The 144,179-nt window shown below is 29.7% G+C and overlaps 11 protein-coding genes across 24 annotated transcripts; 6 read left to right on the top strand and 5 right to left on the bottom strand.

The window, feature by feature from the left end:
• Positions 1 to 112: 112 nt before the first annotated feature.
• On the bottom strand, positions 113 to 50,763 carry jus (julius seizure). Of its 12 annotated transcripts, none has more exons than XM_065498170.1 (8): positions 50,388 to 50,762; positions 16,684 to 18,060; positions 14,396 to 14,548; positions 11,617 to 11,757; positions 11,065 to 11,179; positions 10,790 to 10,986; positions 2,126 to 2,146; positions 113 to 2,068 (listed from the first exon to the last, which is right to left on the bottom strand). In XM_065498170.1, exons 2-8 carry the CDS (start codon positions 17,933 to 17,935, stop codon positions 1,869 to 1,871), a joined length of 2,079 nt encoding a protein of 692 aa, XP_065354242.1. In that variant the 5' UTR covers positions 17,936 to 18,060; positions 50,388 to 50,762; the 3' UTR covers positions 113 to 1,868. The 12 variants fall into 12 exon arrangements, with proteins under 12 accessions (XP_065354242.1, XP_065354245.1, XP_065354247.1 ...); XM_065498173.1 differs by having other exon boundaries at positions 10,799 to 10,986; XM_065498175.1 differs by having other exon boundaries at positions 113 to 2,065; positions 10,799 to 10,986.
• Positions 50,764 to 80,579: 29,816 nt separating this feature from the next.
• On the top strand, positions 80,580 to 85,426 carry LOC135960863 (putative defense protein 3). Its single transcript, XM_065512267.1, has 3 exons — positions 80,580 to 80,892; positions 81,007 to 81,226; positions 85,272 to 85,426. The coding sequence occupies exons 1-3, from the start codon at positions 80,682 to 80,684 to the stop codon at positions 85,339 to 85,341; spliced, it is 501 nt and encodes a 166-aa protein (XP_065368339.1). The 5' UTR covers positions 80,580 to 80,681; the 3' UTR covers positions 85,342 to 85,426.
• A 9,901-nt stretch (positions 85,427 to 95,327) lies between these two features.
• On the top strand, positions 95,328 to 96,776 carry LOC135948741 (probable phosphoserine aminotransferase). The gene is made up of 3 exons (XM_065498164.1): positions 95,328 to 95,526; positions 95,637 to 96,313; positions 96,379 to 96,776. The coding sequence occupies exons 1-3, from the start codon at positions 95,482 to 95,484 to the stop codon at positions 96,749 to 96,751; spliced, it is 1,095 nt and encodes a 364-aa protein (XP_065354236.1). The 5' UTR covers positions 95,328 to 95,481; the 3' UTR covers positions 96,752 to 96,776.
• A 93-nt stretch (positions 96,777 to 96,869) lies between these two features.
• Positions 96,870 to 99,301, bottom strand: Mesh1 (Metazoan SpoT homolog-1). Its single transcript, XM_065498165.1, has 4 exons — positions 99,263 to 99,301; positions 98,570 to 98,852; positions 97,806 to 98,000; positions 96,870 to 97,041 (listed from the first exon to the last, which is right to left on the bottom strand). The coding sequence occupies exons 2-4, from the start codon at positions 98,789 to 98,791 to the stop codon at positions 96,925 to 96,927; spliced, it is 534 nt and encodes a 177-aa protein (XP_065354237.1). The 5' UTR covers positions 98,792 to 98,852; positions 99,263 to 99,301; the 3' UTR covers positions 96,870 to 96,924.
• A 2,646-nt stretch (positions 99,302 to 101,947) lies between these two features.
• On the top strand, positions 101,948 to 110,945 carry LOC135948740 (pyruvate kinase). 3 transcript variants are annotated; one of them, XM_065498163.1, is made up of 4 exons: positions 101,948 to 102,112; positions 108,931 to 110,326; positions 110,390 to 110,546; positions 110,631 to 110,945. In XM_065498163.1, exons 2-4 carry the CDS (start codon positions 108,949 to 108,951, stop codon positions 110,641 to 110,643), a joined length of 1,548 nt encoding a protein of 515 aa, XP_065354235.1. In that variant the 5' UTR covers positions 101,948 to 102,112; positions 108,931 to 108,948; the 3' UTR covers positions 110,644 to 110,945. The 3 variants fall into 3 exon arrangements, with proteins under 3 accessions (XP_065354235.1, XP_065354234.1, XP_065354233.1); XM_065498161.1 differs by lacking the exon at positions 101,948 to 102,112 and adding an exon at positions 105,226 to 105,482; XM_065498162.1 differs by lacking the exons at positions 101,948 to 102,112; positions 110,631 to 110,945 and adding an exon at positions 105,224 to 105,482 and having other exon boundaries at positions 110,390 to 110,550.
• Positions 110,946 to 112,302: 1,357 nt separating this feature from the next.
• LOC135960855 (pyruvate kinase-like) lies at positions 112,303 to 115,818 on the top strand. Its single transcript, XM_065512257.1, has 2 exons — positions 112,303 to 113,802; positions 115,457 to 115,818. The coding sequence occupies exons 1-2, from the start codon at positions 112,422 to 112,424 to the stop codon at positions 115,654 to 115,656; spliced, it is 1,581 nt and encodes a 526-aa protein (XP_065368329.1). The 5' UTR covers positions 112,303 to 112,421; the 3' UTR covers positions 115,657 to 115,818.
• Positions 115,819 to 118,098: 2,280 nt separating this feature from the next.
• On the bottom strand, positions 118,099 to 119,687 carry LOC135960845 (protein suppressor of variegation 3-7-like). Its single transcript, XM_065512247.1, has 3 exons — positions 119,476 to 119,687; positions 118,926 to 119,318; positions 118,099 to 118,850 (listed from the first exon to the last, which is right to left on the bottom strand). The coding sequence occupies exons 1-3, from the start codon at positions 119,517 to 119,519 to the stop codon at positions 118,205 to 118,207; spliced, it is 1,083 nt and encodes a 360-aa protein (XP_065368319.1). The 5' UTR covers positions 119,520 to 119,687; the 3' UTR covers positions 118,099 to 118,204.
• A 1,607-nt stretch (positions 119,688 to 121,294) lies between these two features.
• On the bottom strand, positions 121,295 to 123,094 carry Ravus (ravus). Its single transcript, XM_065498160.1, has 3 exons — positions 122,907 to 123,094; positions 122,497 to 122,844; positions 121,295 to 122,436 (listed from the first exon to the last, which is right to left on the bottom strand). The coding sequence occupies exons 1-3, from the start codon at positions 122,975 to 122,977 to the stop codon at positions 121,857 to 121,859; spliced, it is 999 nt and encodes a 332-aa protein (XP_065354232.1). The 5' UTR covers positions 122,978 to 123,094; the 3' UTR covers positions 121,295 to 121,856.
• Positions 123,095 to 123,591: 497 nt separating this feature from the next.
• Positions 123,592 to 124,931, top strand: LOC135960834 (uncharacterized). Its single transcript, XM_065512235.1, has 3 exons — positions 123,592 to 123,702; positions 123,899 to 124,197; positions 124,259 to 124,931. Exons 1-3 carry the CDS (start codon positions 123,668 to 123,670, stop codon positions 124,822 to 124,824), a joined length of 900 nt encoding a protein of 299 aa, XP_065368307.1. The 5' UTR covers positions 123,592 to 123,667; the 3' UTR covers positions 124,825 to 124,931.
• Positions 124,932 to 131,016: 6,085 nt separating this feature from the next.
• On the top strand, positions 131,017 to 137,855 carry Su(var)3-7 (Suppressor of variegation 3-7). The gene is made up of 8 exons (XM_065498158.1): positions 131,017 to 131,161; positions 131,224 to 132,033; positions 133,141 to 133,497; positions 133,556 to 134,188; positions 134,251 to 134,448; positions 134,512 to 134,703; positions 134,920 to 135,783; positions 135,874 to 137,855. Coding segments are annotated over exons 1-8 (4,383 nt in total). The 5' UTR covers positions 131,017 to 131,159; the 3' UTR covers positions 137,201 to 137,855.
• A 351-nt stretch (positions 137,856 to 138,206) lies between these two features.
• Positions 138,207 to 141,817, bottom strand: TBC1D5 (TBC1 domain family member 5). The gene is made up of 12 exons (XM_065498159.1): positions 141,612 to 141,817; positions 141,281 to 141,460; positions 141,112 to 141,208; positions 140,908 to 141,024; positions 140,696 to 140,847; positions 140,578 to 140,628; positions 140,405 to 140,516; positions 140,201 to 140,337; positions 139,852 to 139,994; positions 139,666 to 139,772; positions 139,318 to 139,605; positions 138,207 to 139,224 (listed from the first exon to the last, which is right to left on the bottom strand). The coding sequence occupies exons 1-12, from the start codon at positions 141,764 to 141,766 to the stop codon at positions 138,661 to 138,663; spliced, it is 2,103 nt and encodes a 700-aa protein (XP_065354231.1). The 5' UTR covers positions 141,767 to 141,817; the 3' UTR covers positions 138,207 to 138,660.
• Positions 141,818 to 144,179: the final 2,362 nt, after the last annotated feature.

The raw sequence follows: 144,179 nt of genomic DNA, 5'->3' as shown, positions 1-144,179 counted from the left end.
ATTTATTTATTTATTTATTTAATATAGATTACATGCATATCAAAGCATGTATGTAGTATGTATAATTTTTATTTGTTTAACTACATATTTGCGATTGCTAATTAAAAAATCGTTTATGGTTTTTAAATTTATATTTAATAATTGTAATTATAATAATTATAATAATAATAATGTATGTATATTATATGCATGTAAAGTTGGATGTAAATATAATAAATGTTTATATTTTTGAAAGTGTACCGCAGACATTTTGTTTAGTTATAAATATAAATAGGTATAACAATTTATCAAATAATGATTGGAGACTTTTGTTTTTAGAGGATTTTGTTTTTAGTTTTTTTTTATATATAAAATATAGATATTTTTTGTATTGGTTTTTCTTTCATAATTTTTAAATCAAAATGAAAGAAAACAAAACAAAGAAAAGAAAAAAAAAAGAAATTAAAACGTTTGAAACGCATATTTTGATTCGAAAATATGGTCCCGAAGTTGTTGGTTTTTTTTTGTTTTTATTTTTGTTTAAATATTTTATTTATTATGTACCATTTTCTAATGTAAATATGTTAGCAGGTATGTACGAAGAAGAATAAAATAGCAAATGAAAAAATTGATTTTAGTTTTTGCATGATTGAATGAAAAATGATGATTGTACGAGAGTATAAATTTTATTAAATGAGTTTGAGTAAATTATTGAATAATTTTTTTTTTAAGAATATTTTATTATAATTCATTTAAGTTATTTGTTTACTTATGTATGTATAGTACATACATATTCCGTAAGCGTACTGCTTTCTTTGTTTTGTTTTAACGATTTCTTTTTTTCCTCAATTATAATTTAATAATCTAATGATTCTAGGCTTTTTCTATTTAGTATTTCCTTATATTTGTATTGTTTTATAGTATATTCTAATTGCTATTATAATATTTTATAATGTCATTGCTGCCCGCAACGATCAACGAGATTTAGTATTAATTTATTTATTTTTCTTTTAATTCTAGATGAAAATGCGTGCATTGTTTTTTAATAATTTCTTTCTAAGTCAATGACCATTTTTGGCCTATTTTTTATAAATCTACTACTATTCGTTAAATAAATTTCGAATCGTTTTGAAATTATCATGATTTAATTAAAAATTATTTAATATATAGTATATTTTTTGTTGTTTTCGAGTTCATTTAGGAAAATATATGAGTTTGTTTTTCTTTATTTATGTTTTTTGTTTTTTTTTTTATTAAAAAATACGTTTTTTAAGAAAGGAAACTTGTGATAATTTATTTATTATATTGTTTTTGGTTTTAATGAATTTGTTATGCAAGGTTTTTTTTTATAATTTTTTTTTATAATAATAAACTAGCGTTTTGTATTTTTGGTGTATTAAAGGCATTATTTTAAAATTGTATTTAAAAAGTTTTGAATTAAAATTTAAAAAATATTTTTATTTTTTTTTGTGTTTTTCTGTTATTTTGTTCATATGTAGCTGAACTTGTTAATGTTCATAATTTAACTTTGGTTGTTTTGTTGTTCAATTAAAAAGTGTGCATTCATTTATGTTATTTTTTAATAATTTTTTTTTTAGTTTTTCTTTTTTGTATTAAAAAAATTTAGTTATTAAATATTGTTTGTTTGTATGTTTGTTTGTTTGTTGTATTTAAAGCATATTTCTTTTATTTTAATAATTTTGTAAAATTACCTTTTTATATTGTTGTTGTTAATTTGGTTGCAGCTGTGTATTTTGTATGTTATATTTACGTGTTATTTTCTATTCTATTTAATTTCGATTCATTACGTTCAGAACGACGTACGTGCGTTCTCCGTTTCAAGTTTTTCATTCATTCAGATAGATAGATGTCATCATTGCATTTGTGATTTATTTTTCTGGTTCAATTATTTCCACAGTTACGGTTTCAGCGACAGGATTCGATATAATATTTGTTTGGGTTAAGGGCTGTTGCTCTTGTTGCTGTAATGGTTGTAGTTGTTGCTGTTTTTGTTGTGATGGATGATGTTGATGTGGCTGGTATGTTGAACCTTTCCTCTCGTGATGGGAATTATTTACTACGATACCTGCTGGAGAAACAGAATTACTACGCGTTGATCTTAATGAGGTGGCTGATGCATTACTACCATGTGAATTTGATCGCGAGCCTGTAATTATATAATTAATAGATGTTAATCTTGTTGTTTCTGTTTTGGCAATAATATTCGAATTATTCATATGTATGTATGTACGTACATACGATATATGTAAACATACAGACATACATTCAAAATTCTACATACATACAGATAATAATCAATATTTATTGTGAGTGAGTGCATTGATTTTGTGACATTAAAGATATTGTGATTCATTGCAAATAATAATGTGAACGAAATAAATTAAACATTTTAATAATAAATTGCATACAAATTTCTACATACATAAACTTATTATATTTATAAATTACAGATACATATGTATGTATTTGTTAGCTACACATCAAAATAGTTTAAAGAAAAATTGTGTTTCGTTGTCTAAAGAATTAAATTATCAATAGCCTATATTCAAATAATTCCAATATTTGACACACCATGGAGCCATCTTGGAAAACTCGCGATTTAATTCACGCGATTTTCGATTTTAGAAAATTTAAAAAATTCTACAAAGTTTGTAAGATTATGAATTCATATCTTGTAAAGTTGTTGTCCGATTTGGTAGATTGTGAAACCATGTTAACCTTATGACATCTTTGAATTATATAAATACATAGGCATATTTTAATATAAAAGTGCATTCGTAATGCAAATGCAATTTTCTGATGAATTTTTGACCAATTTTTTAATACATTAAAGTATGAAATGTTTGGTATAAAGTGCAATGAAAATTATTAAAGGCTGAATCAGAAAAAACTTATACATATGTACTGTTCCAGCCAAAACTAATCTGTCAAATTGTACAACGAAAAAATAATTCAAACTTTTCAAAAAATTCCAATAAGGACTTTCAAAAATATAGCAAAAGATTTCAGAAGCCACTAAACAGTATAAGGAACATTAAAAGGAAACCTGGATCAGGATGAAAAAAGGGACTAACAGATATTCGTAAGGCAAAATAAGTTGAAGCACTCTTTCGAAGAACAACGAACACTTCTCTCAGAAAAGCAGCTCGTAAAGTTAAATGCTGTGATTATTTTGTGCGTAGAGCAAAAGCTAAAGCTGGGTTGAAGTCGTTTAAAGATTAGAAAGTTCCAGATCACAATGCTGTAAAGAATTTGGAATTCTTTTGCTTCCAAGTTCTTTACAGCGAACAAATTGTGGAAAAATTTAATTAAAAAAAATACATTTGTTGTTTGATGGACTATCACAACTTCCGGGTCAAGATTTTTATTTATCGAAATTGGTCAATAAAATCACGATTTTTTTTTTAAATGTATCTAAAAATATTAAAATGCAAATGGCTCCATAATGGGATATACATATGTGAGCGTAAAATTAACAAAATTTTAACATCCAAGGTACCTTTTTTGGGTGATGTACGGTGTAAAATATACAATTTTTTAATTTTCTGCAATTTTAGAATTAGCACAGTTTGTTTAAAGTAATATGTGAGACTTAAAAAATGTGTTGCTTGTATAAGAGTACCCATATTTCAAAAACTAATCACTGAATGTAAGAAACATTTACAATAAATTAAATTTTTAAAAAGAATTCTGCAAAATGTTTCCAGATAGTTCAATATTTTCAAATGGACCAAAATTGGTACTTTTGTTTTTTAAAAATATTGCTAGTTTTTCAAAAAGGACGGGTCGTTGTTGAAATGGAATAAAACAAGCTGTGTATGAGGAATTAAGGAAATTATAGAATATGACATCGTTTGAATGTACGCAGACCTTACGGACGCGGTTTCGCACCGGTCCGTAAGGTCTAATTTGTAATAAATCTGCTGCATAGATCCGGCTGAATTTGAGCGATGGCCCAGTTCAATGTTTACATTAAGGGCATCATCGGTTGATTGTTGCTTGCATTGGCATAAACATGCGACTTTAACAAAACCCACAAGAAAAAGTATAATGGGGTAAAGCTCAAAGCGACACAACGCTACAAATGTCTGTCAAAAGTTGCTGAAACTATAGAAATGTAATAATAATAGCTAAATAATGATAAATGTAATGACTTTGTTTTCTATTTCAAAGAAAAGTTAAAGAAAAACTTATAAAAACAAATAAATTTGGATTTGTACTTCAAATTATATTTTAAGCAAACAAATTATTGCGGAGATTTAAAAGAAATAATAATTACACTTGTCTACTTGTTTCCAACTGTCAAATCTACGTATCGTGTGTGTGTTTGTTTGTATGCTTGCGGTTTTGAGAAAGGTATAAATAACGACTATAGAAGTAACTACTGTGGAATATACTAAGAGAAGTGTGTACATAGAGTATCGGTCAAAATAAATTGGACAAAATTCGCGCAATAGAAACAACACATAAATGTACTCTAAAATAAAAATACATACATCCTCATTATTGTTGACAACAAATTTAACAAAAAGAAAATATAAAAATTCATACGACAAAACATATTGCACTACACTGTGTGTAATTTTTCAAGTCATGGAAATATAACCATATACGGACACCAGTACGTGATAAAAGACCAAAAAAAAAAAACGGGTCTCCCAGTTTTGCACAAAGTCATGCACTTTTTTTATGAGCCCCCAAAGATTTACGGTAATTTTTGCAAAAAAGTGATACAGTGAACGGTTCGGAATTTACTCTCTGAGGCTAAGTTGTAGCTCTTGTCATAAAGAACAAAAATTGTGAACATACATATACATATAATCAAAAAAACTTCATCTTTAAGATCAAAATCGCAAAAAACTTTAAAAAATTCGAAATAATTTTTTTTAAGCTGCCTAAAAGTATGCTTTAGTTTATGGACCAAAACACTTAATTCCTTTACTTAATTCGCTTGATTATTACATGTTACTAGTATTTATTATTTCAATTTTCTTACTTTTTAAGTACAAACATATTTAGCATTTTGTATTTTTATTTTGTTAAATCAGGGATGACATTTTTCGTGTCATATATTTTTTGTTTTAAAGAACATTTTTGTCACAATGTTTTGACCGATACTGTACATAGTAAAATATGTTAGTAATTGACTTTTGTTGGTTTACACTTTCGTTATCGTGTAAAAAGTATTAATGTGTTTCCTATTTCACTCAATAAACGTGTATAACAATAAGGAATAAAATAAAAAACAACCATTTCCACAACTTTTTCATGTTTTACACAGAATTCTTTGAAACTGTACAGAGGTATTGTACATAAAGTAAAGTCTATTTATTTATTTTTTTATTTACACTAAAAAAAATTAAAACAGCACAAAATCCAAAATTTCACCGTTATTAGAATTATTGATTCTGAGTATAAAAACGATTTTTTTTTTGGTTTTTTGGGCTTTAATGTTCAAAATATTATGAAACTTAATAGCCCCGCCCACCCAAAAGTAGGCCGGGCCAACAATAAATTTTTCGTTATTTTACTCAGAATCAATAACTCTAATAACGGTGAATTTTTGGGCGTTATTTGATTTTATTTTTTTTTGCTAAAATCGAAATATGACGTTCATAAAAAAAACTGAAAAACTGGTTTAAATTAAAGTAACACAATTATTTTTCCTGTATGTACACTTTATTGGGTTACTGTGTGTGTTTAAGTACTTTTTTCATTCCTGGATGAACATTAGGGCATAACTTTTTGCATTTTTAAAAACTTTGAATCTTTAGAAACAAATTATAGTAAATTAAGATAATACGTTATATAGTAATATTTTATTTTGATTCAAATACTTTTATTACACTGTGTGTAATTCTTTGAATCATGGAAGTATAACCATATATGGACACCACTACGTGATAAAATACAAAAAAAAGAACCGTGCCTCCCAGTTTTGCCCAAAGTATGGGCCCCCAAAGATTTGGGACCTCGGTGTCATTTTGAGGCATAGTTGCAGCCATTGTTATAAAGAACAAAAATTGAGAGCATATAAAAGCATATAAAAAAACATATAAAATCAAAAAAATTCGAAATAAATTTTTTTAAAGCTGCCTAAAGGTATGCTTAAGTTTATTATAATTTAATAGTTTATGGTCCAGAACACATACCTATACCCTTCTATACCCTTCACCATCGTGAGAAGGATATATAATCAGACCAATTATGAATAAAAATTCTCCTGGAGTTTTTTCCCTTTTCTCATTTTTCCTATTCAAATTCAATGGGAAAAAACTCCAGGGGAACAAACTCCCGCGGAATTTTTTATTCATAATTGGGCTGAATATATATATATATATATGTATATATGTATATATAGACATATATTGCTTCTTCGATCCTCTTTGCTGGTTATTGGAAAGAATTGTTGAATGTAAGGATTTTTATTTAGTACATTGCAGCAGTTTTGGGTAACTGTCCCGAAATTAGCTATTTAATTGATCCTACATAGATTGCAAAAACACTGTCTGATATCTGGTCCAAAGTATTTGACCCATGCGATTCACAAACCGGTAACTAGTTACCTTACTAGCTACAAAACTGGTACTTGATTATCTACATAACTAGTTATATTAACATGTACGGGTGTTAATTGAGCGGAAGCTAATTGACCTTAAAAAAGTAAGTTAAAAAGACATCACCTAGAAAGTCCAATTGCTTGGAAAAAAACCTTTCTCCAAGTGGTCAGACACTTGTAAAACTGCTGGGTTATGTATATCTATCTATACATATCCATATGTACTTCCAGGGTAAAATATTAAAAATTAAATTCGAAAAAAAGTCTGTGCAAAAACATTGATGGAAAGTTGGATAACTAACTAACTAATAAGTGGAAACGAATACTAATTACTGTTATTATAATGTATAATTATTATTGTTGTTGTTCTTGTGATAGTATTAGCAACATCTAACTACTGAATGTAATTATAGTAGAGTATAGTAGTATGAAGACAGACAGACAGATATACAACTAGATTAAATAAATATAGTATGTAAATATGTATTAAGTATGTTTGTAGGAAGAAATAGAAATATAAATAGAAGTAGAATTGTTTTGTGTTCGTGTGAGTGTATTTGTATTTGGTTCAGAACTACAATATCGAGACTACAAACTGTTGACACCATACCTCGTAGAAAATGGGCTATTGTTAACAATTTCATTTCATTTAATTTTTGTTTTTTTTTGTTTTTTTTTTTGTTGTTGAAGAATAATGATGATATGTTTATTTATTTGTTTTTTGGTTTATAATTAAATTAAAATTTATTCGGTTTATTGGTAATTGTTGGCGGTGGAGTCATCAAATTTGAGCTGCAGGCAGTAGTTACAGCCACAGGTGTTTGATTTACATATGTTATAGTTGTGGTTGGAGCATTTATAGGTAATGGTGGTGACACACTTGCTTGTGGCCCATGATAGGTGGCACTAGCATGTGGTGTGGTTGTATTCGCATGCGGGTGCGAGGCATGGTGTGTGTTGGCTGTATGGTGCTCAAGCAAACGTGAGCAGTTTGAAGCATCACTAACGCGTGAATCACTGGATCGAGTATTACTTTTAGAACGCGTCATACGCCCTGAAATGAATGAAAAGCAGTAATAAAAAGGCCCCATATGGAAGGCCACAAATGAATGAAAGCCATTTAATATCATAAAATATTTAAAACAATGTGTATCTAAATATACATACATATGTAGGTACATATTATCTAAAACTAAGTAATTCTAAATAATGTTTGTATGTACTATATCAAAATCTAAAGTTTTCAATCCAATTTGTTTAAAACAATATATAGACTCCAGGACATACATACATACATACGTTTGTATGTAAATTAGAATGGTTCATAAAGGTATGATGAATGAACAATGAACAATATCATGGGGATATCATCCATACTATCTTAACTATAAATGGATCTCTTAAAAGGAAGGATGTTGATATTTTGTCAGATATAGTGTATTTGTTCCACTCTAATGTACATACATACATACGTATACATTGGAAAACATTGTATCTTCTAGTTTCATATACATATTCATGTACCAGTCTAATGTAAATTGAGTTAATTAAACAAAACTTTAATAATTTCCGGTAAAAGGGCCATAACTTAAAATTTGGGGTTTTTTGGACTGAGTACTACAAAACATTTCCAGTGCTGAAACCTTTCACATAATTTTATCTTTATTTTTACTAAAAAAGTCTCAACATATGTATGTAAATAATATAATTTAGTTGTCATATTATTTCTCCTTTAAAAATATTTACTTTACTTTATAAAAACGGTTGTCAAGAGATAAAAGAGATATAAGTTTGAATATTAAAAAAAAACAATCAAAATACAAGCAATTTTAAAATTATACAATATAAAATTAATAAAACTCAATTTCTTTAATTGATAAATTAAGTCTGGGAATCTTGCAACAGAGCAGTGTTTACTTTAGGTACTATTACATGACGTGCTTTCATGAATTTCAGACATGTATTCGATTCATACAATATTACATATACATACATACATACATATATATCTATATGTATGTATGTCAAATGAAAATATACCATGACTAGTCTATATTAAAAAAATGTCATATAAAAAATTCAAGTTTTCAAGAGATCAAATAAATTGTTTAATTCGCAAAATATTGTATGTATAAATCATTCGCAGCCATTTAAAAACAATTTTTTGTGATGAGAGAGTGATTTATTCGAGAACATTTTAGGATTGGGATTAAATATATAAAATATATCAAAAGATTAATAACAATTTAAAAAAATTCTCATTTCTGTTACTCAGATTTCATTACTTCATACTTATCATATTATTTCCATAATTTGTTAAAAATTACTAATAATATGTTATTGTATGTAAATAAAAGAGAAAGTAACAGTTATTAAGAACAAGAACAAATGAATTGTTTATCTCACACCAAACCATTAAAAAACAAGTAAGAGATCTATATTCGGCTGTGCCGAATCTTATATACCCTTCACCAAATTATACTTTAAAATAAATTTGTTTAAATATTTTTAGGTAAACAAAATTTAATTTTTTTTCTATTGTTTTTCCAATTTTTTTTTTTAATTTTTTTTTAAAAAAAGTTTTTTCTATTGTTTTTCCAATTTTTTTTTTTTAATTTTTTTTTAAAAAAAGTTTTTTCCACATTTTTTTTAAATTTTTTTTTTTTTGAAAAAAAATTTATTACAAAAAAATTTTTTTGATGAAAAAAAAAATTCGGGTTAAAAATTTTTTTCCCGATTTTGACCCATTGTACGTCCATCTTACTATAGCCTTATCTACATCGTTGCAATGGACTTTGAAATATCTATCATTAGATATCCATATTGTCTATATTAATGACTTAGTAATCCAGATATACATAGATCAAAAATAGGTAAAAAATTGAGGTTGTCCCGGTTTTTTGCTCATATCTCCGTTATTTATGGACCGATTTTGCTGATTTTAAATAGCAAACTTCTCGAAAGCATGTCTGACAGAATTATTGAAGATTTGGATCCCGAAGATCCCTTCTCACGAAGGTGAAGGGTATAACAACAAAAACGAATAAAGGTCACTGATTTATTTTTATCACAAAAATATAAATCACAATTTGGGTTTTTTGGTATATGAACGAGTTATTTTCGATCTCTGGTATAAATATACAATGTACCATAGAATAAACGCATAGAACGGAATGAGAGAGTAAAATATTACTCTCTTTTCATACATACGGGTGATTCATGCAGATTTTCTTAATTTGGCACATTTTGAAATAAGAAATATCTAAAACTTGAAACCAGGGTTTACAATTGCTACTATATCAGCCGTCAATTGCAGTAAATATACATTTTTATCAATCTGCATACTAAAAATATAGTTACTATTATAATTTTGTATAACTCTGCTAATATAAATTTGCTGTTACTATTCATATATTACTATACAAATTGCAATGTTAGTTTGCAATTTCTAGTAGCAGATACAACCAGTTGTCAACTCGTTATTGTAGCACAACAACCAAAATATATGTTCGTGCTATAGTAGCATACACACTTTTTTGCCGAACTAATATTGCGCGTCAGCATTCGTCAGCAGTATATGTTTCAAGTTGAAACATATACTGCTTGGATAAAATAGCATATAGTTTAATCAAAATTCGAGTTGACATGTTTTTAATATAGACAAAATTACAAAGGAACTACACAAAATTTACGAAGCTGCTCTAGAAAACACGTCACGTAAGCTGATAGCTTTTGAGTTATTGAAAAAATAAGTTATACAATATAAAACACATGCCTAACTAAATGTTTAGTTTTTTCATCTCAATAATAAGCAGCAAAATATATTTTAGTTTACAAAACATTTTCCTTCTTCGGTGTTGATAATTTGGTTTTCTTAATTTTCATTTGGTTCATACATATGTATGTTCTATGTAGGTTAGGATAGGGTGAGTCGATTTTCAAACTTTTCAATTACAAATTATTAAATTTTACAGAAACATTCCACTACTTGCAACGTATTTTTAAATTTCCGCAAGGTCAAAATCCATTTCCCCCTACTTTTTTTATGTTTTTTACTTTTTTTTTGCATCCACATAAATCGACTCAACCTAATTTAGGTACGTACATATTTACATTTTATAAATGAAAAAAAAAAATAATTGATTTACTGATTGATTAAAACTGTGATCTGTATAGAAATTGAAGTAATTTGAATAAAGTTGGGTGCAATAAGGGTGCATGAATACGAACCTGTCTTACCTAACGACGGATTAGGCGAATGCGGACGCAAAGACGCCATACTTGGTTGACGGGATGGAGCTCTTACTGACATTCGGGATCCACGTCTTTCTTGTCCATGTAACAGTTTACTTTCGCGCAACAGCGAGACATTCATTAAACGCGGATTTGGTGTATTAAAAATTGTTCGGTTTTCGCGCCAACGTGCCCTGCAAACAGAGTATTTATGAATAAACATACAGCATGGTGGAAAAATACATATGTAATTAATATTTTCTGATACATACTGACTAAACAATCTTAATACCACACATATAATGATAAACATTAATGCCATACCAATCAGGACGCCAATCATTGCCGGATCTATATACGTTTCGGGTCCTCTTTTATCGCCACGCCCTTTAAATAGACGAAAAGTAATTGTTGTGCGTAAATAGCAAATTGCAAATACAAGTATGTTGCCAAATAAATCGCATTTTTGGAAGGGAAAATTTTAGTACAAACATTTTTTTTTATTTTTATTTCCTTTTACATATGAAATCTTACATTTTCCCTTCCCTAGATTCACTCAGTATTAAATACATACATAACACGAATATTTTTTTTTAATACAATTTTATACATGTATGAATGTATGTGTATATTCATACATATGTATATATTCGTATAAATATGTATATGAATTAACAGTGACAGATGTCCAGATCATTCACTGAAAGCAACGTTTGTTTTGTTTTTTTGTTTTTACAATGTCACACAATAAATAACACATAAATAAATAAATATAAATTTGTGTAGTTGAGCTGTCAGTGTGTAAACGTTTTTAAACAATTTACCTTTGCACTCAACAGAGCCATCTTTCAACCAAGCGGGTGTCATGTCAAAACGACACACACACCGTTGATCTCGACATTCTGTCTGAAAGTACTTCACTTCACATTGTTCATTAAAGAAACAGGATTCATTTACCGCGGCCTCTGTGGATTTTATAAATAAAAGTAAAGAAATAAATAAATTATTAAATGATTCATACAAAACAATATAGTACATACATAAATTATTAATATTTGTGTGCGGTGTACATATGTGTGTATTTTAGGTTTTGTGTTAAAATTATTAAAGGTATATTTCAGACGACAATATTCTGTATTCTTTAAAATCGTAATACAATTTGTATTATTCTGCAAAGGTTTCTGACAAATATTTAGATTTTGTATTGACGTGAGAAAAAATAACTTAGATTTTACTCTATTTTACATACATACATTTATTCGGGCATCTACCTACAAATTTAGCTCTTTTATACAAATCTAAATAATTATTTAGTTATGCATCATTTTGTCTTAAAGAAATTTCATACAAATATAAATTTTACCTTTTGCATTGAGCGGAAAATCGTAAACATAATCAAACAAATTCACGGTATTGTTTTTTTATTTTCTTACAGTTTTTTCTACTACTTTCTCATCGCATGAGTTTTTGACGGCGACGTTTCGGCTCTATTTGTATTACTCTATGCCTTATGTATTATAGAAAAACCAATTATGCAAGGAATTATCAAAATCAAATTAAATATATTCTCTTAACAATTCCATTAAAGCATTCAGCACGAATTGATTCATAGGCTTAATACCTTAGTACTTTAAACTTCATTAATTTCTTGTTGAATCATTCAAGTTTTCTTTAATTCAAATACATTCCTAATTAGAATTTTTACCCGATTGTCGGAATCGGGTTTGAAAACGACATAAGTCTCGTGAAATCGAAAGTAATCGGTTTTATATTCGACCTAAAATTAAATTCTTTTTGTGGTTTTCCAAACCGAACATTAGAATTAAATTCAAGATCGAATATAAAACCGTTAACTTTGGATTTCACGAGACGAATGTACTTTGTTTTGTCGTTTTCCAAACCGTTACCGACAATGACTGGATTCTATGACAACCCCGAATAACATTTATCTTTAGCTAGTTAATTACATGTACATATAAATATTTCAAAAGCATTTATTAGCATTTATGTTAAATGCTTCGAAATTTCTATTCTAGTTTATTCACTTTTTGTAAAGCCAACTTTTAAGATTGTACAAAATCTTGGCCTAGATTAAATTCCAACAATGAAACATGTTAAATAACAAGGCACTTAAGCTACATACATATGTTTAAGAAGAAAAAGAAAAAACGTTGTAATGAAATGAGAATAAAAGTAAGCCACAAGTGATGGCGCCGTCATAATATGTGCATTAGGAGGGTATTGGTTCACAATTTATATCAAGGGCAAATATTTCAAATTGACTAAAGAAAAACGCATTTAAAAATTGTTTAAAAAATCAGTAGCCATCTATGTATAACTTGAATTCATATGTATTTTCTATGAGAAAGTCCACAAATATTTTTTTGGAACCATCCTAATATAACACATTCACTCAAACAAGAAACACACTCTGCAGTTTTAAGCAGCAATTAATGTTAACTCGGGGGGAACTTATTGACGACATCTGCATAACATTACATTCGAAAAGTAACAATCATATGAATTAGAACATGTCATGTCTTAACATGTCTATGAAGCGATATAGCTAGTGAAAAGATGAAAAACGTACTGCTCGAATACAATATATCAAATAATACAGTCAGATTTGGTGTTGACAATATTGTGGTGTGGGGCTGGTATGTGTCCAATTCATTTAATAAAAGATATTATGACTGGAATCCGATACAGATCCATTTTAAACGATGTTATGTATCCATGTATCCTTACGCTGAGGGAAATATGCCCCTAACAAGACAATGCTGAAATTCTCGTTTGAAAATAATCCAAATAGTGGATCACTGAACATAATATTCCTCTGTTGGATTAGTCGCGATGGAGAATTTGTTTTCAAACGAGAAAATATTAAATATCTAACAAATTAACTGAGTACATGAGCAAAAACCTTTTTATTTTTAAATTCAATAATTTATTTTCGTGAATGATTTTCAAAAGCGGATCTTATATGGGAGCTATGATTAATTATGAACGGATCATCATAAAATTTCGTGACATGACTTCCGTTCAAATTAAACAGTTATTGGCGATAAAGTCCAACATTTGAATAGGGGCTAGGTGAAATAATAGACCGATTTCAGCCAGTTGCAATAGGCTCCATCCTTGAGCAGAAAAAAATGTATGTATCAAATTTGATGGAAATATCTTTAAAACTGCGACCAGTACTTTGCGTACAAAGTTTACGTGGACAGACGGACATCAAAAAGTATCGGTTTATAAAAAAACAATAAATTTACAATTGAAGTTTCAGTTAATAAGATTTTAATTGTCATTATTACAACTTGCCGTTATAGTTAAAGATAACTTTAAGCAATAGAAAAAGGTACCCTTAAAGGTATGTAACTTTAACTATAACGGCAAGTTGTAATAATGTCTCTAAATGAAAGATGTAGTCCACATATTTGTAGCCCTTACATATTATTTTCGCCTCATGAATTGGAGAAGTTGTTTCGACAACTGCTCCGACATTAATGTAATTTAAAGTGGAATAATATTTTGGTGTTGCTGTTGTTCTTGTTTTAAAATGTGGTTAGATTAGTTGGAGAGTCTTAAAGTGTCTTAACTTACCTTTGCCACATTTATCAATGTGATTAGTTACCGGCAAATCTTCTGTACACTGACATGATTTTTTCTTCGGATCACAGATGGAGCCAGGGAAACCACATTCTAAAGTATTATCGCATTTATCCCCGAACTTTTTCTGACCACGACTGGCATAATCTACAAGAAAAATATTTATGAAAATTTACTTACAAACTACTCGTATTTGTATTTAGTTAAACTATTTGTGTGATACACGATAACGTATGATTAATATTTATTTCTTACTTTTTATTAATAATAATCATACGCATTGTTGCAACCCTTCATAGCGTTAAAATTAAAAAAAAAAAATTTAACAAAAAAAAAACAAAGCCCACGTACGTGTGTTGTTGCTACTAAGGAAACTTCAAAAATTAGTTTTGTGTTCAAAAGACAAAATAAAGGGAAGCTTTTGGTTTCTTGGTTTTTATATAGTTTTAATAAGAATTATGAACAAAATAAGGTTTTTTGAAGCAAACAAAGACAATTAGTTTTGCTATAAAAACATTAATTGGGAAACAAAAATATTTTACACCTGAATTACAATTGCCTTATTACTATGGAACCATGCTAGAGTCTATTAATAGAAATCTGCATTTCATTTGCTTCTTTCTGTTCATTAAGAACACAACCACTCAGAAAAACAAGAATATTTATGACGTTAATTCTAGAACGACATGTCAAATGGAAAATTAACAAAGGAAAAACTACGCTCTTCTATAAAGGACCACTTTTCAAGGCGAAATAAATGTTTTAAGCATAAAAGAACCCCACTGAAATTACAATGCCCTCTTTTTCTTATTTTAGTTTGTGATGTTAAAAGAAACACAAATACATAAATATGTACTACATTAGACAGGTCCTTAAAAAAATTGATTTGATTTGGATGGACGTTATTATTTTGTTCATTGGTAGCTAAAACTAACTACATACTGCAAAATTTAAGTGCAATCGGTTAAATTAACTATCAATCTAACCGGAATCCGGAAATCGATTGAAAGTTGTAAAATTGTTTAAATAATGGTACTTTTTTCGATATCTTAAGGGCATGTCTAATGTACATACATACATACATATATACATATGTATGTACTATATTGTAAGAATGTGTGTTCTGCTTTTTATGGCGTTATATTCAAATTATATGTATGTACATACATACAATTTATAAAACTGTTCTTCAAACATTGTGCAAATAAATATTTAGATTTTTACTTGGATTATCAACTAAATTAAGTGAAAACAAACAAAAATCATTTCTTCACAAATTTCACAAATCGAAATTATTGAAATTTAACAACACATTGTGAATAAGTCCAGAACAATTCTTAGCATTTACTAAATAAATGTTGGCGATTGTATGAAAAGGTTCAAGTAAAATGCTTTAAACACATTGACTAATGCAGACTACACAGCTACCCAACTAAAATTGCTGTCGTCGCCTTGTAGTCAGCTACTTGATTATAATGAAAACGGCAACACATTGTAACCAGCTGACATTGAAATTTGACGTTTCGATACATAAATACGGTTCATTGGCACCTAGAAAAATAGATATTAGATTTAGTAGGCTACAACGGAAACGGTGCACCACGGCGGTGGTCATGTAGCTGTGAATATGTCAAAATAATCGTTTTCGTATAAACGTGTTTATTTTAATTTTTGCAGATTGTGGTCGGTTGCCTAGTGCAATAATAGATACATTGATACACATCAACTAAACCTAATAAAAGAATAATTAACACCTAAAGAATAATTAACACCTAATTGAAAGTCAATGGCAGACAGACTACACATCTACCATATGTAATTTAAAACAAAATTCAATACAAAACATTAAAGTGGCAAAGAAACGTGAGAAACTTAATTCATGGAAGGAACGTAATAGATATTAGATTAAGTAGGCTACAGCGGAAACGGTGGTCGTGTAGCTGTGATGACGTCAAAATAATCATTTTCGTATAAACGTGTTTATTTTAATTTTAGCATATTGTGGTCGGTTGCCTGCTGTAGTGTATGCTTTTAAAACATTAGTTAGTCCACATGAAATACCTAAACTACATTGATAAATTGGGCTTACATATATTATTACATATAATATTTTATATTAATAAACATATGTATTTGTATAACAAATTTAAAAGTCTATTATTTGGTATCATGTTTTTTTTTTGTATTAACTTTTTTCATTAAGTTCTTTAATTAAATACCATATTTAAGTAGTATTGTAAAACGAATTAATGAATATTTAATTTATATTTCCTTCTACTTACCAAATTCGGGAGTTGTGGTTTCTAAGCCATTGATTGGAAAGAAAGGTTCACCTTCATCGCCGACTACTGGCTGAGGCAGCAAAATGGCAGCTGCCGCGTATACCATCATACATAAGGCAATTGAGGGGGGTAAACGTGGTTTGTTCACATTTTTAAAACAAATGCGTTCAAACGAACTCTCTAACGATTGTGAGGCACGCATGATTTTCGCTAATTTATAACCAACCAGACCGAAGCTACGACAATCTATAGCAGTGTCCCCACGAACACAATTAGTACCACTACATCCGCCACCACTCCAATGAACGAATGGATTTCCGGTCAAATGTTTTATAGCGTGCGAGAACATTAAGAAAAGCAACAATTTTAACTGGATAAATAACCGCGAAATTAAGACTGTCAAATTGAGATTTTCATAAAATTTCGGAATTAATAATAAGAACTTGTTGACCTCCTTAAAATAAATGTGGCCACCACCACTGCTGATATTGATATTGCTGATGCTGCTGCTGTTGTTGTGTTTATTGTGGCTCTTATTAACCGTTACGAGATATTTTGAAGTATTTGATGTCGTTTTAACGACTTCAACTTGTTTTGTTTTCTTTTCGTCCTTACTGTTATTATTCGTGTGACTCTTATTCTCTTTGTTTACTTTCGTTTTCTTAGTTTGACGTGTTGTGATGTTGTTGACTGCTATTTGCTTCAAATCAATTTCAGTGTTTGTTTTCTTTTCGTTATTTTTTGCTATTGCTGCCACAGCCTCTGCTGCTGCTGTTGTTGTTTGTGAAATTTTGTCTTTGTCCGCACGACTTTTCAAATCGATACAACAGGGCCTTGTTTTTGCAACTGAAGAAACTCTATTCTGCGTAGTATTTGGTGTTGTTGATTTATTTTGTTTCTTGTATTTTATAGAAGTAGACAAATTACTACTACTTAAGCTATTGCTGCTGCTGCTGCTACTAAATTGTTCACCACATTTCTGTTTTTGCTGCTGTTGTGTGCGTATTAATGGTGCTGTTTGCTGCTGGAGCTGCTGCTGCTGCTGATTATTTATACAAATATTATTACTATTATTTATGGTTTCAATTAAATTTTTATTATTCACACCACATTCACTGAGTGGCAGACCTTTAACTACATTTTCATTCACCTTATAATATCGCTTGACGCGATACTTTCTTTGGACAACACCAGGGGAGCTTCCTTGTCTGGAGGCTCCTTGGCGGGGCTTTAAAGCCCCATTTAATTTCATATTCTTTCGTCGTCGTGTTCCTCATCCATTCTGTTGCTTTTCAACGCGTATTATTTTAATATTTTTTAATTTACACACTGTAAAATAATGTCTCCTCAGCTTGAAGGTAGTAGCAAATGGGGTTCCTGAGAAAGATATCACAACAAATTAAATTATTAGTTTTCAATGCAAAAATCGGAGTATCATGTCCTATCTAATATTTACTTAATCATTTACCTTAACTGTTTCTTATTGATTTTGAAAAATGAAATGTTTTTTTACCGATTTATCATTTTTAGTTATTAATCTTAAAATATTTAAGATAAATTACAGTCAATATTTATTTATTTGTGTGTATGTACATTAATACTAAGAGTACTTTTAGATGGCAAACTCTATTTCACGAAGGAAATCCGTACATTAGGCTTGAAAATTACAACAATAAACGTTTTGCTAATGGATTTGCTGGCTGAATTTGTAAACATATCCGTTTAACTTATTCGTACATATGTATTTACTAACTACACGTAAATATATTTACTTAACAAACACGCTGATTGGATCTCAAATAGAAAAGAAATCTCTTTAAACACAAGTTAAGATTCAAAAAAATTTATACTGATTTGACAATATTTATACTGAGAAATTAGGGATGCCAAATGGGACTGGATTTTAAGATCCGAGGATTCGAATAACCTAAGTCTAAGGCGAGTTTATACCAGGTGGTGGCAGTGGCGAATTCCGGCAAATACGAACGAATTCATAAATTTTTTATGTATGCAATTTTTATTTTAAGTCAAATTTCAGATAACATTGGTGGAATTTTTAACCAAAACTAATAAAGTTACTGCATTGAAGCAGATATTCGTGAATAATTAACACCTAATTAAAAGTCAATGGCAGACAGACTACTCACCAACCATATATATGTAATTTAAAACAAAATTCAATACGAAACATTGAAGTGGCAAAGAAACGTGAGAAACTTAATTCATGGAAGAAACGTAATTTTCAAAGTGAGCAAATAAATGACACCAAAATTACAAGGAGGCTTTAAGTGTCAAATTGCAAATGACATCAGTTTCCTTTTTTTTTTGTTTCTGTCGCTAGGAATGGGGGGTTGGGCAAAGAAGCAATTTTATTTTAAATGTACATACAAAAGATGGTAAACTTAATGAGCTGTCAGTAATGAGGAAAGTTTATTACTTTAATGTAATGACTAAAAAATATATTAAAAAGTATGTACAGACTTTAATTTTATATTAAATTCTTGTTATTTTGTACATTTTCAACTTATTATTTTAAAAATTTGAGGTACAATTCTATCAAATTTGTACATGGATAGACTTTTTGGTACCATTAAACAAACAAGCTTGAAAATGACTTATATTCCGTTGGAATCATACCGCTTATGATGATTCTCTCATATCGGAAAAAAATACAAATTTTACTAGACCCAAAATAATTTGGAAAACATAAAACAAACCAAGGTTAATTTTGAGCGGATACAAATAAAACACTTTTTTCTGTGAGTCTGTCTAATGTACACATGTACATACATATAAGATTAATTATTTGTATTCTCGTTTCAACATGAATATTTCCCAATACCGGTCATATTGTTTAACCTTTTGTTGGAATCAAATGAGCCATCAAAAGTGCCTCTTCAAATTACAATGCAACATAGAAAAAACCTACTTCCATAGATGGTGATAAATCGTTTCTTTTGAATTTATGTATTATTTTGCATTTTAATTGTTTCTTTTGTTAAAGACTTTTTATTATTTGTTGGCAATACTGGTACAATGTAAAGAAGAAGCAGAAGGAGTACAAAGAATAACGGAAAAGAAATAACGAAACAAATTTATTATTTTTACTATGAATGCAATATCTTAAATATTACTGCAATATATGAAATAATAATAACAATAAATACTATTGTTTTTCATTCATACTTTCCATATACATACATATGTATGTATGTACGAGTGTGTGTATTTATAAAATGCATTTTAGAACAAAATGTTAATATTGACATGGAAGGTCATAAAACGAACATGAGAAAGTACAAGTATTGGATTCTACTTGAAAAATTATAGGTTATGTACAGATACAACATTTCAAATTATGGATTTTTGGTAAATATCAAGCAATAGGTTAGCTTTTTTTCGCTGCCATTATAAAGTTTGAAACGCAAATAATTGTGTTAAATGTTGATATTATTTTGATTCTAAATATCGTCCCCTTATAAAACAATAGTGTATAAACATATTTATTGCATAATCAGAATCTACGTAACTGATTCTATATGTGGTAAAAATTTGGTGAAATTCTACTTACACAAAGTGGGTCAAAAAATCAATTGAAATATTACTTTTGTTCTAGATGTCTACTAACACACAAATTTTAAACTCAATTATTTCGAAATGGCAAAAAAATTATGCACTATTGTTTTATTGAGGGGACGATATTATATTCAAGCTAAATGTACACAGAGAAAACAGATTTGTGATAGTAACCGAATTTATTGCCAATTGAATGATTCGATTGGTTCTATCAACAGAAAACCAGTTGATAAAGAAGAATTTCGATTGAAGCAAGAAATCTTTTGTTACCCCTTCTAAAATTTTGTACCCACAACTTTAAAATTCGGTCAGTAATATAAAATCATTCGATTGGCAACAAATTCGGTTGCCATCACGAATCTGTTTTTTCTGTGTAAATTAGGGGTCCTAATTTCCCGGACATTTTTCTTTCCCGGGAGGAAATTAAAAAATCGTTTCATTCCCGGGAATTTTTAACACTAAATTAAACCAAAAACCAGAAAAAAATTTTCTGATAAATTGACTTGTATTTTACCTGGGTTTTAAAAGAAGTATAAAATAACTATATTTGGTTGTTGGTCCAGCTTTTAAAAGGGTTTCTAATTTAATAGTTTGATCAGTATTGTCACAGTCGTAGTTTTAATCAGAATAAAATCAATCAATTCTTTGTTTAATTAAAAAACTTAAAAATTGCTATATTAAATCTATAAAATATGCGTAGTTAGAGATTTTTTTCAAATCTGATTGTAGATAAACAAATTTGAACCACTATTATTGTTATTATATTCTCTAAATATAAATAATATTTATTGAATATCCCTAAATGTTGTAATGTTAGGAATCTTAATAATTCGTTTAAAAGCATAAGCTTTAAATTTGATTCATTCATTCATAATAACCAAAATTTTCTGCTGTGGATTGAGTTGAGTGAAAAAAATTCGGTTATTTCAACAGTAATATTTCTTTGACAACTGACTATCTTTTGGTAGAACCGAAAAAATCTATGGATATAATAGAATAATTCTATTAGCAACAAATTTGGTCATCGAAACGTATCTGAATATTGTAACTTTTAGAAGAAAACTTATGAAGAAATTCCCGAAAATTCCCGACAAACATTTCCCGAAAATTAACAAAAATATATTCCCGGGAAATTTTTCCCGCGTAGGAACCCTAGTGTATATGTTTAAATCCCAGGAAATGTTCACATCAGTGAAAACTTGATTAAATTTTCGCAAATTTTTTGCAGAAAATCGACGTTCCATCGTATAAAATTAAAAAGTATATAAGTAAACAAAATCAAAAATGACGTAAATATACTTCGTTTGAGCTACGTATCGATAATGTGCCCGATATGCAAACGAAGTATGAACACTTTCAAAATTTATAGAAATAACGTGAATTTTTTAAAAATCCTTTTCATAATATGTATTGTTGTTATTTTTGATGTAATATTTTTACATCTTTCACAATAAAATTGGTGGAACGTGTTATAATTCTCAAATGCATACATTTTCAGAAAAATCGTTAAATCTTCATTTTTGATTTCATTTAAACAATATTAATTGTAGATACTTTTAATATTTTCGAGATTCCTAATACGTAATTTACTATATAATTGGCAATAGTAAACTAAATTAAATCGGTTAACAAATGTATGTCTCCTAAATTCAAATTTATAACTCTGTCTTCGCGTACATCACGATTATGTTCCAAACCATTTTGAAGTGACTACGCTTATTTCGGAAAAAGGTAGTATGAAATTGTAATGACTTTACTTTGCTCGATTTAGGTGATCGCTTGCATCATTTTTATATTAGAGGTTGATTCGAATGATTATATTGGTGAAGAAATTTTATTTTAAACTAATAAAAAATCCATTAAACTAAAACAAATATCAAAACTAAATGTTTGTTGGGTCAACATAACATATCCAAATGTATGTAAATAAACACATGCATAGGTGTTTTAAAAGGACTAATCTAAAGTCATTTATTTGCTGAATTCTATTTCAGTATAATGTTGAATAAAACCACAGCTATTTATTCACACATACTTAATATACATATGTACATCTAAGAGTACATACATATACATATATATTGTATATATGTACATACATACATATGTATGTACCACTACTTGAGAAAATCCTTTTATTTATTATACTATGGTAGTGCATATAAGACACGAGTCCTTAAACTTAGACTTTGTTTAATACAGGGGTTCTCACAAGCTTTAGCTGTACGGCCCACAGAGGAATTTTTGTGTCAAAAACCACTCAATTTCAAAAATCAAATGATGCAGTTTTGTAGAGAAATGTTTAAAGATGAAATGCGCACTTATAATTTTAAGAAATTTTTTTTTTTTTTTTTTTTGAAAATTACGTAAAGTCTATGCATAGGTGTTAAGCTAAAAATTTATTTATATACATATATTTTCAGGCAATTCAGAACAGAATGAAAACTTAAAAATTTTTGTCGAATGATAAACGAAATATCAAAAAATTCTTATCTATGTATATATGGATATCATGGTCGGTGGGCGTGTCCAATTTTATTGAAACCATGTATGTACCAAATTTCAAGACTTTTGCTATAGTGAAAATTTTATGCGAAAAAATAGATTTGGATTGTATGGGCAGTGGGCGTGGACGATTTTGATAAAATTTAATTTTTTTTCCTTAATTGAGTCTATATAATTCTCACAAAACTGAGACCCTTGACCCATTTTATTGTAATACAGAAAAGCAAGTTAATATTGAGAAAAACAAATTGAAATTCGGAATATTTTGTCAATTCAATTTGTGTTTTCTTAATATTATAATTTCCATAGAGAAATAAACATATGTCAATGACCTAACTCAGTTCTTAAAAATCGATGTGAAACAAAAACAACCCTCATATGTGTTTTGTTATTTTAACATGTAGAATTTACATACATATATCAGGTATTTCATCCACAGACAACAAACAGATTTCGAAGTAAATTATTAATTAGAAGATATTATAGATATTATAAGTCAAAGTTGTGGAATAAGAAAATATTGTTTGTAAAATAAAAATTGGAAAACAAATTAGTAGTAGGGTTTTCCTGAGTTCTTTGCGTCTCCCTGAAATGATTATATGAACCTCTAAAAGGCCGCGTACCCCATTACATACATTGCGGGGCAGGGCAGTCTCCAGAAAATGAAGATGGTTTTACATGAATGTTAGTTACTTTGTTATTATGCAACTGAAATGAACTACAAAGTGATCCAAATTCTTCAAGGTTGACTCTCAAAAGGGAGACATGGAAAAACATTTAAGAACCCCTAATAACAGTGTGATGTACTTATGTATGTATTTACACTCCAACACACCGCGTTTAGAATAACTTTATTTTTACATTTAATGTGATGTGATGTTAAGATACAATTTTCTTCATGCTTGTACATTTCCCTTTTTCCTTTTTTTGTGTGTTAATTTTGTTGGCCCAGTTCCAATAGGTTTCATTTACACATACATCCACTAGAGTGCATACTGATATACATACATACGTACATGTATTGTATACATATGGGGCATTTCATGTCAAGTGAACCAACTTTTGGAATCGATGTCTTCCGATCGGGATGAAATTTGCACCAAGGTTAGCTCTATTGGATAGTAACTCAGACACAATTTTTCAACAACATCGGTCGAGAACTCTCTGAGTTATAGGGGGTAAAATTTTGACAATTTGGTCAAACAGGGGTTTTTTCTTATCCATGTAACTTATTACCTATTGTTCTTAGCAAAATGTGTCCCAAATAGTATAGATATCTATTTCTTCGATCTTTCGAAAAAAAATATTAAAAAAAAAAAATAAAAAAATTTTAATATTTTTTTTCCGAAATCAAAAACTTTTTTGACTTTTTTTTAAAATACGTCATTTTTTTTTTTTTTTCTTAAAATAAAGTTTAGATATTTTCCTTGAACACCTACTTGGTCGCTTAGTGGGATGCGAGTGGGATATCTATCAAAATAAATATTTTGTAACTCAAAACATAAAATTTTTGACTTTTTTTGCAAAATCAAAAACTTTGTTGACTTTTTTTTTTCAAAATGGACCCTTTTTTAATCTTTTTTTTTAGGTCAAACAAAAGCTTAGATATTATCCTTGAAGACCCTTTTGGTCGCTTAGTGGGATGCGAGTGGGATATCTATCAAAATAAATATTTTTTAACTCAAGACTTACAATTTTTGACTTTTTTTTTTGCAAATACGATTTTTTTTCCAAATGGGCCCTTTTTTTAAATTTTTTTTTGTAGTCAAAAGAAAGCTTAGGTCCATTCCTTTAAGATATTTTTAGTCCCTTAGTGGGATGCGAGTGGGATATCTATCAAAATAAATATTTTGTAACGCAAGACATACAATTTTTTAATTTTTTTTTGCAAAATCAAAATTTTTTTCCAATATGGGCCCTTTTTTAATTTTTTTTTTTGCTCAAAAGAAAGCCTAGGTCCATTCCTTTAAGATATTTTTAGTTCCTTAGTGGGATGCGAGTGGGATATCTATCAAAATAAATGTTTTAACACAAAAATTGTATGTCTTGAGTTACAAAACATTTATTTTGATATATATCCCACTCGCATCCCACTAAGCGATCAAAACCATCTTAAAGGAATAGGCCTAAGCTTTCTTTATAGCAAAAAAAAAATTACAAAAAGGGCCCATTTTAAAAAAAAGTCAAAAAAGTTTTTGATTTTGCCAAAAAATTAAAAATTGTATATCTTGAGTTACAAAATATTTATTTTGATAGATATCCCACTCGTATCCCACTAAGGGACCTAAAATATCTTAAAGGAATGGACCTAAGCTTTCTTTTGACTAAAAAAAAATTTTTAAAAAAGGGCCCATTTTGAAAAAAAATTCGAATTTGCAAAAAAAAAGTCAATAATTGAATGTCTTGAGTTACAACATTTTTATTTTAATAGATATCCTACTCACATCTTCCTAAGTGACAAAATAGGTCTTAAAGGAAAAGACCTAAGCTTTCTTTTGAGCAAAAAAAAAATTTTTAAAAAAAGTCCCATATTGGAAAAAAATTTCGATTTTGCAAAAAAAATTAAAAAATTGTTACAAAATATTTATTTTGATAGATATCCCACTCGCATCCCACTAAGGAACTAAAAATATCTTAAAGGAATGGGCCTAGGCTTTCTTTTGAGCAAAAAAAAAATTAAAAAAGGGCCCATATTGGAAAAAAATTTTGATTTTGCAAAAAAAAATTAAAAAATTGTATGTCTTGCGTTACAAAATATTTATTTTGATAGATATCCCACTCGCATCCCACTAAGGGACTAAAAATATCTTAAAGGAATGGACCTAAGCTTTCTTTTGACTACAAAAAAAATTTTAAAAAAAGGGCTCATTTGGAAAAAAAATCGTATTTGCAAAAAAAAAAGTCAAAAATTGTAAGTCTTGAGTTAAAAAATATTTATTTTGATAGATATCCCACTCGCATCCCACTAAGCGACCAAAAGGGTCTTCAAGGATAATATCTAAGCTTTTGTTTGACCTAAAAAAAAAGATTAAAAAAGGGTCCATTTTGAAAAAAAAAAGTCAACAAAGTTTTTGATTTTGCAAAAAAAGTCAAAAATTTTATGTTTTGAGTTACAAAATATTTATTTTGATAGATATCCCACTCGCATCCCACTAAGCGACCAAGTAGGTGTTCAAGGAAAATATCTAAACTTTATTTTAAGAAAAAAAAAAAAAAAAAAAAAATAACGTATTTTAAAAAAAAGTCAAAAAAGTTTTTGATTTCGGAAAAAAAATATTAAAAATTTTTTATTTTTTTTTTTAAATATTTTTTTTCGAAAGATCGAAGAAATAGCTATCTATACTATTTGGGACACATTTTGCTAAGAACAATAGGTAATAAGTTACATGGATAAGAAAAAACCCCTGTTTGACCAAATTGTCAAAATTTTACCCCCTATAACTCAGAGAGTTCTCGACCGATGTTGTTGAAAAATTGTATCTGAGTTACTATCCAATAGAGCTAACCTTGGTGCAAATTTCATCCCGATCGGAAGACATCGATTTCAAAAGTTGCTTCACTTGACATGAAATGCCCCATATATGTATATTTTCACACATACATATTAGTATTTATATTTAAGCCCACAATGTTTCGGTTCGAAAGGACCTAAGTAACTATTTTTATTTCATCTCATTGCACTACTACATGTCTGTATAAAAATAGGTATGCACCAGACAGAGCATTGAAATAATTAATTCAATTCACTAAAATCTTAATTCAAAAATAATTGATTATGCCGCAATCTTTATAAAATGTTATACAAATTAGTTGTAAGTATGTACTCTGAAATTGTAATGGACCCCCTCAGAAAATTAATAATTTATTATATTTGATGCTATCTATGAGTGCAAAAGTGGTGTAACCCCAAAATACATATTTATTTAGTGGTATATTCAACTTACACCACTTTTGCTACATTACTTTGTTACATTATGCTCTAAAAAACGATTTTTACAGCTCCATCAGATGGAGTATATTGGTAATGTAAGGACTGTATGTAACCAAATATACAGTAATGCGTTTCTGTATACAAAATTTAATTTTATAAAACCGACCTGAACTCATGAAATTTCACAATTAAATGTTCGATTTTTTAAGGTGAAAATTCGCAATTAAATTTTTTTGGAGCACACAAGCGGACAGACATGACAAATTATATAACTTTGGAAATGGTGAAGGATTCATTCATAATATAATTTAATTCAATTGAACATTATGATAATACAATTTGTAAGAAATATATCGAACTAAAACTAAATTTAATAAAGTAACTATACTAATACATATGTATATTGAAAGCATTAGGATTCAAGACCCAGAATTGAATCTCAAGCAATGAGTTTGTATGTACCTATAATGAATAAATCTATACAAATTAGAACAAAATAAATTCATAATTGGAATGAATTTTTTTAATAAATATTATTAATCGAACGTGACTTTTTGTTCGCAAAGTATTTTCATTCAGAATAAGAATACATACATATGTTCATAAATATTACAAAATTGTACATGACGAAAATGTTTGCTGCTTTTACATAAATTCGTTGATATTTTATAAATCTATAAATATAAAAATGAAATGATCCATGTATGTAATGGCATCACTTGAGAACGGCTGGAGCGATTTGGCTGATTTTTTTTTTATTCGATTCGAAATTTTCAGGAGATGGTTTGTAAAGAAAAAAATTCAAAACTTCCGGATAAAACGGGGAATTTTTTTTTTTGGATCGTCAACTGTAATAAAAAAGCTCCCTAAAGTATGCAGTATAAATTTAGATATTTTATTTGCAAATAAATAAGAACAGAGAAACTTGAAGAACAAACATTAGTAAATGCTACCGGGCGAAGCCGGGCGGTCAACTAGTTTTATAATAAATTGCATTACAAAATTGCACTGCATAATGATTTTGTTAAAATATGTTTGTATAATGGCCCTATATTGATCAATCATTCAAGATTAATCAACAAAATCTGAAACGTAAAAAATATCATTAAAAATCCATTAAGATTTAAACATTTCATTCATATTTTCTCATTTTGTTGCTGATAATCTTAAAAAAATAAAAAAATCCTCCAAGTAAAATTTCAAACATTTTTAAACAACATAAAAATATATATACATACATACTATGTACATAAGATAAATGAAAATTTAAATATTTTTTTTAAGCCTCCTAGGCTTTATTTTTAAACAAAAAATATGAACAAAATCATGCAATTTATGAAATTATTTATAAATGTTATGAATTGAAAATCGATGGAATCAAATCATACTATTTATGTTGAAACTTTTTTCTGTGTAGTACTTCAAAAGGTGAATTAAGCAATTAATTCTTTCGAAACTTTGGGTTTATTTTTTTGCATGTATGTCTGTGCATGCTGACAAATTGTGTGCCCTCAAAGTGAGAATAAAATGTTTTAAAGTTGAGGCTCGTATCCCTGGCAAACAGCACACAACATATGTACCTATGTACATACATACATATCGTTCCTGCGCCAACAAAAAGAGCTATGTTTATTCTTTTTTATTGGACCATCAGAGAGCCATTGATTTCCTATTTACATCGCTTCCAATTGTATTTCAGAACAGATTGTATTTTAAAACAGAGTTGAAAAGATATTGTTGCTCTTTTGATAGGTGCAGCGACGATATGTTTATATGCAGTAAATACATACATAGTACATATGTATGAAGTAAATATTCATGTGTCAGTGTATATTTACATTTACAAGTGTTCGAGTTTACCCAGTTGGCCAAATCGTCGAAGACGGCATTGTCATTGACGATTTATGTAAGACATGTCTTATATCAAACACATTTGATGACAAGATGAGCGACAATGTGTTGAATATTGTCATATATCTAACACTGTGAATAGGGTTTGGGGTTTCCCGGATAATTTTATTTCCCAGGAAACGGGAATGAAAAATTTCATTTCCGGGAATTCCCGGGAACTTCTTTTCAACTAGAAAAATAAGTAAAAAAGAATATTATTTTACAAAATTGTTTAATTTTATTAAAAGAAAATTAAAAACAATGCATTACAATTCAATTCTATTCTACTAATATAAAACAAAAAAAATGTTGGATAAAATATTTGGAGATCATTTGTTACTATAAAATTAAATATTAGCGATATTAATTACCTTTCATTCATGAAATTTATAAAATTAAAATTTTATAAATTGTAAATGTATTTGTAATTCACTGTCGATCAATAATATAATTGCATTTGTAATGCAGTTTTTAGCTTCATTCTTTTAATTTTTCTGTTATACATATTTTTTATTATATTTTGTTATAGAATATATTTTAAAATTAAATTTAATTCATTTCCAAAACAAAAATTACATCATATAGTTTAAAAAGTGTAAATAAGTAAAAAAGTAGTTCTAATGTATTTTGCTTTTGGTTTCTTCTAAGCTGCTCTTTTGCTACTTTGCTATAGAAAGTACTCTATATTGTGAATACAGCTATTATTTCATATAAATAATTTTATATGTTCGTCATATAACTATTTTTTTTTTTTTAAATTGAGTTTTCAAAATTCATTCAGTAAGTCATTTGACAATTTCTTATTTTAGTGGCAAAGTTTCCAGACACCGAAAAAACTCTTTCGCTTTAAACAGGTGGTGGCTTTATCGTTAATAAAGCATTATAAAGACAATTTAAATTTTTTCTCCGATTGCTACTTGCTTCAAATAAAGCTAATTCCCGCTTAAAACGACTTTCAGCATTTGATTTTAAATGTTAAGGCTTTTCTTTTTCAATATTGATTGAATAATCTAATTCGTTTTTAAAATTTTGCTCCATTTGTATTTCGGAAACATCATCGCTTTTTAATTATTTTAAATTTTAAATGTGAACCACAAGATAAACGAAATTGTCTTGAATGTGGTCTTCTGTCAACATTTAGTCGACCTTTTCATGGTTATTGTGAGAATGTCATTGTCACTCTTTTAGTCGTCCACCATTTGTCCCACATAGTAGTCGATAGTGTGCTGGGCTATTAATCTGAGGGTTGCGGGTTCGATTCCCGCCAGAGACTCTGGGTGTATCTGCAGACAAGCAAAACGCTTCGCAGTTTGTGTTTGTTTAAAAAAAAAATAAAAAATATGTCGTCGAGTAATACACATTGTCGTCCACCTATCATTGAGGATATCTTGAAGATATGGCCAACTGGGTATATACATACATATGTACATATATATTTAGGTATATACATATGTAGATATACATATATAGTATGTGTTAACCCAGATGTACTTATGAATCTCATAGTATTTTGTTTGTCTTTTTTGCTTTATTTATTGATTGGTGATGTAAACATTATTCGGCATTTTAAAATATAATCCTGTAGATAATATACACATGTGCAGTGTGATCCTTTTTCAGTTGTTATCCTTTTGGGATCTCACCCAATACGTAAGTAAGTTATAAAGTAAAATCTAGTAAAAAGACTTAAAAGTTTCTACAAGTTTTTGTTTTACTTTCAATTAAAACAGTGAATCAAACAATCAATAAACTGTTTGTATTATATTCATGCATCTTCTTCTTATAAATAGGCAACGCGATTTTTTGTGATACACTTTTAACCCTCCGTTAGTCGCAATCATTTTCAATCGAGACTACTCGCAATGTATCAAATTGATAATAATAAAAAAGGCGCGTTTGAAAATAATCTCTTCACTTTTTATTTCGAAAACATAAAAACAATATTAAATGCAATATATTTAAAAGAGTAATACAAATAAAATTGCAATAATAATATTATTTTATCAAAAAATTGCTTAAAATTTAGGATGTTTAAAAAAATTTACAATAAAAAAATGTTTGCCTGTATCAACCAGATCAGTTGCGAGTAACGGAGGGTTAAGTATGTTATTGTCCACCAATATTGAAAAAACACATATGGTTTACAAATTTCTGTTTCCAAGATATGCACAATATAAAAATTTGTTTCAAAATTCTTTCCATAAAAGTGGTAAAAAGCGTTTTAAAAGTGATCGAATTTCGACCAACGGGCAATTCTATTATGTCCTATGGAAATATAGGAAAACAAAATTTTGGTTTAGCGTCAAAAAATAGTAAAAACGAAAATTGTTAAGGTACAAAGTTATTTTTATGTGCTATTTAGAGTGACTAGACACGTTCAGAATGCATTGATATGTTCACAAGAATTATTCAGCTTTACCGTAGCTAACTACGGTGCTAAATATTGTTATTGAAAAAGTAGGAGTCCCTGGAAGTTATTCTAAAAATAGTGAAAAAAAAGAATTTTTTTTCCTATATTTTTTTCAAAAAAAGTGCACGAAAAAGCTATTTTTAGGGAAAAAGTTTTAACAAAAAAAAAAAACTGCTGCACTGTGTTATTGGCCTCAAAAGATGAGCATTACTTTTGGCTCAAAATCCAAACATATGTTGAAAGAAAGTTGAAAAAAAGTCATAGCTAACAATGGTCAATACATTGAATAAATTTATATTGCCCAAATGTTTCAAAATAAAGGCTACAAATTTAAAAAAATCCGAAATTTTTAATTCATTCACCCCATATAATAAAATATTTTAAAATGAAGGACTCACTGAATTTTGGCTCACTGTACAACGGCTAGAGAAATAATTGATTAGGAACACTCTCATATTGTTGGAGCCACCCTAATGTATGTGGATCTCAGTATGTATTTTCTTTATTTTATTAAATGCAGTCGCAGAGACAGTAGATTGGCAAAAGAATAGAAATTGTCAAAACTATACATATATAGATTTTAATAAAATATTTTTATTTATTTTTTATTTTTTTTAATTTATTACAATACAAGCGTCTATAAATTGCCAACAAAACACGCAATCCGGAATATTTAAATTGTTTTACGAATTGGAAAATTTTCGTATGATTCATAAAATATGCATATTTTTAGAATTGTAAATATGTATGTATGGATGTAAGTACAATAGCTGAAGTCAAAGAATGGCAAATATTTATTTATTGTATTTACACGAAAGTTACACCAAGTTTGCGTTTTATTTATTTCTCTAATTTAGGGGGCGTCGAAAAATATATGCAAGTATGAAACCAAAGTATATACTATAAAACATACATAAATATATATAAGAAAACTAAATGTTTTAATAAAAAAATATAAAAGAAAAATACTAATTACACCCACTACATGTCCAAAGAATGTGTTTTTAAAAAAACTATATCTGGACATCAAAAATACAGTTTATTTTTATGTGAATACATTTTTTAGAAACCGGTTTTCGGTTTCTTCGAAAAATTGCAATTTAATATAAACCGGTTTAAAACGCCTAGAAATAAGATAAAAAATAAGCCTTTTTAAAACGCTTAAATACTTTTTAATTCAAATTTTGATTACTTCTTTTAACGTTCACAAGGTCTTCGGGTCAAATTCGACCCATTTTGATATTAAAATTGAATTTTTTCTAAAAGTGAGTGGTTGATATTTTTGATATTTTATGAATTTTATTTAATTTCAAATATCAAAAACTACGTTTTAGAAACACAAATCTGCCATAAAAATATCTATAACATTTTTTGCACTTAAGGTCATTAGGTCAAATTTGACCTGGAGCCAAAATCTTAAATGTTTGTTACGTATCTTTTCATCATACTTGCTGAACATTATAAAAACTGGGATTCCCCTTGTAAATACTAAAGCTGTTGTTTTCTTAAGATATTCGGGTCAAATTTGACAAATTTTGAAATTAAAATTGAGTTTTTTCTAAAGTGAGTGTTTGATATTTTACGACTTTTATTTTATTTTCAAAAGTCAACAACTACGTTAGGTTTAAAAAACATGGAAAAAATATATAATATTGTTACGAAATCGTACTTGAATTCAAATATAACGATTTTAAGGGCTGATTTAAAAGTAGCATAATGCTTTCAAATAACAGTGCTGTATGTAATAGCAAACTGTAACATATCTGTGGGCATTATTAAATAAAAGCTTTCAGTTGACCATTGATCGTAAGTTGGCAACGCTGTTTGCTGCGACCGTATATTCGAATTCGAATATTCAGTTAAAGAACATTGTAGAAATAGAGCTTTCTAGATGGTAATGCAGTATTATAAATAGTGGCAGAGGTTGCAGTCGTGAGTCAGTTTATCAGAGACGCTATTCGAATAAACATCAACTGAGTGCCTTAAAGTGTGCTGTATTTTTCAAGTGAATTCGTATACATTATAAATTGTGTCTGTATTTCTGAGAATTTACAAACGTGTATAAAAAACATTGAGTGACTATTTAATTCTGTTGTTGTTGTACATTTGAATAAATAAAGAGTTGTTACAATTTTCAAACTACTAAACGGCTTTTATTTGCAATCAAAAGTAACCGGTTTATTTAAAGGAAATAAACCAACGTTTTGAAAAGGTTAAAACGTAACAATATAGATCGCTTGTGATATTTTTCTAAATATAAAAAGTGTTCTAAAATAGTTGAAGTATTTTTTTTAAAGTTTTTTGGATTTTGAATATTTTTTAAAGATTTTAATACACTAAAACTCATAAAAAACACACTTTTAGAAAAAACCGCTTATTCTAGGAGAAAAACCCGGTTTCTTCGATATTCGAAATATGAGCTTTTCAAAAAAAAAAAACGAAACTGACTTAACCAAAAAAAACCGGTTATAACCGGTTATTAAAAACCGGGCCGATCACCCTAGTGAATACTTTGTCAAGTAAATGGACGATCAATAAGGCTTTCTAAGATGCTCGACTATTGATTTTTATTAGAAACCTAAGTTTTCATTAAAAGTGCACTCTGTGCAGCTTACATCTTACGCTTATTTGATCGTATATTTGCTTAAGGTGACTTAAGTTTTAGTAAAACATTTAATATTCGTAGCTCTGCGAACTTAAGTCGAACATTATGGGTTCTCTAGAGGGCGGTCGGATGTAAATTGTTGAATTTAAACAAATAATTACTGCAGCTAAAATGCATATATGTATGTACATAAGTATAGAAATAATTTTTTCTTTTGTTTAATTTCATTTCTTTGTTAATATGTCCAAATTTATTGCTTTCTTTTTGTTTTGTTGCATGTTTAATGTGATTTAATATTAAATTTATTATTTTATTTTACAATTTCTTCCAACCATTTAATTGCAATCGACATACGAACATACATATTTCAAACTCTTATACGAGATGTTCTAATGAAACAACACCCAAAAGCTGTTAAAGGAGAATTTATTCAGCATAAAACCCAAATTAATTGAAGGCCAATGCTGGAGTAATTGGTGTGTCAAGAGTTGGACAGAATAAAAGAAAATAAATGGTAACATTAGCTCAGAATTATGGCATGTTTGGATACGTACTTACTTACTTAGTTACTCACTCACTCATAATGGCTAAATTATTTGCACGTTTAAATGTCAACCCATTCCACTACGTTTCTTCCAGACTTCGTACCCTTTTTCACTGGGGGCTTTTTTCTTCGTCTTCTTCTTATTATTATGATTTATTCATTTCACACGATGTGGTTTCATATTTCCCAACTACGAGCATTGTTGTTGCGGTGCTTGTTCGATGGTAACGGGACTTTGGTGTGTGGCAACCAATTTGTTTTTGGCATTATGTATTTTTTTAGGCATTATGTATTATGTATGTAGTATGTCCTCGAATAAGGTTCGACAAAAAATTGTCTAGGAAACACAAACTTAACTAGCGAATTTAGTAAATGAAACAAATTTTACGAGTTTACATATTACATGCCCATACATTAGGTTGGCCCCGTTTTTATAAAGGAATATGTATGTATGTTGTCGATGTTGCCAAGTGATGTTGGAGTGATAAAATATTCGACATATACAAAAACACGGTTTTCGAATATTTCGAAAAAGCGTAAATCAAAACCGGTTTGAATAACCGGTTTTTTTTTGACAATTTATGAATCAAGGTATAAATAAAGCTTAAATACTTTTTTTTATTAAAAATCATTCAGTCTTTTAAAAATTTATTTAACATAACTTAAATTTGTTCAATATTTTTGACTACAAATTACACAGAATTTTAAATCAAAAGAAAGGAGTTAGTTGTATTTTATAAAATTACATATCGTACTTGTTCAACAATACTGTATTAACTGAAAATTTTTAAAATTTCACTTTTTGCAAGAAATCAACTAACAACATCAATCAATATCTATCTACTGTAAAAATTATTCCGTATTACTCTTTCATCTCGAAAACCACATTTGAGACCATTTTCGTGAGAAACATAGAGCGGAAACTAGGAAAAAACTCAAACAAAAAAATTACTCAAAATAATCACAAATACGAGTGTTGTTTTTGTTTTCACATAGTTTTTTCTACTAATACATTCTCACCACTTAGGTTTCTGACAACTGAATTAGGTCTTTGACAGGAGAGTTTCCGCTCTATGTCTATTCTCTATGATTAGTACTACCTTTGTATCAACAAAAAGATATTATTTTGAGTTAAAACAAAAAATTAAATACAAATACATCGTATATTTTCATAAAAAAAAATATTATTTTGAATTGAGCCTTTATTCAAGTTAAAAATAATCAATTTTTTTTATTTAAATTTGGTTTTTTTTGAGTTAATACTGTTTTGTTGATAAAATAATACAAACAAAATATCGAGAAGTTTCAGAAAAATTTTATTAACTCAAAAAATAGATTTATTTTGAAAAAATTGCAAACATTTTAAAGAAAAACAATGTAAATATATTTTCAAATGGAATTTGCTTACTATGATGTATTCGGATTTTAAAAATTCTCTTAAAATGTAACCACAAACCGTTTTTTCCCTCTACTGAAAATTTTTAAATTTTGAGTTGATACAGTATTGTTGAACGAGTGCGATATATTTCAAGAAGAGAATACAATTTAAATGATTTGATTACATGAGATTTCTTAATTTATTTTTGATTAAAGAAGAAACAGAAATAACACGTTCACTTATAGTTGAAGTGGAACTTATTTAAAATTTTGTGAAAAATTGTGTAAATAATCAAAATCTTGTTTTAACCCTCTAACCCGCAAACTTTAAAAAGCTAAAAAATGTAGGGTAATTATGACCCAATAAACTCAGAACAGCCATCAGAAACTAATTTGCAAATTAAACTAATAAAAGAAGAAAATATGTTTTACATTCTACGATTATACTCATAAAAACTATTTTTGGCATTTCAGCAGCATAAATGCAGATCTCATTTTAATGTTAAAGCTGAGCTTCTAAATTTTGCGAGTCACTTTCAAGGCCTGAATTTATTACAAGTTGTCAAAATCAGCTGACATGTTCGTGTGCCGCTTGTGCCGCTTATAAAAGTAGAAAGTAGATCTACTTTAAAACTAAAAAAACTAGTTTTATTCTCTAAAATGTCCATACAAAATTTATAGTTATAGTTTGTATGTAATCAATTAAAATAAGGGCATGTAAAACTAAGTTTTTCAATAGAAAGTTGTTGACAAAAAAAAAAAAAAACACATCTCTAGCTGCTTTTCTTTTTGTATGGATGTATTAAAATGAAATCAATCAGCTGTTTTTTTCAATGTATTAGTTAGTTGGCATTTAGTTACAACTCTGAAAGTAACCAATTGTGAATAACTTAAATAGGTACCTACATACTTATAAAAGTTAACACTTGGTGATCGTTTATGAATATGCGCCATTGAATCTACTTTTAAGACATTTGTAATTTTTTGCAAACAATTTAAGTTTTTTTTTAAATTTTTCCATTTCACCGAGTTTCGAAACCTATCTTCCCCTCGATCATATGTGTTCATGACATACACTCAATCAGATCCCTCAGACAAAACTTACACGAAACATGGAATTGAAATCAAATGGAATTGAATTCAAAGACCTTTCTCATGATACCAACATTTCATATGCTTCCTTTGGGAGATATATGAATTTATGTATGATATATTTTAGTGGAAACATCTACAATATTTTTTGAGGCTTCTCTAATGTACATACATAGATCCACCCATGTATTTGAAGGTTTGAATTGTTAATTTTTTATGGTAACTTTATCATTCTCATAGAGAATAGAGTGAGCCAAAAAAAACTTAAGCTATGTATAGCCGGTTGCCAGATCTTACAATGTTGTCAGATCTGGCAATATGCTGGCAATATAGTGACAATGAAGAATTGTTACCAAAAGTTTATATGCCAAAATTTTAATGTTTAATGAATTTGAAATTTTTATATTGAAGTGTTTAATTTTTAATTTAATACAAGCATAAGTTTTTTTTTTGGCACACTCTTTAATAAAGAAATACACCGTTTCAAAAATAATAAAACCATAAGAAGAACGCATTCTTTAAAATAACAGATCCAGTGTATCAAAGCAGAATACAATTAGTATTTGAGAGTAAATGTCTTCAGTAATTTGTTACGCTAAATAAAATCAGTTTTTCCGCAACAAAAAAAAAACAAATAAAAAAAACAATAAACTTTATTTGGCGTAAGTAAATCAATTGCACATCTTTGTATGGTTGTAAAGTAAAATAATGGTTAAATTACATACTCTACACACGAGTACATATGACAATGAACAGCTAGCTTACTTTGTCATATCTTGTGCAGTGAATTGAACAACATACTAGACATTCAAGTATTTTCTTTTTAAATGTTACCCAAAGGAATTGTATGAATTTAGGCAATTTTTAATTAATCGATAAAGCACAATTTCTCATATACATTTAAGTTTTGTTTGTTTTCCTTATATTACATTAAATAATAAAAAAAATATGCAAACATATATTTATTTACATTTTGCCCATTTCTAACAACTCAAATACATAATACACCTTTTGATATTAGAAAATTTAATTTTAAATCGATTTTAGAAATAAATATGTACACAAATACAAAATAACAGTCGTTTTGTTGCAAAAAGATTAAATTATCTGTAACAATTTAACTCCAGAGAAGAGTTAATATAAAATCAATGTTTTAGAGTTACATATAGCGATTTCGTTGCAAATAAGCCATATGTGTGTATATAGTGTTTTTTGTTGTTGTTGTTGAGGAATTGATGTAATTTAGCGCGACGTTATATTTAATACCAATAACAACAATATGTAAATTCAAATAACAATGGTAAAAGTAGAAAAGTAACGAAATACATCCGATAGTTCTTTCATTGTTTGGTTTATTCCAAAGGAAAAGGAATAAAATCAAACCAAACACGAAATATCGCGTGGCTATATGCTATTCCCTGAAACATTGCCATGTCAAAGTTAAAGTGCTTCAAGTCAAATATTTTTATATCCATTGTAAGTTTACTTGTTTATGCGCAATGTGGGAGGAAAGTGGATAATGCAGTGTGTATGTACATTCGCAGTTGGAGGAAATTTAAATAAATCGTAAAATAGTGTAAAACAAATATGTAACTATGTAAAACTAAAAGAACAGATTGCAAACATTTGTTCAAAGCAGGGTTCCCAGATTTTTTTCGAGACTTATCCCCAATTTTAACATTTTCATCCCCGAAATTCCCCAAAAATCCCCATTAAAAATAATAGTTTCCTTTTTTTATTACTTTGTAATTTATTTGTACTACAATACTTTCACAGTGACCAATGATAAAAGTTGGTTTATAAAATCAAAAACGTGATTCACTACCTGTTTTAGAATTTACATAAAACACGTCATCTTTATTTTAAACGACATAATCAATGGTTGATTTTCAATTTCTTCTTCAAAATTGTATCCCAAATCCATTGAATCTAAACTTATGTAAATCGATTACGATTATGGTCGAAAATCGATTTTCAGGGTCTAAAAACGATTTTTTCGTGATCGATTATATACTCCGATTTTTAAGCTCGGAGTATTTTGTCCACAAAATTGTTGTCGAATGTTTGCGTTTATAAAATGAGTACCTCTCAATAAATGAGTTATAATACTCTCCCAAAATGAGTTTTTTCCGTAATTATAACGTATATGGGTCATTTGCTATAGTTCCCAAAAATGCAGATCGATTATTAAAAAATCGATTATTGGGTTCGATTAATCGACTGTAAAAATCGATATGAAAATGGTTGATCGAAAAGTCGAAAATCGATTATTAGCTTTTCATACCATTCACTAGTATGATGAAAACCGCAATTATTGATAGCTTTTAAATTCTTACTGCTAGCGAAACGAGGCATAGATGTATTTTGCCATAAATCATTTCATTTAATCTTAGTTCTTTATTACACATTAAATCGTATATACTACATAAATTAAATAGAACGAAAAGTACAACGTCAAAATAAAAACTAAAATAAAAATCCCCAAAAAAAATTCAAAATTCCCCAAAACATACAACATTGCCCCAACTGTTCCCCATCTCCCCAAACCCAATTATTTATCCCCATTTATAAAATAAAATCCCCAATTTGGGGGAAAATCCCTTAATCTGACAACACTGGTTCAAAGAATCAATGTTTCGTTTAAGAGCGAATGAGTTCTTAAATAATACTGCAACCGCCAACTATGTATGTATAGGAGCAAATATCCAGGAATATACGAAATGTTGTAAATACTCGTATAATACTGTACATATGTATGTATGTACAAATACAAAACAAATCCAACTGCTGCTTTCACTCAATTTTGATGGAAAATACCTCTGAACGAATAATTAATTTAAGCACTACAAGAACTCGTGCTTGTTTTGTCAACAAGTTTAATATTCTGCATATCGGGGGCCTATATTCAAAACCCTCTATCTTGAAAAACACAACTTTTCAGGAGAGCCAAAAAACGGTTTTTTTCGCGTATTACTTGAGTTATTAAAATTCGGTATTCTACAATATTTTTTAAGGTATTTATAGACGGCAATACTAATACTCAGCGTAACATCATTTCAAAAATGTTTAAAGTGATGGGCAAAAAGCCATTGAAAAATTAAAAGTATCTATGATATCAACTTAATTTCTCCCATTTGGTCATTAAATGTCAGAAAGTCAAAAACATTTCCAAATTAAAATTTAGTTTTTTTTTTAATTATTTCTTAACTTATTCATCATTATCTATCAAACATTCGATTTTGGTATTTTTGTTGTTACGTTATTTTGCATTTTAGATGACGATATATGCCTTTGGTATCAATACCACCAATATTTTGTTTAATATCTAACACATTTATTTTACTGACGTAAAAATTTAAAACTTACTATCATAAAACTCATACATTTTAAGAATTTTGTTAATATTTTGATACTGTGGCTTATCGATTTAATTATTACCTTCAATTATTTATTGTAATGCTTTATCAAAAGAGCTTTTTTATCAGCAGTTTAGATTTTAAATCAGACCAAATGTTTGATATAATGTACTGTATAACAATGAGTATAAATCAAAATACATATCCACCAAAACATAAAATTTATTGATTTTAGTGCAAGGTTTTAAAATCAGGTAAATTAAACTAAAATCCAAAAAAAAATATCGTTTTTTTTTAATTTTTCATTAGTCAATTTTTTGATGCTATCTTCGTACAAATTAAATTAGAATTAAATCCAGATGAATTCCTTTTTACATTTAAACACATTTTTATGTACATATATACATGATATATCTTTTCAAAACCAAAGTTTTAACTTGATACAACAATTCCAACCTTATCAACAAGTATTTTTTTGAACAATTCGATATATGTATGTAAGAAAAAGGTGAATGAAAATAAGTTGTTGGACATAAAATAGTTTTAATAAATATTTATTTACATGAAAATATTTACAAACATAGTCGCATGTAAAAATTCATACATTTATACGTTGCGTGCTACCTACATTTTTCCATCTATAATCCATACAAATGTCTACACAAATGTGTATTATTAATCTGTCAACGAATTTTAAATATATTTTACATATTTTACATACATATGTAAATTAGGGTGGCCCTTAATAAACGAAAGTTGGATTTTGGCCATTCTCACCCCCTAGTTTGGTGAATATTAGTAAAAAAATCAAGCCCTCTGAAGTTTTGAGATGCATTTATAAGGGGAAAAATCCAACATTCGTTTATTAAGGGCCACCCTAATGTAAATACATACATAAATATGTATTATGTGTATGAAAGCACAGTTTTTACAATCAAAAAGAATTTTACACATTGAATTAATATGAATACGATTTCACATATGAGGTGTACGGCTGGCTCAATGGATTCCTGTACACATATTTGAATTGTAGTTACGAGTATTTGGCACATGTCCAGGCTTTAATAAAATATAAATAAATACATGTGAAACAAAGAAATAAAGCTGGGAAACAATTAACACTACACACTGCTATACTCACAGACAACTGAGTGAAACGATTAAATTATTTGTTCAGTAGTCAGTTCACAACTGACATTGTACAGCTAGTTGTATGAGTTATAAGTTGTCTGAATTTACAATAGTTGTGTATATGTATTTATATGGATATTTTTCAAAGTTTTAATGGTGCCGATAGTTCATATTTTGTACATTAACATGGCATTTTCATGTCTTGACATTATAAACATACTATTTTTTTTGCAAAATTTGTGTTCAAAGTCATAATACATACAACGTAAAACATACAACATACTACTAGATTGTGAATTGAACAATTGTATTCATTCGCCATTATCTCGCAAATTAATAATGCATCAAAACCAACACTGAACCAAATATGAACCGAAAAAACAAGTAAGATGGGTACATATCGCACACCCAGTTCAAAAGTTTCACAACTATGTATATGAGTAAAAAAACGTTTTCTTTAAACATTTATATGAGAGCTATGACTAATTATGGCCCAATAAATCTTTGCTCGTTAATGTGATTTTCGGAAGTGGCCATAAATGTTAGGGTGATCGGCTCGGTTTTTAACAACCGGTTTTTTTGGTAAGGTCGGTTTCGGTTTTTTTGAAAAGCTCACATTTCGAATATCGAAGAAACCGGGTTTTTCTCCTCAAATAGCCGGTTTTTTTTTAAAAAAACTTTAAAAAATTCCAAAAAAAATTTTAAAAGAAATACTCTAACTGTTTTAGAAGACTTTTTATATTTTTACAAATGTCACAAGTGATCTGGAAGGTCTGAAAACTTGCTCAATGCATTGTTATCTATATGTCCTACAAGTACAATGAGTGAAAGATCATTTTCAATGTCTAGATTTATAAAAATCAAAGAAAATATCGATATACTCAAAAGCATTTAAACTGTGTTATTCCTAAGAGATTATTTTAACCTTCATAAGTTCTTTAAATTTACTGACGATCTTCGGGTCAAATTTGACCCAAATAGAAAATATTTTTTTTTGCGAATTTAAAAAATAACCTAACGAAGTTGTTGATATTTGAAATTAAATAAATCAAATTTAAAAAAAAATAAATTTTAAATTCAAAATGGGCAAAATTGGGAAGATCTTATGAAGGATAAGAAAAACATTGCTTTGGTATTTACCCTTGGAATCAAGCATAATGTACAGCAAGTATGATGAAAATAGACAGATAGATATATATTAGAGCTACAAAGCTCTGAAAAAATTTAACTTGATTGTGCGTAACAAAATTCAAGATTTTTGCTCCAGGTCAAATATGACCCAAAGACTTTAAGTCAAAAGAAGTTTATAGATATTTTTTGCCAATTTATTTTTCTAAATAAATTTTTAATAATTAAATAAAATTCATAAAATATCAACCAATAACTTTTAGGAAAAATTATATATTCATTTCAAAATGGGGCAAATTTGAACCGAATACCTTGTGAAGGTTAAAAGAAGTAATCAAAATTGTTTTAATCACTATTATTTTAATAAATTGAACTGTTTTTCTTCTTATTTCTAGGCGTTTTAATATTTTACCAAAAAACCGGTTAACCGGTTATTAAAAACCCGAAACCGAAACCAGTTTATATAAAATTGCAATTTTTCGAAGAAACCGAAAACCGGTTTCTAAAAAATGTCGAAGAATCGATCACCCTACTAAATATGGATCAATCGTAATAAAATTTGGTGGCATGACTTTTGCATATATTCCGTATATTATTGTAATTCAGAAAAGCAAGTTAATATTGAGAAAAAGCTAATCAAAATTAAGAAAACCAAATTAATATTGAAAAATTACAAACAAATTACGAATTAAGAAATCCAATTTTATATCGAGAAAAAAATATTGAAATTGAGAAATCGAAATTAGTATTCAGAAAATTTAAATTTAAGTTGAGAAAATACAACTTAATGTTGAGAAAACCTAAATTAATATTGAGAAATAATAAATTTCCATAAGGTGTAAACCAAAGAATAATAACAACAATTGAAACGCTGTCAAAAAAACCTAATACTATGTTCAGATTTGCAGAGTTAATCATCTCAAACGTGATTAAGCTCTAATCACTTCAAAATCGAGATGATTTGTTGATCACTTCAAATTGACATGATTAAAACTTAACCTGAACATACCTGAACATATCGGCCACCTTTCAGTGTAGTACCGATAAATATATTTTGACAGAATTTTTTTTTCCTTAAAAAACCTTAAATGTTCACAATTTCATAATTAAAAAGTTTAAAATAATCTGCTGATATCTTTAATAAAGTATTTATTTACATATTTAATGCCTTAAAGAAATATAAATTAGTTTGTTGTTTCTTATTTGTCAACATAATCATTTTAGTGTCAACTTAATAATCTCAAATGTAATGTGAACGGCTTTGATTAACTTAATCAAAATTTTGCTTAAACGCGTTTAAAAGCCCAAGTGTCAACATAGCATAAGTCGGTTGTCAAAAAAAAACCTAACTATAAGAATGTATTGGTATCATTTTATTTATATGTATTGGTTATCAAACCACTTTCACCACACACCTCAAAAGAAGAGAGAGACGTTGTTGTTGAAAAAAATGAGACGCTTCCCTTCTTGTTATTCTTTCTTCTTTGGTTTAAACAAACTTAAATTCATATTGTTACGAAATTGTACTTCAATTCAAATATAACGATTTTAACGGCTGATTTAAAGTTGCATAATGCCTCTCAAACAAGCAGTGCTTTTCAAACTTTAACATATCTGTGGGTATTATAACATTGCTGTGAACATACAGCAAAGGCTTTGAATTGAGATTAATGATTAACATCGAAAGTACTAGAATTCGAACATTTCGTTTGAAGATCACTGTAGAAATAGAACTTTCTATGTATATGGTAATGCAGTGTATATAAATTGACCGTGAGAACACCGCACGAGTGAGTCTAATTTGAAGCATCGTTAAGTGAAGACATCAACTGCATTGCCAGTGTATACTTGTACATTATAAAGTGTGTCTGTATTTCTGCGAATTTATAAACGTGTATAAAACACTGAGTGACTATTTAAATCTGTTGTTGTACATACATTTGAATAAATAATGAGTTGTTACAATTTTAAACTACTAAACTGCTTTTCTTTGCAATCAAAAAGTTAAAAACGTAACAATATTATATGTATTGAATTTCTTTATTTCATTTTGGTGATCCCAAGGTCTAATACGTATTCTACACAATATAAAAACCAAATGCTGAAATCTAATAGCATTAAGAAGTTGGCTGTAAATGAATTTTTAAGTTTTGAGTCAAAGTATTTCCAAAAATAAAAACAATATGTAGAATTAAAAATAGTTTTTGTATTTCATTGAGCCTAGTAGGCCTTGGGACAACGAAAATAGAAATAGTTAAATACAGAGGAGGCCTCCCTAATGTACATACATATGTAAGTATAATGTATATTTTGCATATTAAGTTCATTGAAATGTTTAATAAAGTATCCTCCAGTTATAAATAACCAAACACAAATAAAATGTTTAAGTTTGCATATAAGTTTGTGTGCATTAGTAATCCCTGCAGGTCTACAATTAGTCAATGTATCCCTTATAGACAGTATTGTTCACTAATGTCCGATCACTTGGCAGACTCCAATTTTCATATTTTTTGTTCATTTGCTCTTAGCAGTACAGTGATAAGTCAATTGGTCACTTTATGCACCCCATGTAATTTAGTGTTGGGTAAATTGTCACTTTTATACCTCTAAGTAATCTAGAATGTAATCACTTTAAGGCATTGTTAACCAAACTCTCACAACAATAGATTTGCTTCGTATTCTAATGTTACAATGTGTGTACACTGAACCAAATTTCTTATGAAAATATCCTTTACTGGCAACACTTGTAAAATAACTCATGTTCGTTTTTTAATTTCGGTTTCACATGTATAAGAAACTCACACATAGACGGTGCCCGCGGTCGTACTGCTGGAGACCAATGCTTTAAAGGTTTATTTTGTACTAAACTTTATTTATCATTTTACTATCCCTTTTGTGGTCATTTCAAAAGTCTAATTTAAGTAATAACTTTTTTACTCATCAGAAATATTATCTGACAATGTCAATTTACATATATGTATGTAACTGTCCCTTAAAGGTGACTGAAAATAATTTTATATTAAATATTAAAATATTGGCATATTACTCGGGATTTATAAATTTATCCACTTTTTCCGGAAATCCTCCCATTAAATCATTAAATATTTTATAGATGCTTCCGTTAACTTTTTGCACGAGATGGTCCACTTACGCTTAAAATCGGTCATGTCCTGAGATACCATTCCTGCATTTAACTTTATCAGCTGTTTTTCTGATAGAAGTGTTAGGTGCTCTTCGAAAGAGTTGATAAAACTTGATTAAAAAAGTAATAATTTATTGGACCAAGGATAAGTTATGGCTGGAATAGTGTTTTTTTTGATCACTCTTTATAGAGACTAGTTATTTCACTTACGCCAAGTAAGCTAGAGTCGACAAATCAAACGGCAAAATTTGATTACTAACAGTATGCGAATAAACTTTTAATCGTAGACGTTTTGATTTGAATGTCCTTACCGGCATGTGAATCCAATGCGTTGACTACTTTGAACCAGTTATTAGATTTTTTTTTTATGTAACTACTGGTCATAGATAGATGGATCATAGATGAAATCAGTCACCCAGAACTGCTGCATACATATGTCATATTCCATTCCCGCAGATTGTACTGTGTAGCGTTTTGAAGGAAGGGCGGTCTTAAGCCGGAACAAAACAATGAATTTGCAGAATTACCCAAAAAAACAAAACAAACAAAAAAAGGATTGTGTCATCACAGTCGTACTTATAGTCATTATTCACATCATCATTGTCATCATAATCCATCCACACACATTATACTTGCATATACATACATATCTATGTATGTATGTATCCTCTATATTATCCCAGCAGTTGTAGGAGACAGTACCGAACTAGTGATTTTACCCATCATTTAGGGTGGGAGCTAGTTACTTCAATAGCCACGTGACTAGCCATTTTATCACGGGCATGTCCTAGGCAGGGGGTCAATTGTCTCTTTTTGATTACAATGGGACTGTCTAATAGCTGGTCCAAAGTAGGCAACGCATTGGATATACATACTGGTTATATAGCTAGCTTTGCAACTGGTTACTTGATCAGCTACTTATTTTAACACGTGCATGTCCTAAGCAGGGGGTCAATTGACCCTTTTGATTACAATGTGACTATCGGATAGCTGATCGAAAGTAGTCAACGCTTCTGGTGGGTAAAATAAAGTGCAGTACAAAAAAAAGTTTGAAGTGACTTCACCATAGGTTACTAAGAGACACTAAAGTGACTATTGACTTCATACTATGTTACATGGGATATCAGTATACTTAAGCAAAAATAAAAATAAACTGTATGAGAATTATATCAACATAATTAACATAAAAAACAGTTTGTACGAATTACTCACAAAACGTGTCAACTTAAGTGTCAACTGTCTTCACGCTAGATTACTTGGGATGCATAAAGTAACCAATTGTCTTCTCTCTGCACTACAAAGTACACACACGTGTCAAATGACCAAAATATATAAAATGGAGTCAGCCAAGTGATAAGACATTTGTGACAATTACTGTCTTTAAGGGATACATTGACTACTTGCTTAACTGCTGGGATTATCATCATAATTGTTTTGGTTGTTGGTGTTGATGTTCTAATTGTAATTGTTGTAGGAGCAGCAGTATTAAAATGTGCTTATGTGGTGGCATGAATGAGTGGCAAGTAATTTTTGTCAAATACATACATACAAACATACATACATAGATAGATAAAATGAGCCATAATGCTTAGTCAGGACCTATGGGCTTGACCCAATAAATTCCCCAGGGTATTAATGGCACACAAGTGTTCGCATTATTTAAATGTATTTTATTATAGCTGAGTCGTATGCAAGTAGCATGTGTTGGTTTCTTGAATTAATTATATAAAAACAAACAAAATGTACTACATTTCATTAATCATTAATTCAAAAAAAATTTGAATTTAAGTATCCCTATCCCAGAAAGATTATTTTACTAACACAAAGCAACCAAACCATTGGGGATGCAATTTTTTTAAGGGAAAATGTGTTTTATCTAATTAATTTCGTTTCATATAATTTAATTATTGTTTATATTTCATCAAACTTTGTTGGTTCAATGCAAACAAAACACATTTCATTGGGTGTCTAAATAAACATTACAAAATTAATTTCAAACCTGTTTACAAATTCTTTGTACCTGTACAACAATGTAATTTAAATTAAAACTGTTGAATCAACAGGCAATTTGGTTAGTTGGTATTTATTTTGTAAAAACTTTTGTAAATAATAAATACACGGAAAAATATACCTTTTTTTAAGTCCTTTGAAGGACTGAGCTGAAGCGAAGGACAAAAAGTAATTGTTTGAAATAAACAATTTGTTTAATTATATAACAATGTTGCCTTTATTTTATTAAAAATAATCCGATATCTTTGACTGGTAGATGGAAATACTTCAATACCAATTTACCAATATCACGAATTCTCAATTTAACTACTAGATATATGTACTTAGTAAACCGAAAACCATACTCTATGTTTGCATTTGTCCCGCTCGGTAATTGTAATTCTCGCTTTTTTAGATTTTCTATTTCAAATGCCTACTTGATATCAGGTTATATTGGAACCGAGCTTTTCCATTAACTTGATTTAATAACATTATTAAATAATAAAAAGGATAATACATTTAAGTTGATAATATATAATTGCAATATCAAATTTAATGTTTATTAACATTTCTATCGGTAGATACTTCTACTTATAAATAATGATGATAAAACGCTGATATTAACATTGTTTATAATTATGACAACATTAAATGTGAAGCAGCTTTAAAAGCTCTAGGTGATCATCGTATAAATAATAACAGTAAGTTGCTGAGGAGTCAGTATATCGTAAGTACTGCTTGACTTAACATAAAACTGCATTACCAGTGGGGGCATAAAATAAATACATATATTAAAAGAGAGGGCATATTTATGTAAATTTTAATAAATAAAGAATTGTTATGCTTTTATTTGCAAATTAAAAGAATCCGGTTTATTTAAAGGGAATAAACCACCATGTTTGAAAGGTGAAAACGTAACAATATAAAAATTGTATAACAGATCTGATAAAAATCTATTAATCTTATACATTTAATAAGAAAATATTTGAAATTTGTATTGCGAAAGTTTAAAAAAAAAATTTAATAATTCTGTACATTCCCAGAGAAAATTTATTAGTATCTATTGTGGTTTTGGACATCGGAAAATACCACTATAGCGCTTTGACATATTAAGTAATTTTTCTAAATTATTTACTTTAAATAATGATTCAAAAACACGAAAGAAAAACAATTTTCCAATTTTTATATGAAAAACACTGAAAAATTATTTAAAAATTGTTTTCCTTTCGTGTTTCTGAATCAGGCTCATAATCTAATTAAGAATTAAATTTTTCGTTTACGATTATCATAAAAATCGCAGAAAATAATTTGCATGGACTTTTTAGGAATAAAATTTTTTACTTAAATACGAGTTCGATTTTGGTACATTAATTGCGCTTAATTAATACACAATGTATAATCCAAGAGCTGATTCTTAGAAACATTTTCTCTAATGGGACTTTGAAAATTTGATCAATTTTTAAATATTGCCGACTTAAAATTACAATGGTAATATAGTGGTTAAGTGGAGACTTCTAGTACAGCGTGTTCATTCTAGAAGTGTATCTGCTAGAACATGCTGGAAATCGTAAGAAGAAGTCGCTATATAAATAATGATAAAGAGTTGCTGAACCAGTCAGTTGATCGTAAGCATTGCTTGAGTTCACATTTAATCGCGCGGATCCAGGGGGGTTATAAAAGGAAATTTCCCACCCAAAACCGAAAGGTTTCAATATAAAAAGGAAAGAGCAAAATAAATTTTAATTTATTTTCCCCACCTGTAAATTTCAAATAATTTTTATATGTATATGGGGGATTTCACGTCAAGTGAACCAACTTTTAAAATCGATGTCTTCCGATCGGGATGAAATTTCCACCAAGGTTAGACCTATTGAATAGTAATTCAGACACATTTTTTCAACAAGATCGGTCAAGAACTCTCTGAGATTTGACCTTTTGACCAAACATGTGATTTTTCTCATCCATGTAACTTATTACCTATTGTTCTTAGCAAAATGTGTCCCAAATAGTTTAGTTAGCTAATTCTTCAATCTTTCGAAAAAAATATTTAAAAAAAATAAAAATCACATGTTTGGCCAAAATGTCAAATTTTGACTCTAACTCCGAGAGTTCTTACTATTCAATAGGTCTAACCTTGGTGCAAATTTCATCCCGATCGGAAGACATAGATTTTAAAAGTTGGTTCACATGACGTGAAATCCCCCATATACTACATACAGTGGTCGACATAAGTCTACGTACCACAATTTTTGCCACTTTATTAGAGAAAACCCGGTAAATAAAAAAATAATAATGCAGTTTAGTTTGAAATCTATTTTTATTGCTATGCACCAAAAAAAGATGTTGTTGCAATGTAAACTTGCAAAATTATTCATAAAAAACAATAAAAAAAAACATTAACAAAAGTCTACATACGACCACAGCATGTCCTGGTTTTTTTTGAACGAAATATTGAATTTAATGAAAATTTGTCTTCGCTGAAAAATGTTTATTTAGTGTACAGATCGTATGTAGACTTTTGTCAACATATTTTTTTAATTTTATGTGATAACAGTTCAAATTAATTATAAATTTAGGTATATTTTTTTGTTATATTAATAAAAATGCATTTGAAATATAACTGCATCATTACTTTTACTTATTATGGTTTAGAAGTTCGCGAGTTCCGAAAATAATGGTTGTATGTAGACTTTTGTCGGTCACTGTAAGTAGAATATTGTTTATCATATTTAGTTACTAATATATCAACATTAAAGGCCTTATTCATAATCAATTTTTAAATTTAACATCGGATTACAAAACAGATTTTCTATAAAATTTAGTTTTATAAATTTAAAAATTGTTTATGAATATGGGGGTAAATGTATGAACATAATTTTAGCAGTAATATTTAGCAAAAATTCTTCTATGTTCCTCTGTCTAGCTGACCATCTTCTTTTGTTAGATAACAACAACTATGTATGTATTTAGATTTAATACGTTTCACAAAATTAATAGATATGTTTTGCAATATAATGGATAGACTTACCACCCGTACGTTATTTGTAAGTTGTTTATTTGTAATTTGTAATACGTTTTCTTTTTCTTTGCCTTTGCCTTTTTATTAAGTGTTTTATTTGATTTCTTCCCTTTTAGGCAGGCAGGCAGTGGTTTTATTTAATGTGCGTGTTTTGAATCCTTATAATTTTCTCTGCTTGATCTGATTTTGATTTTTTTATTCTTTGTCAACGAAATTTAATCCTTGGTTGTGATGAATGTAAAAATTAAATAAATACACAATTATATAGAAATCACTGTTATCAGCATTAAACTGTTTAATGTTTAATGGTTTGATACAAAATGTTTCAGATTGTTGTGTTTGGATTCTCGGCCTCAGTCGAGATGCTGTCTGTCGTTCTCTGTTGCTGATTTTGCTATCTGTTTGTTATTTTGGAACATGAATAAATGGAATTGAACAAATTTTGTTTATATGAATGTTTTGGAGGCTATACTGGCTGATAATGGATTATAATTGATACAACTACATATATTGTGTTAATTAACGACACAATCGCTTTTTGTTTGACATTGAAAAATGGCCATTCCATAAACAAAACGTAATATCGCCAGTTGATGTAGTATTTAGTAAACAATCCTAATCATTGAATTCAGTGCATATTTTTCTGGAGCGAATAGATTCTACTAAATATTAAACTAATGCATTTGTAAACAAGTAACATCCCAGTAAACATTATTTGCGGACTTATTTGATGTCAGAATTTTCCGAACTAATTCTGACACTAGACAGAATAGTGTGCAAATTTGTTTCAGACTTTTCTGCATATTTTCTGGAATATACTAAGAAAATTATGCTACAAGTCTGTACATTCTAAGAGGGAACATTTTGTTTCGTTTATTTTATCAGCAACCGTGCAAAACCCAGTTAGTTTTTTTTTAAATTCTGATCCTAACACATGGCAAATACTTACCGTAAAAGACGTAATCACTAAATAATTAGAATAATTTAAAAATAAAAAAACACACATTTTTGTGTAGAAGAGAACGTAATTAAACGAACATTAAACGTTGTTTGTAATGAAAACCATTCGACATTGAGAGAAAGTTGTATTAGATCATGGTTGCATTTTTTGACATACTGATTAATTTTCATTTTATTTTCTCTTTGTAAAGTCTTATCGTCTAAAGTCACCTTAACACATTGACTGCCAAGGCACTTTCAGCAAATAAGATGCTGGGGGCCACAGCATTTTCTTTGTGTAATCTCTTCGAAAACGTCGATATTGGAATTTAGGCTACTGTCAGTAATATTTACTGCTTAGAAACAGATTCTTTTTATAAATAAGAGGGTCTTACGAAATGGCGAAAATGATTTTTTATGGGATACTGAGCGAGAAAAAATACTAAGTACCAGCACTATTGTCTGATATGGCGAGAGAGATTAAATGTCGTGTCGGACATATGTGTCCGACGTGGCGTAAACCGCATAGTGCAGTGTCACACATATGTGTCCGACATGGCAGTCAATGTGTTAAAGAGTAATTGCAGTCAATATCAAGTTGGGTATGTAAGTATGTGTCTTATTTAAGATGGTTTAATTTATAAAAGCTTTAAAATATTCCGGTATTTTTATAAATTGGTAAGTAAATGTATGACTTAAAACATTGCCTGCATAAAAACATACACATCTGCTCAAAATAATAGATACACCAAAATTTATTTTTTAAAAACGAAAAAAATAATGGTATATTGTAAAATTATAAAAAAAATTCAGTCGATTTTTATTTATAGTTAAAAGGAGAGTAAAAAACAAAAACAAAATATTTCATAATTAATAATAAATATTATAAAGTAAATTAAATTTCTTAAATTTCGAAAAATTTGGTGCTCATAATAATAGATACATTTTTAAAAATTCTTATTAAACAAAAGCTAATAAATTTTATCTTAAAAAAATTAGTTTATTATTAAAGTAAAGCATAATATGTTTTTGGGAATCATATTAAAAGACCAAGTGAATTCAGCACCTGGCTATGTCTTAAATATGATATTCTTATTTTTTCTATCAATTATAATTCATATGACCTTCCCTTCTAATAAAAAAAGCGGGAAAAAGCCGTTGGCTTTTTAAAACTTCTCTCGTCCAACGTTTAATTATTATTAATATTATTATTTTGTTTTAATAAAATATTATTTTCTGTTGCGCCTGTTGTGTTGGCAGATTTGACGGAATTAAAAATTTGAGTAAATTAAGGAAATCCTGTCAAGCTTAGATTTTCATCAAATTGAAATTTCTGTCCTTGCTTTAAGCGCAAACAAGTTGTTGTTGAAACGATAAAATCATCACATAAATTCACATTGAAATAAAAAAAGGAAATCTATCTACCTAAAGGCATTTACATATAAATAAATAATAAACGTGTGAGTGTTTGAATACATGGTATTCATATTGCTCTCCCTCGTAGGTTTTTCTTTTTAAATATAAAAGATACATATCACAAAATTCGTAAAACGGAAAACAAAGTTTTTCATCTTTTTCATAAAAATGTTTTTCTTTTTCGTTTTTTTTTTGACTTGTCAGCATTTAAAGTTTTCTTAACAAAACAATTTTGGTTTTTTTTTTCAAAATTATAAAATAAAAAAGTAAAAATAGCTATAATAAGATTCGAATCGATTTTAGACTGAAAAGTAAAATGAGAGACAAATAAAATATAAAATAATCTTTACACGATTTAAATGTCTCTTTGTATTTGTAGCATGTTTTTCTTCGTCATGTCGTGTCGTGTCCTGTCCTGTACTATTTAGTTCTGTTCTGCTCTGTTTTGTAGTGCCTTGTGTTGTCTTACCTTGTCTCTTACGTATTATAAAGTGTTCTTATTTTTGCCTTAAACAGTATTATATACTTTATATTTTTGTACTCGCACAAAATGGTCGAAAAATTGTCTTATGTACATTAGAGCTGCTCTTAAAAAATGTATTCGCTTTGGATGTGTCTCAATTTCGTCTTTAGTAGCTGTAAAATTTGAGGCCAATCGGAAACGGAAACCCGTGCAGGAAAACTTTTTATGATTTCTTAAAAAATGCTGCTAAACGGATAGTCCGATTTTTTATTAATTTGGATTTAAAACACGAAGGGGCGGATCCTAAAGACACCAAATTCTAATACCTCGGGTATATGAAAAATTTAAATGATGCCAAACTTTTGTTTTCGATCCGATTTTAAATAGTTTAATATACGTACATATGTAGAATCTGTTAACAAAATATTATTTAAATATCAAACTTTTTTTTAATCAAAAAGTACCAGTGTTTACCCGTTTATACAACATACAATCAATTTCCGGCACGGTATTTCGTTATACGATTGGCTTCAAATTTTGTGTAGTTTTTTTATTTTTCGGGGCAGGTCTAATGTACATTGTGTATGTAAATGAAAATAAAGACAAGAATAAGAATATGAACCAAGATACAATTGCAAAATAGCGATGCATTACAATTTCTACTGAGCTTTTTATGACATAAAATAATAACAACAACAAACAAATAACCAACAAACATCTTACGAAAAGGGCAAAAGGTATTTCATGAGTTCATGGTTGCTACTACAAACTCAAATGCACACACACACATACACAAATACAGTGTCGATCAAAATAATAGCAGTACAGAAGCTTAAACAATTATGCCCCAATTCTGACGAATTTTCTTCTTTTCATATTTGAGTTATTCACCCCTATCTCGAATCAACATTTCACATGAAATATGTTCCCTTTTCCTATTTCTCGTTCATCAACTTTGTTCACGTGAAAAAAATCCCCATGTTGTGAAATTTTTAGATGGAATTTTGTAAACAATAAACAGCTGTTACGAACAAAATCAACTATTGTGAATTAAAAGTTTAGGGGAATATCACGATAGCAATTTTCTCTTCGAGGGAAATGGATATTTCATGGGAACATAAATTTCATATGTTTTTCACGATAGGGGTCATTACTTTTGAATTCTATAAAACAATAATGGTTGTTATCTAGGATTATAGCACTTAATAACGTAAAATATTTGATTCAGTAAAATATTGTGGACGTTTTTAAATATCAAAACAGTTTTTAAAACGAAAACAATTTTGTAGTCTTCTAGAGTAGTTTTTCTTTTGTTGGTTTTGTTTCAAAAACGGAAATTCTTCGAGTTGAAGAAAAACAATTTCATAAAAACATTATTTCCAAACAGTTAAAATGTATAAATTTAATGAAAAAAGTAGAACAAAAGTATATAAATTTAAAAAAAAAAATATCTTGGCAATATAACATGATAATAACGTAGATCATACACCCCTATCGTGAAAAACATGTGAAATTTATGTTCCCATGAAATATCCATTTCCCCCGATGGGAAAATTGCTATCGTGATATTCCCCTAAACTTTTCATTCACAATAGTTGATTTTGTTTGTAACAGCTGTTTATTGTTTACAAAATTCCATCTAAAAATTTCACAACATGGGGAATTTTTTCACATGAACAAAGTTTATGAACGAAAAATGGGAAATGTGAACATATTTCATGTGAAATATTGATTCGCGATAGGGGTGATAGACACAAACCACGTAACCCAGACGATTAAAATATATTGTCTTACTGAATCGTAACTTCGACTAGTTTTCTTCCTCAGACAAGACGAAACAATTGTCGAACAGAATTGAGGTATTAATGTAATTTTAAAAAATATAATGCAAAAATTGTTAATTGTTCTCCATTTCTTCTACAAGTAAAAAGTTTTCAAAGCCTTTTTTTAAATTTATATTGGCAATTCACAATGTATCCCTCCTATCATGTCATATTATCATAATGTCCTAGATATTAAAAAATAGTATTAAAAGAACTTTGGTAAATTCACAAGGTTTATTATTATGTCATATTGTCATAATGTATTAATATTTTACAATGGTTTTTATTGCTTTTCAAGCTAAAAATATCCTAAACTAATACTACTCTGTATGCTATATTTATTGTGTTATCGTAACCAGCCAGAAGAAACATGCGCCGAATGCCTAAGAGTCGGTTAAGCCGAGCCGCCGAGTCGTGATATATTAGGACATTATGACAATATGACTGATAAGAGACCTTGTGAATTGACAAATTGTGTTCCAGTGAAAATATAAATCGTATTAAATCACAACACACTGTTTCGAATATTCCATACGATGGTTCAAAATGACCTTCATTTGACCTTTAGTCGAATCTTGTGACAACAAAACCTCATATACGGGAAGTTTTGTTTTACTTCTTCAATTTGAAAAAAAGTGCCGCTGAAGCACACGGTACGGTTCAGAAGTGGTAATTTTTACACTGAAGACAAGACCAAGAATTGCACGCAGAGAAAAAATATAATTGGGCATGGTTACTGTAACCATTTATATAGTGTTACAAGTTTTTTAACTATATTATAGTCACAGTAACCATTTACATGATTGTGGTAACCATAATATGGTTAACTTACGATTCACATGATTGTCTCAACCATATATGTGGTTACAGTAAACATATATATGTTTGTGGCAACCATATTTATGATGAATAATTTTATCATAATATGTTGTTCTCAGATTATGATAAGCCTTAAGCCGAGAGCACCATAATATGATAAGTCCTTCATCATATAAATGGTTGTCACAAACATATATATGTTTACTGTAACCATATATATGGTTGAGACAATCATGTGAATCGTAAGTTAACCATATTATGGTTACCACAATCATGTAAATGGTTACTGTGACTATAATATAGTTAAAAAACTTGTAACAATATTGAAATGGTTACAGTAACCATGCCCAACTATATATTTTCTCTGCGTGTGGAGGCATTACTCCATTAAGATTGTTGTTAAACTCAACAAGAGCCTTGCAAACTCATTAGGAGCTACTGTAGCAGCAATTTCAAAACGTTTGTGAGCAGCAGGATTCATTAAAATGCAGGGAATTTGGGCACCATACGAATTGAAGCTGAGAAATTATGCTTGAACGCTATAAAAGAAATCATTTTTGCACCGAATCATTACTTGTGACACAAGACAGCTGTTGTTTAAATGCTATTATTTTGACCGCAGCTGTATATACAACACAATACATACACCACTTTTACTACTTGCATGAACGTGTGAATGTGAATGAATGAGTGAATAAAACTAGAATGGGATGAAATTTATAAATTTTGAATGGCTTTTATGTCGGTCGACTGGTTGGTTGGTTATATTATTCTTCAGTAGGGTAGAGGTGGCAGGCAGTCAGTGTTAGTGATGAGGGTCCCAGAATTGTATGGTCGTTCATACGTTGTACTATGTTGTCAGAGCTTCAGCTAGCTCGTTCATTCAATCACTCGCGCATGCAACACAAAGAAACGGAATCATGATGATATTGCGGTTGCTAGGTAATGCTGCAGTGAACAACTGAATTATTCACGAAGTATGAACTAAAAACCAAAAAGAGACCCTACATCCGTACAACGTTCATAGATAGTATGTGCAAAATGTGCCATAAAGGCAAGTAGTAGAAGTGCTTCATACAAAATTATGTAAAAGAATACCTGGATAAAAAAATATATAAATAAATATAAATTATTAAGCAGAAAGAAAAAGAGAATTAATTGAAGCGAATTGAAGATGATAAACATAATAAGGTAGAAGAATTTTCATTTACATACCAGCAGACATAAAAAATATTTATGTATATGTATATGCCTACATGTACATATGTATGTTTGTGCTATGTGTACATTAGGGGAACGACTTTTTTGGAAAATATAAAATTTATTCTATTCATACCACATCGTATGGTTCGAAACTTCCCGAATTTACCACTTTCAAGTTTTGTAAATACAGATTTGATTAAATAAGGAAATGCAAATGATGCTTGTTAATTCAAATTGATAATTTAAGTACTGCAAGATCATATGCACTTAATATGAACCTCCTTAATATACATATGTGTTACCATTTAATTTGCCACCAAAATACATTTAGGGACTTGGTGTCAACACTTAAAATACTGTTTATTTGTCTGCAGCTATGTATGGAATTGTGTGGGTTTACCTGTAAAATTGTTAAATACTCTATTTCACATTTGACTTTTAAATTTTTATTTGAATTTTATTAAAGACTGTGCAAACATCTTTACCATAAATGCATACTATGTATTTTATGGTTTAAATAAAAATTTTATAAATTAAGTTCACATTCGTGTGGCCGTGTAGCTGTGCTGTCGTTAAAATAATCGTCTCCATATAAACGTGTGCATTTTATTTTTGACAGATTGAAGTTGGTAGCCTGCTGTCTTGAATGTGTTTAATGCATGAAACGTTTTTTTTTAGAAATTTTACAATAAAAAATAAATTGCGACCGAATCCGAATATTCAATCGGAATCTAATAAAACTATTCATGTAATGGATTTTCGTACATTTCAGAAAAATAATCAAATTCAAAATTTTGAAATGAGTATAAAAATTGCAAAACAATTTTATAAAAATGAACTTACAAGTTTTTCTTTTAAATTTTTCTTAAAGATGTTTAAAATTCATAACAACTAGCTACAAAAATTACTAATTATAAATTTTTTAAACGATATAAACGAGCACTCTACTACAGGCAATGGCCGAAAATAGTGATTTGTTTTATAAAAATTCAAAATATATCATATTATAAAAAATTTCACATTGAGTTTTTAAAATTTCTTTACAAATTATTATAAATGTTTATTGGAAAACATCTCCCATTTAATTGTTAGAAGCAAAAGAACGAGCGAACTTGTTGTGTGATGAACAGGGCAACCAAAAATATGCAATATCATATTTTTTGCTGTGCGTCGTATATGACTTAGTTATTTATCCGCTTCAGACAATTTTAAGAATTTTGGGATCGATTTGTTAGTGCATATTTTAGTATATTTTGCGATTTATAGCATATTTTTGCATATTTAACTCATTTAACTGCATATTTTTGTTGCATATTTTATTTTTTTCATCATTTTGTTTTCTTAATGTAATTTTATTTTGCATTGTAATTCTTTATTTCAATATTTTACTATTTTGTTACGGTCCAATGTTAATTGGCCTAACTACTTAATGAAAAAATGAGACTTATCGACTTATCTTTATTGAATTTTCGTTGACTTAAAAGAGCTTATTTTTCATATATTTGAATTAAATTTAAAAAAATATACATCAAAATTTAACAAATAGTTAAAATTATGTAAAAAAATGAAAAGAAAATTTTAAAATTGTATGTTATTATTTGCAACATCTTAAGTAAATCAAACTTAAGTTTGCTAGAGACAGTTATGGTTGGGTATTAACAGTTTACCAATATGAATATTTAAACAACTATTCAACAAATGTTCTGATTATTAAGATCCATCGAAAACCTCGCATTGAAATCATAAATAGATTTACTCAAATTTTTAACGAATAAGTTAAGAAAGACGAAACAATGGATGAGTAAGGAAGAACATAGGAAATGTCACGGTATTTTGAGTTTTAATTGACGCAGTCTTAAACAAATCAGAACAAATCATTCCACTATTGTAAGGTTTTTTGATAATTCTATTTAATTTAGAAGCCGATTTTATTTAGATGTTGAACTACATACATGATGAATGCTACAAAATCAATTGCAATTTTTTACCAACAAATTACACACGCTCTAAATAGAGTTTTTCAAAATTATTCAAATGATGAAAAAGTGGATTTTTATGCTTTATGTAGAATTTCGAGAAATTTATCCGGAACATCCTCTCCCTACTGATCCCATAAACATTGGGGCACATTGATTGAGAAATTTAAATATTATGCCACTTATTACTAAAAAAAAATTATAAGTATTAGGCTGTTTAAAAGATGAGACAAATCAATTGATAAATATTGTCTAAGAAACTCTACGGAAATCGAAAACAAGGATTTAGTTTGAAAACTTAAGTAATTATTTGATAAATATAATAAAATGAATTGAATCAAACTATTTGTCTGTATGGCCGAAGTCACTAAAATCGAAATGTAATCCTATAATAACCAATTTTAATTTATGAGCTCAATATTCTATTTACTTCTTATATATTTTTTTAATAAAACTTTGAAATCAAACAATAACCAAATATTTTTAAGTGCATATTTTTCGTTTTTAAGTGCATATTTTATGCGCATAAAACACTTTTTTAGAGCTTATTTTTGGTTGCCCTGGTGATGAATAATGAAACTTATGTACTGACAGAATTTTCACAACTTCCGGGTCAAGATTTTTATGTAGCTGATGGACTATGTAATGTTCAAGAACAATACCGGATAAAAAAAAAAAAATTTCCCCAGGAATTTCTTGTGTTGCTACAACTGACATTTGCAATTGTAGCAAAAGAAGCCAATCACTTGTGACATCAGGCATGATAAACACAGAAATACACGTCAAGTGACCCAACTTTTAAAATCGATGTCTTTAACATTTTGGCCAAACACTTGTTTTTTCTCATCCATGTAACTTATTACCTATTGTTCTTAGCAAAATGTGTCCCAAATTGTTTAGAAAGCTATTTCTTCAATCTTTCGAAAAGAAATATTAAAAAAAAAATAAAAAATGTTTAATATTTTTATCCGAAATCAAAAACTTTTTTGACGTTTTTTTTAAAATGGGCCCTTTTTTTCCTAAAATAAAGTTTAGATATTTTACTTGAAGACCTATTTGGTCGCTTAGTGGGATACGAGTGGGATATATAGCAAAATAAATGTTTTGTAACTCAACATATACAATATTTGTCTCAAAAGATTGGGTCTATTCCTTTAAGACCTATTTGGTCGCTTAGTGGGATGCGAGTGGGATAGTATCAAAATAAATGTTCTAACACAAACATTTAAAAAAAGAGTCAAGTTTTTGATTTTGTCGAAAAAAAATATTGAAATTTTATAACGGAGTGTGATTGCTTTCATATTCTGGACCGATTTGGCATTATGTCACTATGGAAAAATTTACAAGAATGTAAATTTTGTACCACAGGAAGCAAATCCACCCAACTGTCCACAACTTCGGCCTGTGGAAAAGTATTGGGCTCTTGTAAAAAAGATAATTAAAGAACACAGGAAAGGTATTTCAGGGCATGCCCGATTTCAAGCGTAAGTGGACCACCTCGTCCACCTCGGTAACGGAAACAACTATAAAATCTTTAATGTGAGCATTTCCGGAAATAGTGGATAAATTTATAAATACCGAGAAATATGACAAAATTTAAATTTTTAATTAATTTGTACAATATTTGAACAAATTTACGTATTTTTAGGAATTTTTATATTAAACGGTTTAAGTTTTATTTAACTAAATACAAGTTAAAGTTTTCTTTGGCTCTAAAATTTCATTCAATGACCAAAACAATATTTTTTTTTTGTAAACTTGTGTGTTTTATATTTTATTTCAATGTTTTGTGGTTATTGGGTACAAATATTATGAATGCATGCTTGTATTTAACATATTCAAGTTAGAAATGGGAGTTGTATATATGGAGCCAACAATTGCAAACCAATGCAATTCCGGTCATGCGATTTAGGTCACACGACTGTGCGTGGAATCTTTGAAACTATTTTTTTTAATACATAAGTATACATACATATGTACATACATACATATGTACTTAATGTTCTTTTTTTTTATTTATTGATGTACATTATGGTGGCCCCGTTTATGAAAGTTTATTTTTTTTAAAGATACCATTTTTCAAAAGGATAAAAAGGTCCTATTTAAAGGTTTTGTGATTTTTCATATTTCTTGCAAAGGAAACATGTAAAATATTGGTATCACGTGAATGGTTTTTAATGCTATATCAGATTTTTTGTGTAATTTTTGGTAATTTAGGTTGTTTTTTTTTTTTTAAATGACATACAATTATTTAAAGTAATTAATTATGCAGTTTAAATTAATATGTCACAAACCTCATATAAATTCACCAAAAAAGGGTGTTTTTCTGTTTTTAGAAATCTAGTTCGAATTTTATTTGAATTTTTCAAAACTTATTTTCTTTGCGATCTGATATTTTCTCCGCATCTGTAGTACAAAAGTGCATAAATGTCCAACGACGCAAAAATATATATGTAAATTGGAGTCGGCCAAGTAATTAGACATCAGGGAAAATTAATATTTAAAAGGGTGGCATTCTCTTGTAGTCAATGCAGAACTTTATTTTATTTGAATTTTTAAATGTCGCACGAGACATCTAAACATGTGATAATGCAGAGTAAAAACTTACACTTATTTGCAATCTTATGGATTCTTTTTTGACTCTTTGTACCCTCAGAACGATTTTAGATATCAAAAGTCAATGCATACTGTCTCTATTTAAGAACTTGTATCGAGAAAAACGTGCATTATAAATATTCAAACGAGAAAAGTGGCCCGCCCTTGAGTGACTTTGGGTTATGAATAAATGATAAATTTCTTTATATTACATATTTAAATTTGATTGTTTCCCTATGAAAATATGATGAAATGCCCATATTAATAAGCTCTCCATTGTTATATAGAACAAACATTTCAATTTAATTAAAATACTTGCAACATTTGTGATTATGATTATCAAGAAGCAAATTGATTTCGAAAAATTCAAATAAAATTCGAACTAGATGCAATTTCAAAAAACAGAAAAACCCGTTTCGTTGATATGATTCGTTGAGGTTTATAACGTATTAATTTAAAACAAGTTATTTAAAATAATTATTTGTACAAATTTTAAATAATTAACATTATTGCAACAAAGCGAATATATTTGGACTTACACGTTTTATTATATTATTTAAATTAAAGTTTTAATTCAGTTACTTTTAATAAAATTTTTAATTAATTCAATTATTTTTATTTATTGATAGGGAATATTTTCAAAAATGAAGATGACGTATTCTATAATTTTTGCGGGTTAAAAGAGGTTTCATAAGTGGTAGGTCATACAAAGACCTAATTAATTTATTTTCAACTCTTCAAAATATACTCATATTCTATACTTCCATTCCTGGATTATTGATGGTCAACGAAGGGAGAAGAAAAACATCAATATTAAATAAGGCACTAGTGCAGAGCAGCAAAACGAAATAATAATCCTTAGGATATAAATATTCTTTAATATTCACTATTTTTTCGTTCCAGAGATGCCCTCATCCTTAAAGGGAGACAAGTTCGGAAAATTAGTTTCTAGATTCCAAATAATACGGTGGTTGTTTACCAGTTTATAAAATTGTTCATGGCAACCACGCTCTTGTATGTGTGGAATTTGAACATTTTACAGCCACTTTTAGTTCAAAACAATACAAAAACTTGGAATATTTATTTAAATATACTTTTCCAATATCTTATGTGTTGAGAATTATCTAAGATTCTTTCACAAAATATTAATTATTTTTGTTAAATACTGCTAAATATAATTTTAAAAAATAATGAAATTTGTAATAATTTTTTAAGGGTGCAGTTTTATGTATGTTTGTAATTAATTGCATCAATTACTATATTAACTTATTTGATTTAATATTTCAATCATAAAATTTTATTTGAAATCTGTTGAATTTTTCAATTACTTGTTTTAATAATATTTCAATTGGATATTCAGGCATGTCATTCCGATCGAAAGTGGAATTAATTCCGTATTTTGCTTGTTCAGAAAAAGTAAAACGAAAATTTCTATCCGAATGAAACCTCTTTCAGTTTTCAAAATGGAATTGATTATTTCTTTGTAATTATTTTTTTTTCTTTTTTTCTTTCTTGTTTTTCTTTACCCTTTTGCTTTGTCAAATTAAAATCAGAAATATAGAACTATTAAATATTTTTGGAATTAAAAAATTACACGGAATCTGAAGAACCTAAAACGAAATTGATCGGAATAAAAATTTCGGAATTGAAACCATTCCAACAAAATGTGTGAATGGCCTGATTATTTCAATTAATTTAATTAATTTAAATTTAATTAATGCTATCATTTTGATGATTGGAGCAAATTCAAATAAATTATTAATTGAATAATCAATTTCGTAATTAAAACTCATTTTTAATTTTTTTTTTTTGTGTAGCAATTAGGGTATTCGAATTATTCGAATGCTAATTGAATGAAGTTTTGATGTCGGTTTTTTAATATTTTGTTAAAGAAAAACAAAAAATAACGTTAAAGTTAACAATTCAAGTATTGATAATGTTAAAAAACGAAAACAAGGTCCATCATTAAATTTGCATCACAAATATTCTGATCAGATTAACTCCCGAACAATCTACAAAACAATTATCTAGCAAACCCTTTAATTTCCGTTTTGGAGCTATGCTTTAAAAAATTTGAGCTAGTTGGACATGATCCTCAAGATCTTTTTTATGTCGTTCTTCAATTCGGGTTTTAAATTGAGTAACTAATTCTTTAGTAAATTAATTATTCAATATTTCTAAATTATTTATAACAAATTGTATTATACATCAAGCTCTATCAACGTTGCCGAATCTTTGCACAATAAAGGGAATCTGTCCAAAGTTTGATATCATTGTCAGTGAACGTGGCTAATTTGAAGTCAGGCAGTGCATGATTGACGCATTTACAAATACGCAAAAAGTTTATTACCATGTTAGACAAAGATGTTCAAAATCATGTATAAGACGAACTTCATGCTACAAAACGTTAGTTTGCAATATTTGTGTGTTTATCATTCGATTTATTAAATATTTTGCAACATTTACGTACGCAGTTAATAACATCACTTGTATACATACATATGTATATTTTAAGTTCATGGCCTTCATTTATTTCAATGTAATCATTATAAAGGTCATCCTCCATATCACTTTCGATGACCGTTTCAAAATCACATTCAACTCTACTTAAATCTAAGTTAATATAATGAGTATTAATTGCGATTCTTCTAATATTTCGCCAGCTAAATAACAAATATTTTATTCCGTACCTTTTATTTTCATTGGTTGAAGTCCTAAGTTACAAAATTTTGAAAGATTTGTTTTTAGAATTGCAACTTCTTACAGTAATATTTATATATTTATAGAAGGAGCTATCGGAACACTCATCTACAGTGATCGAAAGTCCCTTTGTCTTTAGTTATTTGTCGAATTTCAGAAACAATACAATTTTTGTGAGTCAATTATGAAAAACTTTAAGCAATTTAATAAATTTAAATATATATCTATGAACATTTATTCGTTTTATTCGATTATTATACCCTTCACCATGAGTGGCAAGGGTATATATAAGTGTGTCATTCCGTTTGTAATTTCTACATTTTTCATTTGCGACCCCACAAAGTATATATATTCTGAATCGTTATAGATAGCGGAGTCGATATAGCCATGTGTCTGTCCGTCAGTCCATCTGTGTGTTGAAATCAACTTTCTGAAGCCCCCAAATAACTTACATAAACGAATGATACATCAATATCTCCGGCTCGGTTGCTATTTAAAATCGAGAAAATCGGTCCACAAATGGCTGAGATATAAGGAAAAAACCAGGACAACCACGATTTTTGACCTATTTTTGACTCATATCTGGATTACTAAATCATTATTATAAACAATATGGATATCTAATGATAGATATTTCAAAGACCTGTGCAACGACGTATATAAGTCCATAGTAAGTTGGACCTACAATGGGCCAAAATCGTAAAAAATATTTTTTTTAACGATTTTTTTTTTCACCAAAAAAATTTTTTTTCTCTTAATATTAAAAAAAAATTTAAAAACTAAAAAAAAAAAATTTTTAAAATTAAAAAAAAGAAAATTAAATTTAAAAAACAATTTCGAAAAAACAACTGGAAAAAAAATTTAAATTTTGTTTACCTAAAAATATTTAAAATTTTTATTTTAAAGTATAATTTGGTGAAGGGTATATAAGATTCGGCACAGCCGAATATAGCTCTCTTACTTGTTCTACTTAAAATTGTTCGAATTATTCGTTATTCGAAAATGGCCATTTTTAAATTGTTCGTAAGAAATTATTCCATTAATCGAACGATCATTAGTCGAATGAATACCCTAGTGGCAATACATGAAAAAATTTAATTTTTATTCATGAATCCAGTTCACCAAATACTGAGGCCACAACAAACAATTTTGAGAAACGCTGAATTAGAATAAATTAAAGTTTTATTCTAGTTGGGAACATCCGCAACTACTATTTTGGGGTCACCCTACTGTACATATGTGCTTAATGTTCTTTTATTTATTTTTTTATTTATGTAGTATTATTTACTATATATTTACATTGTTTAAGCCCATATATGATCATTGTTGTGAAATTGTGAAACAGCAGCAGAAATATGTATTACGTATAATAAGTAAATAAATAAATAAACACATACATATGTATAGATAAATAGATAAAAAGATAGAAGCTTTAGCAGCTCAAATGCACTGTGAGTATTTCTGAGATCTAAGTATGAATTATATAGAATTTTCCATGCATTTATGTATATTATAGCTTGGGAATATTTATTTTTTTTAATTTCTTTTTAAATTATTGATATGAATATACTGAGACGGTTTTTCTTCAATTTAAATTCAAACGGATATAGAAAGGGTGTTTGTGTGCGTGTATGCCTTTAGAAAAGGACATATGTTTTCATTTTGTTTTGTTTTGTTTGATTTTTATTTCATTTATTTCCATCAATACTCCTGTATCTTCTGTTTTGTTTTATTATTTTAGTATTTTTTTTTCTGGCTGTGTTGTTTTTGTTTTTTGCGTTTTTATGAATCATACGTTGGAAAAAAGGCCCACTTTTACACTCACAAAATACAAATAACACCGCCAGAAGTCATTATTTAGGCAATATATACATATACACATGTATGTATGTATGTAGTATATCTACATGGTTAGAGTAAATAAAAATTGTAAGAAAGAGCGTTAACAAAGTACTAAGTACGTATGTATTTTTGTTATTGTTGTTTTGTTTTATACTTATTCAAGGGGGGTGGAGGAAAAGGAGGTTTAAGTGTTCCAATGTTTAGTTACGAATACGTATAGAATACTTCAATGGGAGCTAGTAAATCATGTCGTGGAGTGGTTTGGCCTGGCCTGGCATGACATGGCACCTTAATACTCACAAACACACATTTATGCATATTTATATGCATGTGAATGGCTCCAAACAACTGAAATAGCAAAAACAGCAATAAGAACGTCGTCACGTGAAAATATTGGAGTTTTTCTTTATTTTTTTTCTTCACTTTTATTGAGTTCAAATCTTTAAACGATTTTCCAAACACACAAAGAGTTAAATGCACGGTTTTAACACATACATAGTATATATTTATATTACTTTAATAGTTTCTATTATATTTCTTGAGGCAATTTAATGTTGTAATGTTAAGATTTTTTTTCGATTTTTTTTAAATTTTAGTATAATTTGTTTGAGCCAATTTTTTTTAAGTATTTATGATATATGTTGTATATGGATGATTGGACAGACATAAGTAATTATTATTATATTATATACTGCGTGCGTACATACATATATATACATGTATATTGTATATAAATATATATGTACATACATATATCAAATATAATACATATACATTTGTATATTATACATTGATGTATATAAATAATACATACATTTAAGTATATTATTTTAAATTTATTTCCTTTTTTTTTAAATAACTATACTACCGTTGTTTAAAATTAATCCTTGGAAATTTTGTAAAATTTGTGTTTTTTTTATAACTTTGCCTAAATTTAGGCCACTATCATAAAAAAGTTTATGGGCTCCTTGTTTTTTTTTCTTTACTTTTTCTTCTTTTTTTTACTCTACTTTTTTTGTATTTAATTTAAGTTTTATTTTTGTGTGAATTTAACCGTTTTCTAAAACAAAACGTTTATGCGTTGTAACAGCTCACTTACGTCTGAATGGTGACGGTAGCGTATGATGTGAATTTTCCTCAACCAAATTGAAATGCGAACTTATGTCCTGTTTCCGCATGCTATACTGCCAATTTTTCGCTCTTCAAATCTCGTGTTTTCATAAAATTTTGACGCATGCGTCTTATGATTGAGAATATTTACTCGGTGGCAGGAACATCACAACAAATCAAACACATTGTTTTTCAACATACTAAAGCGTGCAGTTTGACATAGTTTGTTATTTTTTTTTTTATTCCTAACCACTGACACAAACACCAACAACACATTCACAAACAAACCCCCCCTCCTACTTCATTTTGGTTTGTTGTTGATATTCTTAGAAACACAAAGTAAAAGAAATGAACAAAACATGTTTGACTCAATCTTCTTCTTTCACACAAATAAAATAATATTTGTATGTAAATTTAAACACCACAAACTGCAAGTAAGGAGAAGAAGACATTACAAATACATACATACATACATACATATGTATGTATGTTCACTTCAAAATTTGTTAAGAGAAGAATTCATTCATTCAAAGTTCATTTTGCAGGTTTTAACTCTACATCTACATAATCCTTGTTGTGGTTTTGCTCGGAAAATAACGATGAAATGTGAATAAGTATTTAACTTGTGAGTGTTTAGGCCAAGTAAGAAACAGTGTTGCCAATTTTTATCATAATTACAGCTAGATTCAGCATTTGTATATCCACCACCTTTTGGTGGTATGGAGGGTATAATGATTTTGGCATTCCGTTTGTAACACACCTACAAAAGGATATAATACTTTACTTTCATTTTGGTATTGAAAATTGATTGATAGATTGTTCCCAACAAAAACATTTTTGAACAAAGTGTCCGTCCGTCGGGCGTTTAAAATCAATTAAAATACGATTTGGCCTAAACGAGGAGACCAAGAATGCCGGAATGTGGCATAAACAAATATCAAATTTATAAATTTAAATATTAATGATAAATTCACTAAAATGTATTGATCTTCGCTTTTAGATACCTAAAGATCAATGCGAATGCATACAAAGTGGTGGCAGTTCTACAAAAACAACAATTGGTATTACCAAATTTCAAAATACAGAGATGAAAAATTAAAAAAATGTGTAGTAAGGCCCTAATTTTATAAATCACGTCACCAAAGTGATATTTATGTGCAAAGCAAAAACAACAATTCACACATTTCAAAAATTTGTTTTTGTTTTATGTACACATTTTTCAAATTATGAAAGGCAAATCAACGCTTGAATTTTTGTGCGTTTGTTTGGTTCACAATTTGTACATAAAACAAAAACAAATTTTTGAAATGTATGAATTGTTGTTTTTGCTTTGCACATAAATATCACTTTGGTGACGTGATTTACAAAATAAGGGCCTAAAACTTAATATTGTTACAAATTTGCAATAGCGATTTTAATTTAAGGGTCTGTAACGTGTGTCTGCAACATTCATCTATGTTTATAAACATGTCCTTCTACTTATCAACAATGTTGATAGCATGCGGTTATTAGCATTGTTTGTAAGTACGGCAACACTAAATGTTTAAGCTGATAACATTAACATTGAAAGCTCTAGAATTCGAATAAACAAGTTTTGAGTAGTGGCTGCGGTTGCAGTAGTTAATGATGAGTCTATTTTGAAGCATAGTTAAGTCAACTGACATCAACTGCACTACCAGTGTATACTTGTACATTATAAAGTGTGTCTGTATTTCTGCTAATTTATAAACGTGTATAAAAACACTGAGTGACTATTAAAACTATTGTTGTTGTACATTTTAAATAAATAAAGAGTTGTTACAAATTTTAACTTTTAACTGCAAACTTTTATTTGCAATCAAAAGTATGTATCCGGTTTATTTAAAGGAAATAAACGGTAAAAACCAGAGTGTAAAAAAACCGACAAATTTAAAAAACCGGTTTCCAATTTAACCGAAAAGGTGTGTTATTGAAAAAACCGGTTTTGATTTTTATCTTTTAAAAAAAAACGATTATCCGGTTTCGGTTTTTGTCTTCAAAAAAAACCGGTTAACCGGTTTATATTACATTTTTATTCAATATGAAAAATGCGCTATTTTTAAAAATGATATCAAAATTTTCCAAAAATATGTTTAAATGAGCTTTTCAAAATATATTTCATTAAAACCGGTTAACCGTCTTAAAAAATCGGTTTTTCAAAAAACCGAAATGTTTAAGGAAACCGGAACCGGTCGAGTTTACAAAGATGAAAAAATCGGTTGGCCGGTTTTCGGTTTTGGTTTTGGATACGCGTCGATAATTTAATAGTGGGGGCTTTTCTTATTTGTGTAAAAATAAATCACCCTTATCGTGGTTGGCGTAAACGTCATACGCCTACGACAGTTTCATACTAGATTAAAGAAACAGTTTGCATTTTATCTTTAATCTAGTACGAAACAGTCGTAGGCGTAAGACGTTTACGCCAACCACGATAAGGGTGAATATTTTGTTAATAAGCATATGTAGATATTGATATATAAAAACAAGCTTTGACAGACGCTAGAACCAAACAAGCGGAAAAAAGTAATCAGCTGTTTGACTGACTCCACCTTATTTGAATTCGCCTTGCCTAAAGATATTATACAAATAAAACTATAGACTGAATGAGAATTACACGCACTCAAACTTTACTTTAAATATCATAGCGTAGACAAACACAAACAATATACTCGAATGCAAAATCATACTACAAATGGTGAGAACAGTACACTTATAGAAACTTAACATTTATCTAATGGTTATTTGTAAGTTGAAATGATTGTACTTAATATAATATGTTTGCCTATTTATAACTCTTTAGTTGTTTGAAAAATAATTATGTTTCGGTTAACCATACTCAAATTTATAATTGTGATGAACATAAACATGTTTACAGTAACTAAATTAATGTTGAAATTATATTAAAATATAAATTATTTGTGTAAGACAACAATATATTGTCACAAAGAACACAGTATAGTACTTTTCCAAATTTGTTTGGACTTTTTACTTTTTACTTTTTTCCTATTTAACTTTTGACAACACTGGTACACACACATACTTATATATTCATTCACAAACATACCCTGCAGCCCCACATCCACAATGAAAAATGTGTTTTTAAAAAATAATCCAATATTGGTTACCCACCAACCTACTTGCAAGTCTTTTAATTGTCGTATTTAACATGCGCATGTCATTACGGTAGAGTCTATTGACACCATCTGCATCACCATTTACTAGTGAAATTACTACCAAATGGTGGTCACAGGTGCTTCTAGTTTCATGTGCTGCCGGGTATATTGGAGTGTACTACCAAACATTGAACGTTTTTAGAGAATAAAAATCGGTCATCGGATTTGAACATCCATATTACAAACGACAGAATTTCGTTAAATTCTCATTTTAGTTAAAACAAATAAGGTAGCATATACTCGTCTATCCCCCATTAACACAAAGTCTGGTTATGTGTTACATTAGAGTTATATACTGTCGGTTAAAATAATTTCTGTATTTAAACTGTCACTTTAACTTTAGGTACTTATAATATACAATACAAGTTTTGGATGCGTGATATACCTGACAGATGGACATCGTTATATCTAGAGTTTTTCTTTTCCCGCATTTTTTCATTTCCCGGGAAATCGGGATTCATTTTGAAATTTCCCGAGATCCCGGGAATTCCCGCCTAGAACAAATTATTAAATTTTAAGAATATAGACTTCGTTAAAAATCTAAAAATATTCTTTGATTTTAATGTGTACAAATAAAAAAATCCAATAAAAATTTAATATGAAGAGATAAACTGACTCGATTTCTAATTTCGGTTATATACAAACCTGTCACTATTTGTCATTTGTATCGAAATGACAAATAGTATCCTTCACCATGAGTGGCAAGGGTATATATAAGTTTGTCATTCCGTTTGTAATTTCTACATTTTTCATTTGCGACCCCACAAAGTATACAGTCAGCCTCAAAAGTGAGTATACACCTAAAATTATTTGATTTTTTTAAGATAATAAAAATTCTAAAATTTATCCATCGATTAAAATTTTAAAGTTTCGGTTTATTGGAGATTGGGTTGAATAATAGATTCGGTTGTGAATAAAAAAGATTTAAGTCGGACTATAATGATTTTCATGATCTTAAAAAAAATCAAAAAATTTGCTGGTGTTTACTCACTTTTGAGGCTGTGTGTATATATTCTGAATCGTTATAGATAGCGGAGTCGATATAGCTATATTGATACATATATGAATATCAAGATATATATATATTGATACAATATCTATATCTCCGAAATTCTTCCGGCTCGGTTGCTATTTAAAATCGAGAAAATCGGTCCACAAATGGCTGAGATATAAGGAAAAAACCAGGACAACATCGATTTTTGACCTATTTTTGACCCATATCTGGATTACTAAATCATTATTATAGACAATATGGATATCTAATGATAGATACTTCAAAGACCTGTGCAACGACGTATATAAGACCATAGTAAGTTGGACCTACAATGGGTCAAAATCGGAAAAAATATTTTTTAACCCGAATTTTTTTTTCACATTAAAAAATTCAAAAAATTAAAAACTAAAAAAATAAATTTTTAAAATTCAAAAAAAATTATAAAATTTAAAAAAAAAATTTTAAAAACAATTTCGAAAAAACAACTGGAAAAAAATTTAAATTTTGTTTATCTAAAAATATTTAAAATTTTTATTTTAAAGTATAATTTGGTGAAGGGTATATAAGATTCGGCACAGCCGAATATAGCTCTCTTACTTGTTTTCATTAGATTTAATTCTACTATTGTTAGATTCCAATTAATTCTGTTAATTTTTCAAAAAACATTTATTTTTTTTTAATATTGAATTGGCAATGTTTTTCTTATTAAATCAAAAATTAAGTAAAGATGTTAATTAAAAATTGAAGAAATATGAAAAAAAATACAATTCCACGGAAGGTGGTTTTATTCCAAAAATTTCCGTTTTACTCTTTGTGAAAAAGCAAAATACCCAAATAATGAAAGTTTCGATCGGAATATATGTATTTCTGTGACAGCCATGAGCCATGGAATAATTTGAGTAATGAACTTGTTATTGGTCAATTTGGGTTAAATCTTTTTTGATGTATGAATCTTCTGAACTTTTTTTGGAGCTTTAAGCATCTTTCAGAGAAAGTCAAGTTCGAAAAATCACATAAAACTAAGGAAAACAATTCCCGGGAATTCTCGCACAATTTCCCGGGATTTCGGGATTGAAAATTCTGCGGAATTCCCGGGATTTCTCGTCCCGAGAATTCCCGTGAAAAACTCTAGTTATATCAACATAACGAATTCAAATATTTTCCTGTTTTATCGAAATACGCTTTTTTAATTAAAAAAATTAAACTGAATCAAATGTGTTATGTGATTTATTTTCACTTATTGTTTGTATTGCAGATAAGCGCATAAATAGGTCGCCTACGTATTGAAGTTTTTGCATAAACATTTTGTGTGATGTCCATTAAAATAAACATATTTGACAAGTGTCGAATGAAGTTTTTACCGGTATAAGGCATACTTCACTTCATTCTTTCTATTTACAGTGCTTCAAGTCTACTTTGGATGATCTATTATCGATAGTCTACAGAAGCAGATATTTATCGTTAAATCTATTGATTCATTCCTATAGTCCAATGGTTAATTTAGTTGGGAGCATCGACTTCTTTATCCTTAAACATATTATTTTTTTTGTATTTTATTTGTGTTCATTTGAACAATCAATAGCGGTTTTTATAGAAATCATCAAATAATAAATACATCTTTCATTCGTTACAACATTCGGTTCAACCTAATATTATACAATACAATACTGCACATTATATGAAATCCAAATGACAGCATTTAATAAATAATAAAAATTCTTTTACGAAATAGTCATGGGTGTAAGTTTCGCATTCATAAAGCAATAAACTATTTACATCTTTAAATGCCGGTTTTGGTTTATATTTTAACAAACATTTTCGTTTAAACTTAGGTTAACTTAATATCTTTATTTAACTTTATAGATTATACAGAAAACAGAATGACATACATATAGTTTTAAACATGATCAGTAAACGCTCATAATGTTGTTTAAAATATGTTAATTTGTATTTCTAAATTCTTAATTTATACTTAAAAAGTTTCTAATTTTTTTTCATAATTTTCCAATTGTTTACCGGAAATTTCCATTGGTATTGCTATTAGAATTTTCTGAAATACAAATGAAAATTTCTGAAAAACAATTGGAAAATTCTGAAATACAATTAGAAACTTTTTATATATAAATTAAAAATTCTGAGTATAAGTATCTCCCACTCTATGCTCTTCTTTTTAGTGTAGTCGGGGTTGTAGTTGTCATAGAATCTAATCATTGCCGGATTCGGTTTTGAAAACGACAAAAAAGGTATATTTGACTTATGATGACCAATGTAATTGTTTGTTTAATCGATAAAGAATTTAATTCTAGATCGAATATAAAACCGATAACTTTCGATTTCACGAAACCAATGTACTTCTTCAGTCGTTTTCAAAACCGATTCTGAATATGATTGGATTTTATGACAACCCCCAATAGTTCAATTCACAATCTTGTGTATTTGCATTGAAAATTTATGTAATGGTGTATTTCTGTATATATTTCTATATATTGTACAAATAATGCAAGACCATTTACACAAGATTGTGAATTGGTCAAATATTTTATAAATTGTCATTGCATAAAAATTTTGAAAACCACCAAGTTTTTACCAACTTTCTTGACTTCTCAGAAAAAGTTTAGTTATAAACCTACGGCTAAAGTGATTTTTAACACACAATTCTAAAAAAACTGACCCTAAGAGGTTTCGTACTACATATTCTATTTATGCATAACACAGTTTGAAGCGATTTTCAAACACCACAAGCTGATTTAGTTAGCTGTGTTGTTGTACGTACATAGTATGTATGTATATTGCATAAATACACTCTGTCAAATAATTATAGAACTTTATTGTTTCCTTGGTCCTGCACACAGAAAACAGATTGATTGAAAATCGCTTGTAATTATTAAAATTTAATTACGTTAAACAACATTATATTCGTTTTTTAATTGTTAGAACTGAAATACAGTTATTGTTGTGGAATTGTGGCTGCAATTACTATAAAATGTTGGTTTGTGTCTTTACTAATATAATTTTGGTTAATTTGGAAATGACAACCAACACTTTGTAATCGATAAATTCGGTTATTAAATAAAAAATGGCAATTCGGTGTTCTCAACCAACGGAAAATAATGAAATGGTAGATTTTATTGACATTCGTAAAGAAACAACAATTGAAATAAATTTAATTTTGCAAACTGTCATAGCATTGAAAATGTAAAACATACATATACGCGGCAGGGCATGGTAGCATCCCAGCAGTTCTAGGAGACAGTACCGAACTAGTGTTTTACCCATCATTTAGGGTGGGTGCTAGTTACTTCAATAGCCACGTGACTAGTCATTTTAACACGGGCATGTCTTAGGCAGGGGGTCAATTGTCTCTTTTTGATTACAATGGGACTGTCTAATAGCTGGTGCAAAATAGGCAACGCATTGGATTCACATACTGGTTACATAGCGTCAGTTACTTGGCTAGCTTTGTAACTGGTTACTTGATCAGCTACTTGACTAGTTAATTTAACACTTGCATGTCCTAAGCAGGGGGTCAATTGACCCTTTAGATTACAATGTGACTATCGGATAGCTGATCGAAAGTAGTCAACGCTTCTGGTGGATAAAATAAAGTGCAGTACAAAAAAAAGTTTGAAGTGTCTTCACCATATGTTACTAAGAGACACTAAAGTGACTATTGACTTCATGCTATGTTACATGGGATATCAGTATACTTAATCAAAAATAAACTGTATGAGAATTATATACTCACAAAACGTTTAAAGTGACTACACTCCAGATTACTTAGAGATGTCTTCTCTCTGCAATACAAAGTGCACACACGTGTCAAATGACCAAAATATATAAAATGGAGTCAGCCAAGTGGTAGGACATTTGTGACAATTACTGTCTTTAAGGGATACATTGACTACTTGCTTAACTGCTGGGATCGTATATTCGATCACATTCGTTTTATTTTTGTTGCGCACAATACTCATTCACTTTTCAATGTGTGTATGATATAGAGTCTGGCCTGCCAGATTTATACCTTAATTTTTTTTTTTTTAAAACAACACAAACTGCGAAGCGTTTTGCTTGTCTGTAGTAACACCCAGAGTCTCAGACGGGAATCGAACCCGCAACCCTCAGATTAATTGTTCAGCACAGTATCGACTGGTCTATCGGGGCAAAGTGCCGATTTCGCGATTTTTGCTCCAAAAATGCCGATTTTTTACTTAGTTCTAAAAACTTGGTTAGTTTATATATCATAGAGAATTATACATAGAAACGAGACACTCCGATTTGTCAAACAAAAATACAACAAATCACATGTCTGATACAACAACAAAATACATTGACTAGCATGTATTTTGTTGTTGCCAGAGATAGGTTTTTGACAACAGACTTAGGTTTTTGACAATTACGTCTCGTCTCTATGTTACCCTTATGTTATATATTTTGATTATTACTTCAACAAAACTATTTGCCATGATTCAAATATACAGGGTTCTCTCTCACAAAAATAATTTTGAAGTTTATTGGAATTTTTTGATGTTTGATTTTTGTAAACAATTAAGAAAGTCGTTGCCAGATACTGAAAAGGGGAAAATAGTTTTTGGAAATTATGATATAGAATGTGTAATTTATGTTAACATACAATTTCATATTATATGAAAATAAAAACGTAATTATTAGAATTACAATAATTATGTTTTATTTGTTTCAAAAATTAAATAATAAATTTGCGGTGTGTAGCAAAATGGGGTGGGGAGCAATTTCAAAGGGAAGTTGAAATATGTAAGTCCCAAATTTAAGTAAGCTCGAACTTGGTACACAAAATCTCTTCATAATTTTTTTATTAAATAGGTTTCACATCAAATATCCAAACAGCGTATCCATCAGTACAAACTAATCACAAAATGTTTTTTGTGCTTCACGAACCTATATTTCCATATAATTTGGAAGATAGATTATTTCTAGATTATGAATGTGCTAGTGAACACGAATCTGTTTTCTCTGTGCGGTGATCAAACAATTATACTGGAAACGTTACTGAAAATTCTGATTTTTCCTTACAATTTCTTTAAAATGTCTCGTTGAATAATTTTAAGTAAAAAGGAGCAAGGAAAAAGTGGATTTGCGTACCGAAAATGTTAAAATAGTAGCGTTGCTAAAAAGTTTAATAGAAGCGAAAAAATAATTTTCAATTAATTGATTAGCACATAAGTGGAAATCACTCTTCGTTGTAAACCCTTGTAAATCTAGCATAAGTGCTATATTTTGCAGTAGCACAACAACACAATAGCGGAGTTCAGTGTTAACTGCAAATGGTATTGCATCATTGCAAATGCAAAATTGTAAATGTTTTTGTGTGTATTTTGTTATTGGATTACGGTAAAATTTTGCATTTGCAATGATGCTAGACCATTCGCACTTAACAGTGAATACCGCTAATATAGCATTTGCAACAAATGAAAGATTTACAGGGTAGTTTGCAACGAAGACTGATTTCCGCTATAAATATATGGGAAAAATAAAACTGGTGGACAAAACAAAAGTTTAGGGGAAGAGAGCGTCGATTTATTACAAATAAAGCCATCAATACGAATACAACTTGATCAAATTTAGCAAGAATGGTTATTTTTTTTTCAATTTAACAGAATTAATTGGAACAAAATCTAATGAAAATAGAAGGCATTTCGATATACATAAATGACAAATGGTGACAGGTTTGCATATAAACAAAATTAGAAATCGGCGGGAATTCCCGGGATTCCGGGAAATTTCAAAATCAATTCCGATTTCCCGGGAAATTAAAAAAGTGCAGGAAAAGAAAAACTCTAATTGTCTGACAAGAAGTCAGAGAGTAATTTAGAACAACTGTTTTTAAAATATAAAGTAACGGTACAACATTAGCAAGGTACATATTAGCACAAATAAATAGTGCTAAAGTTATTTGTGTACAGAGTGTATGTTCATTAGATCTGCCCTTCAAAAAATTATTTGCTTTGGATGGATCTTATTGTGTTCTTTAGCCTATATGTGAAAATTACATTTTATGTCCAACATAGTTGTGTGAATAATTTTCTTGACAACTTTGTTCGAACAAAAACATAACATTGACAAGAGTTGTCCGTCCTCACGAGAAACTTAATTCATGTGCGGAAATCGTTCGCTGTATAAACAAATTGATGTCTAGTCAAGACGGGGGGATACTAAAGAAGAACTCGAATTGTTAAGAGCAGGTCTAATGTTCATAAGTGCATACATATATATGTACATACATATGTATGTAGGTAAGTTATCTTAAAAATATGTACTCAAACTCATATGTAAGGAATTCCAAAAATACAGACTATAATTACACAATACGTATCTATTTAGTATCTATGAATGTACGTACGTATGTAAGTACGTACGTACAAAGTTTGTTTCTAGTAAGCATGTATTATCGGTTAGTTGGTTGTTTGGTTGGCTGACACGCTGGCTGGCTGGTCGGTTGGTTAGCTGACCGGCTAATAGTATGAAATACTGACTGGCGTTAATGTATGACCCAGTTAAAACGTATTGTATGCACGAGTATCTAAATAAATATGTATGTATGTATATTAGGGTGGCCCATAATTCACGAAAGTTGGATTTTGGCCATTATCACCACCCAGTTTGGTGAACATTAGTAAAAAAATCATTCTTAAACAATTTTAGGTAAATCGGTTAGGGTTAAGACGTGCCGCAAGCCCTCTGAAGTTTTGAGATGCATTTACAAGGGGAAAAATGCATTTTTTTCAGTTTTTGTAAAAATGTTGCCATTAAAAAATTACATTTGCAATTTAATTTAATTTAAAAGAATAGAAATGTGTACGTAATTGTCGTTCTAATGAGACATAAAAAACAAAAATTGGTCCAAACATTTTTGAAGTTATTAAAACTTCTTCAGACCATTACCGTGTCTCAGGCAACTAGAACAAGAAATGTAGGAACAAAATTAACATATTTTGATAAATATTAAAATAAAAGCCCATTTTTACTTAAAATATATCCATATTTACTTGTATATGAGTTTTTGTCTTCGTAGGATACCCTTAACCTATTCGCAGGTATGACCAAATAAATAAAATTTGTTTAACGGCAGTTTCAAAACTCCATTTTAAAATTTTTAAAAATTTTGTAAAACAAATTTCAGAATTTTTTTTATCATCTCATTGGGATTTATTGAGAATATAATAGGGAATAAAAATATGAAAATATTTCTAATTGTTTTTCCGTACCTGCGATTTAAATTTCGAAATGTTCGAGAAAAACCAATTTTTTGCCCATTTTTTGGCGAATGAGCTATATTTCCTTACTGGTATAAATTTTAAATGAAACATATTCAGAATATTATAGTCCAGATAATTCTAAATATACTCTTTTTTACTCTTTTTACTAAAACCTTAAATTGTGAAGGTCAAAGGTCAAATTTTTCACTATTTGGAATTTCTCTTGGAAAGATAGAGAAATGTTGTATATTTTTGGGCCGATTTTGATGAAACTTAACAAAAATATAACATAAACTCTAGTATTTATAATAACAGCACAAGAATGGAAATTAACACTTAATGACACTTGGGGTTAAAATGACCCCAAACTTTTAAAATCATAATTTTTTATGGTTTTAGAAGTTTGGGGTCATTTTAACCCCAAGTGCTATATAGGGTTAATTTTAATTTTTCTGCTGTTTTTTGTAAATACAAGGCTTTATGTTATATTTTTGTTAAGTTCCATCAAAATCGGCCCAAAAATATACAACATTTCGCTATCTTTCCAAGAGAAATTCCAAATATTGAAAAATTTTACCTTTGACCTTCACAATTTAAGGTTTAGCGTTTTCCAATTTTAGTAAAACGTTCGTAGTATATTTTGAATTATCTGGACTATAATATTCTGAAAATGTTTTACTTAAAATGTATAACAGTAAGGAAATATAGCTCATTCGCCAAAAAATGGGCAAATAATTGGTTTTTCTCGAACGGAAAAACTATAAGAAATATTTTCATAATTTTTTCATATTTTTATACCCTATTATATTCTCAATAAATCCCAATGAGATGATAAAAAAAATTCTGAAATTTGTTTAACATAATTTTGAAAAATTAGAAAATGGAGTTTTGAAATTGCATTTAAAAAAATTTAATTTTTTTGGCCATACCTGCGTATAGGTTAACGGTATCCTACGAAGACAAAAACTCATATACAAGTAAATATGGATATATTTTAAGTAAAAATGGGCTTTTATTTTAATATTTATCAAAATATGTTAATTTTGTTCCTACATTTCTTGTTCTAGTTGCTTGAGATACGTTAATGACCTGGGGTATTTTTAATAACTATAAAATTGTTTGACCAATTTCATTCTGTTTGTTATGTCTCATTAGAAAGACAATTATGTACATATTTCTATTATTTTAAATTAAATTGCAAAAGTAATTGTTTAATGGCAAAATTTTTACAAAAACTGAAAAAATGCATTCAGAGAGCTGTGCCGCCAACCGATTTACCCACAATTTTTTCAGGATAATTCACCAAACTGGGGGGGTGAGAATGGCCAAAATCCAACATTCGTTTATTAAGGGCCACCCTAATGTACATTCATACATTATGTACGAGTATTTATTTCTTATATTTCAAATTCAGTTTAATGCAACTAAACGATGTCGCGCTAAAGTAATTTCCGCAGGAGTACAAAATTTATTAATTAAAAACTGGTTACATTTTAAGAAGAAAAAAAATCATAGTACATAAATGACCAAAACTTGGAAAATACACCATTAGATTTGTTTCTTACACACAAGATTTAGTTGCTAAATATGAATTCCTCCAAAAGAAAAAATAATGCAAAAGCAGAACCATTTCTTGACATGACAAGTTTTTTGATCGTTGCTGCACTTTTTGCCAATTTGTCTAAAAGGCAAAAAGGTAAAATCAAAAGCTTTTTTATCATCGATTCTGTGAGTTGGAGTGTGTGTGTGTTTATGCCATAAACACGTCACAACTCAAGCTTTAACTATGATTATATTTGGTACCCACCAACTAAATCAAAGCTTCAATTCCAAACGAAAATATTTAATAAAAGCCCAGGCCTTAAGGCAAAGTAAAAAGATTTTCAATACAGATTTTGTTTAACGCGCATCGGAATTTTTCTGCAATCAAAAATCAAACCAAAAAAAAAGAAACCATTAGCGTTTGTTGTGTCCATTAAAATAGTCGAAATAAATTAAGAATGAATTTTCCAAGTGCCATACAAATATTAAGCATTTTCTATTTAATCGTAGTGGTGAAATCATTTCCGGACGGTGCTCCTTCAGATACATGTGTCAAGAAACGTCCGAATCAACCAAATCATGGCCAGGCACGTTCTCAACCGCTCGACAAGAATCCCTACGAAGTAGTGGCCAATACAGAATCTTTTAATCCTGGTCAGGAAGTTACAGGTAGACAGACATTGAGATTGTTTACAGATGCGCAAAAGTGATTAACTAAACAATTATTTTTATTTTCCTATTTCCTGTGTGTGTTTATGTGTGTGTGTTTACGTACGATCGTAGTGGTCATTTATCCGCATGGCAAACAGGAACTGTTCCGTGGCTTTTTCTTGCAAGCACGCGATGCTAATTCGAATGAATGGATTGGGGAGTGGCAACGCAGTGAGAATACAAACACTATACCAGAATGTTCGGCCATAACACACGGTGACAATCGCGACAAACTTGCGGCGAAACTAATATGGAAAGCTCCACAGAACAAGCGTGGACGTGTTTATTTCACGTAAGTATCTTCTATTCTATACATACATACATATGTATGTATAAATGAACAGTGTTCATAGCTTGATCAGATCAGTTTGTGCACCATATTCAGAACTACATATGTAGTTGCAAGTAAATATGACTAGAATGGAAAGACGTCAACTGCTAGGCGTTCTAAAAAGTGCAGTTCATTTGTTTTTTAATTATATCACTTTTAATGAGTATCTTTTTGTATATTTCTTAATTAAAACTTGTCTTTTCAATACATATGTATGTATGTACATGTATGCGGATTCAACTCAATGCTTTTCGCAGTGTAAAATCATGGTATTATTGAGCAATTAGACCTAAATTTTTATGGACATTAAATAATCCTACTAAAATGATCTATTGCGGTAATAAAAACTACTTGAAATTTATGTTAATTTATGAAAACAAATTAAAATTGCAATACGCTGAATCAATTCTTTAATTCTTAGATTCATTATTATTATTTCAATCCCTTAGTAAAATAATTTTATATTATTAGAAATTAAAAAAATTAACATAACCAGCAAAAATTGATTACATGTACTTATAAGTATTATATATTTATTAGGGTATTCATTCGACTAATGATCGTTCGATTAATCGAATAATTTCTTACGAATAATTATTCGAACAATTTTATAAAGAATAATCGAATAAAACTTCTATAAATATATATAAATTGCTGCAAGAAGTTACAATTCTAAAAACAAATCTTTCAAAATTTTTAACTTAGGACTTGAACCAATGAAAATAAAAGGTACGGAATAAAATATTTGTTATTTAGCTGGCAAAATATTAGAAGAATCGCAATTAATAATCAAAATATTAACTTAGATTTAAGTAGGGTTGAATGTGATGGAGAATGTGATTTTGAAACAGCCATCGAAAGTGATATTGAGGATGACATTTATAATGATTACATTGAAATAGATGAAGGCCATGAACTTAAAATATACATATGTATATAAGTGATGTTAATTACCGCGTACGTAAATGTTGCAAAATATTTAATAAATCGAATGATAAACACACAAATATTGTAAACTAACGTTTTGTTGCAAGAAAAGCATGAAGTTCGTCTTATACATGATTTTGAACATCGCACAGTGGTATGAGAATAAAAAAAGATGGAAATAAATCTGTAACTTCTAAACCCATGCGCAAAGAGGAAGTGTAATCGAGTTTAAGTTTTGAATTTGGACCTCATGAGCCCACCAGGAGCGGAACCAGGGGTTCCCAAAGCCGGGTATGTTCAATTTTTAAAATGATCCTATATACATAGGATCAATTATCTCTTATAGCTTAGGAGATATTCGCATTTGAAAATTTAATTTTCAACATTTTTACCCACCCCACTCCAGTTTTTTGGTGACCGCGGTTCCAAACATTCCCCGATTTTATCCATTTTTCTTTTATAGGATTAACAATAGATCTATATATCAAATAAAGAAAGAAGTGTTTAAAAATCATGGCTGAGTCCAAAGTTACATGCATTTGAATTTAAAAAAATTAAAAAAGGCGATTTTTCGCATTTTTTTTTGGGTAAAAAGTACTTTTATTCTTTTTAAGTTATCTAAAAATTTTCTAAGAGGATGTATAATGAATTTGTACTTTTTGAAAGGCTAACTTTACGCCAAATATTTTAAATGAAAAAAACATTTTCTTCAATTTTATTGAAAATTCTTTTGTTTTGACATTTTTTCACCACAAAAATAAAATTGTAAATAAAAAAACAATAACACAAAACATATGAAATATAAGTTCAAAATAGAACTTGTAATAGTTTGCAACGAGAGAACACTCTCTAAAATTTATACGTTCTTGATTTTTTCTCTACTTGCAAGTTTTTTGAGTTAATGAACGCTTTTCCAGTAACAATTGTTACTAACTAGTAACAACTTTTAGTTATTGAACATAGCTATTTTAAAAGGAATAAAATATGAAAATTGTGTGTATAAAACAATTGTTACTGGAAAAGCGTTCATTTACTTTTTACTATTTTTGAGATTTTAAGAGAGTAATTTTGTAAATTTTGATTTTATTCTCTCGTTGCAAGTATTTACTGGGAAAGTAAATGAACAGACCTATTATCAGTTCACACTGTTGTCAGATTGTTGTATGATAAAAATTGCCAGATCCGTTGTTAGACATTGCCAGAACTGTCAAATCATTTGAAACAAACAATTTGAAATTGATCATCATCATTACCTTGGTCTGACTTTTTTTCTGAATTTTTGCAAAATGCAATTGAAAGAGGTGCGGAGATTTTCCCATTTTCCTTTGCAATCGTTAAAACTTACCTGGATGGCATCTGCGACCTCTTGGCATAAAATATCTTAGCGTACCTCAACTTCCTCAATAAGTTTGATAATATTTTCGAGTGACACGGATCCCACCTTTTAGCGGTAAGATTTTTGTTTGGACCTTAATTGTTTGCCGCCCTCAGAGCCTGTTGGCGACTGCATAAACAAAATCAAGGCTTGGCTCATAGCTGTGTCGCAGGTTTCATTTATTGTCGATATCCATTTTTTATTTAATTTGTTTTCCAATTTAGTTTTGCTTTGGTTTTTTAATATTATTAATAGGAACTTTTTTAATGGTCGGTCGGGCCAAAGGTAACTGTTAAGAAAATATAAAAAATAAATACAATTTGCAGAAAAACATCAATAAATAGTAAATGAAGGATTTAATAATATTTTAGGTTTAAAATGTATTAATACAAGTTATTGTCGTCTGTAAATACCTTTAACATAATTGTACATACACACCAGAGCTGTAAATGAATCACTCATTTTTGAATTAATTCGCGAATCATTCACACAAAAAAATGAATTGAATGAAATTTGAGTCAATTCAAATGTATTTGGTAAAAATGAATTGCAATTCGTTTCCAATTCAAATGAATTGAATTGATTTTGAATTAATTCAATTCATTTACAATTCATTTGAATTGATTTTGAATTCATTCAAACGAATTAGAAAAAAAAATTATCAATTCATTTCCAACTCCGACGCGAAATTCGCAGCATATTTAGCAGATTCTTCAATGTTATTAAGTATGCAGAATAATTAATCGACGGTTAAGAAGTCTTCCTTTAAATATAATGCGCCGTTACCTGGTGTTGAAAGATTATTTTCGTACGCCTCTGTTCTAAACATCCCTAAACATGGATTTCTTTCAGATGATAATTTTGAAAAGCTATTGTTGTTTAAGGTGAATGATGCATTCTAATTAAATCTAATTAGCCTTATTTATGAAACTCAATTGTGTTTTGAACTACATACATTGTTAGTTTTCCTGATTTTTGATTATTTTTGGAAGATAGTTTTATTTTTTTGAAATAAATATAATATAAATATTAGCAAAAAGTTTGTTGTTGGGTGGTCGTGGGTCACAAAATTTCAAAAATTATTAATTGCTTCTTGAATATTAAATAAAAATCAGTTCTTGAAGAAATAAACTCCAAACACCATGTTTTCATTGAGCGTATACAGGACAAGGCTTTTCAATTTTTGTACTGGATATTTTCATTTTGGTAGGAGATATCTTTCATTCCCCCTAGAGATCTGCTCTTGAATTTGATTGATTGCAACTCATTTTTGAATCATTCATTTGAATTGCTAATTCTTTTTTCTAATTCATTTGAATTAATTCAAAATCAATTCAATTCAAATGAATTGTAAATGAATTGCAACTCATTTTTACAAATTCATTTGAATTGGAAATGAATTGAAATTCATTTCTGCCTAATTCGTTTGAATTGATTCAAATTTCATTCAATTCATTTTTTCAATTCAATGAATTAATTCAAAATTTAGCTAATTCATAATGAATTAAAATCAAAAAAGAATGATTCATTTACAGCTCTGATACACACATACATATGCACAATTATGTTTATTTATTTGTAATACAGATTATTAATTTAGTAGCATGACTTTTTAAAACTGAAAAGATTTCAATATATGTATTTTTCAATTATCAGCTTAAACATGTATTTATTTATGTTTCTTTATTTATATTTATTTTCCAGTGGCACCGTTTTAAAAAGTTATGGCACATTCTGGAGCGATATTGTTGGCAAAGTTCAAAAACATCAATAATTTGTAAATTAATTCGATCTACATAAATGATAATGCTTTTAAAACCATACATATGTAAATACTGTATTAAAATAATACGAACTAATTATTCTTTATTTTTCCTTTAACTTTTTGCTACAGTTCCAAATGCTATTAATATTGATTTCTAAAGAAACAAAGACTTGATAAATGTAACAAAATATTTAAAGAATGCTAAATTCGTATTAGAATACATTCATACTAAGTATATGTAAAATGTTTGATTATGATTGAACAATTTTAACTGTTTTATTATAAAATAAAGTTGGCTTCCGTTACCGCTAATTTCCCATCATAGCTAAACTACCATTGCATCACGACTACTGTTACCAAAACGTCTAAACTTGTAGTTACCGCTGAAACACCGTTACCGAAATAATCGAAATTTTATGAATAACAATAATTTCATACAGTGAATAAAAAACTTATCGGCCGAAATTTATAGAGTTTTATTTTACATCAATTTATAGGTTAGGTTCAATTTATATCAAGGTAATATATTCAATATACTCTATCTTACGATTTTCATGAACATTTATTTTATTGAAATTTTTGCAATTTCTGTATCTGAAGCAAATTTTATGTCTGAATGGAAAACCATAATGAACGATCCTAATGTATCTGAACCAAAAGTAACTTTTTTATCAACCAAATTGTAGCGTAAGTATAAATTTTGACATTGCTATTCCAATTAAATCATATACTATATATACTACGGTGGCCCTTAATAAACGAAAGTTGGATTTTGGCCACTCTCATCATCATGTAAATCGGTTGGGGTTAAGACGTGCCGCAAGCCCTCTGAAGTTTTGAGATGCATTTACAAGGGGAAAAATGCATATTTTTTCAGTTTTTGTAAAAATTTTGCCATTAAGAAATTACTTTTGCAATTTAATTTAAAAGAATAGAAATGTGTACTTAATTGTCGTTCTAATTAGATATAAAAAACAGAAATTAGTCAAAAAATATTAAAGTTATTAAAAATACCCCAGGCCATTAATGTATCTCAGGCCACTAGAACAAGATATGTAGGAACAAATTCAACATATTTTGATAAATATTAAAATTAAAGCTCATTTTTACTTAAAACATATCCATATTTACTTGTATATGAGTTATTGTCTTCGTAGGATACCGTTAACCTATTCTTAGGTATGAACAAAAAAATAAATTTTTTTAAACGGCAGTTTCAAATATCCATTTTCATATTTTTCAAAATTTTGTTAAACAAATTTCAGAATTTTTTTATCATCTCATTGGGATTTATTGAGAATATAATAGGGAATAAAAATATGAAAAAATTATGAAAATATCTCTTATAGTTTTTCCGTACCTGCGATTTAAATTTTGAAATTTTCGAGAAAAACCAATTATTTGGCCATTTTTTGGCGAATGAGCTCTATTTGCTTACTGTTAAGAATTTGAAGTAAGACCTATTCAGAATATTATAGTCCATATAATTCTAAATATACTACGAACGTTTTACTAAAATTGGAAAACGTTAAACCTTAAATCATGAAGGTCAAAGGTCAAATTCGTCAATATTTGGAATTTATAATTTAAAGATAGCGAAATGTTATTTATTTTTGGGTGAATTTTCATTAGTATTTACATTAACAGCACAAAAATGGAAATTAACCCTTAATGGCATTTGGGGTTAAAATGACCCCAAACTTTAAAAAACATAAAAACCTTGTCAATTTCAATTGTGCTGATCAAAATTTGATTTTTAAAGGAAGCAAACTTAAAAATATTGGCCCATAATCATAGTCAAACACTAAAGTCGGTTCTTTTTAGAAACAACTTTAAAATAAAAACCGGCTTTTAATTATTTTGCAACTATAGTCAAAATTAAAGTATGTTTTAAATTGAACCGACTTTAACTGGGTGCCACCGCAAATGTAGAAAATGTTTTCATACAATATACAACAAAATACAGACAAGTGACAACGCTGAACAGCTGACATACAATAAAAGTAACCGGGACAACTAAAGAAAAAAAGTTGTTTGTAGTGGAAAAATAAAATATATATAAGATGAATATCATAATTAGAATATTTTGGTACTAATTTTATTGATAACTGTTCAATAATTGCAAAATCTGTACCAATATCTTGTAACTTAAACATTTTTTACTTTCTGCCGAACTTTTTTACTTGGTGAAGAACAGCTGATGCTGTTGTTAAACGAGTTAATAACAGCTTCAGGTAGTTTTATATTTAAAGTCGACTTCAACGTCAGAAGAATACTTTAACTTGTCTATGATAGACCTAAAGTCCACTCTAGAGTAAAGTCGAGTTTAATTCTCTTAAAGTATTCTTTATTTCTGACTATGATTATGGGCCATTGTGTTGTGTATTTGAAGGTAGTAAGAAGTTAACCCATTTTAAAAAGTTTTCACAATTTTGACCACACATTTTTTAAATGGCAAAATATTGTGTTTATACCTGATTTTTGCATTAATAACGTAATTGTCGTTCGTTGGTAATTGCATCAGTTGAGAACGGCCGGACCGGTTTAGACAATTTTTTTTTAAATATTGGTCATAGTTCAACTTAGGTTTTTACGGAATGAAAAATTGACCACGCCCACTTTTTTCGACTTATCTAAAATCGGAAAACGGCTACACCGATTTGGCAAATTTTTTGTTGAAATGTTCGCAGTTATCCAATACCACGGCCACTTTTTTCGATTTATCTAAAATCGGAAAACGGCTATTTGGCTAATTTGTTTTTAAATGTTCGTAGTAAAATTCTTAATAAAAATTTACCACGCCCACTTTTGTTTGATATATCTAAAATCGCAGAACGCCTGGACCGATTTGGCTATTTTTTTTTTTAAATGTTCGCAATATTCCACAAAAGTTTTTTACGCTCACTAATACGCCCACTTATCAAATGCATCTGTAAATATGTGACCAAAGGTAGTGACATGGCAATTTCATATGGGCCGCTATGTTAGCAGTAACGAAGCCATTTGGCACATTTTTTCATTTGCCATTCATGAAAGATATCCAACGGTTGTTCATTTAGCAGCACATCTGGAAAATGTTTGATCGACCGCCATCTACAACAGTGACCAGATTTATTGATATGTGACGGAATGATAAATTTGCCCGAACGCTGCTATACTCCGAAATGCCAAGATATTATACTTGGAATCAATCGTCAAAGAAATTTCAACGGCGGAAACAAGGAATTCCAGTTCCAGGTTTCCCCCATTTATTTTCCAACGACACATTAGGTCCATCCGAGATACGATGAGTGTTTCTATTTGCGTTGGCCAAAAATCGATTTTTTATATAAAAACTCAAAATATCTAAATTCGCTAATAACTTGGCCAATAAGCGTTTAATCAAGAAAAAAGGCTCGATCTGTGATCACTCATATTTCTGGCCAAAAATCGATGTTTTATATAAAAAGTCAAAATATCTAAATTCGCTATTAACTTGGCCAACAAGCGTTTAATCAAAAAAAGGAGCTCGATCTGTGATCACTCATATTTCTGAACAAAAATCGGTTTTTTATATAAAAACTCCAAATATCTAAATTCGATAATAACTTGGCCTAAAAGCGTTTAATCAAGAAAAGGAGCTCGATTTGTGATCACTCATATTTCTGACCAAAAATCGATTTTTTATATAAAAACACACAGTATCTGAAATCGCTAATAACTTCGCCAATAAGCGTTTAATCAAGAAAAGCAGCTTGATCTGTAATCACTCATATTTCTGAACAAAAATCGATTTTTTATATAAAAACTCAAAATATCTAAATTTGCTTATAACTTGGCCAATAAGCGTTTAATCAAGAAAAGGAGCTCGATCTGTGATCACTCATATTTCTGGCCAAAAATCGATTTGTTTATATAAAAACTCACAATATCGATAATAACTTGGGCAATAAGCGTTTAATCAAGAAAAGGAGCTCGATCTTTGATCACTCATTTTTCACACCAAAATTCGATTACTTGTATAAAAACTTAAAATATGTACATTGATTTACATGTATTCTGTTGTTGCAAGACTTAGGTTTTTGACAACAAACTTAGGTTCTTTGTCTCTCAGTAGCGCTTCTATGTATATTTTATTCTATGTCCTATATGAATAAAAATTATCATTCAAAAATACGTTTTTTTTTTCTTTTTAACTATTTTTACCTTTTTCAAACCGCTTCTCACAAATTCACAAATCGAACACAACCCTTTTTTTGTAACATGGACAGGACAACGTCTGTCGGGTCAGCTAGTACTTAATAAACGTTGTTATTGTATACTTCTTTTAAAACGCAGCTAAAAAAGTCTATAAAAACGGCTTATTACGAAAAACATTACTGGTTTTTGACTTTAGAATTATAAAATTCTCGGAAATGAACAGGTTTGTATAATGTTTCCGACTTTACACAGAATGTTACATCTAGTACGTTTCCAAAAATGTAAATAGATGGAACGCACATATGTACATATATTTGGCTTCTTAAGAAGATTCAACTTCCAGCAAAAATGATTTATAAAATTTAAAAAAAATGTTAAGTACCTAATATTGATTAAATAATTTCCAATATTAATTGAAAAAATTGTGTTCATTCGCATAAAAAATATTTTTCTTCGATTATTCGAATTATTATTATTCGAATGACTCCCTAATATATGTATGTATGTATATACAAACATATGTATGTATGTAATTTGCTCTGTTGATAACAAACAATAGTTTCTTATAATTTTTATTTACAGTTTAACTAGCTGCCAAAACTAGAAATATGTAGTTCTAGTTTTATTTTCCAAACATATGTATGTACGTGCTGTTGTAACGTCTGAAGTGTGTAGAGCACAAACTAAGATAATAATTGAAAAAAAAAAGAAAAAAATAATAAATTTTCTTATTTGTACTGCCCTGGTACATACTGTAAAAGGTGTTTGAAATATTCCATTAAAAACAGCAACAAATGTAAAGATTATTTTTAAAACAAAATTATTGGACTGTCTCAATCAATTCTGAACTGATAACAGACGTTTTATATTAATTGTCGTTTATGCTGATCCAGATATAGAAGGGTTGCTCAATAAATTTTGAGACTGCTGATTCTGTTTATAAATTAAAGTGAGTTTTCACAGTATGTATGTACTTGTCTCACGAAATTGTATTATGAAAAAAAAATTCAAAAAATTTTGTTCATGTTTTTGTTGTGTAAAAAAAATCAGAGTGTAATTTTCCATTTTTTTTTTAAATGAATGTAAACTTTATAATTTTTTAAATTACTAAGGATAAATCATATAAAAACAGAAAACTCAACGGACAAAACAAAAGCACCCTCTTATAAGATGTTTAAAAATTTGACTACGTTACTGCATATTTGCAATGTAAGTTAATGGAACTCACAACGAATGCATTTAAAAATTCCAGAAGATAAACATAAAGGCAGGCATAGTGTGCATAATTTAAGTTTTATACAGTTTATTTTGAAAAAAAGAATGGCAAGTAAAAAGTATTCCAGTGAATTTAAAATTAAAGTTATTGAAGACTGGAAGACGTGTTTATCACGACATGAATTGAGTAAATAATATTCAATTAACAGATCAATTATTTCCAGGCTCATTTCAAAGTTTTTGCAGACTGGTCGCAGATCACCGGTACATTCTGGAGGACGTCCGCGAAAAAAAACACGATATTATGATTCCTTGATCAAAAGAGCAATACAAAACAAGTAAGAAAATATGGTCGGTCAAGCCCGACCATATAATACCCTACACCAAGTAAATGAGTAAAAATATTTTTCTTTTAAAATATCAATAATTTATATTCATGAGTGATTTTCGGAAGTAGGCCTTATATGGGGGCTATGACCAATTATGGACCGATCACCTTGAAATTAGGTCGTGTGATTTATGTCTATATTAAAGTTAACTATGTTGAATTTTGTGAGTATACCAACATTTTTAAGCGATTTATGCACGCTAAAGTGATTTTCGGAAGCGGGTCTATATGGGAGCTATGACTAATTATGGACCGATCGTAACAAAATTTTGTGACATGAATTTTGTATATATAAAACTTATTTGGAGCGAAATTTGTGTAGATACATAGATAAATTAAACATTTATGACCGATAAAGACCAATTTCGAGGGGACATTTGTATGGGGGCTAGGTGAAATAATGGACCGATTTCAGCCAGTTTCAATAGGCTTGGTCCTTGGGTCGAAAAAGTAATATGTACCAAATTTGATCGAAATATTTTCAAAATTGTACAGGTCGCAATTTTGCGCACAAGGTTTACATGGACAGCCAGCCAGCCGTCCAGCCAACCAGACGGACGGACGGACATCGTGATTCTAAGTCGATCGGTATACTTTAAGTGGGCGTTACAAACATCTGCACAAACGCATAATACCCTCCCCACTATGGTGGTGTAAGGTATAAAGATCCTACAGCATCAGCTAGTAAAGTACGAACAAGTTTAAGATTATACGTTAGCGAATGAACAATCCGTAGAAGAGCATTAGAAGCCGATTTATTCAGTAGACGACCAGCAAAAAAAACCCTTTATATCAGCTAAAAACAAGAAAGCTAGACTGGAGTTTGCCAAAGCCCACATCGACTAGAGTGTCCAATAATTGGAGACAGTACTGTTCTCTGACGAATCCAAATACAACTTAAAAAGTTCCGATTTAATAAGGCATGTCCGCAGACCAAAAGGAGGAGGCAATGTAATGATCTGGGGTTGCTTTTCTGGTCATGGAATTGGGCCAATTCATAAAATTGATGGGATTATGGATCGGTTTATGTTCCGTGATATACTGAAAGATGTAATGTTGCCTTATGCCAGTGAAGAGATGCCACTTATAGGGAGCTTCCAAGAGGATAACGATCCTAAGCACACCTCCAAAGTTTGTAAGACTTGGCTACAGAGCAATAAGATTCAAGTTTTTAATTGGACTCCACAATCTCCCAATCTCAATCCTATTGAGAACTTGAGGGACATTGTTAATAAGAAAATAAAACGTGAAAATTGCCGAAATAAGGATCGCAATTTTCACGATTTATTTCAAGCAGTTAAAATAACCTGGGGAGGAATATTGCACGACACCATAAAAACTTAATATCTTCTATGCCTAAGAGATGTGATTGTGTAATCCAAAACAAAGGATTTGCAACAAAATATTAATTAATATATTTTTTTGTATATTATATCCATGAAGGGGTGCTTTAGTTTTGTCCGTTTCATTCTCTACCTCAAAATATTTTTTGATTTTTAGTTACCTCTTATAGAAAAATTAACTTTAAAAGTATTTGTTTATCAATAATAAATATGTATGTATATGTATGTATAATATACATACATATACATTGTATATGTATGTATTAACAAATGAAAATAATATATAGTCGAAATTTAAAACATTGTTTTTATAAAAGAAAATCTAATAAGAAAAAAATTCACGAGGGGGTGCTTCAGTTATGGCCGATACTGTATAAATATGTACATATTTTTACAAGATTTTAAATTAAAATCAACAATTCATAAATTGAATATGGTGTTGTTGCTTTATGTATGCATATTTTGGAGGTAAAGAATCGGTTGCTATAACTGGTTTTTTGTTTTAAAGCACTCTCAATCTCTCTCTCTATTCTCCCAGTATTGTATTTGTATTTGTGAATGCGCTTCCATGATCCAGTGTTGCCGATTTCCCTGTACTTATTAACAAAGTGAACAGTTTAAATTTTTTCTGAATAACATGAGTAATTTTATTTCTTTTTGAGACATCTTAAGTTTTAAATTTCGAGAATTAATTCTTTTGATAGTCGGTAGGAATTCTTTCAAAACTTTTAAAAACAAAAAATATCGCTGGCTTAACATGCAAAGGCTCCAAGTCCATATTTTAAAATTTTACAGGAGAGACAAAAAACATTCAAACTTTTTTGCGTAAATATTTTTGAAATATTTACGGAAAAAAAATATATGTATATGTATATTCTGGATCGTTATAGATAGTCTGTATGTTGAAATAAACTTTCCGTAGCTCCCAAATAACTTACATACATGATTCATACATCAATATATCGGGAATTCTTCCGGCTCGGTTGCTATTCGTTGACAATATCGGTCAACATATGGCTGAGATATAAGGGAAATACCAGGACAATCTCGATTTTTGGGCTATTTTTTATCTATATCTGGATTACTAAGTCATTAACGATGTAGTATAAAGACCCGTTCAGTTGGACTGACAATGGGTCAAAATCGGGAAAAATATTTTTTAACCCGAATTTTGTTTTCCATCAAAAAAATTTTTTTGGATTTAAATTCTTTTTCCAAAAAAAAAAAATTTTAAAAAAATGTAAAAAAAAAATTGGAAAAAAAAATTTTTAAAAAGGGTATATATTATATATTAAGATTTTGTATACCTAAAAATGTTTAAAATTTGTATTTTAAAGTACAATTTGGTGAAGGGTATATACGATTAGGCATAGCCGATATATGTAGGTATCAACACAAATTTAGCTCTAAATAAGTTTTATATATGTATATGGAAATCATGTCACCTAATTTCATGCTGATCGGTTTATAATTAATCATAGCTCCCATATAAGGCCCGCTCCCAAAAATAACTTTAACGATCATAAATCTCTTAAAAATTTTGGTATACACATAAAATTTAACGCAAATATCTTTCATGGCGATCGGTCCATAATTAGGCACAGCTCCCATATAAGACCCTCTTCCGAAAATAAATTATTGAAATTTTAAAAGAAAAATGATTTTGATAAGTAAATGATTACTTGTTTTAATACATGTCATTGAACAATTAGAAAGAAATGGTTAGACTGTACTTTTTGTAGGGACTTAGAGCTTTTTCTTGTGATAAATTGTGATAAATTGGACTAAGCGCTTTTGCTCATCACTACAAAACAACAACAAAAAGCGAGATAACTGCAATTTTTTCTTTGTAATCGATGTAGTTTTACTTATTGTACATTACTGCATTAAAATCTCAATTTCTAAAAAAAGTGGACTTAGAGCCTTTGCATGTTAAGCCAGCGATATGTTAAAAGAATAGAAAATAAAAAAACAGTACTAAAATTAAACAAAGGTTAATTTAAACCAAATTTGTTTGTTAAAATAAAATTAAACACTTTTGTGAGTAACATTCTAAAATTGTGTTGGACGTTTTTACAAATTAATAATATTAGTCGAAAATACGATCTAAATAAAGGAAAATATTACTTTATTAAAGACAAGAACTAAAAATCTAAATACTGTCTTATACAGGCCTGTCACACATTTTGTTCGGAATGATTTCAATTCCGTAGTTTTTATTCCGATCTATTTCGTTTTAGGTTCTTCAGATTCCTTGTAATTTATTAATTCCAAAATTATTTAATAATTCTATATTTCTGATTTTAATTTGACAGCGTTTTTGATATTAAAAGAACAGAAATTTTTTGGTACAGAAATTGTTTAAATTAAAAAACAAAACAAATAATTACAATGTAATATCAATTCCACTTCGAAAACTGAAAGTGGTTTTACTCAGAAAGAAATATCTTTACTCTCAAATTAACTGATTTACTCTCAACTAATTAAATTAAATTTTGATCGAAATAAATTAAATTTTAATAATAAATTCGGTTGTTATTATTCTGAACTTTATGACAGTGACAAAATTATAACAAAAATGGTTTTAATAATAATTTCCATTTTAAACTTCATAAGTTCAAAGTTTTGTTATAATTTACAGGGATAAGTAAGTCTTAGTTTTATAAGAACGATTACTAATTTTATGAGAAATTAAAACTTGATTTTTTGATTGTTTACTTTTTGTAAAATATTTAAAATTTTGAATTGTTTAAATGATTCAGTTGAGTAATATTGAATCGTAGCATCGGCAACACTGCCATGATCGCATGTTGTTTTTATTGTCGTTAGCTGGTTGAATTTGTCTGTGTATCTCAATTAATCAACAATTTTCCAATGACCAGAATCAACCGGCTCATGTTTACGTTCAATATATAAAAACGCCGACCACTTAGTTACAAAAGTGAAATTCAGGCGAACAGTCGTAAAGCGTCAGCGCTAATTGGTTGTTAAAGATTATAGATTAAAACAAACGTGATATTAAAAATGGTTATCAACTTTGCTGCCGGCCCAGCTAAGTTACCCGAAGAGGTAGGTATCACATACTTAAATTCATACATACTTATATACATATCTGTAAATGTATGCACCTTAATATTGCTGTGGAAGCTTAAACCATGAAAACAATTTATTGTATTTAGGTTCTAAAGGAAGTACAGCAAAATTTGCTAAATTGTAATGGCAGTGGAATTTCAGTTATGGAAATGTCTCATCGCTCCTCAACATATGATAAAATTCAAAAAGATGCCATTAACACGTTGAGGGAACTCTTAGATGTGCCAAATAACTACAAGATATTGCTTATGCAAGGTGGAGGTACTGGCCAATTTGCGGCTGTAGCCATGAATCTTATTGGACGCACAGGCACTGCTGATTATGTTGTAACCGGCTCTTGGTCTGCAAAGGCAGCAAAGGAAGCCACTCAGTACGGTAAAGTTAATTTGGTTTTGCCAAAGTTTGCAAAATATACGACAGTGCCCCGCCTGGATACGTGGAAATTGGATTCGAATGCTTCGTACGTGTACTATTGCGATAATGAAACTGTTGACGGCGTAGAATTTGACTTTGTTCCGGAAATTCCCAACGACGTGCCCTTGGTTTGCGATATGTCTTCAAACTTCCTATCTCGAAAGTTCGATGTAAAACGCTTTGGTATAATTTTTGCTGGAGCTCAAAAAAATATTGGACCCTCAGGAACTACCGTGATTATAATACGTGAAGATTTGTTGGGCCATCATCTAAATATAACACCGTCCGTATTAAATTTTTCATTAATGCACAAAAACGACTCACTATTAAACACCCCGCCTACTTTTGGGTTAGTTATTGCATAATTTTTCTATTTTGTTTTTAAGGCTGATGAAATTTCTATTAATTTTACAGAATTTACGTTATGGGTTTGGTTTTTGAGTGGATCTCACGCAATGGTGGCGTTGAAGGAATGTCACAGAAATCGGTAGTCAAGTCTAAACTCATTTACGATATGATTGACAAGTCGAACGGATTTTACTATTGCCCAGTTGATGCAAATGTACGTTCCCGTATGAATGTACCATTTCGTATTGGCAGTCCTCAGGGTGATGAAAATCTCGAAAAAGCTTTCTTAGCTAAAGCCGAAAGCGAAGGCATGATTCAACTGAAAGGTCATCGATCTGTTGGCGGTATTCGAGCATCCCTTTATAATGCCGTCACCACTGATGAAACACAAAAATTAGCAAGTCTTATGATGGAATTTTATGAAAACAATCGAAAATAAAATACACAAATTTGTTATACTGATACACGTACATGGTCTGTTCAATAACAAAAAAACTATTACGAATTATTAAAACTGTTCACAGAAAAATTTTAATTTTTCATCGAAAAACAAAAACAATTTGTGATAATTCGTAATAGTTTTTTGTCTACAGCCTAGTTTCTTTATTAAATTTACAATAATTGATGTCTTTTAAAGATCTCATCCAATTCATTTTCTATTTCCTTATTCGTACCACGTAGATTGTCGACCACCTTTTTAGCCCATGCAAAATATTCATCGCGACGTTGCTGAAAGTATTAAACAAAATTTATAATTATAATACAATTTATAATCTTAAACATAAATGCATACATACATGTACATACATATATTATGACAATTTAATGCAACTATGTAAATGATCACTGTAAATTTGTTCAAAATGTTTCCGTGTCCACAGAAAAAATAATTGGTTTTTCATTTGGTAATTGTATTTTTTACATAAGCTACATATATGATTTTCAACTTTAACTATTTTACATTAGCGAAGTACTTGGGATTTTTATTTTATTTATTTTTTGTATATTTTTTAAATTTTTAAAAACAAAATTGTTGCGATTTTCTTAGGAAGTTTAATTAATAATTCCATACATTTTAAAAAGAAAATGCCAATACATATTGATTTTCGACATGTAAACTGTTTATGGCAACGTTTGCTAAAACCAAATATAAAGTAAATTAATGATATTTAGCTGTCTTTAGTCGTAAATTTCAGAATCTATTATTTTCTTATTATTCCTGGATGAACAAATCTAAACAATAAGGCCTAGTTTTTGGGATTCTTTTTTATATACACTAAACATAATATGTATAATAGTTATAAACTATAATACGTTTTAACTACTAGAAATTAATTATATTGTACATAAATTGATACAGATTTTTGTTTGTTTTAAAAACTCGGCCAATTTTTCTTTTTTTGGATACATGAAGAAAAGTTCAATGTATAATAAGTACATTACGGATGATGGTTGGTATTAATATTACTATAAATAATAGAAAAAATACTTACCTCTGTCCAATTATTTGGTAATATTTGTTCTAAATCCCTCAAATTGTCCAATTTATCAGCTAATTTTATCAGCTTGGCTTTGGTACTCGCTGCTGCTGCATGTTCTATCTGCAGTTGTTTACGAACATGTTTTTCTAAAGTCTTATCATCTGTTACCTCACGTACAATATTACATATTTCAGTTCTGAAAATATCCTTGTTGTAAAGAAAGTGTAATAAAATCATTAATTTTGTTTTTTATGTCACAGCTTAATGACATCCTAATCTAAATCGAAATTTCGATATTTTTATACCCTTCGCCATGTTTTTTTTTTTCAAATAAGTCTTTAGATAAAACAATCTATTGAATACGATATATGATTTTTTTATTCGAACACGAAAAGTGTTAAGTAAGTAATCGAAAGTATCATAAATAGTCAGCACTTTAAAATTTAATTATTTCGTAATTGGTATTTCATAAAGTACGCGTTCAAATTGAAAGTGGAATTTTCCGATGCACTAATATATTTCTACCCATTCCTTTTTCTATTTTAATTGTTCAACATTAGTGGACAATAAATGAATTGTTAAGTAACTAATTTAGAAGCTATTGTAATATAGTAATATAAAACTTTTTAAAAATCAAAAACATCCACAAATAAATATTACGAAAACTGCATAATATTCTCTGGTTCCAAACTGATATGCTATGGAGAAGTCTTACTATATAGGTATAGGTACAAATTTAAATTTACTTTGTATCCTTTTTTGGAGCTGTTTTTTACCTCAATTTCTTCAAAAGTTGTATCAGTGTCTTCAACCGTATCATGCAGTAGAGCCGCCATAAGTATCGACTCATCGTCAATGTTGCCTTCCATGGATAAAATGGTGGCTACATTTATAGGATGATTAATATATGGAGTTTGATTTGCATTGTTCCGTCTTTGGTCACGATGTTTTAAAGCAGCAAATTGTAAGCATTTCATAAATGTTTTTGAGGGCGACATATGTATTTTACAATTTGTTTAGTTCTCTATTGGTCCAGTTTAGCTTCTTGAGGTTATGTTCCTAAAACAATTGTGAGAAATAGAGTATTATTTATGGTCTCTTAAGTTGAAATAATAGATATGTTCATAAGCATATTAAACAAATATGTATGTATAAGTTGCGGGCATAACTCTTCTATCTAAGCAAAGCGGAAATTACGACAACAGCGCCGGACACGGGATTTAATTTATAAAAGCGAGGCAATCTCTCGACAGTTGGGATTTTTGGCAACACTAATTAATGTAAGCGGTATTAACGGCAGATTATTTTAAATTTAGATAACCGTAAATAAGGCCGGCGAGAAAATAAAAAGTATTTGGGAAATAAAAAATTATACATAATAATGTACAAAAATTTGTTTGGATCTGGAGTCGTACCCATAAAATGTTCGGCTTTCATAAAACATTTACCTAATGTTTGTTGTTTCTTACCTTAAAAACTGATTATATTTGAAAAATATATTTCTTCGACATTTGTTTACCACAAAAAAAAAAAATAATAAAAAAAACACAGCTGATCAGTGTTGTCTGTATATTTTCAGATCTCATCCCCATTTAACGTTTTTGTAGTCTCAAAACTCCTCAACAAAATGTACCTATAGCCAACTGTAAAGTGTTGTAGTGTAATTTGAAGTAATTACTAAAAGTTTTAAAAGATCTTTTCGCTTTAAATAATTTTCGGTAAGTGGGCTATGACCATTTATGGACATATCTTCATAACATTGGATAGAATAAGTATTTATAAAAGGATTTTGAGTTAATGTTAAATAAAGAAATAGTGGAGCGAAAGTTATATGTACATATAACATGACCTTTTTTGAAGATCCATTTACTATATTATAATTATTCTTCTAGATTATATTGGTGAACTCTATAGATTATATGATACTGTTATACATTGAACAATTGACTTATAGAACACTGATCTGATCCCAAATAGTGTTCTATAAGTCGATTATTCGCAAACAAAATTTTAATATTTTTGCTAAGAATTTTATTATAATCATTTTTCTCATCAATAAATCTAGCAAGCATATATGAGGAGCCGCAGAACAAAATATACTTTTTCGCATTTTATCAAAAATAGGTTTTTTGGTATTTTTATAATATTTGGGTTGAAATCATCTAGAAACAATCAAACAATCCTTTATTAAAATGGTTTTATATCAAACATCCTTAACATTTAATGTGGTGACTTATGGCAGTTAGAGGTATCTATTGATAAGTAAGAAACTTGTTACCATTTCCAGGTTCATGCAGTTTTTTAAGGGAGCGAAATAAATAAAACTCATTTTCCCAAACAATTTAAATGTGCGAAAAAGTACCTTTTGTTCTGCGGAATAGAAATAAAAAGCTTAAGTCGAAAAGTCAACATTTTAGAAATAGAAAAAAATTAAAACGTCGAAAATTCGACTTTGGTTTCAACTATAGAACCATATTCCCCCATCTGAATATGTTTTTCCAATTTACCAAAAAAAACCTATATTTGGTATAAATTCCCTAAAGTGGCAGCTCTGTAGCTGATTTGCACAGTTGACTAATATCGTAGTAAAGTATTCTTAGTGGAATGATACCAAGAAAATAAAATGGTTTTTTAAATATTAATATTAAAAAAATTGTATAGTTCAAATTTCAATATATTATAAATGAAAATATTGAGTGTGATCCAAACTTATCCCTTAAAAAAGCTGTTAAATTTATTAAAATTCAAAAATTACAATTATTTTACACAAAAAAATATTCTGCATCAATAACTCCAAAAACACGTTTTGAAGTAAATTAACGATACCTATATACATATTATTTAGACATACATATTAAGGTGGAGCGATAATGTATGAAATAAAGTTGCCTTTTAATGAGTAAGTAAGATTAATTACCTATGTTGATGTTTTGAGGTGCCCCACAATTGAAAATTGAAAAATTTCCTATTTTTCATATGGTCATTAAACAACCTTATACTTTATAAACTTTAGTTTATATTGAATATAAATATTTTTCAATATAATTATATCCACATTTTTACTTGAAAAACTAAATTCATAATTCATACGTTTTACTACCCACATATGGGCATTTCCATTATGGCGTGACGGTATATTTGTACGACAAAATTTAAAAAATATTATTGATAAAGTCAAATTTGTAAAAAGTTTTTTTTAACCTATTTTTTTCTGTAATTACTTTATTTTATAAACCTTTGTTAAAATACAAAATTTCACGCAATTGCGATCGTCAGCGTAAAGATATAGAGAATATACCTTTGTTTGTCTGGCGTAACGTTATCTTAAAGTATCATTAAAAGCAAATCAAAATTTAACCGTTAATTTTTATTTGTTTGCTCTTTTTATTTATAATACGGTAGCTGTTGTTATATCAAAGTTTTTTCGGTAAGAGTGCTTTAGAACAATTACTCCTAGAAATATAAATTGCCCTTAGAAATAAAATACAACTGACCAAAACGAAGACTTAACTTTGTGGACCGGTATCTCGCCATCGCAACTCAGGAAAGCTTTTATTTAGTTAATTTTGAATATTTATCTTAAATAATACAAGAAAGGAAATACTGTTGGTTAACTTTTAATTTTTCGGTCTAGGTGGACTTTTCGCTTGTATATTTAGGAGTTGAAAAAGCAACTTTTAAAAGGTATTCCAATTTGAGGAAAAATATATTTTTTTTGTACATTTATATATGCCAAATAAATAAAATAAAAAAACTGGATGTATGGACCAAAATTACTGACTTAAATAATTTTACGAAGTATTAACGATTTGAATTTAACAGCCTGTAACGGCTGCTTGGAACATTCAGTAAAGTTACTTCCAAATAACTAATAATTTCAGTCCTATTGGAAAAAAATATCGAATGTATTTTTATAATTGATAAACAATAAAATTAAATACAAATTTTTAAAATAAATTGATATCAATTGAATTTACTGTCAACGGTAAAACGTTGTATGGTGTTACGTATCAGTAAACATTCGATATTGATTTATTTTACAAATACTATTCCTCACAAAATATCTACGAAAATGGGGATAGCCTAAAAATCTGGGAGCACTGGAAAAAAGAACTTGCTATTTCTTTTTTTTTGTTAAATTCGTTTAGTTCTCAAGAAACTCTCGTTGGAAATAGACTGTTAGCCCTCCTTGCTCCGACAAAACTCTTAACAAGCATTTATACGCGAGTGTGTTTTTTAAACTCCAGATTGCATTCCGGCAAAAATTATACAAAATAATTTTGCACAACAATTAACAGCATTTAAATCATAATAAAAAGGTAAAATAGTGTGATATTAAATAAATTATAAACATTTTTAAATAAACACGGTGGAATTTAACACATACTTTATTTGTTTTACTACATATTTATTACTAAATGCCGCCTAGTAAATGCAAAGGTGAAATCAAAGTCAAAGCTTTATATTACGTTTTTTGTTTTTTTTTTTTTGTTTCGCTTACGATTCTTAGTAAGAAATAAATAATAATAAAAAAAAGGATTGAAGAGGCAGGGAGAATTATTGCAAAGCGACGATATTAAATAATGAGCTTATTTAAGTTTGCAACAAACTGTAAAAACCAGTTTATAATTATATATCATCATATTCATTATTAAAATTATTGTTATTTTTCTTTCTATTCATATACTACGTACATACATATGTATGTATGTAAGTACGTATTAATTTAGGAATTTATCGTATTAAACCGCATTACTAATTAATTAAATTGAAGTAAAATGAAGAGTAAATTTATGTTTGTTATAAATGTCCTTACCATTTAGGTTCAAGGTCATATTTAATAACTTGTTAAAAAGTGACAAATACCCCCATAAATACATATGTACGAATGTTACTTTTGAAATTAATGACGTAGGTACTATGTTCATGCATATGTACATATTTCTCACGCAATATTTCGGCTTTTCGGTAAAACTTTTAGTAAAAAAGCTTTCATTTATTTAAAAACAAGAATATTATTAATCATACAAGTTTGTACGTGTGTACATGCACTCATTAAAAATTCTTTGCCATTTCTTTTTGTCGGCTTTCTGTTTTTATTATATTTTCGCTTTAACAGCTGGAATTTACTGATCATGCGCTGACGTCATGATCATGCGAATTTCTAATCAGCCCCTTATGTTCTTATGTATGTATGTACATACATATTTAAAAAACTATTCGTTTTTTTTTTGCAATATTTTCTATTTTATTTATACCCAACTAAATGTAAAGTAAAAATTTAAATATTGTGAATATGATAAATGCAAACATTTTCATTTATACCTAGTTATTCTTGTATGTATTTTTGTTTATTTTATTGAATTTTTCAATTTAAAATTGCGATTTATAGTTAATACCTATGTACCTATGTAGTATGTAATAAGTATTATTTTTGGCGAAGTCAACATCAAAAGCACAAATAAAATTTCTAATTTAACAGGAGGGTTTATTTGGTTGAATAAATTCATAATGCCTTCACCAATTAAGTAGACTTGTTCTTTATACATAACTCAATTCAATGGCCGCAATTCAATTGTTCTCAAATTAATGGATTACAAATTTTAAATTTTTTAACAAAAATTTTTTTAAAAAAATGTTTAAATTTGTTTTAATATTTAGCGAAAAAAAACTTTGGTGAAAACAAAAATCGGGTTAAAAAATATTTGTTCCGATTTTGATCCATTGTATCTCCAACTTACTATGGTCTTGCAAAAGTCTTTGAAATATCTATCATTAGATAGGTATCCATATTCTCTATATTAATGATTTAGTAATCCAGATATATGTAGGTCAAAAATTGAGGTTATCCTGGTTCTTTCCTTATTTAATTGAAATATTTATAGGTCGATTATGGATAGCAACCGAACTTCAGTTGCATTGTCAGTTGCCTAAATGATATTACAGATGGCAACTGGCAGCTATCATTTCTGTTGGCTAATTGGCAACCAGAAATTTGTGGTTGCACTCTGACAACGCAACTGAAGTTCATTTGTCATCCATAATCGACCCATTAGTTAAAAATGTATGTTTATATAAAATTTTCGTTGTGCGAAAAAATTTAAACTAGTTCATTTAGCGCAATCCAGTGAATCGTTCAGGAAGAGTCAATAGGCCGAAATTCTCTCACTAAACTCCTAAGTTTTATGGTGTCCACCAAAACATGAGTTTTGTTTGGGTAGCCTCCATGTATCAAATATAATTTATACGGTATAAAACCAAAAATGATTGCATGTGGCCAATGCAAACTTCAAGAAACCGTAACGCGTTAAAGTTAGAACGCAATACACTTGAAGACATCGAAAAAGGACATTAAATTAGTTTCTAATATAACGTCTGATTTTTTACTTGTTTAAATAACGGTGTTCCTATGTACATATTGAAATTTTCCCTTTCAAATATTTTTATTTTGTTTTTATAACGGAAACAAACAAGATAAAACTAATAAGACTTTTTTTGCAATTCAATCAAAATAAGAAAAATTGCTCTTTTACAATACATATAGAGAAGAAACAAATTGACAAAAAGATACTTCCTTTTGTACTAAATGTACTAAAGCTTAAATTTATATCTCACCAACTAACCCTCAACGAATGACTGATGTAGATAGATAAAAAATACACATACATATGTATGTAATTGTATGTTCTTCCTAATACACTCAACGACAAAAATCGTTTGCTACTTTTACCATTTTACAATGCTAGTAAATTATTACCTGCATACACATATATGTGTCATGTGTGGACATGACACAACAATCGCTAGTGATTCTACCTTCTACAATTATTGTATCACGGTATTGGAGATCGATACCGTTTTTCAAATCACAATCAGCGTATTTATAAAATATTGGTTGTCATTTTGACAAAGGACCTACATATGTACATATGTTACTGTCAGTTTTGTCTAATAAAATATTGCAAATATGTACATATGTATGTATGTATTACATTAAAATAAAAATGCATGCAATATATAGGGCAAAATGCTATATGTAATTGCAAACAATTACATGTGAAGTAGATTTTTTGCCATTGGTTGTATGAAGTGCTTTTGGCCATGTATTATTTCGTTATTCACTCTCGTTATAATGAGCATTTACACAATACAACAAAAATACTTTTTCTCGATTATTGAGCCTTTATCATGCGCTCTAGATTTGGTGGTTAGTTGGTTGCAAGCAAGAAAAGCCGAATCAATTGTCATTGAGTTTTCTCAACGTTTGCATTGCGGAAAGTACCTACGAATTGATTATTTTTAACTTAATAATTATTTTACAAAGAAAAAGATACCACAGAAAATATCGTTAAATTTTGTGACAATTGATTTTATAATTAAAATCAGTCAACTCGAATAAATTGATTATTTTTTTTTTGTAAAAAAAAAGAAGTGAATATTGTCGTACAACCCAGACAAATCTTCAAATAAAAAATTTTGTCTGGGTTTCGTTCTTTGAACGTCCTTAGAAGGGCAACCAAACTAAGAAAATATATTTGCGGCAGTAGTTGTCGGTTTGCGGCTCATAGTACTACATCGTCTAACTCGACGTATTCATCAAGCAGTTTGCTAATTCAAGGAACAGCACCTCCCATACGCATAGGCAGAATGGTGAACACTACCATTTACGATGAACCTTCCAAATTAAAGGTATACCATTAAACATATTGATACACCCTCGCTACATGTATTAGATACATTAACTAAAAAATAGTTACACAATCACAATGTAAACCGGGTCAGACAGATGGGGAAAAAATCGATTAACGTAGATGAAAGTATTAAAGCTGCCATTAAAATATCTATATTGTTATTGTATACGATTCATAACTAACGGCATAAAATTAAAATTCTCAAATTATGAAGGTCAAGTTTAAAGATAAATATTTTTTTTATTGCAAAGCCAAATTATGCAATTTTTACGTTAATACTTTTTTGTATGAAAAACGGCTGAAAAAGAAAATGCAAAAATGAGTGTGATATTGTGCTGACTATTTATTATTAACCTTCAAATGCATTCATTCGTTGCTCATTTTCGCAAATTTGTCGGCTGTCAAAATTGCAATTTGGTTTCACTCAGTGTTGCCATAATTTTTTTGAAGAAAACTTTTTATTTCTAAAAAAAAAACTTTTTTTTCAACAAAAAAACTTTTTTAACTACATACATACTAAAATTACAAAACCCTATTCGTACATATAATCAGACTGAGATAATTTATGTGAATTTATTGGTGAAGACACTTCAGCTCCTAAATAAATCAATTAAACCATTTAGTAAATGAATTTGGGAAAATAATTTTGAAATAATCAGTTCAACTTATTGATATCATAAATTTACAATTTTCCAAAAAACTTTTTTTTTAAAAAATAAAACTTTTTGCACCTCAAAAACCTTGCAAAAAAAGGGAAAACTTGACATATGGTAACGCTGGTTTCACTACAAGAGTCATTTTAAAACGAATCATTTACAGCTGTTCAAAGAGAATGAGAATGAATAGAAATAAGTATGGATGTGTATGTACATATCTATGTTACCTACAGTGTTACCAGGTTTCAAGTTTCCCTTTTTGCACGTTTTTTGAGATGCAAAAAAGTACATTTTTATTTTCAAGCTTGAGGTACAAATTCCTGAATTTTGGAACAAACAAAACTTTTTGTTTTGAGTCGGTGATCCATACTTATTATTATAATAATATAAAGCTTTTGGAAAATCCTTTTAAAAGAAAATCCTTTTACTCGATAAGTTTATAACTTTGAAATTAAAAATTATTTACAGAAAATCCAGTCTTCAATATGCCATAGAGGATATCATCCTTAAGTCCTGGGGGGTTACTCTCTATTGCGATGCCAACGAAAAACTGAACAATTGGTACCCTTTACTCTGTTTTCGCATCGCAAACAAATGTGTTTAAAATGTTTTTATTTACAAGTTTTGACATTTCATTTCGCTATTGTTTATTTTGTGGTACCCCGTTGTTTATTTTTCAACTTATTTTGCGAAAGCGTTTGCGTAGACGATACAGAGTACTAAATTGTATTCTTATCGCATTTACCTTTCGCATCGAACTTACTTTCGCATCGCAATACAGAGTAATCCCCCTGCGAACGAACAACTCTTTATATTGAAAAAATACGAAAGAAAATGTTCGTTCGCATTTAGTGAAACAGGCAAAAAGTTTTACTAAAAAAATAAATGGCAACACTTCTTACTGGTTACGTATACGTTATAATTTGTGGTATACGTTGTGTTATTTCTTTTCTACTGTTGCATTGTTTTCATCAAATCTATTGTTTTATTTATTTATTAACTTAACAGATCTATACCAAGGTGGAGTCAGTCAAATAGCTGATATTTTTTTTTCGCTTTTTGGTTCTAACAACTGTCATAGCTTGTTTTTATATTTAAATATCTACATATTAACTTATTAACAAAATATTTATTGTTTACATACATAAATAAGTAAAGCCCTCACTATTGAATTATCTACACTATAGTATTAAGTTAAAATACTTATTTGTTTAATTTTTCATTTTGGTTTTTGGACATTTGTTAATACCAATCGTTTTTGTAGAACTGACACCACCTTGTATAAATTCGCCTTAATCTATACAGAGGGGTATGTACAACCACAGGCACTCGTCATCAAGAGTAAACAAACAAAATTAATAATATTCATTTGCAATTTCACGTTTATTTAATTACTGTTTTAATTAACATAATTTGTATATCGAGAGATCTTATTTATATTAATAACACTCTGCTACAAAATTACACTTTTTTGTTTGTAGGCCTAGTTGAGGACATACTAAAACCGTTTTCAAAGATTTTGAAACATCCTCAAAGTTTTGAGATATTTTGAAAAAACTGTTTTAGGGTAGGTCGTAGTACTTTAGTACCTCTAACTCACACATTTTTAGACCGATTTCAAAATTTTAAACAACTAAAGTTAGGTAAAGAATTAAGCTTTCATAAAATGTATGTATAAAATCTTTCTTTTTTATTTTTTTTCGTAATTTTTCAAAATCAACAATAGTTATTTTAATGTTTTTCTATGAAAACCTATTTTTCTTTGCAAAGTTTTTTAAAGACAATTTTATATAGACAAAAATGAGATATTATTTATTAAAATCGGTTTATACTTGCAAATGTTATTAAACTTTTTCGAAAAAAGTTCCACAAAATTTACCCTGTAAATTAAAAATTGTAAAAATTTTTTTTTTTTTTATAGTTTTTTTTTTATTCAATAACTTTTACAATTTTCATCAGATTTGAATAATTAAAACGATGATTCGTTAAGAACTAAATTTCCTTAATGCACTGGTATAAACTTTTATAAGCTTTCATATCAAAATAAACAATGAAAAGCGTCTAAAATCAAAAATTTTGTTTTTCTTTTAGACATTCTTAACAAAAACAATACTTATGACTTACAAATGTATCAAAGACTGCACGTCATTTTAAAGCGCATTCAGCTTGCTTTCCAATCCCGTTTAAAAATTTAAAGTCGGACAGAGACTGACTTAGTTACAAATCGATAAGTTGAAGAACATCACTGAAAACGTTTTTTTTTTTTTCAGACAAAAATTCTGAATTTGAGGGTGTTTCTGAAATTTTTTGACACAATTTCTAATGTACTCGGCAAGCCCTATAACCCACGCTAGGTCGTTTTCCAAGTTATTTTCCATCGTAGCACCGTGTAATTAATGGTTTGATACAAGATTTAATACAAGTAGTATTTAGACATGAAATGTATGTGATACATATTAATTCAAAAGTATCAAAATAAAAGTTTAAACAATTTACAAAACGAAAACAATAAATATGTACATCAAGTTTATTGTTTTTAGGTATACAAATTTAACATTTGCACATAGCCTTAAGTCATTTCAGGGGCCGAATTACCGCATTCCATATCGAGTATGAAATTTAGTACATTTTGTTATAATTACGATATCGAAATTATTTTTCGATACGATAGTTCATTCGATCACGAATTCGGAAATTCGGTACCAGAAACTTGTTCCCGGCTCAAAATTTCAGACACGTCGTTTATTTGTTTTATGCTAAAGTTGATATTATAATTCTTAATACTTCTAGAGAGACGAAGTACCACAAATGATGGCCGCTCAAGCAGAATCTCAATTGGAGCACATGTGCAAATTGGAGTTTGATGCTCCCGTTTCACAAATTCGTCTATCGGGCATCATCTGTACCATTGGTCCAGCTTCTGTTAGCGTTGAAATGCTCGAAAAAATGATGGCAACCGGCATGAACATTGCACGCATGAACTTCTCTCACGGTTCTCATGAATATCACGCAGAAACTGTAAAGAATGTTCGCCAAGCAGCTAAAAATTACTCTGAAAAAGTTGGCTATGAATACCCTGTAGCAATTGCTTTGGATACTAAAGGTCCTGAGATTCGTACAGGTTTAATTGCTGGCAGTGGAACAGCCGAAATCGAATTGAAGAAAAACGAAGTCATTAAATTGTCCACAAACAAAGAATATGCTGAGAAGGGCAGCAAGGACATCATCTACGTCGATTACGAGAACATTGTCAAGGTGGTGAAGCCTGGTAATCGCGTCTATGTTGACGATGGTTTGATTTCTTTAGTTGTCAGCAGTGTTTCTGGAGATACATTGACCTGCACAATTGAGAATGGCGGTTCGTTGGGATCCAGAAAGGGTGTCAATTTGCCCGGTGTACCTGTCGATTTGCCCGCTGTTTCCGAGAAGGACAAGTCTGACTTGAAGTTTGGTGTTGAGCAAGAAGTCGATATGATTTTCGCTTCATTCATTCGTAATGCTGCTGCTATTACCGAAATTCGTGGAGTTTTGGGCGAAAAAGGCAAAAACATTAAGATCATTTCGAAGATTGAGAACCAGCAAGGCATGCATAATTTGGATGACATCATTGCCGTTGGTGATGGTATTATGGTAGCTCGTGGTGATTTGGGTATTGAAATTCCTCCAGAAAAAGTATTCTTGGCACAAAAGGCCATCATTGCTCGTTGCAATAGAGCTGGTAAGCCTGTCATTTGCGCCACCCAAATGTTGGAATCTATGATTAAGAAACCACGTCCAACTCGCGCTGAAATTTCTGATGTTGCCAACGCCGTTTTAGATGGCGCCGATTGCGTCATGTTGTCTGGTGAAACTGCCAAGGGCGAATACCCATTGGAGTGCGTTTTAACCATGGCTAAGACGTGCAAAGAAGCCGAAGCAGCTATCTGGCATAAAAACTATTTCGCTGACTTGGTGGCTGCCAACAAATTGACCACTATTGATGCTGCCCACGCTGTTGCCATTGCTGCCGTTGAAGCTGCCAACAAATCATTGGCTGCTGCCATTGTTGTCATCACAACGACAGGCAAATCTGCTTTCCTCATCAGTAAATATCGCCCAAGATGCCCCATCATTGCTGTTACACGTTTCTCTCAAACCGCCAGACAGGCTCACTTGTACCGTGGCCTAGTACCTTTGGTTTACAAAGGTAAATACATGCATTTTTATCGATATAAATTAGTTTATTTCCTTTTGTTTTCCTATTTTGCAGAACCTCAATTATCTGACTGGCTTAAGGATGTTGATGTTCGTGTACAGTTCGGTGTACAAGTTGGCAAGAAGAATGGTTTCATCAAGTCTGGCGATCAAGTTGTTATTGTCACCGGATGGAAACAAGGTGCCGGTTTTACCAACACCATGCGTATTGTGTAAGTGTTAATAAAATCAATAAAAGAAATGTTCACTGTATGAATTTATGTATCTAATGCTCTTTCCAATTATTTTTTTCACAGTCCTGTTGAATAAATACAACGAACAGTTAATTCAACATTCACGTCATTACATTGGCTCTGGAAGCTGATGAAATTACAACTTGATTTTTCTGTTGGAACACTATTAATCTGTACCTAATCCATACATACATACACATAATGCACACATGAAGAAGAGAACCAACAAATATTCATCATAATTGTTTAGAAAACATTTATGAACGTCATTGGCACAATCTATTCTATACATAACTAAATTATTTATCTCTCCCTCATGTATTCGTAGTCTTATATATTAATGTGTTAATAAACGTTCAGTTAAATTGATCAATACAAGCGTCTTTTATTCGATATTAGTAAAATTTATCGTAATTTTTTAATTTAGAACGACGACAGTCTGTTGTTTAAAATAGTAGTTCCGAAGCCTCCAGATAACATACAAAGTAATTAAAAAAAGAGAAGTAATCACAAAAGTGAGAAAAAAAGAAAATCAGAAATATCCAAAATATATGAACTCAGGCAATTGATTTCATCAACAAAGTACTCCGTATTTTTATACCCTTCACCATCGTGAGAAGGGTATATATAAGTTTGTCATTCCGTTTGTAGTTTCCACAATATAATTTTCCGACCCTATAAAGTATATATATATTCTGGATCCTTATAGATAGCGGATTATATTAAGCCATGTCTGTCTGTTGAAATCAACTTTCCAAAGCCCCCAAATAACTTACACGATTTATACATCAATATCTCTGGAATTCTTCCGGCTCGGTTGCTATTTAAAATCGAGAAAATCGGTCTACAAATGGCTGAGATATAAGGAAAAAAAACAGTACAACCTCGATTTTTTACCTATATCTGGATTATTATGTCATTAATATAGACAATGTGGATATTTAATGATAGATATTTCAAAGATCTTTGCAACGACGTATATAAGACCATAGTATGTTGGACCTACAATGGGTCAAAATAGGAAAAAATATTTTTTAACCCGATTTTTTTTCACCAAAAGATTTTTTCGAAAATACCTATTAAAAAGATTTAAAAACTTTTTAAATTTTTGTAAAAGAGATTATCCCATAAATAGCAAGATGTTAAATGTTACACTAGACCACTAAAGTAATTAATTCTTCATTTACATAACAAAAAAACTACAGATAATTAAAATTTATATAGTATGTGCATTTAAAGTACTGTACCTGGTAAATAACGTAAAAAATAAGTAATCATTAAAATTTGAGATCAAAAAGCATTAAAGGAAAAACAAGCCATAATGAATGCTAGATAAGATTCTTATTATTCTAGGTATCACAGCCTGAGGATTTCTAGAGGAAATAGAGTATAGTAGAGATGGCATTCCGCTTTTTTTCACTCGATAGTACATCAATAAATTTCGAAATGATATAAAGTCCATAAAAGAACAACATAAAAGTGTTCTACATATCCACAAATATGCATACGACTAAGAACATAACATAATAAAGATAACAATCATATTCACAATTTGAATCAATCTTAGGATATTATACCACATGTTACCAGAGAAAACCGCCAGTCCACAGCAAAAATGTGGGCATAGGGAAATTTTCGTTTAAAAGCATGAGTTAGAACGAATTCACAAAATATGTACATATGTATGTATATGAATTCGTTTTGAAATCGAAAACTTTACTCGGATTCGACTTACAGGGCATTGATTTAAGATTCATACCGAATCGATTACAAATTTAGATTTACCTTCAATCAATTCAATAAAAAAATTTAAAAAAATCCACGTTTAAAATTTCTAGTATATATTAAAATAAGATGGCAAATACGTTGGCCGAAGAAAATTCCTTACTGGAGCATACGTGCAAATTAAATTTTATGGAACCAGCTTCACATTATCGTTTAACGGGTGTTATCGGAACAATATCAAAGGCTTCTCGTTCATCGGATGTGCTTAAGAAAATGATTAAGGCTGGAATGACTATTGCTCGTTTAAATTTGTCTCATGAGACACATGAACTTCATGCTGAAACCATACGATTGCTGCGCAATGCAGAACAAGACTGCACCAAGGAAATGGGCTATATGATTCAGGTAGCTGTAGCTTTAGACACAAAGGGCCCTGAAATTAGAACTGGTATTTTAGAAGGCGGACCAAATTCACAAGTGGAATTAAAAGTCAATGATAGTTTACGTTTATCGATAAATCGCGATCTTATGGACAAGGGAAATCGTGAATGCATCTATGTGGACTACGATAATATAATCAATGTAGTCCAACCTGGTAACTTGGTCTACATAAATGATGGATCATTAAAGTTAATTGTTAAAGAGGTCGGGGTAGATTGCATAACCTGTCAAGTTGAACGTGGCGGTATGATGGGCTCAAGAAAAAAAGTAAACCTTCCCGGTGTGAGCGTTGATCTACCGGCCGTATCCAAAAAGGATGTCAGTGATTTAAAATTTGCTCTAGAATATAAAATAGACATTATTTTTGCTTCATCAATGCGAAGTGCATCAGCTGTGAAAGAGGTGCGTTCGTTGTTGGGAGAAAAAGGGAAAGATATTAAAATAATAGCAAAAATTGATTGCGAGCAGGGTTTACACAATGTGGACGAAATTATTTCAGCTTCAGACGGTATCATTTTTGCTAGTGCTGATGTTGCAATTGAAATGCATTATGCCAAAGTATTCCTAGCACAAAAAGCAGTAATGGCGCGTTGCAACAGAGCAGGAAAACCTATTATTTTAGCTACAAAACTATTGGAGTCAATGCGATACTCAAATTGTCCCACTAAATCTGAAGTTTCTGATTTGGGGAATGCTATTTTAGATGGTGCTGATTGTGTTATGCTTTCTAGTGAAACTGCCATAGGTCAATTTCCCTCAGAATCTATTTCCCATGCATGTGACATAACTCACGAGGCTGAACTCGCACTTTGCAATAGACACATGTTTGAGGATCTTTTGCTCAGAAATCCAGCATGTTTAGATGCGGCACATGCTATAGCTATTGCAGCAGTCGATGCTGCCAAAAAGTCATCAGCCACTGCTATTATATCTTTGACGGCTTCGGGGAAATCATCATACTTATTAGCTAAATATAGGCCTAGATGCCCGATTCTAGCTGTGACAAAATGTCCAAGAACATTTAAACAATCTCATCTGTATCGAGGAGTAACTCCAATAATGTATACAGGTATAACGCTACTATAAACTACATATTTTTCTATTGCTTTCTCAACTACTTCAACTGCTACTTAGAAATATGTATGTATGTATTTCCAACTTCAAGAAGCAGTAATGGTTTGCAATTTAAGCTACTATTCATTTGAAGTTTCTGTTGTATTACTAATGCTTTATTGGTGTTTATTTATGTAGGTTCTTAAAGCATGTTTATTTTTTTAGTAGAGAAACCTTTGTGAAGAAGTTTTGTGAGTAAACAAATTTCCTTCGTGTTGATTTATTCTTAGTGTCTGACCAATGAATGCTGAATCATTTTTACAAAGGCTAATATCAGAATGCATACACAGAAAAAACTAAATTTAGAGCAATACATACTTAGGTATAAAAGTAAAATTAATTGAAAGATTTTGAAAATGAAAATAGATGACATAAAGAAAAAAGTAAAAAATTTATTTGAATTCAAAATTTTTTACAGAAAAATTTACGTTCACATATACATATGTATTTATATTATAGAGCTCCAAGATTGTATGGACGAAGAAACATTTCAGGGTACAGGCCGTCTCCCACTAGAAGTGTATTATTAGGATGATAGGATAACGTTAACTGGTGGCGCAACGACGTTGAAGATTTGAGGTGCAATTAAAAGGGGGAAAAAAAATTCCGAGTTTTACCCGGAATTTTTTAATTTTTTTTTCTTTACAAACCATCTCCTGAAAATTTCGAATCGAATAAAAAAAATCGCCAAATCGCTCCAGCCGTTCTCACATGATGCCATTACATACATGGACCATTTCATTTTTATATATATTTATATAGATTCTCCAGGCCACTAGATATGTTGGAACAAAATTATTATATTTTGAGAATTTTCTATATTTACTTGTATTTGAGTTTTTGTTTTCATAGTACACCGGTAACCTATTCGCAGGTATGATCAAACAAATTTAATTTAATTAACGGCAGTTCCAAAACTCCACTTAAAATTTAAAAAAAATTTGTTTAGCAAATTTCAGAATTTTTTGATCATCTTAATGGGATTTATAGAGAATATAATAGGGAATAAAAATATGAAAAAATTATGTCAATATCTTCTCTATTTTTTTCAGAACCTTCGATTTTCGGGAAAATTATTTGGCGAATTTTAAATAAACCTATTCAGAATATTATAGTACAGAAAATGTTAAACATACTCTGAAAGTTTTATTAAAATCGAAAACGTTAACCCTTAAATCGGGAAGGTCAAATATTTCAATATTTGGAATTTCTAATTGAAAGATAGCGAAACGTTACATGTTTTTAGGACGATTTTAATGAAACTTTGGAAAAATGTAGCATAGTCTAGTATTTCCAAATTTTTTTTTGATTTTAAAAATTAAGATGACAAAAGATGGCAGATTATGAAAAAAGATGACGTATAGAGGACACAAATTTTATAGATGACAGCCAGTTAAAATAGATGATTGTCTCCTGAAAATTTTTAATCGAATAAAAAAAAAATCAGCCAATTCGCTCCAGCCGTTCTCACGTGATGACATTACATACATGGACCATTTAATTTTTATATATATAGATTGGGCTGAATATATACATATATATATTATATATGTATACAGATTTTGAAGAAATACTAATTGTTTTCATTTTATTTTTTTTAATTTTCATAGGAATTTCCAAAAAAAGTTGGTTGAACGAAATGGATGCTAGAGTACAATTTAGTATGAACGTTGCTAATCTTATGAAAATTATAAAAAGTGGTGATTCGGTTGTGATTCTTTCGCCGTGGAAAGATGGTGCAGGATTTACGAACACAATGCGATTAGTTTATGCATTTTTTGAGCAAGAAGATTTCCGTAATATCATTTAGGCAACTGACAATGCAAAGTTCGGTTACCATCCATAATCTTAGTTTGAATGTATAGTATTAGTGCATTTTACTTGCTCTGGATATTTTCTATATATGTACATAATATGAATTTTTGTATGACCTGTTTGGCAATTTATTAAATGAATGAATAAATAAAATAGATAAATCATAGGTAAATTAAAAATTAAACAGACTGGAAAATAACGAAAAAGTTAGACACCTAGTACTCTAAATTTTTTAAATAAATTTTTTTAAATATTTTTAGGTAAACTAAATTTATTTTTTTAATTGTTTTTCAAAATTGTTTTTTAATTTTTTTTTGGAAAAAAAATTTATGACAAAATAAATTTTTTGATGAAAAAAAATTCGGGTCAAAAAATATTTTTCCCGATTTTGACCCATTGTAGGTCCAACTTACTATAGCCTTATCTACATCGTTGCAATGGACTTTGAAATATCTATCATTAGATATCCATATTGTCTATATTAATGACTTAGTAATCCATATATAGATCAAAAATAGGTCAAAAATCGAGGTTGTCCCGGTTTTTTGCTCATATCTCCGTTATTTATGGACGGATTTTGCTGATTTTAAATAGCAAACTTCTCGAAAGCATGTCTGACAGAATTATTGAAGATTTGGATCCCGAAGATATCTGGGGTCTTCAGAAAATTGATTTCAACTAACAGACGGACATGGCTTAATCGACTCCGCTATCTATAAGGATCCAGAATATATATACTTTATAGGGTCGGAAATGAAAAATGTAGAAATTACAAACGGAATGACAAACTTATATATACCCTTCTCACGAAGGTGAAGGGTATAATAATGACTTGAAGAAATTATAGGACATTACAAGATTTAATTTGTTTAAAGATATATTATAAATGGAAAATACTATCAAAATAGCGATGACAGTATAATGGACCCTATATATGCATTGGAAGATACACCAACTACATTCCATGCTTTAAAAAGAAAGGGAAATGTTTTCAGGAGATGGTTTGTAAAGAAAAAAAATCTAAAAATTCCGGGTAAAACTCGGAAATTTTTTTTTGACTCCTGTCAACTGTAATAAAAAAAGCTCCATAAAGTATGCAGTACAAATTTAGATATTTTTTTTTTTGATAATTAATACAATTTATTAACCAAGCCCATTGGGCCAAATATGGCTTACAAACTACTCACTAACAAATACTACTACATAAATTTGCAATCGCTTAAAATAAAAAATGGACATTAAACACTAAACAAGATATTAAATTAAACATGAAAATTAAAAAAAATAATAAATTAAAAAATTAAATAACATATATAAATTACGTTCAAAATAGGATTTTTTATAAATTTAGTTATCTTCAATTACATGATCATTAAGGTAAAAATATTCTACAAGCTTATTTCTAAAGTTATTATCTGATAAATTAAATCTTCTTAAGGATTTGGGTAGAATGTTCCAAATCCTTGTAGTTCGAACCTGAAACGATCTCTCATAAATTGAACTGTTAATTCGAGGATAAATTATTTGTGGATTCCGAAAATTCAAAAAGTCTTACCAAGTACTCAGGGGTATCCGCTAAAATAATCTTATAAAACTGCAAAAGAAACCTAATCTCTATAAATCTACTAAATTTACACCCCAAAAAGTTAATTACATAATCAGAAACATGTGATCTAATTCTAAGATTATAAACAAATCGTATAATTCTATTGAATAGAAGATTATATTTTATATATATTTATTATATATTATATATATAATATATTTACAAATAAATAAGAACAGGCAGGTGTATGTGGGTTGGAGAAACTTGAAGAACTAACATTAGTAAATAGCTACCAAGCGAAGCCGGAGCGGACAACTAGTATTTAAATAAATATGTATTTTTTATAAATTCATGATTTTTAACCTCACTGCGTGATTTAAAGGGTTAGGACTAAAAATCAAATGAAAGCAAGGTTCTCTACAAAAAGTTGTATAACATAAATAATCATTATATTGGTTAATTTTCGAGATAACAACACTTTATTAAAAACAACTCTTAAATACAGTCCAAGGCTCACAATGGGTTAATGGATTTGGTCATATTATATATAAATCCAAAGCCCTTTCCGAGCACTTTCAATTGATATCCATATTGTCTAGAAGTATTATCCAGTATAGTATACAAACATATATCAAAACTTTAAAGGTGTATAACTCGAAAACCTTAAGAAAGCAGACAATTTTTTTTACATTTAGGCTTTCATACTACTAAACTTCAACACTAATTTTTTTTTTCAAAATTCAAGCTGTTTCGCAGGTCTTGATTTATACCAAAATAAATTTTGTTTACCTAAAAATATTTAAAAATTGTATTTTATAGTATAATTTGGTGAAGGGTATATAAGATTCGGCACATAGCTCTCTTACTTGTTAAAATATAAAAACGTAAAAATAATGTAATCGTGTATCCTCGTATGTATGTAAAATACGAAACAATTTATTGTTAAGATAGTTTCAGAATTAAACTATATACTTAAATAAAAACGACGAAAAATCATTTAACTTAAGGCTTCATAATCTTGAACCTCATCAACTTGTCGGTTTGTATCCGACTGTTGATGATTTGCACCGACATGTGAGACTTGTTGATTTATTATATAAGTTCCTCCACTACTCTCCTGCGAAACGACAACGCTAGAACTGGAATTTTGAGCATTATTAGCCTGCTCACTCTCCGTTAGAGCTCGTAGCTCCAATTCACATATTAACTGAGATACTCTCATCTTCGATTCAGCAATCAATTTAGGCGAAAGGGCTTTTACGCTTGAGCTGACGCTTTCAAAAAACAAGTCAACATGATTTTTTTCCCTGGGCGGTGAGAGGTGTGGCGCTGAACTACTCATTAGTTCTTTGAATGAATCCATTAATTCACTCTTGTCCCTTTGAATTTGCATCAATCGTTTCATAGGATCCTTTCTGTCTGCAACTTCATCTGGACCATGGACACTGGTGTTTTCCATAATTTTGGCTATTTTACGTGGACGCCCAACATTATTTTTTGATGTCGACCGTGCCACAATCATCTGCTGATTCATTTCATCTACAGTGATTGGTTCTTGCTTACAAATAGTTTCTTCATGTATGTACTGTTCTTCTGAATTAGTGTCCGCTTGCTCATATCCGTATTCTGTTCCCTGGTCTGCTCTGTAATCGCGCAATAAATTTAAATAATTTAAAGTGAATCAACTGCGAAAGGGAGTTTATAAAACAAATACTTACTCATCAATGTAGTCCTCCATTCCCATTTCAGAATCCTCCTGTGAGCCAACCGACGAGCTGATTTTTTTGCGCTGTTGATAATACTTACTGCGCTCTTGACGTATGCTAAGATTCTGACGAGCAGCCCCCTCGCCCTTATTCAATAGAATCTCAAGATTACGAGCATGTTTACTCGTCCTTTCATGCCTTTGCAAATGACATCTATTACAGTCCAGTCGACATTGACAAGCTCGACAAAATGGTTTATTTGGATCGTCTTCACAAGGCGACAGCCACGGCGAAAATATACTCAGCCATTTTTCACAAAACTTTTGAGAATACTTCACCTTACTAGAAGACGTGTTGTGATGATCTTTAACGGTTCCTGGCTCAGTTTTCAATTTTGTTACTTTCCTAAACAAATATAATTGTGCCAAAAAATAGTAGGTTTTCTTAACAAAACTCACAAAAGTAGTAGGATTATGGCCGAATGCAATGCTGTTTTTATTATTCTCATTTCATACATTGGACCGACTACTCGCGCCATTTTCATAATTTCGTCTAAACTTACCATTCTGGATCATGGGGATCTTCATGAAAACTCAATTTATTCATAATATTACACCAATATCAAAACTTTACCTAATTTAAGCAATTTTTATGCAGACGACTTTATATATTTACAAATAGTACTAAAATCTTCGTAAAAGTAGTTATCGACAAAACGAAGCCAACGCTGCCGACAGTGATGGTAATCTAGCTACTTTTTCGGCAAATCTAAGTATTTTAGTTTACACAATTTTGCATAGATTGAAATTATTCCCTTCTAATTTCATATATTTATACGCTCACATATTTAAGAATAATCATAAAAGGTAATTAAATAGCCCTGGCCTTACGTATTTGTTACAGTAAATATATGTACAGATTTAAGAAATTCGTAAAAATTACATTACTTTTTAAGTCAAATGTTGCCATACTATGATTTGCTGACCAAATTATCAGAGGCGATTTCATAAATTGTGTTGGCAACGCGATTTTTTAAAATGGAAAACAACAAATAACATTTATTACATATCGCACACCCAGTTCAAAAGTGACACATCTCAAAATTTTAATTTTTCAGAAATCGAAAATAAATATATACCAATTGAAACATAATGAAAGACATTTGTGTTTTTTTTAGCCACAGTTAACAACAACATAATGCACTGATGTCTTTTCTATAGATAAAGAAAATAAACCTTGAAATAGGGGAAATAGGAAGGTGATTTTGTCGCCGGTCATAATACGTCTCTGAAGTTGAAACTAAAATTTTATTCTACATTTGTATATATTTGTTATCGGATTGAATAATTTTTTATATCATTTGGACTCAATTCCGGATTTTCGTATTTTTCTCCAAAGTATTTTTCTTATTGAATTTTTTAAAAAATACCGTAATAAAGGTAAGTATTATTATATAGCCATGATTTTACTTAAAATAACTTTTATAATCTTGGTTTTATGGCTAAAAACAGTTGTCCCAAAAATTGTTTTCTTGGCGGTAGGAGTTTGATCTAACGGCTTCGCATAAAATAGTTTTCTTGACTGTCGGTCTACTTCCGGACGGAGGGTTTTAAACTCTATGGTAAGTCGAACACTGGTTTCGCTGATCGTTGGCCTACGGCCGGTCGGAAAATTTTTAAACTTTTTAATATAAAATAATTTTGCTTGTTTGTATGAATGTAATAGGACCATTTATTTTAATTGTTATTTGCTTTTTACTAAGTATAGTTTATATCTCAGGATTTTTATTACTATGTAATACATATTTATATTTTGGCCTAGGATGGCTTTGTATTACAATCTTGAATAAATAAATATAATACTGAAGACATAGAGAAAATATACATAGAGCGGAAACTCTCATGTCAAAGACCTTTGTTATTTATTCATGTAATATAGAACCAAAAAGGTCATACAAAAATTCATATTACATAGAAAATATCCTGAGCAAAAAAATTCACTAATACTATACATTAAAACTAAGTAAATAATACACTGTTCCATAAACGGCTCCCAGCCATTACCACAATAATAAAATCATTGGTACACAAGCAATTAATTGGTTCCATGGGCTGCTGCTCCGCAAGCAGCTCACTTGGGTCCATTCAAATCTGATCCCATTGTGATAAAAAAACAAAGAAATAACCAATCCAAAATTAGTGGTTTATGGTAAAGGTATGGTCAAACATTGCAAATATTAGCTCAAAAAAGCGTAACCACTTTTTTAGCACAAATGTGTTTGACGTGTTTACTCTTACAAGTGTTTTGTAAGATTAAACAGCACCAAATAATAAGTAAAATAAGTTTTTGAAATAAATTAAATAAATAAATAAATAAAAGAATTCAAATATATTTTATTTATTGGTTACATCTTTTTCGTCAAATATTTGTCATGTGTAAACAGCAAATTGCTTAATAATAGTATTAGTAAAAAAAACTATGGGAAAACAAAAATAGCACTCGTGTAACTTTTTTGTGTAATTTTTTTGTTTGAGTCTTTCTAGTTTCCGCTCTATGTATATTTTATCTATGACTGAAGAGTTTAGCATCAAAAACACATTTTTGGGAAACATGCAGATAGCCCTGATATCGATCTATACCCAGAAATTTCTTAACTGTTACACAAATTGACAAGGTTCTTTTTAATACTGTATCTTTATTAATATACAGAATATTACCTCGTAGAAGATGCAAACACGTATTGAGTTACTTTTTAAATATATATGTGAGCACGTAATGTTTAGTCGTAGACTTAATTTGGTGGCAATCAACGTTTAAGACACAATAAACGGTTTACTCGCTAGCGTATGGATTTAAAATATTGCAAATTTTTTCAAAAAACTTAGTACGTATTTTATTTTAATATTGTTTGTCCATAACATTAGGAATTTAAAACATAGAAAACTAATCTTGTATTTTTGGCTGATATGCATAAACATAGTGAGTAACGCCATCAACGGTCTGTTGCTCACTATGGTTAGTATTTATAGATGGATCGACCGTAATGACACTTGCTACTTGAGTGGGTATAGTAACAATAGATTGTTGTGCCTTATCTTGGGCTTCTTGTTCACATATGGCTCGAAGTTCAAATTCGGCAATAACTTGCGAGACTTTACTTTTAACTTCTGCCGCTAATTTGGGTGGCAGATTTTTTACAGTCGCACTAATTGAATCAAAAAATAAATCGAAGCTGTCTTTCTTCGGTGGAGACGGCGTTGAATAATAATAGTCCCCTCTTCTATCATATTCCATGCTTTTAAAATGAGAGATTGTATTCTGTGGAGATCTTTCAAAGGTTGTTTGTGGAGACAGAGACGACCGTCTAGGTTCAGTTTTAACTGTAGCACGTTTCTTTGGGGGTGTCTTGGTATTGTATTTTGCTTTTACCATAACAGGACTATTTAAAGACGATGTTCTCGTTGGCTCCACCTTAATTGTTGTGTACTCTTCATCCAATTCGTCCAACATTTCCTCGACTTGACTAAAAATTGCCAAAAAAAAATAAATGCTGAGACTTAACAAAAAATAAATGAAAACATACTAGTCTTGATTGGGATCATTATCCAAGTAGCCAGAAGTATGTGCCTCAATTAGATCCGCTTCCGGTTCATTAACGGTAAACACATTTTCAAACCCTTGTAGTCGCATATGCTTAAATGATCTTTGGTGTCTTTCCAAATGGCTCTTTTTACATACTAGCTCCCTTCTACAAATACTACAATACCCGATTGATTCATCTGCACGATTTGGTCTTAACCAGGGAAATTCAAGTTGCCATCTCGGGCAAAACTTTTGCCTTGGTTGGCGCAATTCCCCTAAAGTTTTATGTACTCTTTTTTTCGGCTTAAGTTCATCGCTGTTGTTTCCGCTGTTGTTTGTGGGGTTTGTACTAAAAGGGAAAGATTCTGTCTGATGACGTCTATTGAGAAATTTTATTATCACAGCACAAACCTGATATCTTGTTCAAGCTCTTCGATCAATTCGTGATCGTCGTACGTTATTTCGTGTTCCTCGTCGGTCATTCTTGGAATTTATTATTTTGAATTCTAAGTATATATGCAAGATTTGAAAGTAAAATTAATTTAAGGGAAAAGGCTAAAAATAAGGCCTTTGTTGGAAAATTTTTTTCGCGTACACAAACACAACTAATAACATGGTTGCCAGAAACCAAAAATGTATATAAAAAAAAGTATTGACAACACGAACAAAATCGAAATCAGCAGTTTTTATTTTTATGTTAACAATTGTAGTATTCGCTAATAATCAAGCCTAATGTAATCTCAGTCCTACTAAATATTTTTCGTAATTTTCTGAACATCGATACATTTTCCAAACACCGAAGAACATGAACAAATTTGTGTCCGGAATTCTATCGGCTTTTTTTATCGATCAATGATTGATACTCCAAACAAAAACATTTAAGAATTACCCAAAAATTACTCCCTAGGTGCTTATCAATAATCTAAAATAGTGAATTAGTTCTCGAACTGTTTCCGCTGCGGCTAATGAAAAATGCATGTATACATTGTCAAGTAAATGTTTAGAATAAAATAGTCCGGCAACTCTGTTTTCTGACAACGTTGGCTTCGTAATAGCTGATAAGTACTTTCAATAGAGAAAAAAACAATCCAAGTACTTTTAGTACTATTAAAAAGTTGCTTTTTGACGAAATATAAACAAAACAAATATAATAAATAATCTATAACAACAAAATGAGTATCAATGAAAATTCTAATGAATCAAATTGGTAAGTGCGTAAAGATCTAATAAAATAGTTTTGCAATGTCAACTTTAATGCGGTGCATATAAATGGCGTGAAAAGCAACTGGAGACCATATTAATTGTTGTGTTTACGGGTACATACTACATGTATATACAAGGAGTAAACCAACATTGAAATGTCCCATTTACTTAAAGATTTCAGTAATATTGTATTTTTGTAGGAATATAACTCCATTGAAAAAGGAGAATGAAATTGAGGTAGAAAGAAAACCAACTGTCAAAGTAAAGGAAAATCGAAACTTTTGTGAAAAGTGGTTGAGTTTATTTTCTCCGTGGTTGTCGCGTTGCGAAGATGATCCCAATAGGCCATATTGTAGAGCTTGCCAACGTCCGTTGGATAACAACAGATTTAGGTTGCAAAGACACGAGAGAACTGCAAAACACGCAAGAAACCAGGAAATTTTGCTAAATGAAGGAGAGGATGCTGTCCGTCTACTTCTCACTAAAACCAGAAGGCGCTGTAAGTTTCAATTTGTAAACAATAAGTGATTCCAGATATTATGTTCTTTATGTTTTGACAGATGTAAAAAAGGAGCCACATATGAAGTCATACACGCTAGACATTGAACGTACCAATTTCGAGAATGAAACTCCTTTTAAAAAAATTAAAACCCAACATAGTAGAGCACCGGTAGATAAAATTGAGAGTGGTTCCAACTATATATACCCAAAACGAGAATGTCATGACATGAGCGATTATTATTATTCCCCTCAACATCATTCTAGACGACCTCCTCCACCACCACAACCTAAAAAGGATAGCTTTGATATGTTTTTCGAGGCGATAAGCGCTACTGTTAAAAATTTACCACCCAAACTAGCGGCTGAAGTAAAAAGTCGAGTTTCACAAGTTATAGCTGAATTTGAACTTCGCGCAATTTGCGAGAAGGAGGCTCAAGAGAAAGTCCAACAACAGTCCGTTGTAACCATGCCCACACAAGTGGCAAATGTGGTTACGATAGATCCAGTCCTTACTGCAGATCCCAATCATCTTAACACAAGTGCAGGAAATCAGCAAACCACTCAATGCACTCCAACAGTGACCCAATATGTCTACTCGTATCAACAAAAAAAGGAAATCAATTAATCACATACTCTTATATTTTAAATACATACAAATATCTAAGTATGTATGTTTATTATTAAGGAATCTAAGTACATATTTCAATAAAGCGGTATACAAACATAAACATATCGCACACCCAGCTCAAAAGTAACACAACTCAAAATTGTAATTTTTTAGTAATCGCAAAAAAATTTTTTTTTAGCAACAGTTAACAACAACAACAAAATACACTGATATAATTTTTTTATAGGTAGAGTTTAAGCATATAAACCCGAACAATTTTGAGTTGTATCACTTTTGAACTGGGTGTGCGATATAACATTTTAATAATTAATCATATGTATATTGAGTTTTGGCTGAAAAAGTCGAACAATCAATTACGATATCTCAAAAAGTTGAAAAATCAAATAAGTATTTTTTAGATTGTTAAAAAATATATTTAATTGAAACACCCATTTTCGCAATCTCTGGATATTTTTTATCGTGACGATAAACTGACAGTTCTCATACAAAAAAAATGTTAATTGGAGGTTTATCGTTACGAAAAACGATAACCAGATATTGAGAAAATGGGGAACAGTCTACTAAAACTGAATATGGAACAAATACATTTTTTTTAAAATCATGCTATTTCTACAAAAATGAAATTTCTATAAGAACTAAAACTTTTTAGATATCGTATCGTCCCCTCAATAAAACAATAGTGTATAAGCATATACACCATTATCAAGATCAATTGAAATATTACTTTTGTTCTAGATGTCTACTAACACAAAACTTTTAAACCCAATTATTTCGAAATGATAAAAATATTATACACTATTGTTTTATTAAGGGGACGGGAATTGCAGACAATTTTAGAAAAGTTTTTTATAATAAACATTTCAAATTAGTAATGTACATTAGTTTACTACTTTATAAATTTAAATCTAACTATCAGAAATAAAAGTGATATTACTTAATACATTATCGCCTGGATACCTCTCATTTCTATTGCTAAACATAGCAAACGACGTATCAATAAATGTATTTTTTACACTAAGATATTAGGTGGTTCGTGTACTTTCCAAAATTATCCAGTAACTTAGACCCCTTTCACATTAGGCAAGTCTCTTGTGTTTGTAGATATCACAGGTAATTTCTGGTTGAGGAGAAGAAAATTTTGCATGCTGTTTTGTTCTTGGGCAGGAGACTTGCGCAACTAAATTGCCTAGTGTGAAAGGGGTCTTACGCGAACATAGGATAATTAATAAATAGCCTTTTCAAAAAATACTAGAATCGTTTAATAGCTCAAGAATTGGAAAAGTCAAAAGGTCGACTTTTTTAAAAAAAAAAAATATTAAACTTTCAATCAATTATATGGTATTTTTAAAAAATACCCAGATTTTGTCCAGTCAAAATAATAGCACCATCGTAAGAAATTGTCGAAATAATATAGAATATTTATATTTTCGTTTTAAAAAATCGCCATAAAATTATAATTTTAATCTATTTATATCGAAATGAATACAATTAAAAACAAAAAAATTAATTTTACTATTTTAATTGGCCAACCGTTTCGAAAATCTGGCATTTATGTTCTGCACTGTGGTCAAAAGTGACGACTAGTGTTGCAGTTATTCGGTGACCATTATAAGAACAAAATTTAAATTATTTGAATCCTAGAAAAGTTTCACCAATAATAATTGTTTGATATCAGACTTCTATAGAATGTCCTCCAAATCCAATTTCAACCAAAATTTAAGATAATATATTCAATTTATCTTACAAACACATAGATTTTAAAATTATAGTTTGATTGTGGTTTTTATATTAAAAAGAATATATTTATAATTCAAAGAATATATTGAATATGTGGAATAAATAATTCAATTTTATATGATCAATAAAAGAAGCACTTAATATTAATTTAAACTATATTTTTGCTATAAAACAATAAGTTATAAAAAAATATTAATTAAATTATATTTTTTACAAAACCGCTAAGTAAAAGTACGCCGACATCTATAAAAACGCTAATTTGACATTGCTTTATACAATTTTCATTAACAAACTCATTTTTTTTATTTATTTATTTTCAAAAAAGCGCCGTAAGCCTATCAAGGCCCAATTAGCAATACTACAATATTGAATTTATGTACATATAATTAAATTCAATATGAAAAAAAAAACTAAATATAACAGAATATAATATAAAGAAAAAAAAAATATGAAATATTATTATAAGCACAAACCATAGAGAAACATAGAGCGGAAACTAGAAAAAAACTCAAACAAAAAAATTACTCAAAATAATAACACATACGAGTGTTGTTTTTGTTTTCACATAGTTTTTTCTACTAATACATTCTCACCACTTAGGTTTTTGACAACTGAGTTAGGTCTTTGACAGCAGAGTTTCCGCTCTATGTATATTCTCTATGGCACAAACTAACCGTTAACATAATCAAAAATAATTGTTTGGGTGTCTCTAATAAAGTGACATAAAAGTATCGAGTATCCAGGTGTTAATTACTGAATACATACTATTTTCTACAATAATCAAAAAGTAGTACTCCATATCATTTAAAAACAGATATTTAATGCATTATTATAACAGAAATCTAATTTACATTTATTCATTTGAACAATTACAATATTTGTGTATTTTACAAGTTTTTAAAAGTAAACGAACGCAACTTCCGTAACTTCCAGTAATAATTTGTACAAATTATCAAGTACGCGAACACAACTAATATGAATGTCACGGTGCTATTATTTTGACCGCAGCTGTAAGTAATATAGAAATAAGTTTGTTAAACAAAATTTAATTTTTCTATTAAGATTGTGAACTCAAAAGTTTATTAAAATTTATTAACGAATTATAGAAGTTGTAATGCAAGTATCGAATATTATTTTTTTAAAGTCAGAAAAATTTTTATTTCCATAAAACAATTTCATACTACAACTTCGAACTTCAGTTGCGTTGCCAGAGGGCAATCACAAATTTCAAATTATGCTGCCAGTTGCCATCTGTCATACCATTTAGGCAACTGACAACGCAACTAGAGTTCGGTTGCCATAATCGACCCATAAGTATATTTTCAACACTCTTCCTCAATTGCGAATGTCTTCATATTGGCTTTGCATCTTAAGTTTTCCAGTTTTGATTTAGATAAAGGTTTTGTTAATATATCAGCAATCATTTCTTCTGAAGGGCAGTACTTGCATTCGATGATTTTCTTATCAACATAATCTTTAACGAAGTGGAATTTATGTGTCGATTATGGATGGCAACCGAACTTCAGTTGCGTTGCCAGAGGCCAACCACAAATTTCAAATGATGCTGCCAGTTGCCATCTGTAATACCATTTAGGCAACTGACAACGCAACTAGAGTTTGGTTGTCATCCATAATCGACCCATTAATGTCGATATGTTTTGATCCGTTGCTAAGTTTTTCTTCCTTAGTAAGATTTAGGCAGCTTCTGCTGTCTTTAAAAATGATAATGAAACAGTAGTTTGTTTCTTGCAAACCCAACTAACTGCACTATTGTTAATCAAGAAAATGTATCCTGAATTCGATTTTCTATCGATTCTACATTCCGCACAGTTGGCATCAGCATATCAAATTAGTAAATTACGATTGGTACCATTATCACTAAGGTTTAAATATAATTTGCTTGTACCTTTTAAATATTTTGCAACACGCTTAAGTTCATTCCAATCTTCTTGATTTGGATTACACGTCTTTCTTGCAAGGATGGCTACTCTAGCGCAAATACCTGGACGCAATATATAATAATTATCCCAGTAAGCTTTGGTATTCATCATTACGTAATAGAGGTTCGGAATCAGTTTTTCCATAAGACGGTTCAAGTGGGTATTTGCACGGTTTTGCATCTTGTAAACCAAACTTGAATAGCATATTTTCAATGTACTGTTTTTGGCGTATTTTAAATTGGTTTTCTTTTGATTTTATTACTTATTACCTAGGACTGTAATATGATATTTCACCTAAACTGTTAACTACAAATTTGCTGTTGAGTGTTCAAGAACATTTTTTATCTAGATGTGCACATCGTTTTTTGCCTTCGACAATTTTGCGTCTCACTCTGACACGTGTGTGCTGTAAGGCTTCGTATAACGGTTCCTGCTCTACGACGTGTCGTTTGATTTTAAAAATCGTCAAAAAAATAGTTTTTTCCTGAAAAAAGTCGAAAAGTCTAAATCGACTTTTTGGTCGGAAAAAAGTCGAACAATCGATTATGTTATCTTAAAAGTCGAAAATAGTCGATAAAAGTCGAAAAATGTCGAATAATCGATAAAAGTCGTCTATTTAGATCAGCGAAATGCAATGAGCTCTCAAATGAGCTCTCTTGTTTTTATTTTCACATGTACGCAAGCACACACATTGTATAAAAACAGTCAGTCTCGCATGAGCATTGATAGAAGCAGGTTGTGTTACGCTTTTATGATTGTTTATTTCATTATTTCAGCTATTTGTTTTTGTTTTTGCCAGAGAATAATTCTCAACTCATACAACTACAATATCTAAAAACTGTAGTGGTGTGAGTTTGCATTTCGCTGATTTAGATTGTTAAACAAATATTTAATTGCAACATTATGTTAAAACTATAGCAATTTGGTACATATTGGAAAAAGTCGAAAATAGTCGGAAAGTCGAAAAAAGTCGTGAAGTCGAAAGTTCGAAAAGTCTACTTTTCATAAATTACAAAAAGTCGAAAAGTCGACTTTTTGTTTCAGCTATAGAACCCTAATTAGATGTACTTTACATAGAGAAAACACATAGAGCGGAAACTCTCCTGTCAAAGACCTAACTCAGTTGTCAAAAACCTAAGTGGTGAGAATGTATTAGTAAAAAAAACTATGTGAAAACAAAAACAATACTCGTATGTGTAACTTTTTTGTTTGAGTTTTTTTTCGAGTTTCCGCTCTATGTTCTCTATGGTACTTTATTTGATCTACAATTATTTTTATTTATGTAGTGTGTATGTATGTATAATAAATTAAAAATAAAATGTATAATACATATGTATATAAAGGTAACTTATTTAAAAAAAAAATTAAAAATTACTCAAAAAGTGGTATTTTTAACAAACTATAACCAACTGTAACAGAACTCAGAGTGTAATTTTCCATTTAATTTTGAAATGAATACCCTTCTTTATATACATTTAAATTTCAGATTTTATTCCATAAGATATACCTTGAGACCAATATTCAATTTCCCAGGTAGAATTATGCTTTTTTGCAGTTTTATATTTTTGGCCATTTTGAACGTTACAAATTCTTCTAAAACAAACATTCACGTCTATTGATAACACATAATAACAAGAATTGCCAGTATAAAATGTCAAATAGTTTATTGTAGAAATTTTACGACTTATCAGACTTGAAGTTCAATGTTTTCTTTCGATTTTAAAATAATATCTTATATAAATTAAATAAAACAATACAGTATATACGAAAAAATAAAAAGATTCCAAAAATCCTCAAAACATACAACATTTCCCCAAGTGTTCCCTAATTTATCCCCATTTACAAAATAAAATCCCCTAATCTGACAACACTGTGTGTGAGGGCGATATGGACCATATAAAATTACACATATTGGGTGAATTCCAAAATGTATGTATGCAATGCAACTTTAAAAAGTCGAGCGATTCTTAACGCAACCGCGTAAACTTTGATAATGTTTCATATCGCAAAATGTATGAAAAAGTAAAAACAGGCAGTATGATAAGTTTTTTTTAAATTTTAACTACGCGTTTGGATACATACATTTTGGAATTCACCCATCATCATCTGTTTTACTGACTCCACCTAATAGGAATTCGTCTTGACATTAAGCTTTGCATTTGACATTTTGCGAATCTAAATTATGGCCAAGGCGCAGTTATAAAAGGCGACCTCAGAATAACAGCTGATTATGTTTTACTTCACTTGTTTAGATAATTGAACTGTCAATTCACTTGTGTTTGTTGTGGCGAAAAATACAACGTACCCAAAAGCAAAAACAACAACCTGCAGCTTTGACAGTTCAATTATATATTTACAAAAACAAAGTACATGTTGTTATTGTACATGTTGTATTTGTTGTAGTTCTGGCGTCCCCTTCTATAAATTCGCCTTGATTTTGGCATTTTTTTTTAAATCTGGTAACGTTGCTTCATCAAAATATGTCAACATTAAAGTAGCGGCATTTTCTTTCTCTCAAACGATAAAGCGATTTTATTTCTTGTAAGTTTTGTTAATTGTGGAAGCATCGAAGGAGGAAAATGTGTTTTTAGTCATTTAAAACATTACGACAAGAAAAACAAGAGTTTAAACATAAACAATTTTATAATTATCAAAATGTAAGCAATCGCTTTAATGAAAATTTAAAAAAAAAATAACTAAAACACATATTTTTTTAAAGGGAAACAAAAAATGCAACAGCCCCAATCATCACTGTGGTCCATTCTGTCAACCCAAATTTCGATAAAAGTGATGTGATTGAAATTAAAATCGTCGAAGGAAATGGCCCAACAGAAAAGCAAACGGAAGACAGTGAACCCATTGCTCCACTTGAAGACCTAGAGAAGGCCGACAAGGAGAAGGAAGATGATCAGGATTCTGTTATTATCGAAGAGGTGCAAAATAAAACAATTGATGTTGATGAAGATTCTGGTGAAGAATTAGAATTGACTGTAGATCAAAGGGCTGGCGATGCCTTTACCAAAGCCACAGAGTTTGTAATTGTAAACGCAGCAAATGTATTAGCGGATGAGGCCACAGGTGGGACCGAGTCAACAAATAAATACCCAGTAGAAGATCTACAAATAAAAGATGAATTAGCCGAAACTATTAATGCTGATCTTAATTCCAACGATGTATTAGAGAACGATCCAATGGATTTATTGGAATTAAATACCCGCAGTGAATGCAGCAGTAGTACCAGATCACAAGAGGATACAGAGGATTATGGTGATGATGTAAGTTCTGTTGGATCATCGTCTGCTAAAACTGCTTCAAGCTCGTCAACGAGTGTTCTTGATTGGGTCAAGGACTATCCCTGGTTGCTGTATGAGGATGTGGGTGAACTATTTGGACATTGCTTGTATTGCGATACAAAAATTAACGTCAAATCTCACAGATCTGTCAAACAGCATGGTTTGTCACTGTATCATAAGGAACGTTGTGAAAATTATTTAGCTTTTCGCGATGAGGAAGATAAGAATGGCTTAAGGTAGGTAACCGAACTGCACAGTGTTATTAATAGGTTTTAAATACTACACTAAATCTTATCAACCAAATGATGATCTTTAATATGTAGATCTATGGTAGTAAATATTTCGAACGTATTTCTCCGAACTAGATTAAAGAAGCAGTTTGCATTTTATCTTTAATCTAGTACGAAACAGTCGTAAGGGTAAGACGTTTACGCCAACCACGATAAGGTTGAATGTTTATCTAAGTTTTGAAATTATAATGCGTAGGGCTTGCATATATTGGCGAAAATCAATAGCTGCAAGGTATAAATGATGCTGTTACTATTAATGTGATAAATATGCATCTACCAAGTTATATATGTTTGTTAGAGTGTCTCGCAGGAAAGAGTTAAATATGTACCCCTCGTAAAATGAATGATATCCAAAATATTTCGGTTGAATGATACCGCTTTTGTGAACTGGACCGTTGTCAAAACACTATTAAAAATATAACCCTTTAAAAGCTAAAGTTATACAATAGAAAAGTATAAGGATAAATCGGTCATTAATGCAAATAATGCAAGTATAAAATATGTGTACAGAAGGAAGCATTAATTGTTTATCAAATAAATAATAAATACATGTTAAATCGTTCACATACATATATTTCAGTTTTGATAAATGCGTTTTTCTGGAATACTTAAAATTATGAGTACGTACACAAAATTTATTTGTTGTAATGATTGATTTAGCCCATTATGTACCTATGATCTTAAAGTAATCTTTTCGCGACTAAAAAAGTTTTAACAATACATACCACATTGTTATGGGAAAATACCTTTTAATAAGCTTAAAAAGACAATAATCATATTTCGAGTCCAGGAAACAATTTTACAATTATTTGTATACGTAGTGCATGTTCTATGCCACAACTAGGTATGCTTTTGAATGGAAATAACTTTCGAAGAGTTTTCAAAAATGTTCAGCTCACAAAAACTGGGTCGAAATAGTTTGGAACTCATCTGAAAATATTTGAAATCGTCTGTCTCCTTTGCTGTAAGAAAGCTTTCCTTATTGTTCAAAGGTATTTATTATATACAAATTCGATGTGGATTATTTATTTGACAGTTTTTTTTACATTTCAGCATGGAATTAGTTGAAATTAAGGAAGAATTTGGTACAGATAGTCGAGTTGAAGCTCTAAAACTTAAACGCAAATCACAGAGTGGAGCATTGAATAATTTCAACTGGCGTCGATGGATGGCAGACTACCCTTGGTTGGAACGTAACTCTGCTGAGGGTACAGTCGGCTTTTGCAAATATTGCCTTGTACATTTTAATGTTGAATTCTCATATTTGAGAGACCGCCATCAAGAGGGCATTAAACACAAGGAGGCTGAAAAGCAGTACGAAGAATCCAATAAATCCAAAACACAAGATAAGACCTCCAATGTTGATGAAGAAAATGGAAAGGAATCAGCTGCAGATAATAATTCAAAGACGTAGGTACATTTGTGATCTTTTTTTCACTCCATTGACATTTTATTTCATTTCCCATAGTCATAGATGGTTAGAAAATGTAGAAAATGAACCGACAATGGTACGATGCAAAATATGCGGGTCAAAAATGTTCAAAAACAATTTTCTGAGGCATTTACGTACTAATCTTCACGAACACAATGAAAAGGTCTACTTACAAAGTCAAAAGGAAGCTACAAAAAACAGATTACATGAGGATACTGCTAAAACACGACAGAATTGGAAGTTATATGTTAGACATCATCCATGGTTGATGCCAGACCCCGTAGATCCAACGTTTGCTTATTGTAAATATTGTGAAAAGCGGATTATCTACGGAGCCTCTGCAGCTAAAAGGTCAGTACATGAAAATAGCTCTCAGCATAAAATCAAGGAGAGTGAATTTCAAAAGCAATCACGTGATGGAAACGCTACAGACAAAGTAGGCGAGCAGATAGATGGAGAGGAACATGCTGAAAAGAGCGATGAAGGAGAGGATCAAGATCAGAATGAAGAGGACGAAGAAGATAATGAGGAGGAAGCTGATGAGGATGAGGAAACCAATGAAGACGAAAATGAAGAAGGTGAAGATGAGGAGGCGGAAGAGGAAGATGAGGAGGAAGAAGATGAAGAAAGTCAACAAGAAAAAGAAACTGAAGATGAGAATGACTCTAAGTAAGTTGTTTTTTGATTTTTCTAGTTTTTTCTATTCCATAATTAATTTGTCCATATTACAGAAAACGTGTATACAAACTTACCGAGGAATGGATAAATCAATATTCATGGTGTAAAAGATACAATAAAGATCCGACAAATTTTATATATTGCATTTATTGCAAGATACCCTTAAGTGTTAGTTACTCACGATCGAAACATCAAACCACGTCATTTCATATCTCAGCGGAGAAGGAATTTTTAAGACGACAAGATAAAAAGTAAATATTTCACTGCGCATTACTCTACAATTTCCACCTATTAACACTTGACATATTTTTCAGACAAAAGATACAAGAGCGAAAGCAAGGCAACGCAACTTCTTCCTTCTACGAATGGGCCATACCATTGAAGAATAATCCAAGCAGTTATTCATGTCGTTACTGCCGAGTCCGTATATCAAAAAATTATAGCAAAAAACAGCATGCATCAAGTAAAATTCATCAAATCAATGAAAGCATTTATAAAAACAATAGGTATGTTTTTATTTATTTATTTATTTCAAATCTAAATTTACAAAATGAAAAAAACATATCGATGGTCACTTCACATGTTGATACCTTGTAACTAAACATTTGTTTTCCACATAAGATCGATATGTTTCTTTCATTATGAATACAGCTGTTAGTTATTATGTTTGCATTCATGTCAACAACGTACTCCGCTTTTTTTTCCAATATCAAATTGAATAGGCGAAAATCTCCGAGGAAAGATGAAAATAGCAACAGCTCTCAGCTCTCGAAAGTTGTAACACAACTGACGAATGTTGCAACATCAAAAAAAGGCCAAACATTTGCAAAGGTCGTTATTAAAGCTCCATCGACTGTAACGCTTATTAAGCAATGGCAAAAAAAGTTTCCCTGGCTGAGCTATAAACGAAGTGAATTGCGTTCTAATTATGGTCATTGCAAAGTGTGCGATAGTTCACTGTTTATACGATCGCTGAAACATGTCTTAAGACATGTTCGCTCGCCACGACACATAAACGCAACGAAGGCCAACAAAATACAAAAGGTTGAAAAAGACCAAGACCAAGAGGATGAACGCGAGGACGATATGTCTTCAAAAATAGTTAAAAAGGGACCAAAAGAAGAAATGCAAAAATCACCGCCTCCAAATGATGCAACTACTCAAAATCCAACAAAGATACCGACAACACGGTCAACATCAGCAGTAACTGAATCTCCAAAAGCCTTCAACTACAAGTCTACCATTGCAGAGATGAAAAAACGATTTTCGTGGATAGAAAAGTCAGAAAGACCAAATTATGCCTTGTGTCGCTTCTGCAATACCAACATTCCCCTCAAGATTATATTGCTTCGAAATCACAGCAACTCACACAAACACCGTCATTCTGTTGTTAACTACCATTCCTTAGACGGGAAAAAGATCAACAGGGAATCTCTGGTACCAAATAATGCTGATTCAGACGATGACGACAATGGTGATGGAGGCAAAAGCGGCACTCATGGCGATGTTGACGATGATGTCATACTCGTTGAAGAGAACAATGAAGAGATTCTTATATCCGAACAAGATGAAAACTGGGCTGTTAAGTAAGTCTTTAAAATTTTAACAAATTATCACAAAACATATCGCTCATTTTAACTTTACTTATTACCACCTTTGAACTCTTCTACTTTAAGATCCGAAACAATGGATGAACATGAGGAATTGGACTACCTTTTACAACGTTCCTTCAACAGCAGCCAAAATAAAGCGAATATGCAACGTAATGTTCGCAAAAGTACCAATGCCGTCAATGATGATCCACCAACAAAACGTATAAAACGATCACAATCGTTTAGACGTTTAAATGATAGTAATACGTCTCTGGTGGCAAGTCTATTGACGACACCGTTGACATTAGCATCATGTTTAGGTCCTCTCATTCAACAACAAATTCAACAAGCAAATATGTCGCAAACTTCACCAATAAACACAAAAGTGTCAATGACGACTGCACCAGGAGCTCAGCAAACTGTCACCGTACCAGCGGCTGAAGCGGAAAATACATTCGATTTGTTTTTCAAAAGTATTAGTGAAACTATGAAAAAGTTACCGGTCGATTTAGCGGCTGAGGGAAAATTACGTGTAATGCAAACGATATGCGATTTAGAACTGCAAGCCTTGAAAAGACAACAGAGCACACGTAGTGAATCGGCTTCTAGTAATACCAGTGGCGGTGGAATAAGTTATCAACCAACGTCCACATCTACAGTCATGCAACCCGGTTGCAGCAGTAGTGCCAATAATGACCATAGTATGGAACAAAATGCAAACGTCAATGAAACAATTATTACACAGTTTAATATGAGTGCAGATGTATCGCCACCTTCGGGCACCCATCTACTTCCATCGACATCTACAAATTCAAGTGGGGTGGAAAAATCCGCGATTTCTAACACTACTTCCCCCATCATTGGAGTTATGGATAAAACTGGTTTACAAACAATACATTTAAAGACGTCAGTGCCTAAACAAATTCCCAGGAGTACTGCCAGTACTACTGTGTCCAATGCTGGCATACGTTGCATACCATTCAAAAACCTCTCCCAAACCGCAACACCTGCTGAAACGACCAATGCAAAAATGACACGTATTCAAGTTCCAATGAATGTAACAACTCAGCCTTCTATTCCGAATGCCAATGTGGTGAACACCTCAAAGAATTTATTAAATTTCCGCAATATACAAATTACAAAAAGAATTGCCACACCGCCATCGACAGCATCACCAGCTACTAGTGTCAATGGGCAACCACATCAACAAACTGCCTCACAAACATCTGCAATGGTTAACAAAAGTCCTCAAAGGACATACATAACAAGTGTACAGCCTCAACTGCAGCGTTGGGGCTGTTCGGTAAATGGCGCAACAACATCCCACCACACACCAACATCGTCCGCTGTGAATCAACTACAGCAATTGTCATCGCAACAGACATCAACTCCAATTTCTAAAAAGCATTGACTTGTTTGATTACAATCTTTTCAATTTTACTTTAATTTTATCAAAACAGTTTTTAATATTGTTTTTTCATCCTTGATTTTAGAAACAGTGAGTGTCGTAAATTAGTATTATTTTCATACTAACAACAACTGTAAAATACGTTATTAAATAATTTTTTGAATATGTAAATTTTAATCTAATAACCAACCAGTATATGTTTCACCCGGAAGTGTTATTTCATATTCTCGGTTCTTTAAGAAAAAAAAAATGGAAATTTAATAAGAATGTGATGGAAATCCATCGATTTAAAGCATCAATTCCGAACCAAAACCTTATTATATTATCCACATGATAAAGAACAAATAATTAAAGAGAGTTAAGGCAAAACATGTCATACAAATTTATGGAAAAGTATTAAATTTAATTTCTAAACAATATACAGAACGGAAAGAATAAATACATCACGCTTTTTTTTTGGTTTTGAAATCAATTTCCAATTACATACCTAAATAGTTTGGCATTTTAAGAAATGTTTTTATTTTATTCGGAACTATATATTCACTGTTCTAATTTCAAAGATAATTTAGTTCTTAAGGGTAAATACAATAAGTTGAAAACTTTGTTTAACAATAAAAAACAAAAATATAAATTGTTCAGTTTTAGGTTTTTATCGAAATGGTGTTGTATTTTTCTTGAAACCATATGAATGCGAATTGTACAATTTACTGTAGTAAAGTTCAAGTTGTCATTCCGTTTGTAATCTCCAGATTATTTTTAATTTGCGACCCCATAAAGTATGTATATTCTGGAACGTTATAGATAGCTGATTCGGTAAAGCCATGTCCGTCTGCATGTTGAAATACATATTCTGAAGCTCCCAAATAACATGATTGATACGTCAATATATCCGCTATAGTCTAAATTAGGTGGTAGCTATTAGAAATTGCTTATATCTTTCGGAAATGGCTGAGATATCGCAACTCCCTGACAATATACGAATTTACTAATCATATAATTAATAGTGATGTTTACTAATTGAATTAGTTTATTTACTATTTATTGAATTCAGAGAATTATAACATTTTATTACTAAATATGTGTTTAAATATTAAAATACCATTATTAATATGAAATGATACATTTTGGCAAATGTAAATTCTTTAATTAATGTCAACAAATAGTGATGGATGATGCTGATCAATAAATGGGAATGATGACATATTTTGCGAAGGGTATTTATTATTTTAATATGTATTTTTAGTTTTTATTTCATTATATGTATGTATGATTGTACTAGATTACTGATGAATTGCTAATACATATGCATTATGTAAGGATCAACCGATGTTTTCTTAAGCATGAATTCATTTCTGTTCATATGATGTTTTAGTTCCTCATCAGCCATATTGAATATTAATTATGTAATAGCAATATAGAAAATAATCGTAAAATTATTAAAAGCCAAGAGGTAAAGACATTGATTAGGAATTAAAGCTGGTTGGATCAGCAACGGGTAAACCTAGGCTATTTTTCGCACGATTGGCAACTAAGGGATCTATGATTTTTTCGTCTGATACTATTGGTATGAGTTCGATTTCTTTAGTATTGCCCAACAGACGTGTCGATTGCAACATGAAACCAATGTCTGGCTTTTCATAACTACAAACGTGTTCGTCGCCAACATCATTGCCCCCATGAAATGCGCTAGCAGAAGCATTAGATCTTTCGCTGTCCAATAACGGATTGAGATCAGGTTTTAAAGATTTGTTTGGTATTTCAGTCTTTTGTTTTTGATTTCGTAACTGCTGCTCATTGGCTTCCAGAGCTTGATCTATTGGCCCGGAACGAGAATGCAGAGGAAACATGAATTTAACGTCTAAGAATTGACACAACTCCTCAATGCCATCTAACGCATTCACAACTTCGGGTGATGTTTGTTTGGGTATATGATGACGTATGCTATTTAAATACGTTTGTAATTTACTATGTGCCACTGTTATTACCGTTTGGGCATTCTTCAATTCCAAACGTACCAATTCGGGATTCTACAGAAAAAAAAAAACAAACAAACAAACATGGAATATGTAAATATGAATGTAGACTACATGACAATATCAAATTCAATATGTATCAAATACATTATCCTTATAACCATCCATAGCCAAACGATTTTCTTCGGATGCCTGCTTGAGTCTTGCCATCAATGCTTCGTCGGCTGCATTGCGGGTTTGCATCAAAGTTATTTGTCTTTCCATGCGTGCAGCATTATCTCCCAAGGAAGTGGATCGTGTTCGATGCGTTAGGTCTATATTGGACAAGCCATTGGGTGTTTTATTAGCGTTCTCACCATTGTCTATCGCTTGATTGCGTCTATTTACAGGTGGCATGGTGAAGTATACGAAAGCATTGGTTGGACGATCATATTTCTGTTCGAAATAAATATTATGTTCTTAATAAATTCTAAAGCAATTTGAGTAACCTCATACCTTAGGCATTTGCATATATAGAGCATGTCTTAGTATTAAACTGATGTCCACATTTGTTGGATAACGCATCAAATAAGTTAGGCATGTTGTATAGTCACTAAGTAATACTAAAATAAAATGATAATTATATCAAAATAATTGTACTCAAGTTGGAATTTCTCAAGATAATTTCAAACATTGATTTACATTTATCTCTTATTCGTATTAACATTGCCACAACAATGTAATTAGGCAAATCGAAGCGATCACTATCGGCAAATATCGCATCCCACAGCACCAGTAAGTCTAATAAAGCAAACTCTCGTCCAAACAACAAACGTAACCAACGACTAAAATTACAAAAGTGTATGTTAAACTTCAATAGAACTATAATATATCACACACCCAGTTCAAAAGTCACTCAACTCAAAATTAATTTTTATGGTTAATGCTTAACTATGCACAATATATTATTGTTCGATTACTGAAATAATAAAATATTGATTTGTGTCACTTTTGAACTGGGTGTGTGATATGTTGTACTACAGTCACATACATTCCAAATATATGCAAAGGTATATCTAGTTTCATTAGATAATTGTGCAAATGCAAATCTTCTTTGGCTAATATTTTATCACGTATTAAATTCAATTGACCGACTACTTCGACTTCGGAACTGTAGTTGGGGTTATTCTATATAAAGATAAAAATAATATGCAGTTTTTAAAAATTACTTAAGTTTAACATGTCTACATCATACCTCAATTTTGGTAGTGGCCATCATACCATTGCCACTATTTAGATTAGTTGGCAAGTTATTACTAACACGATAGTACGATTCAATTGAAGCCATTATACGGGAAAATATAAAACTAAGATAAAATAAAAAATAAAAATATGTTTCTGCCAGTTATGAATATTATTTATATTTACTAGGAATCGGCTTCCAAATAAGAGGGATTCAGAACATTCAAAAGTGTGTTGCTGAAAAATTATGAGAAGTGTATTATACATAGTGCTCAATATCAAACAGCAACAAAAGCTATCTTACTCAATTTCTATGTCCTTGGCGATTTCTCTGAAATGCAGCAAGGATTGATGATCACCGTACATGACAAAGATAACTGGTGCCAATATCTCATGCATACCCTGGCGATAACACATGTAGGGGTGTTCTCGTGCATAATAAAATAAAATGTTACACTAGTAAAAGATTACAAAATATGAACTCAGAAGTGTAATCGAAAAGATTTTAACAATTACCATGGAATTTTGCACTAGAGGTTTACGAAAGAAATCTACACCGGGGAATGTTCGTACAACATCTTGTCTGATAACGGCAAATAACTCTTGATCGCTAAAGTATTGATTCCAGACACTCTATAACAAGACAATAAATACAAGCACACACGCAATCGTATTGTAAAATTATAGATAGATTAATCGATTATTGAGTTATTAACTTACCTGCGACGACTGCGATAAGGGGTCGTCATTCTCATTTGTCAAATTACCGTCCAACTGGTGTGGATTTTTGGCAAATTCTTGTTTTAATTTTTCATAACTGCAATTAAAATAAAACTCAATACAACTCTAATGTTTTCAGTGTAGCTATGCACTACATATTTATGTTTACCATTTGCGCTGCTGTTCCCGCTGCAGACACCAAGTGCGATGGTCTTCATTTAAAACCCTCAACAGTAAGGACCAATGGACGCTGCGAAACTTTGAAATTTTCAAATGACCTTCGAACGCCAAATCCCTTATTGACTCAGGTTTATCTTCCAGAGTCTTTAGCAGCTGTTGCCACTCTTGTCTAAAATTGATAAACAATCAATGACTTTAATAATCAATCACTTATTACTAGTATCAGTAACTTTTATGAATTCAATACATCCATACACGTACATACATATGTACGTTTGTATGTACATATATGTATGCAAATGTGCAACGAATCCAATTACCTATAACGTTCCACAGATGTCATGGTTATTGTTTCAAGTGAATTTTTATCATCCAGTGTTATACTCGTATCTTTTTCTTCCTTAACATTAGCATCTAATTTTCCAGTGGTTGGTGGCATATACAGTTTAATGGCTTCTATACCCCTTACTGTCATATTATTGGGACATTTGACTTTTTGTCAACACTTTGACTTTTAAATAATAAACATGGATGCGACCAAAGAGCTCGAAACAAAAAATATTTAGTTGTAATTTAAATTCAGTTCCCTTCTTTCAGCTCTGTTTGTTTGTTTATCGTTCTTATCCACTAACCAAAACAACAAAGACATTTTTTGTCTAATTTGACAGCTGCATTCAATAAGAATAAGAGAGATAAGAAAGAAAGAATAATAGAATCTGTGTTGCCAGTTTCTAGTCCTCATCCCAATTTTTTTATTCCCAAAAATACCCAATTTAAATTTTTATGTTACACTGCAGTCACACGATCAAGTTTTTCTTGATGGTCTTTTACATATACCGTTTGTCAAAATTTATAAAAATTGAAAGCTGTGACGTAGGCTGCACGCAACTTGAAAACAATTTTAGTACAAATTGAACAAAAAATTTAATCAGCTGTTTTCTTGAGAAATTGAATACAATTTCGTTTCAATTCTTAAAAGTGTGAGTGTATTAGTAAAAAGTGTGAGTGTATTAAAACATAGAAGGGAAAACTTGATCGTGTAACCCCCAAGTTTGAACTGGGTGGTATTCAATTATATTTTCTTAACTGGCAATACTGAAATATAAGATAATAAAGTGAGTGATGCCAGATAGCTGTATGTGTACCAGTATGAAAAAAATTTCCGCAGCACAATGGGTTAAAAACCTATTGAAAATTGTATTTTCCCAATAAAGGAAACTTATGCTATGTTCACATTTGGGCTTTTAAACGCGTTTAACCAAAATTTTGATTAAGTTAATCAATGCCGTTCACATTACATTTGAGATGATTAAGTTGACACTAAAATGATTAAGTTGACAAATAAAAAACAACAAGGCATTAAATATGGAAATAAATACTTTATTAAAGATATCAGCAGATTATTTTAAACTTTTTAATTATGAAATTGTGAACATCGATGAATTATTTAAGTTTTTTTAAGGAAAAAAAACTTCTGTCAAAATTTATTTATCGGTACTACACTAAAAGGTGGCCGATGCTACATCATCATCAGTTTGAGGTATGTTCAGTTGATTCTACGTGATTAATGAAGTGATTAAGATTTAATCATGTCAATTTGAAGTGATTAACAAATCATTTAAATCAGAGCTAGGCATTACCTATGCACGCGTGCTTTTCGGCCGTTACTAAATTTACAACAACGTACTCACACGTATTAAAAACTCATTCAGTCTCGTTTGAGCGTTCATTGAAGAAGATTCTACGGATTGTTCTTTCGCTAACGCATAATCTTAAATTTGTTCATACTTGAATAACTGATGCTGTGATCTTTTTGTATTGCTCTTTTGATAAAGGAATCATAATATCGTGTTTTTTTCTCGAACGACCTCCAGAATGCACCTGTGATATGCGATCAGTCTTAAAAAATTTTGAAACGAGCCTGGAAATAACTGATCTGTTAATTGAATATTTTTTACTAAATTCATGTAGTGATAAGCCCGTCTTCCAGTCTTCAATAACTTTAATTTTAAATTTACTGGAGTACTTGTTCCTTATCATTGTTTTTTCACAATAAAATGTATAAAACTTAAATTTTGCACACTACGTCTTCCTATATTTTTATCTTTTGGCATTTTTATGTCCATTCATTGTGATTCCCGATAATTCACATTGCAAATATGCAGTACCGAGTCAAATTTTTAAACATATTATAAGAGGGTGCTTTTGTTTTGTCCGTTGCGTTTTGAGTTTTTATATGATTTATCATTTTAAATTAATTTTTAATAAAATTATATTTTACTAAATGAACATTAACAATATTAGTTAATAAAATATAAAAATACATACCAAAAAGGCCGTTTTTATCAAAAAAATTATTATTTGAAAAAATCCATTGAGGGGGTGCTTTAGTTATGACCAATACTGTATATATTAGAGTGTCCCTTAGAATTAAATTTTTTGAAATGTTGAAACGGTACCCACTGAAAACATTCGTAATGACCTAAAATATAAGAAGGGCAACCCGTGCAGACTTTCGATTTAGTAAAGGGGTAAAAATGCATTTTTTTCAGTTTTTATTAAGTAATTACTTTTGCAATTTAATTTAAAAGAATCGAAATGTGTACGTAATTGTCGTTCTATTGAGATATAAATGACAAAAATTGGTCAAACATTTTTAAAGTTATTAAAGAGATTATTTGCAAACGCGGCTTTTTTTATTGATATCAGTTTGATACATTGTGACTAGTCTCGATTGAAAATGATTGCGACTAACGGAGGGGTTAAAATGGAAATTCTCAATTTCACTTGGAATTTTCTAAATTTCAATGAAAAATGGTGTAGTAAAACAGAAACTAAAAAATAGTTCATAGATAGTTGTAGATCTTATTCACAATTCTTATTCGTCA

The sequence above is a fragment of the Calliphora vicina genome, chromosome 1 (assembly GCF_958450345.1).
Source record: "Calliphora vicina chromosome 1, idCalVici1.1, whole genome shotgun sequence".
NCBI classification, from domain to species: domain Eukaryota; kingdom Metazoa; phylum Arthropoda; class Insecta; order Diptera; family Calliphoridae; genus Calliphora; species Calliphora vicina.
This window is presented reverse-complemented; position numbering and strand designations above follow the sequence as displayed.

Coding starts and splice junctions, on each gene's coding strand:
- LOC135948740 (XM_065498161.1), top strand. CDS start 105,441: ATGGTGAACACTACCATTTACGATGAACCTTCCAAATTAAAG. Junction 105,483..108,930: donor ATGAACCTTCCAAATTAAAG/GTATACCATTAA, acceptor TAATACTTCTAG/AGAGACGAAGTACCACAAAT. Junction 110,327..110,389: donor AGTACCTTTGGTTTACAAAG/GTAAATACATGC, acceptor CCTATTTTGCAG/AACCTCAATTATCTGACTGG.
- LOC135960834 (XM_065512235.1), top strand. CDS start 123,668: ATGAGTATCAATGAAAATTCTAATGAATCAAATTG. Junction 123,703..123,898: donor AATTCTAATGAATCAAATTG/GTAAGTGCGTAA, acceptor GTATTTTTGTAG/GAATATAACTCCATTGAAAA. Junction 124,198..124,258: donor CACTAAAACCAGAAGGCGCT/GTAAGTTTCAAT, acceptor ATGTTTTGACAG/ATGTAAAAAAGGAGCCACAT.
- jus (XM_065498166.1), bottom strand. CDS start 17,935: ATGAAATTAAATGGGGCTTTAAAGCCCCGCCAAGGAGCCTCCAGACAA. Junction 14,549..16,683: donor AACCACAACTCCCGAATTTG/GTAAGTAGAAGG, acceptor TTTTTCTTGTAG/ATTATGCCAGTCGTGGTCAG. Junction 10,987..11,064: donor GTATTAAGATTGTTTAGTCA/GTATGTATCAGA, acceptor CTCTGTTTGCAG/GGCACGTTGGCGCGAAAACC.
- LOC135960855 (XM_065512257.1), top strand. CDS start 112,422: ATGGCAAATACGTTGGCCGAAGAAAATTCCTTACTGGAGCATACGTGC. Junction 113,803..115,456: donor AACTCCAATAATGTATACAG/GTATAACGCTAC, acceptor TAATTTTCATAG/GAATTTCCAAAAAAAGTTGG.
- LOC135960863 (XM_065512267.1), top strand. CDS start 80,682: ATGAATTTTCCAAGTGCCATACAAATATTAAGCATTTTCTATTTAATC. Junction 80,893..81,006: donor TCCTGGTCAGGAAGTTACAG/GTAGACAGACAT, acceptor GTACGATCGTAG/TGGTCATTTATCCGCATGGC. Junction 81,227..85,271: donor CGTGGACGTGTTTATTTCAC/GTAAGTATCTTC, acceptor TTTATTTTCCAG/TGGCACCGTTTTAAAAAGTT.
- Ravus (XM_065498160.1), bottom strand. CDS start 122,977: ATGACCGACGAGGAACACGAAATAACGTACGACGATCACGAATTGATC. Junction 122,845..122,906: donor GAGCTTGAACAAGATATCAG/GTTTGTGCTGTG, acceptor TTTCCCTTTTAG/TACAAACCCCACAAACAACA. Junction 122,437..122,496: donor AATGATCCCAATCAAGACTA/GTATGTTTTCAT, acceptor GGCAATTTTTAG/TCAAGTCGAGGAAATGTTGG.
- LOC135948741 (XM_065498164.1), top strand. CDS start 95,482: ATGGTTATCAACTTTGCTGCCGGCCCAGCTAAGTTACCCGAAGAG. Junction 95,527..95,636: donor CAGCTAAGTTACCCGAAGAG/GTAGGTATCACA, acceptor TATTGTATTTAG/GTTCTAAAGGAAGTACAGCA. Junction 96,314..96,378: donor AACACCCCGCCTACTTTTGG/GTTAGTTATTGC, acceptor TTAATTTTACAG/AATTTACGTTATGGGTTTGG.
- LOC135960845 (XM_065512247.1), bottom strand. CDS start 119,519: ATGAATAAATTGAGTTTTCATGAAGATCCCCATGATCCAGAATG. Junction 119,319..119,475: donor GATCCCCATGATCCAGAATG/GTAAGTTTAGAC, acceptor ATATTTGTTTAG/GAAAGTAACAAAATTGAAAA. Junction 118,851..118,925: donor ATGGAGGACTACATTGATGA/GTAAGTATTTGT, acceptor GCGCGATTACAG/AGCAGACCAGGGAACAGAAT.
- Mesh1 (XM_065498165.1), bottom strand. CDS start 98,791: ATGTCGCCCTCAAAAACATTTATGAAATGCTTACAATTTGCTGCTTTA. Junction 98,001..98,569: donor CAACTTTTGAAGAAATTGAG/GTAAAAAACAGC, acceptor CTTTACAACAAG/GATATTTTCAGAACTGAAAT. Junction 97,042..97,805: donor TACCAAATAATTGGACAGAG/GTAAGTATTTTT, acceptor TAATACTTTCAG/CAACGTCGCGATGAATATTT.
- TBC1D5 (XM_065498159.1), bottom strand. CDS start 141,766: ATGACAGTAAGGGGTATAGAAGCCATTAAACTGTATATGCCACCAACC. Junction 140,848..140,907: donor CTCTAGTGCAAAATTCCATG/GTAATTGTTAAA, acceptor ATCTTTTACTAG/TGTAACATTTTATTTTATTA. Junction 140,629..140,695: donor GCCAAGGACATAGAAATTGA/GTAAGATAGCTT, acceptor ATAATTTTTCAG/CAACACACTTTTGAATGTTC.